Source organism: Equus quagga, chromosome 14 (assembly GCF_021613505.1).
Source record: "Equus quagga isolate Etosha38 chromosome 14, UCLA_HA_Equagga_1.0, whole genome shotgun sequence".
Lineage (NCBI taxonomy): Eukaryota > Metazoa > Chordata > Mammalia > Perissodactyla > Equidae > Equus > Equus quagga.
The window spans coordinates 10338861-10482165 of record NC_060280.1 but is presented as its reverse complement, the minus strand read 5'-3'; the positions used below and the strand labels follow the sequence as shown (position 1 = coordinate 10482165).

The 143305-nt window shown below is 42.1% G+C and overlaps 1 protein-coding gene and 1 long non-coding RNA gene across 3 annotated transcripts; one reads left to right on the top strand and one right to left on the bottom strand.

Annotated features, from left to right (window-relative positions):
* Nucleotides 1-49815: 49815 nt before the first annotated feature.
* On the bottom strand, nucleotides 49816-117593 carry LOC124225188 (uncharacterized). 2 transcript variants are annotated; one of them, XR_006885031.1, is made up of 3 exons: nucleotides 117282-117593; nucleotides 51499-51692; nucleotides 49816-50779 (listed from the first exon to the last, which is right to left on the bottom strand). It is a non-coding gene; the product is annotated as an uncharacterized LOC124225188 (long non-coding RNA). The 2 variants fall into 2 exon arrangements; XR_006885032.1 differs by having other exon boundaries at nucleotides 49816-50776.
* A 10444-nt stretch (nucleotides 117594-128037) lies between these two features.
* Nucleotides 128038-142980, top strand: HTATIP2 (HIV-1 Tat interactive protein 2). The gene is made up of 6 exons (XM_046637785.1): nucleotides 128038-128252; nucleotides 128599-128794; nucleotides 130518-130625; nucleotides 138345-138482; nucleotides 140997-141058; nucleotides 142030-142980. Exons 1-6 carry the CDS (start codon nucleotides 128149-128151, stop codon nucleotides 142253-142255), a joined length of 834 nt encoding a protein of 277 aa, XP_046493741.1. The 5' UTR covers nucleotides 128038-128148; the 3' UTR covers nucleotides 142256-142980.
* The last annotated feature ends 325 nt before the right edge of the window (nucleotides 142981-143305 follow it).

Below are 143305 nucleotides of genomic sequence, written 5' to 3'. Positions count from 1 at the left end.
CCACACCACACCATACTATAACATGCATACCATACCACACCACACTGTACTATAACATGCATGCCATACCACACCACACCATACTGTAGCATGCATACCGTATCATACCACACCACACCATACTATAACATGCATACCAACCACATCACACCATACTATAACATGTATACCATATACCACACCATACCACACTATACTGTAACATGCATACCATATCATACCACACCACACCATACTATAGCATGCATACCATATCATACCACACCACACCATACTATAACATGCATACCAACCACATCACACCATACTATAACATGTATACCATATACCACACCATACTATACTATACTGTAGCATGCATGCCATATCATACCACACCACACCATACTATAGCATGCATACCATATCATGCCACACCACACCATAGTATAACATGCATGCCAACCACATCACACCATACTATAACATGTATACCATATACCATACCATACCACACTATACTGTAACATGCATACCATATCATACCACACCACACTGTACTATAACATGCATACCATATACCACACCATACCATACTATACTGTAGCATGCATGCCATATCATACCACACCACACCATACTATAACATGCATACCATATACCACACCATACCACACTATAACATGCATACCATATCATACCACACCACACCACACCACACCATACTATAACATGCATACCAACCACACCACACTATACTATAACATGCATACCATATCATACCACACACCACACTGTACTGTAACATGAATATCATGTCATACCACACCACACCACACCACACCACACTACACTATAACATGCATACTATATCATACCACACCACACCACACCATACTATGATGTGCATATCACACCATATTATAACATGCATACCATATCATACCATACCATACCACACCATAGTACAATATGCATACCACATCATACCATATCATATCATACCATATTATAACATGCATACCATATCATACCATACATATCATACCAGGCCATATCATACCATACATACCATACCATACCGTACATAGCATACCATGCTATAATATACTCTATCATACTAGAATATACTATTTATGTTGTTACCTCTTTTTTCAAACTAGATAGTAAGAGCCACAGTGTCAGTACATCACATGACTTTTTAAGGTCATTTAGTGACTTTCTTTCTCTCTCTCTCCCTCCCCCTCTCGAGATGGGCACTGTGGCAAGCATATATGTTTACACACTATTTTAAATAGATGGCATTGTTCCCATTTTAGAAGTGAGTAAACTGAGGCTTACATAGCTTACATAACATGCTTCCTAATGGCAAGGCTGAGGTTCCAATCCAGGCCTGCCTGATTGCACGTCTGTGTGGTTCCCTGCGGCCCTACTGCTGCCACGGTCCTTGATTTCAAGACGCTGAACTCCTCCTGCTCAGGCTAGATCAGAGATTCTCAAAATGTGGCCTCGAAACCCTGGGGGCTTCCAAGAGTTTTTCAGGGGCTCAAAGTTATTTTCATAATAATACTAAGATGCTGTTTGATTTGTTCACTCTTGTTCTCTCACAAGTATATGGTGGAGCTTTCCAGAAGCTATATGACATGTGATATCACCACAGATTCAATGCAGACGTAGCTATGAAAATCCAGCTGTCTTCTATTAAGCCAGACATTAAAAGAGATTTGCAGAAATGCAAAACAATGTTACTCTTCTCCTTAATTTTTTGTTTTTGAAATATAGTTATTTTTACCCAAATCTGTTAACAAGTTATAGTTTTTCAGAATATTGAATTAATAAATATTTTTAAAATTTCTCAATTTTAGTTTCTAATAGAGTAATAACGGACAGATATAATGCAGATAAACGAAATCTCTTTTTGTTCTCAATAATTTTTAAGATTGTAAAGGGATCCTGAAGCCAAAAGTGGGAAGGTATATGTGGGTATCTAGGTACTAAACGATGGGCGGGATCCAGCCATGAGAGTAGACCACGGTACCCAGAGGCCATGGAGTCAGATGTGGGATAATCCAGGAGAGAGATCAATGTTAAGAAAGTCCAGCTGGTTTTGCCATCATTTGCCTATTTCTGTTATAGGGCCAAGATCCTAAAAGGCTGTATGCCTCGCTGGGGAGGTGGGTCTTTATCCTACAATCACTGGGAAGCCAATGGATGATTTTAAGTTGGAGTGACACAAACAGAAGCTTAAACCAGGGCAGATGTTAAAGATGTTGGAAATTGGGGTGGTTGAAGAATGAAGAGAGGAAGAACTGCCCGCAGACTTCTGGCTTGGAAACCAGGAATCAGAAGGGTGAAGGGACTTGCCTGTGGTCACACAGCTTGTCAGTGGTGGAGCATCTGTGCTAAGTGTCCCTAAGCTCCTGCGCTTTCCACTCGACTCTATAAGGTGTTTCTCGTCCTCCTTGCATGGTCTCCTTCCCTCTAAACCTCGACCAAGGAAAGACAAGAGAGAAGTGGGCACGCTCTTTACGACTCTATGCCCTCCCTGTCAAGGGTGCACCACTGGGATTCAAAAAAACATTTCTTCAAGCAAAACTCATTGGTAGGGCTCCTTAATCAATTATGATGGTGCTGCTGTGTGATGTTTCGATTGTACAGGCGTAAATGGAGCCTAATGAGGCTGGTAATAGGGCATGATGGGCAGCAGGGTCATGTTGGAGGGAGAAGCAGTTGGCAGGGGCTGAGCTGGGCTGGGCTGTCTCCAATGGCCCCGGCGAGAGTGAGTGTTACTGGCTTGCAGGGCTGACAGGTTCTGGCTGGTTACCACCCCCAGCCCACGCTGTAAGAGGAAGGCAGTCACCGTGGTTCTGATGGATGCTGGAGCCTGTGATAAGAAGTCTAATCGATCTTGCTGACACTTCTTGTTTCAGCTGCTGCTGTGACAAATTGTTTCTTTGCTGAAGTTCAGCCCAAGTATCAGTATTGTGTGTGTGTGTGTGTCTGTGTGTGTGTGTGTGTGTGTGTGTGTGTGTCTTGGAGGGTTGGGGCCGGTTAAGGAAGCATGCTAAATTTTAGGAAGCCATAGAGTGTGCGGTGGAGGTCATGAGAGAAGCTAGTTTTCAGTTGATCTTAGGTTGATCTTCTCATTTAATTTTAAATCCAGAATGAGGAAAGTGGTTTGTAATCACAGTCTGTGAACATTTCTACTTTCTGTTTTGGGATGTTTTGGTCTCAAATGACTAGATGAAAAATTAAAAGTTCCTTTATTGACTTAGTGTGTATAACTTCAATCCCTTCTCTGGGAGCCTAGGGGTGCTGACACGTCTGTGAAATATTCCCGTCCAAGGCAGGAGGGTTTCCACTGGGAAAGGATTTGGTAGCAGAAACCTAATTCCCTTGTCAGTGGAAATCGGTAAAATCCATTGGTCTTGCTCTCTGCAGGTGTCCTCAACTTTCTATCAATGACTTTGCGTTTCATGTAGAGCTGCACACATTTGAGGATTGGAGGAAAATTCTAGGGGAAAGAATTGTGCAACAATGACAGGTGATCCCAAAGTCTCTTAGGGTCTTTCAAGTCACAACATTCTATGTATTATATTTTAGTATATTTTAAACTATTTACTGGATAATTTCATCAAAATGTCCCACAAGCATCTTAAAGTCAGTGTGTGATAATCTTGTTATTTTCTAGCCCAAACCTGCTCCTTTTGTACTCTCTACACTCGTGACTAGAACCATGAAGCTCGTGGTTGTCCAAGCCAGATCCCAAAGGACATCCTAGACTCTTCTCTCTCCTTCATACCCTACCCTGAGGGTAAACATGTAACTTATCCTCAAATCAGGACACTTCTGTAAGTGCAAGGGCACTGTCAAGAATTAAGCCAGGACAACAGATGTAAACTGAAATTGTCTTGGGCAAACAGGGACCTCTGGTCTCCAAATCATCTCCATTGTCCTCCTTAAACGTCACTCAATCTGTTTCCTTATTTCAGTCGCCTTGGCCACTGCTTTGGTTCAGACCCCCACCAGCCCCGACCTGGACTCCTAACTGGGCTCCCTGTTTCCAGGCCTGGCCTCCTCCAATCCATCCACCATCCCAAACCAGGACACTCTCTGGCTTAAATCCCCTTAGTGGCTCTGTGGACCAGAGGATGAAGACCAGACTCCTAAGCTTAGAACACAAGGCCCTCCTTGATGGCGTCTTCCCTTTCCAGCATCCTTCCCACCCATTTCTTCTCTACACACACTTCTCTAGCTTTTCTGACCTGATTGCCGTGCCTGACACAATCCACAGTGCACGTGCTCACACCTTGCCCTCTCTGTCAGCATCTCCCTTCTCTCTGAGGACACCTTCTTACCTGCTCCCTATCATCCTGCCTCATCACTCTGGACTCTTCCCAGTCAATCCTTTGGTCATTTATTTCATTTTTTCACTGTCTTTTTTGGCTGGTAAATGCCAGTTCAGATTGTCAATGTCTTTTTTCAAAGTGACATTGACATGTCCACTTGCTTAACATGACCTTCTTGACCTTCTCACTTGATGGGCATAGCAATGGATAGCCATCATTTATCCATGTGACTTTTTGACCAAAAACTTGTGCTTTTTTGGCATTTTTAAGGTTCCAAGTGAGAGAAACTCAATCTGAATAAACTTAAGCAAAATGGGTGTTTAGTATGTGGATTCTGCTGTGTCGAGTAGATGCCAAGGACAGGGCTGCAGCAGGGCCTCAGAACACCTGGAACCAGGCATGAGAACGCCATCAGGATGCGCTCTGTCTCTTGAATTTACTGCCTGTATGCACATCTGCTTTATTTATCTCTCTGCCAATTTATTGTCCCTGTTTTTCTGGGCCACATGATGAAAAACAGTCATCGATAGCCCCTGAGTTTTATGGTGCAATTTTATCTACCTGAGAGGGATTGAATGACTCTTTCTCAATCCCAGTTCCAAAATCCAAAACTGAGGAGAAGCTCAGAGTTTCCATGGGAGCCAGCTGTAGTCTCTTGGACCCGTGGGGGGGTGTCATGTAAGAGTGTGCAGCTTTTGCAGGAATCATATAGATGCAGAGCAGGAGGGGAGAGTCGCCTAATTCACTCTCACCAAGGATTCACACTGTCCAATGTGTAGGCACACTGTGCTGGTCACTGAGATGCAGGCGTGAACAAGCAGACCTGCTCTCCTGGGGCTTACAGTATAATGAGGGAGATAAACTATTAACTAAGAGCAAGTAAACACTGCAATTGTGAAGTCCATAAGGGGTATAAATAGGGTCAAAGAAAGCTGCTCTGAAGAAGTGACATTTAAAATACAAATTGAAGGGCGACAGTGAATGAGCCCTTGCAAAAGCTGGGGAAAGGCCATCCGGGCTCCTCTGGGATGAGGAGAGGGAAAGTGCAAAGGCTCTGAGTAACTGGGGAAAGGATGGGGTATCTGAGAATCAGAAACAAGCCCTCTGCAGATAGTAGAGAGCGATGAGGATGGGAAGTGTTCTGAGATGACACTGGGCAGGAAATGCGGAGGCTTGCAGGCCATGGTAATGATGCTCCGCAACTGGAAGTCATTGAAAGATTTTGAGAGGAGTCAACACCAACTGATCCAGGGGCTATGCCGGAGGCATGAATGGGAGAGACGGATGCCAGTGCTGGGAACCTGGGAGCTTTTGGCACTGGATGATTTGAACTAGAGTGATGCTAGTGGAAATCCCGTGGGAATTACCTGAGTATGAAGAGCGAAGGAAAGGGATGAATTGACAATGTCACCTGGAATTTGGCTTGAACAACTTGATGGAGAGTGGTGGTGTCATTTACTGAAAAGCCTGGAAGGAGGCCCAGGCTGGGGTGGATCGGGGGAAATCAATAGGCCCATTTAGAGGATTAATTTTGAGATATCTGCGGGACATCCAAGTAGAGTTGTCAAGCAGCCACTCCAATATATTAACGTGGAGCTGATGAGAGAGATCTAGACAGAAATTTGGACGTGCATACGTAGATCAGTATTTCAAGTGGTGGCTTATGTAGTATTCTTAACACCCAAAGTGGATCTTTTTTTAACACTCCCTCCTTTATACAACAAAATATTTTTTGTGTACAATCATGTAATAATTGGCAATTTTCAAATGTTCTTGATAAGTTCTTTAGTTTTAAAATTAAAAATTAGCAATTAAAAGGAATACATTTTCATTTTAAAGATATTCAAATTTAAGAAAATATTTAAGTATAAACTATATTTTACACTTAACAACAAAAATATTACATCTTGTAGTTCACACTGAGTTTCACTGTTTTAAATTTTGGAGACAAAAAACTCCAAATGTTCACATAGAATGACAAGATTGAAATAACTCGAGTATGGTTTTTGTCATTTTCACAATCACTGTGCTGTCATTATTTATTTTGAATCTACTGCCTAAGCACAGGAAGATATAGTAGTACAGGGCAAGAGACATACACTATACCTGATATGACACTGGACAATTTCAAACTATTACTAACCTCTCTTAAAACGAATGCATAATTCTGAGTCTGCGTGTGTCCTGTGGGAGAAGGGAACGGCTGACCGCATAAATGGGCGTTTTCCAAATTAACTTCCATGTAGAATACAATGCTTATTAGACAATAAGTAATAAAAAATGTGCTAATTTGAAGCTTACATATTTTTATTAAAACTTTTATTTAAAAGTTTAGAACTTAAATCAATAAAAGATCCACCTCGCTTGGAAGGAGCATTTTATGACTGTCCAGACTTGGTGATAATAAAAATCAGACCCCTATATAGTTGGTCTTGTTGTTTTAAAAATCTTGACAGACCATGCTCTGCCTTATTGCCTGGAGCAGGGATGGACAGCTCCCGCTCCCCTGACGTTGGTACTCCTCTGATCTGAAGCCATGGGAGTGGCTGAGATAACCTGGGAAGAAAGTACAGCTGGAGAAAAGGGACGAGGACCAACCTTGAGGCATTCTTATATGCAGGGAGTTAGGGAAAAAAAGATTAGCCAGCAAAGGAGACACAGAAGGAATAGCCAGTGAAGTAGGAGGAAAATCAGGAGTCTAGTTTCACAGAAGCAAAGGGAGAAATATGTTTCAAGGAGAGTGCGGTTGGTGGGGTCCAGTGCTGCTAAGAGATCATATAAGATGATGACTAAAAAATGGCCTTTGAATTCTGCAGCCCAGATCTGATGACTTTGACAAGGTTAGTTTCGGTGGAGTGGTGGGAAGTGGAAGGCAGATGACGTAGGCTGAAAAGTGTTTGCGAGATGAACAGGGAGGGACAGTGCGTCTAGACAACTGGTTTGAAAAGTTTTGCTCTAAAGAGGAACAGAAAAACGAAGCATACACTAGCAGAGAATTTGGATCAAAGAATGTTTGAGGTGGCATGTGCTTGTATCATAATGGGAAAGATTTAACAGAGAGGAAGATTCGGATGACGCAAGAGACGGAGGGGATGACTAAGGGATGCAGTCTGGGAGAAGGTGAGAAGGGAACGAATCTGCAACAGTGCTTCTTAAACAATGATTCTCAGATGATGTTGGCGCTGCTGGTCCGTGGACCACTTTTTGAGTAGCGAGGAGCCAGGGCAGCAGGAAAATTGCATTTGATAAAAATTAGGGAAAACTTTGTTGCATTTGCCTGAATACAAATTTTAAAATTCTGTAAGACAAAAATACCGTAAACTTGGTCAAAGGCTAAATGTGAAAGAAAAATATTTGCAATTTATGTGACAAATGGTTAATTAGATTCCTGTTGAGTGCACAAACCTATAATAAAAAAGAAAACATGATAATAAATGGACAAAAGATATGAACAAGTAATTCACAAATGGAGAGCTCAATAAACAAACAAAAAATATTTTACCTCCCTAGTAATCAGGAAAATTAAAATAACAGTGAGATATATTACCATACTTATCAGGTTGGCAAAATGTGAAAAACTGACAATTCTAGAGGTCAATCAACATGAACTCCTGAACACAGCTGGTAGGAGTAATTTGGTAATATTTAATACAGTTGAAGATGCTCAGACACTAAAATATAGAAAGTGAAATACAGAAAGACATATAAAATATAGAAATATGCCACTTCTAGACATGTATGCTAGAGAAATTCTTATATATATATTGCATAAAATATGCACAAAAATATTAATTAAAGTATTGTTTATAATAGAGAAAATGACAAGCAACTTAAATGTCCATCAACAGGAGAATGAATACTTCCAGCTTTGTTCTTTTTTCTCTGGATTGCTTTGACTATTCAGGGTCTTTTGTCATTCCATATAAATTTTAGGATTCTTTGTTCCATTTCCATTAAAATGTTGGAACTTTGGTAGGAATCGCATGAATCTGTAGATTGCTTCAGGAAGTATGGATATTTTAACTATGTTAATTCTTCTGATCCATGAGCATGGACTATCTTTCTATTTCTTTGTGTCTTCTTTGATTTCTTTCAATGATGTTCTATCGTTTTCAGCGTACGGGTCTTTCACTTCCTAATTTATTCCTAGGTATTTTATTCTTTTTGTTGTGATTGTAAATGGGATTGTATTCTTGACTTCTCTTTCTGCTAGTTCGTCTCTAGTATATAGAAACGCAATTGATTTTTGTATGTTGATTTTGTACCCTGCAACTTTACCATATTCGTTTATTATTTCTAATAGTTTTTGGTTTTCTATATGTAAATGATGTCATCTGCAAATAGTGACAGTTTTACTTCTTCCTTTCCCATTTGTATTCCTTTTATTTCTTTTTCTAGCCGAATTGCTCTGGCTAAAGCTGTCAGTACCATGTTGAATAAGAGTGGTGAGAGTGGGCACCCTTGTCTTGTTTCTGTTCTCAGAGGGATGGCTTTCAGTTTAATACTGTTGAGTATGATGTTGGCTGTGGGTTTGTCATATGTGGCCCTTATTATGTTGAGGTACTTTCCTTCTGTACCTATTTTATTCAGAGTTTTTATCATAAATGGATGTTGTATCTTGTTGAATGCTTTCTCTGCATCTATTGAGATGATCATGCGATTTTTATTCTTCGTCGTGTTAATGTGGTGTGTCATGTTGATTGATTTGCGTTCCCTGATTTCAAAATATACTACAAAACTATAGTAATCAAACCAGCATGGTACTGGCAGAAAAACAGACACACAGATCAAAGGAACAGAATTGAAAGCCAAGTAAAAACCCCACAGATCTATGGACAGCTAATTTTCAACAAAGGAGCCAAGAACATACAATGGAGAAAGGAAAGTCCCTTCAATAAATGGTGTTGGGAAAACTGGACAGCCACATTCAAAAGAATGAAAGGAGACCATTATCTTGTACCATACACAAAAATCAACTGAAAAAGGATTAAAGACTTGAATGTAAGATGTGAAACCATAGAACTCCTAGAAGAAAGCATAGGCAGTACAGTCTTTGACATCGGTCTTAGCAGTATCTTTTTGAATATCATGTCTCCTCAGGCAAGGGAAACAAAAGAAAAAATAAACAAACGGGCCTAAAACAAACTGAAAAGCTTCTGCACAGCAAAGGAAACCATCAAAAAAAAAAAAAAAAAAGGAAAGACAACCTAAATATTTGGAGAAGATATGTTCAAATCATATATCTGACAAGGGGTTAGTATCCAAAATATATAAAGAACTCATACAACTCAACGATGAAAAAACCCAAACAACCTGATGAAAAAATGGACAGAGTATCTGAACAGACATTTTTCCAAAGAAAATGTGCAGGTGGCTAACAGGCACATGAAAAGATGTTCAACATCACTAATTATTAGGGAAATGCAAATCAGAACCACAATGAGGTATCACATCACACCCATCAGAATGACGTTATTAAAGAGACAAGAAATAACAAGTGTTGGAGAGGATGTGGAGAAAAGAGAACCCTCATACACTACTAGTGGGAATGTAAACTGGTGCAGACACTATGGAAACAGTATGGAGATTCCTCAAAAAATTAAAAAGTAAAAATACCATATGATCCAGCTATTCTACTTCTGAGTATTTATCCAAAGAACACAAAAACACTAATTTGAAAAGATATATGCACCCTTATGTTCATCACAGCATTATTCACAATAGCCAAGACTTGGAAACAACCTAAGTGCCCATCAAGGGATGAATGGATAAAGATGAGACATATATATATATATATGTATGTATGTATATATATAAAATGGAATACTACTCAGCCATAAAAAAGATGAATCTTGCCATTTGTGACAGCATGGATGAACCTTGAGGTTATTATGCTAAGTGAAATATGTCAGACGGAGAAAGACAAATACTGTATATTTCACTCATGTGGAAGATAAAAACAACAACAACAACAACAAACAAACACATAGATACAGAGAATAGATCGGTGGTTACCAGAGGGGAAGGGGGAAGGGCGATAGTGAAAGGGGTAATAGGGCACATGTGTATGGTGACGGATGGCAATTAGACTTTGGGTGGTGAACACGATGTAGTCTACACAGAAATTGAAATATAATGATGTACACCTGAAATTTATATAATATTATAAACCAATGTGACCTCAAAAATTAATTAAATAAAAACCATTTAAAAATAGGAGAATGGAAACATACATCTGGTGCAGGTCACACGATTGAAAACTATTTAACCCTGAAAATTAGTAAACTAGAGTGTTGTGTTTCAACACAGAAAAACCTTTTTAAAATGTTGAGTGAAAAATGTGCAGATTTATAGGTACAATACGATAGCAATTTATATAAAGTTTAAAACTTGTAAGACAAAGCTGTGTGTTGTTTATGAATACACACACAGGAAGAAGTATAAAATATTCATGGGAATAATAAATGACAAAAAAAAAATTCCAGTTAGTGGTTACTTCAGAGGAGGAGGGGGAGAGAGATGCATGATGGGAAGGATGCGATCAGGGAGGGACGCACAGGCGCAATTGCATCAGTAACGTTTTATTTCTCTGAAAGAAATATACAGCAAACGTCACCACCATTTTAGGATCTCATAGAGCTGAACGGTGGTTACAGGACTGTTTGTCATCTGATTCTCTGTATTTTTCTATATGTGTGTTTGAAATGTGTCATAAAAAATAACTTTCAAGAAAAGGCATAAATGAAATTAAGTTCTAAGCACCTGAAAATGAACAGAAGTTCTTTCCAGAATTATCACAAAAAATCTTCGTTGGAATCAAGGCTCCAGCCTAAACGTTTCTACGATTGCCTGAATCTCGCAGTACTACGTACAAGAATGAGATTGGCGTGGGGTGGGGGTTTAGAATCCAAACCACGTATGTTTGGTGGGAGGGAATGGTGGGGGCAGTAGACAGTGAAGAAGACCTTGGAGACAAGGCTCTCCTAATTTTCTCACAGGTCACCTGCTATCCCAGTGACTCCAAATATCCATGTAGTCATCCTCTTCTAACAACACTTGCTTTTCTAGGCACTTTTATCTAAGAAATGAAAAGTCATTTCTGATTTAATACTGTTGATTTCCTCTTTGTCGTTGTTTTCCTAGCAATGACATTATTATTATTTTTTATTTTATTGACATCATCATAGTTTATAACATTGTGAAATTTCACTTGTACACTGTTATTTGTCTGTCACCATATACATGAGCCCCTTCACCCATTATGCCTAGCTCCAACCCCCTTCCCTTCTGGTAACTGCTAATCTGTTCTCTTTGCCATGCATTAATCTTCCACATATGAGTGAAATCGTACAGTGTTTGTCTTTCCCTGGCAACGACATTATTTTTGTGTTACATTGCCATGGTATAGTTGTTTCTTCAACCTTATGGATAGTAGACTCATTCATTAACTTGGGAACCTAACCTAACATTTGTCACCTTAGGGATATGTATCCCAAGAGTCAAACAATGGAGTACCAGTGCACTTTGGGATCTAATCTGTTTATAAATTGGGGGCAATCCATTTCTAATTAGAAAATTATAGTGGGCTTCCATTCTCCCCCATGGTAATGTTATTTTTCAGGTCTTCCCATCCAGAGATGGACTCTATTTCCCCACCCTTTGACTCTAGACTGCCCTTATGTCTTATTTTCTGGCCAAGAGAGTGTGGTAAAGAGACCGTGGGCCAGTTCTCAGCCTAGACCTCAAGAGGCCTTGATTGCTTCTACTCTTTCTCTCGGAACTTTGCCATTGCCACAAAAATGAACTTGGACTAGCCTGTTGGAGGATGAGCCAGCATGTGGAAGCAGAGCAAAGTCATGCCAGCCAAAGCCATCCTAGACCAGTCAGCCCACAGTCGACACACCAGCTGACCATGTGAGGAGGCCCAGCTAAGATCAGCCACTTCTCATCCAGATCGGCATAACTCGTGAGAATTAATAAATGGGTGTTGTTTAAGCCACAGAGTTTTGGGTTGACTTGTTAAACAGCAGAAACTAACTGGTGCACTTACGTAGCCTTGAACCTTGGGAGATGACACTTAAGATGGAAGCTGAGTACTCTATGATTAGGTACGACAATACTTTTTTTAGTTGCTTGAGACTTCAATATAGCCTATGCCAGAAATGCAGTCCTCTGATCTTTGAGTTGTGCCTGTTCTTAGCTCATAAAGAAGTGATTTTTTAAATGTATTCTGCTGAAAAGCATTCATGGGAAAGGGCCAGGTTAATTTTACTTAGATTCTTTAACTCTGACTTTCTTCATGCCCGTCACATGACCGTCTCGAATCTTAATGTCATGGCAGCATAATCACATTCTTTTGCTTATTAAGTAGAAGGATATGATTTCAATTTGGCTGCTTCTTTGAGAGCAGAAAATTGCCGAAATGATCCTAATGAAATGCTCACTGACTTACAGGCCCTCAAAAATATCTCAATTATTTGTCATTCTCTTTTTCCCTTTGACCTTTTTCCACAAGCATCTGCTTGGCGTATCATACAAAGGGATGTTTTCCAGTAGAAGGGGAAGAAAATGTTCACCTGTTTCAAAAAGCTGCCACTGGGATCCTGACACAGGCAAAGACTTTTTCTCTCATCACCATATTATTTCCCTGAACAGACTGTAATTTCATCAATTTTCCATGCTTATGGTCATGAATGCTTGGCATTACCATATCTTAACGTTAACAAAAAAGGAATTTCATGGCTTCAGTTTTCATTTGAAGACAAAGAAGGCATGAAGACCTCATCAGAAATATGGTGTGTCTCATGTTGGTCGCACATGCCTCTGAGTGTAGCTTTCCTGTGCTTTCTCTTTGCTCCGTGTCGACGCCAGTGGCAGCCGTTACTCCTCACCCTCCATGTGCCTCACATCCACCCCCTCGCCCAGTCCCCTCAGGTAAAAGGGAGGTCAAAATCTTTTCCAAAGCTAGTTTTTGTGATACCTACCATGTTGGTACTTAAAGTCTGGATTCTCCTATCCAAAGAACTTGAAAGCAGCAGTTCCAAGAGTCCCATGCACCCCTCTGTTCATCGCAGCATCATTCACAATAGCCAAGACATGGAACCAACTGATGATTGGATAAAGAAGATGTGGTATAGATATACAATGGAATACTACTCAGCCAGAAAAAAAGATAAAATTGTCCCATTCACAACAATGGATGGACCTCGAAGGTATTATGTTAAGTGAAATAAGCCAGACAGAGAAAGACAAACTCTGTATGACTCCACTCATAGGTGGAAGTTAAACATAGAGACAAAGGGAATTGATTGGTGGTTGCCAGGGGAAAGTGGTGGTGGGGGGAGGGCACAAAGGGTGAAGTGGTGCACCTACAACATGACTGACAATAATGTACAACTGAAATTTCACAAGGTTGTAAACTATCATAATCTTAATGAAAAGTTAAAAAAAAAAAGTCTGGACTCTTCTCTCTTTCCTTCCGGAATCAAAGTAGAAGTGATTTATGGGGAAACATATGTAGCACTTATAAGAATGGATTGATTTCCCCTTGCATTTCCTTGACTACTCACGAGGCTTTGAAATAATATAAATGCACTTTTTCTTTCAAAATTTGTAATTGTAAATTATGATAGAACCTACTAACTGTTGAAAGAACTCTCACGTGGGGAAGTTGTTACTACTTGAAGTTGTTTCTGACTCTCCTGCTTACTGGCTGTGTGACTTTGGGCAAGTTGTGTAGCTCTTCTGTGCCTCTGTTTTCTCACGTGTAAAATGATAACATAATAACTACTTCACAAGATTGGTATGAGGCTCAATTTTGCTAACACCTGTAAAACGCTTAGATCAGGGCTTGGCACACGTAGACATTCAATAAATCTTCATTGTGATTCCTAACTTTTATTTAAAAATTATTTAAACATATTTTTAGGATTGTAGTCTCCCTCATAAAAGCTTTCTCGTGACTTCTTACATGAATGTGATGTTTAACGACTTATAAAGGGGTTTTGTATTTGGTTCTCATAGCCCCATGGGTGTGGACAGAACAGAGATGATCTTACCCATTTTACAGATGAGGAAAAAAAATTAAACAGGATAATCATCTGACCCAGCAATCCCACTCCTAGGTCTATACCCAGAAAAACTGAGATTCAAGCAGATATTTGTACAACAATGTTCCCAGCGACATTATTCACAATAGCCAAAAGATGGAAACAACCCAAGTACCCATGGATGCTTGAATAGATAAATAAAATGTGGTATATACAGACAATGGAATAAAAAGGAAGGAAATTCTGATGCATGCTACAGCATGGGTGAACTTTGAAGACATTATGCTAATGAAAGAAGACAGACAGAAAGGACACATATCATTTCCACTTATATGAGGTGTCTGAGATGGTCAAATTCATACAGAAAGAAAGTCAATTAGTGGTTGCCAGAGGCTGGAGAGAGGGGAGAATTGAGAATTGTTGTCTGCTGGGTACAGAGTGTATAGCTGGGGAGGCTGAAGGAGTTCCAGAGGCGGATAGCGGTGATGCTGCTCAACGATAGGAATGTACTTCATGTCCCTGAACTGTGTGCTTAAAATTGGTTAAAATGGTAATTTTCATGTTATATATATTTTATTGCAATAAAAAAGTGGAGATTTCTACACATATCATAAGTATGAATAATAAAAATACTCAGAAAAAATAGATGTCCTCCTATTTTATTATATTTTAATTGTATCATTTAGAGAGCAGAAAGCAGGTCTTTGAGGGCATTAGGGTTTTCAAAATCACTTTATTTTAAAACTAACACAGGCTCATTAAAAATTTGAGAAATAGAGAAGGGCATAAAGTGGAAATAAAAGACCCCTCCCCTGTCTGATGCTCTGCAGAGTAACCACTGACTTGCTTTGCTCTGTCTCCACTCTCTCTGGGTGTATAGAAACTGTATATGTGTGTATGTGGAGAGAGAGAGAGAAAGGGTCTACTGTTTAAAAAACACCTGAGATCAATGGCACTATTCAACAACTTTCATTGTTCACTCAGTATTATATATCCTTAAATTCGGAAATATTTATCTACCTTATTCTTTTTCATAGCTGTATAATGTTCCATAGCTTTTTTCTTCTTTTCCTCCCTTTCCCTTTTATTTTAAGAAAACCTTTAACTTTATTGAGTTGTAATTTAGATGTAATAAAACACACCCATTTTAAATCTTCAGTTCATCGAGTTTTGCCAAATATGTAACCATCCTGCCATAGAACAGTTCCATCCCCTCCAGAAAGTTCCACGTGGGTCACCAAGTCAATTTCCCCACCTCACCCCATCCCCCTCCAAGCAACCACTGATCCAGTTTCTGTGACTATGGACTCAGGTTGCCTGTTCTAGATTGTCATGTGATGAATCACACAATACGTACTCTTTTTTGTGGCTGACTGCTTTTGCTTGGCATGTTGTTTTTGAGACTTATCTGTGTTCCTTTTTATGGTTGTATAGTATTCTATGATATGAATATACCACAGTGTGTTTATCCATTTACCTGATGATAACATCATTCAGGTTTTGACAACAACATTTGGTTTGTTTCCACTCTGGGGATATTGTGAATGAAGCTGCTATGAACATTCATATGTAAGTTTCTTTTTTTCTGGACGTATGTTTTCGTTTCTCTTGAGTAAACATCTAAGAGTGGAATCATTGTATTATATGTCGAGTGTATGTTCAACTTTATAAGATACTGCCAAATTGTTTCCCAAATGGTTCCACCACCCATCACGTATGAGAATAGTGGTTGTTCTATGTTCTCATCAGGACTTGGGAGCTGATTTGGTTTTAATTTGCATTTCCCTGGCTACTAAATAATATTGAGCAACTTTTCTTGTGCTTATTGTGTGGCCATATACATATATATGTATGTATATGTATATTTACATGTTTTGTTCTCTTGTGAAGTGGCCGTTCAGATTTTTTACCCGTTTTTAAAATGGCTTGTCTTCTTACTGTTGAGTTGTAAGTGTTCTTTGTGTTTGTTCTGGACACAAGTCCTTTGTGAGATCTGTGTATTGTGAATTTATTTTTTCCTAGTATGAGGCTTGACTTCTTTTTCTTAACAATGTTTCTTGAAAATTAGAGTTTTTAATTTTGATGAAATCCAATTGGTCAACGTTTTTCTCTTATGCTAGTACTTTTGTATTGTGTCTAAGAAATATTTGCCTATCACAAGAAGGTGAAGATTTTCTTCTAGGTTTCTCCTAGACATTTTGTAGTTTTAGTTTTTACGTTTAGGTCAATGTTCCATTTTGAGTTTATTTTGTGTAGGTGAGAGGTAGAGGTTAAGATTCATTTTCTCCCCTGGGGATATCTAGTTTTTCCATCACATTAACCCTTAGCTGAAATGACTTCCTTTCTTTCTCCCCTGAATTATATTATTGGTACCTTTTTCAAAAATCAGTTGAACACACACACACAGACACGCTCATGCACACATACTCTCTTTTCTCTTTCATTTGTCTTTATGCCTATCCTTACTATAATAGCACACTGTCTTGATTCCTGTAATTTTATAATGAGTCTTAAAATAAGGTATTAAAAGCCCTCCAAATTGGTTCGTTTTCAAAATTGTTTTGGCTATTCTAGTTATTTTGTATTTCCACACAAGTTTTAGAATCGGCTTTTCAGCTTCTTTAAAAAAAAATAGCTGCTTAGATTTTCATGTGTATTGCTTTGACTACATAGATCAATTTATGGAAAATGTACATTTTATTAATTGTGAGTACTCCAGTCCATGAATGTTTGGATCTTCTTTAATTTTTACCAGAACCAGTTTTTTTTTTATTTTTACCATACTGATCCTAACTATATTTTATTAAACTTATCCCTAGGTATTTCATATTTTTTATGCTTTTGTAAGTGATTTTAATAATACAGATTTAATTTAATAATACAGTCATTAATAATGAATTTAATAATACAGTCATTTTTTTCTTTCCATTCAACATTTAAAAAATGTCATTCCATTATCTTTTGGCATGCATTGTTTATATCGAGAAATCAATGATTAGTCTTATCTTCATTCCTCTATATGTATTGTCTTTTTTCCTCTCTGACTGCTTTTAAGATAGTCTCTTTATCATTGTTTTTCAGCAATTTGATTAAGATATGGCTTGATGTGTGTTTTGTGTTTATTCTTCTTGGAATTCATTATGTCTTACGGATCTGCAGATTGATGTTTTTCATTAAATCTGCAAAATTTCCAGCTATAATTCAGCAAATTTTCTCCTCGCCCACCACCCCATCTCCTTTCCTTCTGGGAGTGCAAGTATCACTTGATGTTGTTCACTGAGGCACAGTTGAGTTTCTAAGCCTTTTTTCTCTATTGCTCTAGTTTGGGTAATTTATCGTGCCATGTTAAAATCACTAATACTTTCTTCTACAGTAGCTAATCTTCTATCAAGCCCATCCACTGAATTTTCCGTTTCAGAAATTATATTTTTAAGATCTAGAGTTTTCTTTTATTTCCATTTTATAGTTTCCATCTGTCTTCTCATCGTATTTGTGTTTTCCTTTAAATCCTTGAACATATTTATGATAGGTATTTTAAGGTCTTTTTCTACTTCTTCCATCATTTGTCTTATTGCTGGGTCTATTCTAATGATTTATTTTTCTACAGATTGTGGGTCATATTTTCCTGATTCTTCATAGGCTAGTAATTTTTAAATTATATTCTGGACATTGTGGATGCTAAATCTTTGAAAGTCTGATTCTTGTGGTCTTTCTTTAAAACGTTAAATTTTATTCTTACAGGTAGTTAATTTTCTGGAAGATTAGGTTTATTCTGTAAAAGCTTTTTCAAAAAAGGCTTTATTAGTGTGAGACAAGGAAAACCTTTACCCTTAGGCTAATTTGACCCTACTTTTAAGGTCTGATCCTTCTGGAGTCTCTATTAAATATCCTTGATATTGTGTCAGGTCTCAGCACTCTGGAGAACTCAGATATCTCCCAGCCCTGTGCAAGCTCCTGTAGCTGTTGAACTAATAGCGCTCCAGCAGTTGTTCTTTGCCTGGACTGTGGAGTCTTGTCCTATGCGTGTCAAAGACTCATTGGCCCCCATGCAGATTTATAGAACTCATTCACCATGTAACGTTCTTCTTTCCAGTACTTTCGCCTACAAATTCTGGTTGTCTCAGTCTCTCTGAAATCTGACCTGTGTCTCTGCTCAGTGAGACTACTGTGCTCTGTCTGGATTCTCCATATCTGCACTGAGGTTTGGAAAATGCCTATGGAAGGAAATCTGGGCGATCATAGTGCTTACCTCACTGTCCTGAGCTGACTGTTGTCCAGTATGTGTAAATAGTTGTTTCATCTATTTTGTCCAGTTTTCATGGTAATTTATGATAAGAAGGTTAGTCCAATATTCTCCTTCTGTTTTTTAATTTCAAAGAAGGTAGGAAATTTTCTTTACCCCCATGATTTATTGGTAGGATGGCTGTATAATTTATTGTCCAAACCTGGACCCTTTTGAGAGTAAAAGAGAGTGTTCTTAATAATTACATGGGTACAAGAGGGTCATATTCTGTTGTAGGTGTCACAGGCTCCTGAGATTCTGAGCACAGATATAGCAAACATCCTGAAAAATGCCTGCTGTTGAATGAGCTCAATTAGCTTCTGGGTGCATAACAGAAATTTGGGGCCAACATATTTATTAGGGGAATAAATGTCCACCACATTTCTTTGATTTAATTCTCCAAAGAATCTGAAAGCTTTCGATAATTTTATTATTTTGGGAAGATCTTATTTTTCCTACTGAATTTCAAAAAGTTTGGATCTTAGAAGAGATCCAAAGTTACAGACTGAGTGAAGTGCCAATCGGGTGATATTATGTTAAATTTTTCACATATAAAATTCAGGATTGCCCCTACAACAGCCCCAAATGACATGGAGACAGACAAAAATCCTTTGATGGTGCAGTTCTTAGTGGCACAGTGAAAAGAATGGATTTATCTTCTAGAACTGGGCTTTGCCACGTATTTGAAATAAGGCCTTCAGCCAGTTATCAGCTTCAAAGGCTTCATCTGTAAATACCTACCTATTGGTTTCCTGTGAATTAATTACATAATATTTGCAAAATACATAGGCATTCAAATAAATTAGCTATTACCGTTTATAAATTGACCATCTAATCCACCGTAGGCACTCTGTTCATAGCTATTGTTAATGTTATTTTATTCTTAGATACCACGTAAATTATAGTTCATGTTAATTTAATCAATAGTAACAATAGTAATAAACCAAAGAAACACAGACTGTAAACTCCAAGTGTGCAGCCACCATGCCCATCTTATTTCCCACAGTCAGGGCCTGGCACACGCCATAAATGAGCTGAAATAGGAACTTATGATTTAACGACAATGTTGCTGACAATAATGCGTTTCCGGAGCTTTCCCTGCTGCAGCGCACTTTCACGTCCTGGATCTCGTTTGATCCTCAGAAGCACGCGTGGGATAGGAAAGGCCGGGTGTCTTCATTCAGGCCCATTTTGCAATGGAGGACAAGAGGAGCCGACAGTGCCTCTTAACCGAGAAACAGAAGGGGTGCGGGGGAGCCGGTAGCGGGTATGGGAGGAGGCTGCTCTTCCTTTTTCCTGATCCCCCACGGGCCTGAGGGTGCATTCAGAAGAGGGCAGCAGGTGATTCGCTTGGGCACTGCCCCGAGAAGGCCCGATCTCATGAGCCCTGGAAGAAGAACCAGGCTCCCTGGACACGCAGGTGCTCCCACAGAGGCTATGTAATAAGGAGAAGGGACTATATTTAAAACACTCATTTCCTCTGGAAAAAAAAAAACGTGTTTTTTCCTGATTTATAGGTGAAGGCAAACAAAAAGCTTTAGGGTTAGTGGGTCTGAGTACACCAAGCAGAGCAGGTTGTTAAGCATATTAAAAAACCACACGTATCAAGTGCTTACTACATACCAGGCTGATGTTAAATGTGTGACTTGCATTATTTCATTTAACCCTTAAAACAACCCAGTGAGTGGGAACTATCCCTGTTCCTTGTTTACAATGAGGAAACTGAGGCTCGGAGGGGATGAGGGGGATGACATCACATGGGTCCTGTAACTATTAAGAGTAGGAGTCAGGGGGTGTCCGTCTGTACAATTATTTGTGCAAATACCAGGAGGTTGTCCTTGCCGCGTCCTACTTCCCAGGGAGGACATTCCCTGTGCGGCATCAATGTTAACCCACAAGAGAAAGGAGAATGAGGAGGATGCTGTAGGTGGCCTTTCTTCCTCGAGAGAAGCACTGGCTTAGGTGCTGTGCTACCATAAGCACAATTGCTTGACCTCTCTGGATATTGATTTCTTAATATGCCAAATGAGAGGACTGGGTTAGATGAGTCCTTCTGAAGATTATTTTCTGTGTTTCAATATTCTCATCTTTCCATAAAGTCAGATCCTAAAAACTTCTTAAGACTTCCTGCTTCGAAACTCTTATGTTACCTGCCACCAGAGGGCTCCATGAAGGGAAAATGAGCGAGGTTTTCATTTGGCACCTAAAATCCTGCTATGATTTTTCTGTTAAAACTCCCAGGAAAGCCTGAGGTTTTCCTCAGTCTTATAAGCACAGCTTCTGTGGAGTGACTCTCAAGTATTTGTTGGTGGTGAGGAGAAGGAAGCTGGATGACGAAGTGGAGGACCGATCAAGAGACTGGCGTCTGGGTGCTCAGCTCTCTCCCAGGGGGCTGTGAGGTCTGAGGCAAAGCCACACACACTCTCTGGGCTTCTGTAGCTCTTTCTGTAAAACAAAAATAATGGGGTTATTGGGGAAAATGAAATAAAATGTTTAAAAGCACCTTGAAAAGTATAAAAATGCTGTATAAACATGGTGGTTAAGAAATGCCCCTATGAAAACAAAGCAAAATTTTTTTACTCCCTGGTACGTTGTCCCTTTTAATAAAGTCTCCCGCAAACCCTCACACCATACGGTTATTTATTACCAAGGGCCTCTGAATGTGTTTCCCTTCCCCGCTGTGGGTGGGAGGCGACTTTTCTCCTGGTTAGCACACTTCTGGACACAGCGGCTGCTCATGGGTTGCGTGGCAGTGGTGTACCATGGATGGGCCTGAGGTGTATCCGAATTCTTGCTGTGATGGAGAATTACATACACCCTGAGGAATGGTTCTTATCCACTTAGTTCCTGGCATTCGACACGCACCAGAGATCTTGCACCTCACTCTGGGGAAAACGGGGAATTTGGTCTCACTCCCTCGGCCAGGGTCTGCCACAGTTCCTGGATGACCTGCATGTGCCTTGGTGGCACCTCTTACTGCCTTTCCAATTAGCAAGACATGGCAGTCTTAACGTTTAGAAACGCATAACTCACAAATATGCTTTCAGCACTTTCTAGCCCAAGAAGACAAGCCTCTACATTTTTGCTGTCCTGAAATATATTCTGCTGAGATTGTGTTTTCTTCTCCTCTTCTAGGTTGCCCCACACACATTAACTTTCTCCAACATCTTTAGCATCAGACTATTCCTGGGATCCGAAAACTCCAGTGGTTTCCTACTTTCCGTAGAGTTAAGTCAAACTCCCCTGGTCCCACGATGTCACCCCATCTCCCTCACAGCCCACACTGCTCCTGCGTAGGTGGACTGCACTTCCGGTCAATCTGCAGTTGTCTCTGACTTCTGCACATGCTCCGTGCTGTCCCACCTCCAGGCCTTCCCATCGCCGCCTGCCTAGGGCCAAGTCCTGCCCCTTCTTCCGCGCATAGTTTAAATACCATCCTCTTTATGGAGTGATTTCTTGTACTTTCTGCTTTGTGCTCTAGGGAGCTATGACTTTCTTCCTCTGGTGTCTGATTTATCTTTGTATTCGCACAATATCAGCTCATGATAGACCCCCTGTAAATATTTGTTAGGCAATGGGAATGAATGGGAATTTAATCTAAGGGGTCTTTAGGGAGTATTCCATTGGAGTACATATTTATCCAAAATTAAAGGTTCCCTTTTCATCGGAAGTGGCTGTTTGTGGCTATTCTACTGTCCTTTTCCTTGGCTGACCCTTTACTGAGGTCTGCGCCTGCTCTTGCGAATTTTTTGCTTTTTTCCACATTAAATTTATGGCTTATACCAAGCCTGCTTGTTTAGATTTTTTTTTTCTGTTCCCACTGTTCTCATGTCCCTTTACAATGTATGCAATTACATGAGCCGCCTTTGAAAGCAAGATTAGATTTTAAATCTTGTGATTAGCCTTTCACATTGCGAGATTGCCGGCTCCACGTTTCTTGTGTAGTTCTCTTGTTTTGCTGGGGACTGATTTCTCTATTTCAGCTCTTCTGTTTTGTGTTATTTTGCAACTCGATTCTTGGCTGTATACGTCCAGCTTGGGAGAATTTCTTGCCTTGCTACATTTATAGAATGACTCTTCAGCACACAATCAAATAAATCTATAAGTGCTGGAAAACAGCCTACATAAATCTCTCAGTCAAGAACATTGAGGTGGCTGCCAAAATCGCAACGGTTTTTTTTATTTTGACATTTTGAACAAATCATAGAAGGGGAAGTTTTGAAAATTTACTGAAAATACCAATTACATACATTCATGCATGGAAAATTTTCCTGAATGGAAAATGACTTAGTTTTCAATTGGAATTTTAAATTGGAAGTCTTTTTGAACCCATAAATGCTGAGTTTTTGGTCTATATTTGTTGAATTCTTGTTTTTATCCAATTTTTTAATTAAAAAAAAGAAACTATTTTGAGCCTAGAAGAATATTTTAACTTTTTAAAATTCAGTAGAAAAGTATTTTGCCAGTAGCTCAACAAAAATGATAAAAGTGTGTATTTTTAAAAGTACACACAATACATTCCTTCAGGAAATAACTAATGTCTGGCCTGATAAGTAAACAAGATCTTTTAGGTTTGAAAGTATTTTTCTTAAGATAATTGGGTAACTTCCAATAATTCTTGATTTCCTGGCGGTTAAAATGAAACTAACATGAATAAATAATCAGTATTTAGATCCATAAAAGAGATTCATTTATAGTAATTGGTTACAGACAACATCCTAGGCATGAAATTAATTCCGGCCTGATCTGAAAACCCTGATAGTGTTAAAATGGATGCTTAATATGTTATTAGTTAATGATATTTCATCTGAGGACCTTATCAAGTTGCACACGGCAAAGCTCTTGTCATTATTTTTTACTCTCCCAAAGTGACACTTTAATGAAATGTGTCAGCACACCAGTGTTAGGATACGTTTCATTAATGCCCAGCACTTTTGTTCTATGCTTTACACATGGAAACAGATTTAAGTATTAAGTGCCTCTAATGTCTGCAGCCGGGGAATCCTTTCCGAATTTGTAACAGTGACCAGAACAGACCGCATTACACTCTCCAAATGGTGCGGTTTTGCATTTGAATGTCTGAATTATCCCGGTTTCTTAGAGACGACCACAACACCAACATCTTAAATCCTCAAAATACTGTCCGCTTCATTGAATGCTCGTGATCTAAGCATATGTGTAATTATTCTGTAATTCTCCCCAAAATGTGATTCCTTGGAAATGCATACTAGGTTTCCCCTATTGTAAACCCAATGACTATTTCTTTGTGGCTACTTCTTTAAATACGGTAACAAGCAAGTCTGTGTGTCTGGGTGAACCGCCTTGGTAATGAGGATTTCTTCCCAAGCTGTCCTTGGGACACCCATCAGGGAAATACGCCCCGCATTTGTTTAAGGGGAGAGACCGTGCTCACAAAAAGACCATTTAAGATGGTATACATTACAACTAGAGGATTTCTTGCCAGAAACAGGTCTAATGTCACCCACAATGGCCTTAGAAATAGTCTTAGATGGTAAGTTAGAATTTGCAAATGTTACCAGAGGCAGCTGTGGTAATCCACGGCTGCATATAGATTTTAGAGAAGAATAGAATCCGTGCCCCTGAAAACAGCTTTGGATGTGGTCAACCGTGGAAAATTAAAACATACACTTTAAAAACTGACAGCTGGAAAGAAAGGTGAAGTCGAAGGGAAGCTTAGGGTTATATTTTAACCTCAGTTTTTCTTTTAAAGTTTTGCACATTCTTTAGGAAAACTCTTCACTGGCGACTTTCCCAGGGAACCGCCTCAGTGTGCAGTGATTTTCAACTGTAAGTGAGATGCTGGGTGTGCAAGTCCTTTGCAAATGGTTAATGCCCCCATCCGGCGTTGCTGGGCTGTTGTTATTACAGCCCTCATTAACTCCGCGTGAGTCGTTTCACTTGGCCTTTTGGTTTAGCAGAGTGCAGTGGGTTTGCGGGTGTTTACTGGTAAATACAAACGACCGTGGAGTGGGGGGAAAGCAAAGTCAGCTTGCAGGGTCAGAGTTACACTGTGGATAATTTGATAATCACTCCGGAGCAGGTGTCCGCATTCGTAGTTCTTCGTCTTGGCGTCATTTTGCAAATCGCTTGCCTTTTACAGCCCATGCCGCCCCCACAGCACCATTTCCAGTGGTAGCTTTGAAACTGATTTCAGCATCACGTGAGCTGGGAGGTTAGCTGTGCACTAGTCCATCTCATTTACTTGTTGATTCTCGGTGAGTGTCTTTTCAGAAATTTAGAATCTGGGAGAAAATATTGTGACTGAGTGGGAAAATCAGTCTTATTGATCGTTTAAGAGAATGTTAAAGTTCGGATGGAGGGAAATCCATTTGAATCTTTTCCAAAACATGCAAGCAACAAGTGAAGACGTTGGCAACTTTTGTAGTTCAGAGGAAAGCGTAGCAGCTGCCGGGGAGCTGGCAACCCTGCTCTGGGAGACCCGTCCTGCAGGGCCCTGAGTGAGCTGGGCTCACTTTGCTCTCCACTGGAGTCTAGAAAAGACCAATTTTATGTTGGAAAGTGAATTTAGAAACTTAAAAGAAATAAAACAAATAACCGAAGAACCCAGGACCCACGCTGTTGCTTAGAAATTTGGATCTCTCCCCAAGGGAAGACTGATGTGTGTAAATAAACAAAGCACATCTGAATTCTTCACGTCTTTTTATGTCTATTTTTTTAAGAACTGCATCGTTTATCTGGACATTATTTATTCTCCAATCTAAAGAGAAAACAAACTTGAAAAGGCTCCGAGCCATCAAAATCGATAACCCTCTTGATACTCACTCACTCTGTGCCTATTTACTCGTACATTACAAATACTTCTAACAAGCATGGTGTCTGCTTCCCCAGCACATAACAGATTATAAGCAGCAGAGCAGATGGGGAACAAATGAGCACAGGATCTCAGACATAGTGGGGGCAGCAAGAAATAATAGCTGACAGCTTGATTGTGAAGGGGGAGACAGAAAATCCATAAGAGGAAAGATAAGACTATGAAAGCTTAGCAGTGTGGAGCCATTGAGCGCTTTACAATTACCGGTTGTCCCCCTGTATTACAGCAGAGAATAAAAACGGGTGCTCATAATTATGACTTCCAGTCCTCAAGAAGAGATTGTGTTGTCAAATGTGCCTGTCTTTCCAAAGGTAGATTTAGAATGATTTCCACTGAAATTGGCTAAAATTAAGATAAAAATCTTTGTGCTTAAAAAATGGGCCTTTGGTAGTTTGGAAGTTTGTTTTTATGTGGAGGTTATTTCTGTCTCCATAATGCCAAATATGAGGAATTTAGTAAAAATTCCTGAGGCTTTGAGTTTTGGCATAGCCAAATGTTCTTACTCAAATTGAATTTTCTAAGTATAATTCTTTCTATAGTGAGACAGCTGGTAGCAGTGGGGAAAAACACTAAAATGAGAACCAGAAGATTGCCCTGGTCCCCGTTCTACCCCAGACAGGCCAGGTGCATGGGGAAGTCAGTGAACTTTCTGGGGCTTGGTTTTCTCACCTGTTCAATGGGATTCTCAAACCCTGTCCAGCTTGACAAACTCAGATTTTTTTTGAAACAGTAGCTCAGTAGATTATAGGCGATTCTCCGTGCTTGATGCAAAGCTGAACCACACAGCTACCTTCCCCCTGTGGGCACGAGAGGGACCAGCCTCGAAGTCTGTGTCACCAGTGTCTTGTTACAGTGTTTGAAAATGACTCTAAAAGGGCTCGGAGCCTAAAATGTTAATGAGCTTTATCTCTTCCTGGTCAGAATATAGGAGATTCTATTTTCTTCTTCATGCTCTTCTTGTATTTCCAACATTTCTAAAACAAATATGTATGACTTTTTACAAGGAAAAAAATCAATAAAAGCTATTTTAAAAATATAGACACAAAAGAGAAAAACTTGAGGCTTGAGGCCTTGCAAATGCTTCGAGAAGCTCAGCCGTAAAGGCAGAGCATGTTTGAAATAGCAGCGGATGATGTCCCATCCTGGACGTAGAACACCCACTTTGAGAGACGTCTCTGCAACGATTATCTGTGCCACATCCAGACCTCTCAAAATCGGGCAATTTTTCAGACTTGGGAGTAAAAGTAGCATCTAGCAAACCAGAGGAATATGGCATTAAAAGAAAAATCCCGTAACAGACAACTGCTTGCAACCCTGGGCTCCCAGCTGCCCTCTGCTTCTGGATCATTATCATGGCAGAGCTCCTCCTTGCCAGGATCAATTCGTTGTGACTTGTCAAATGCTGACTGATAAGGAAGGAGTGTTTTTCTAGACTCTGAGGCTGTCTGGTCCTTGCCCTGGGATCATTTCCTTGTACAACTGTTAGAAAATCTGCAGCCTACCGGAAGCCCGTCTAAAAAGTTTTGCAGAAGTAGAAAAGAATCCAGAAGGCTGAGGAAGCTCTGAATGTTCAGTGTCCCAGGAAACTGGCCACCCGGATGCTGCCAGCACCTTGGGAACAAGTGGACTGTAGCTCAGGAAAATGGGCCTGGCCTGGACAGCCCCAACCTGGCAACAGCTTGTGGGGAGTAAATCCTCTCACTGAAGGTTTTGCTTAATCTGAATGAATTCAATTTCAAAATCTGCCCTTGATCTAAGCCCCTTAAGCTTTTGTGGGGGACTAAGGGCCTTCAGGGTCAATGCCAATAACAAAAGGTAGGAAAAGCCACCTTTGCTCGGCTCTCGCTGCTGCATTCTATGAATGTTAGCTCGCTGCAGAAAAGGTTTCCTTTCAACACAGTCATCCTCGGAGAGCCTCCTCCCTGTTTATTGTGAAGACGACATTCAGTGCTCTCCTTTTAGATGGTCAACATGTTTGGTAGAAGGAACGCCGGACGAACCCTCAGGAAGCCCGGGTTACAACATGAAAGTGCCCCTTCCAGCAGTGGCACCTTGGCCACGCAGCTGGCTGCCCTGGACTTCAGTGTTGTATACTCAGTAGAGCCAGGAGGTTGGGCTAGCCATGGTTTTCTCCTATCTGTGCTCTTTGCAACGCTTGTCCTTAGAAGTGCTTTCCTAGGGGTGGGATGAGTGTCATCGAACAAGCTTGGTGAACACTGACAACCACATCCCTACTTAGAGAGTCAGTGTCCAACAGCATTTCAAAGGCTCTGAAAAGTCCTGTAGTAGAGAAACTTTTTCAAGTATTTTCAACCCAGTATTTCCCAAACTTCCTTACTAAACCACAAAGCCCCTTCTATCTGGTAATTCCTACTGTGAAACCAGAGTCCCACTCTGACAATGACGTAGGCGGTCCTGTGTCTGGTCTACATTTTAGCAGTTACATGACTATAGATGTAAAGGGCGTGATCCAGATCTTTTTCATTGCTGACGGCTTAAGATTGGGAGATATAATTTATTCATTGGTTTGGGGAATTACGATGCCAAACTACTCAGCAGTTGTGTTAGTTTCCTGCGGCTGCTGTAACAAACTACTACAAATTCAGTGGCTTAAAACAACAGGAACATATTTTCTCATAGGTGTTGTATTGGTATCGTGCAGCCACCTGTACCCATGCAGTGTGCTGCAGTTATTACCCACGTTCCTGTGCATAAGGTAAGGCCCCTTGCCACAGGCTATAATAACAGTGTTACATAGCAGTGAATTGAGTATGAATTCAATCAGATCAAGATATGAGTCCCAGACCTATCACGTACAATCTATGTAACCTTACGCGACTTATTTAACCTTCGAAGCCTCAATTTCCTCATTCGTAAAATGGAGATAACAATAGTAACCACCTCCTAGCGGGTTGTTGTGAGGATTAAATGAGATGAGGCCTGTAAAGAGCTTAGCACAATGCCTGCCTACTAGTAAATGCTTACTTCGTCTTGGCTATTATGGTCATGATTATATTATGGGGTGAGAATGTGTGCTATGAGGCCCCCAAAGGAACAGGAGCAAGTGATAGTGGTCTGGAACCACGGCACGTGCGAATGACTGTCCCTGGGCACAAGGGATCCGTCCTCGAATGCGGATGTCATGAAGCATCCTCATGAGGAAGAGCAAGCAGGCTGGTTCTGTGTGGCGGGGGCTGACTCAGAGCCCATCTGTAGAAGGGGCAGGATCGGGGAGAGATTTCTGCTCAGCAGGAGTGTCTGAGTCTGCCAGCTACGGATTAGGTTGTTTCAGGAAGTGGGTTTCCCATCACAGAAAGGGTTCAAGCAGGCCTGGGGCCGCTGATTGCAGGAGTGACGTGGAGTCCATTGCTCAGCTCAGAATGAGCTTCTTCGAGAACATCCCAAGACTGGGTTCTATATCTGCTCTTGCTTTCGCATCTATTCTCAAGGGTCTTACGTCAAAAAGGTGGCGTTTTTGCTAATGTCCTGATATTAGCTAGGCTTGTCATTGTTTTTTTCTCAAGAGTAGAAATCCAACTTAAACTGGATTAAGAAAAAATTTGAAAAGGAAATAACTAGTTTACTGGCCCTAACTGAAAAATTTAGGGAAATGCTATCTTCGGGCCTTGGTGGACACAGGATTTAAACACTGCCCTTAGGGTTCATCTCTTTCTCTCCCGCTCTCTATGTGGATTCTGTTCTTAGGCGGGCTTTCCTCTCACAGTGGAAAGATTATTGCCGGCGACACCAGGCTTTCACTTCTCCGCAATCCAACCAAGTTCCAAAATATCTTGGAGTTGATTTTCAAGGTTGTCAGGCGTCCTGTAGCAGAGAAATTTTTCCAAAAGTGGCAATCCAGTGTTGAGCTCTAGTTGGCCAGGTTTAGGTCACATGCCCATCCCTGAACCAAGCCCTGTGACGAAGGCTTTGAAATGCTGTGATTGACCAGCCCGGGTCGCATGCTCATCCCTGAGGCCCCCTGGCTTAATAGTGAGGGCAGTGGGGTTTCCTAAGCACAGTCAAGGAGCTTTCCCAGAAGGTGTGGGAAGGAATAATAGACAAGTAAAAGCAATAAATGCCACTAGGGCTGTGTTAGGGACCTGGTGACAAATAGTGAGTAGAGTCTTTCCTCCACCTGGCTGATCGCTGGTCTGCTATTCTGGCTGGCTCCCTGCCTCCTAGACAGAGTCTAGGTGGAGAGAAGCTGATATTCATTCCGATACCACCCTTAACATGCACTGGGCCTGGCCTTCTCCTGTGGCCTATGAATCCTAGAGCTCCTGAGTGTATTATGTTTATGTAACCTGGGACAATCGTGAGAGTGAAAGAGGATGCTGTGAACAGTTATGCTGGGACAACAAGCATAAGCCAGGGCTGTCCTGGAAACTCTAGGACCTGTAATTATCCTATTGTGAGCCAACCCAACGCAATTCCACTCAAATCTACCAGTTGACAGAACCCTTACTGTGCTGTCTCTGGGGCAACGAAGTGAAAAGATAGCAATTTGGGACGTCCTGGTGTTTGTTCCAGCCATAGAAGCTCTACCCTTCCTCTCCCCTTCCCCAGCTCATCAAACCCTGTTCACTGGCGGAGGTGTACTGGTCTATCATGTTCCTCAGCATGAGAATGAAAAGCCTCTGTGTTGACCCTCTCAGAGGCTGCTCTTTCACTGGAATATCAGAGCTTGGCTCAGCCTAAGGAATTCACAGCATGAGTGAGTAGATGGGTGTGATGAGTTGGAGACAGAGTCCCTCCCTGGCCCTTGAGACTGCATCCCAGTTTTCCCAACACCATTTATTGAAGAGACTCTCCTTTCCCCATTGAGTGTTCTTGGCTCCCTTCTCAAATGTTAGTTGACCATATACATGTGGGTTTGTTTCCGGGCTCTCTCTTCTGTTCCATTGGTCTGTGTATCTGTTTTTGTGCCAGTACCATACTGTTTTGATTACTACAGTTTTGCAATAAGCTGGAAATCAGGGAATATGATGCTTCCAGCTTTGTTCTTCTGTCTCAAGATTGCTCTGGCTATTTGAGATCTTCTGTGATTCCATACAAATTTTAGGATTGTTTTTTTCTATTTTTGTGAAAAATGCCATTGGAATTTTGATAGGGATTGCATTGAATTTATAGATCACTGGGTAGTATGGACATTTTAACAATATTAATGCCTCCAATCCATGAACATGGGATTTTTTTTCCATTTATTTGTGTCTTCTTCAATTTCTTCCATCAGTCTTATAGTTTTCAGTGCACAGATATCTTACCTCCTTGGTTCAATTAATTCATATGTATTTTATTTTGGGAGATGTAATTGTAAACGGAATTTTTTTCTTAATTTCTTTTTTGATTAGTTTGTTGTGAGTGCAAGTTTGCATCTTGCTTTGTTTTTACTCCTTACTTTCTAGTACGAGCATTTTCTCAGTCATTAAATATTTTTCCAAAACACCATTTTGAATGGCTACATAGCATCTCAGTGATGGCTGGATCATGATTTACTCGTGAACATTGGATTGGTTTTAATACAGGGCTTTATAAACAGTGCTTTGATGAACATCCTTATGCAAAAACAGGATACATAATTTGACTTAGAAGTAAAATTTGTTCTTAGAAGTAAAATCATTGTGCCAAAAGTTATGAATGTTTTAAAAGCTTTTGATTCACACGTCTACGGTTCCTTTCCATTTTTCTCCATAGGTGTCCGAAACAGTAATTTATTAGATGGCACTTTATTCACAATAGTGGTACAGAGGAGGACCAACTTCTGAGCAGCAGCAGTAGTGTAATAATTATAATAAAGATAATAATAACAGCATCGGTACAACGTTGCAGTTTAGAAAGTGCTTATCTCCTCGCTTACCTCCTTTTGTACTTAAGACATTTCCTTTTGTACTTAAGCATCTTACAGATGTAAAAACTAAAACTTGAGAAGATTAAATGATTTGTCCAAGATCACACCACTCAGCAGAAGTCTTATATGTCCTTTCAACCCTACCAAGAGGGCTAGAGAGAAAAACGAAGAGGAGGTGGGGAAATGGAAAGGCAAATGCCATGAATGTAACGAAAAGAACTTTGGAGATTGGAAATATGGTCTCAAAGGAGAGAGTGGCACATTTGTGAATAGATCAATAAAAACCTTTTGGAGCTAGAAGCATAAATTTAAATTTGAGCAACACTTCACAAACGGTAGTCCCTTACGCTCCTAAACCTCAGAAATTCTTTCCCGAGTTACCCTGATAAGTTTGTAACCTTGCGCACCCCCAATTGTGTACGGTTGGAAGTAATATTCTAGGCTGGAGGTGATTTTATCAGAGAGGAAAGGTTGTGTAGAACTTGTTTGAGATGAATGTTAGAGCCAGAGGGGCTTTTAGAAGAGACCATCTTCTGTCTCCCTCATACAACCTAAGTCTCAGAGAGGAGAAGTAATTGACGCAAGGTCACACAGAGATTCAACGTCAGGGTTGAGGCCAGACCTGAGAGATGCCATGTAGATCTGGACAGAATACAGAAAAGAAACTAGGTTAAAATAAAGCAAAGCAATTTTTTTTTAAAGTTCTGGATCAAAGGAAGTCTTAATTCATTTAGCATAATATGAGTATTCCTATTGTGTTACATCCCAATGCAGTTTCAATTTACACATAATGCAAGGAAATGTCGTGTAAATCACTCAGATAAGCTTTCCTGTTTTCTTTGCTCATTTTGTTATACTTGATTTTTTTACCTTTAGCTAAGTAATGTAGTTAAGAGGATCATGTGAGTCGTACAAATAAGAAAGCAGAATCAGGCGGTACAAGGCATCTTAGTAAAGTGTAAGTAAATCAGACCAATTGTTTCTGAGCCCGGTTGATTCTCAAAATCCTTTGAAGGACTTTGTGAATATACAGATTCCCGGAGCCCCACCCCACAGACTCTGATTCAGCAGGTCTGATGAACCTGGCTACTTCCTTCCAAACTTGCTTAAAAAAATAAAACGAGTATGCAAGCATTTTCAAGTTTAACTGAAAATTTTCAATTTTATCCTTGAAAATAAGTTAGTGAATTCTCAAGAAGCCTTAAGATAACACAGAATGATTTTTTTGAAATGTCAAAGTCAAGTGACCATTCCTGCTTAGAAATTAATTTGGGGAGGTAAACTTCTAAATGTCTGTTCAAAATGACCCTATACTTAGAAATGTCTGAGAAATTAAGTGAAGGAGGCAGTAATAGTCGATAAATGGATTTTCTGTTGTGTAAATGTTTATACAGATGTTGTAAGTGAGACTTTTTCAAAAAACCCAGAGGCTGCTGACAGCGGACAACTTTGCATATGTGTGTTAACAGGAGAATGTGCTGTGTTTCAAATGAATGGGGAAGCGGGGCTAAATGACTTTCAGATTAGCTGGAACAGATGGAAGGGTCACAGTTGAACGACTTGACACACCAGCATAAAGGCAATGCTGAAGTGGAGTTCATTGCCTCTGACAGATACTGTCAATCAACCCGGGCACTCTCTCAGTTAACCGACAGCCTGGACCTTTAAAGATTTAAAAAAGAATTTTTTAAAAAAGTATTTTGAAGCAAGAACTGGAGTTTAACTGTTTGTTTTGTTTTTTAGGAATGAACTCCATCCCAGACTGACTAAGATTTTAAAAACAAAACAATAGGTTATAGACATCTTGGGAATTAATATGAGATAAACTTGGCATTAGGGGCTTTCAGTAACAGATCATTCTGTAAAAATTTAGTCCACATGATGGCTTTTGAGGGTCCTATCATCATACTAGTTAGAACACAGTGCAGAATACCAGAAGGAAATGCAAGGTTTTTTTTTAAAAAACTATTCAACTTGAATTTCGATCAGCAGTTGTCATAACGATATGTACAAGCGAGTATAAAATGTACTATATTTAGTTATTTTTTTCTAGGTCTGACTCTGTAACTTGGTATGTGTTAAACTTTTGCATGTGGCCCAAATAGTAAAAAACAATTAACCCAATTCTCTTCCCTTAGAAGCTACTCCTCAAGAATAAGAGGGCCTTAGGGAGGTAGCTTTGCCCTCTCAGGCCACTAGAGGACCCTTGAAGAGTCTAAAGACCCTTCCACACCACCAGTCCCAGGTGGGCTCCCTGCAGAAGGCTACTATTTTCTTTCCTGCCTCGACACAGCTGACGAGTCCAAATTAACACATTGGTTGCTATGTGCTTCTATGCATGTTGCTAGGTCAGAGGCTGGAAAGTTCAGAAAGGGGGTTGCTATTTGCACTTCTCCATCACGGAGGGACTGTGATTTTGGTCATGGCTGACTGTGGACCCTAATAGTTCATCTGAGAGTGCCCATGGGTAGCAGAGAGAAGCCGCCAATTATTAGAAATGTAGGGAATCTTGTAGAGTATGAGTCATGACTAAGTGGTTAACCTTACAGCTTGATCTCCTTCCTTGAGGTTAGCATGCATTTGAAATAGTGGCTTGAAAAACAGATTGATCATTGGAGCATCTTGCTGATGGTATTTCTATGGCTATAACGGCATTTCATATCCTAAAGGCATTTTCATAGGAACATGGACTGTAGCCCAAACCTTCAAAGGGTGGAAAGCAATCTGCTTAACACTGTGCTTACCCATGGCATAGCATCACCATTTCCTCCCCAACAATGTCCCAACTTAGAAAACCCGTTTCTCTCACAGTCTGTAACCAGAGCCCAAAGAACTATGCAACTCCAGCCTGGTCACAGCTGCTTAGACCGAGGTGGACACCCAGCCCAAGATTTGCCATGTAGAATCTCCTTTTCTCATTGTTTGTTCCCTGCCTTCCCATCTTCAATCTTCCTTCTCCTTGTCCAATTTTCATAGGTCCCTGCTAAGGAATAACTATGTATTAATGAATGGCAATGGTTTAATATGGTATTTGTGTCACTTATCTATTCCCAAGGGGAGAAAAAAACCCCATGCTTAGTGGCTTAAAACAACAATGATCATTTGTTTTCCTGAAGAATCCGCTCTTAGGACAGGACTTAGTAGGGACAGCTCCATCTATACCTCAGGTGGCATCAGCAAGGTCAACTTAACTTGGGACTGGAAGGCCCACTTTCAAAATGCCTCGTTCATTTGGGTGGCAAGTTGATGCTGGTTGTCAGCTGGGGCTTTCAGTTCTCGTCTACATGGGCATCTCCACTAGCTGCTTGGTCTTCCGTACAGCATGGTGTTGGGTTCCAAGAGCAAGTGTCCCAAGACAACAAGACACTTCTATGACCTAGCCTTGGAAGTCATATAGTGTCATTTCCACCGTGCTATATTGGTCAAAGCATCACAAAGACCCACCCAGTTTCAATGAGAGAGGACATAGATTCCACCTCTTAAACTGAGAAACAACAAGGTTCCAGAAGAGTACATAGTATGGGAGAGATTACCATATCCCTCTTTAGAAAATACAATCTGCCATAGTATCTCACCTAGATAAATACGCATCTTATCCAGGCCCCGTATTAATCAGAGCTCATCCAAGAAACAGAAGGCCACCCAAACCAGTGAACGTTAAAGGGAGATTATCATAAAGAGGCAAGGAAATCTCATGGTAACAAAATATAGGAAATACAGTTCAGCCTCATAGGAACTGGAAATTGATCAGACTGCTGTCTCCCCATCTCCTTTTCCTTCAGGAGCCTCAGGGTGTCTGACACTGCTTCTCTCCAAGCATTTGGTTCAACCTCCCACAGGCTGTGTTGTCAACATTCATGTGGTCAGAAATGGCTGCCCAGTGTAGACTCCACATAACTTTTTCATACAAGGGCCCACAACTCTCTAATGTCTCTGTGTCTCCTGGTCAACACATATAAATGACTCAGCTTAATCTATGGATTGTAGCCCTGGGTCAGATGTCCAGCCCTATTCCCATCTGCTGTGGCAAGGGAAAGATGTCACACTACGTGCACGTGACCTCCCAGCAGGGGATAGAAGGAGACGTTGCCAAAGAAAGAAATGTGGGGTGAGGTGTTCAGAGTCAGGGAATGAAGTCGCGAAGGATGTCAGATCACCATCTTTTTGTGAGGATTAAATAGTTCAGCGTTAAGTAAGGTTTTTAAGGCAGATCTTAGCACGAAGAGAATGATGATAAATATTTGGTATCTTTAGTTTTTATTAGGCAGGCACCAAAAACATTTCCATTCCACTATCTTTTCCCCAAAGACTAAATAATGTATGTGTTTTAGACACCCTGATTGGACACTACATGCAATATCTTGAGGCAAAATTAAACTTAGAATCAATGCTGAATAATTCTCATGAAAAAGTTTAATATGAACACTGAAAACAATTGCAAAAGTAACCTAGAAATAAAAGAATTAGTAAAATCATGCTATCTCCCTTGTCTGGAGTGAGTTCAAGGTATGAAAAATAATAATGAAATAAATAGGATAGTTTGTATTGATAAGTTTAATTCACAAGAAAGAGTTAACAGAACTTTTCTGGGTCAGCTAAGGAAGTATCAAAACATATAAAGCCAAAGTTGTTGGAAATATAAAGAGAAATTGACAAAGACAAAATTATTGTGAAAGAATTGAAGTTTTTATAATATTATCTTTTATAATATTATCACTTTCTGATATCAAATAGACAAAAAGGAAGATTTGCAGAATCTAAATAGAAAAATGTATATAAGAAACCTTTTAAAGCACCCACAGATCATATAACACATTGAAAATACAGAAGTGTCACCTATTTTTTGGGGGACCATGACTGGGACAGGAGATGACAGGTGATATGGTCCTAGTGGAGGGTGAGAAATTGCATGATTTTTAAGAAAGTGGGTAATTGATAATCTGCATGGAAGGACTCGCCAAAGAATGAAGGGGCAATAATATAGGAGAGAGAGGAAGAACAAGGTCCTGATCTTAGAGAAATCGGAAAGCAGGCGATCAAGGATGGAGATGAAAAGATTGGCCTTAAAACGGGAAAATATACATCTTCCTCTTAGATGAGAGGCTTTTTTGGTGAGAGTGCAGCCAATAGAGATGAGGTGGAGGTGTATAGAGAAAAGTTTGAGGGATTTCAGACCCAGTAGACAATATTGTTAGTGAAATAGGTTAAGTCAGGTTGGCGAGAATAGGGTGGATTTTGTAATTGTGTCATAAGCTTGAGGAAGCGTCGTAAAAGCCTGGGCTGTGCGAGGTAAGTAAGCAGGGGCACCCGGATTTCTGCAGGACTCAGTCTGCTGTTTATTGCCTTCATTGCGTTCTAAAGTTTGTTGGCTATGCTTCACTCATTTAAGAAAACTTCTCTACATAGATTTTTTCCCCTTTTTTTTAACCAGTGGATCCTGTTTTATAGATGCAATACTTCTGGAGTTTATTGACAGTACAATTTGGAGATGTTTCTATAGTTCTCCTTTGTTTCTTAGGGCTATGTATCTTCTCATACCTCCTATTGGCCTTTTCTTTTGAATTGCTGAATTTTTAATTATTTTATTGAGATCATACTGGTTTATGACATTGTGTAATTTCAGGTGTACATTATTATTTTTTTTTAAAGATTTTATTTTTCCTTTTTCTGCCAAAGCCCCCCAGTACATAGTTGTGTATTTTTAGTTGTGGGTCCTTCTAGTTGTGGCATGTGGGATGCCACCTCAGCATGGCTTGATGAGCGGTGCCATGTCCGCACCCAGGATTCGAACTGGTGAGACCCTAGGCCACTGAAGCAGAACACTCGAACTTAACCACTCGGTCACAGGGCCGGCCCCCAGGTGTACATTATTATGTATCAGTTTCTGTATGGACTACATTATGCTCACCACCAATACTCCAGTGTTTATCTGTCACTATACATATGTACCCCTTTACCCCTTTTACTCACCCCCCCTTCCTCTCTGGTAACCTCTAATCTGTTGTCTTTATCCCTGTGTTTGTTTATCTTCCACATATGAGTGAAATCGTATGATATTTGTCTTTCTCTGTCTGTCTTATTTCACTTAACATAATACCCTCAAGGTCCATCCATGTTGCTGCAAATGGGATAATTTTGTCTTTTTTATAGCTGAGTAGTACTCCACTGTATATAAATACCACATCTTCCTTATCCAGCCATCCGTCAATAAGCACTTGGGTTGCTTCCATGTCTTGGCTATTGTGAACAATGCTACAGTGAACATAGGGGTGCATAAATCTCTTTGAATTGTTGATTTCAAGTTCTTTGGATAGATACCCAGTAGTGGGATAACTGGGTCATATGGTATTTCTATTTTTAATTTGTTGAGAAATCTCCACACTGTTTTCCATAGTGGCTGCACCAGTTTGCATTCCCACCAGCAGTGTATGAGGGTTCGGTTTTCTCCACATCCTCTCCAACGTTTGTTATTTTTTGTCTTCATAATAATAGCCGTTCTGACAGGTGCGAGGCAATATCTCATTGTTGTTTTGATTTCATTTCCCTAATAATTAGTGATGTTGAACATCTTTTCATGTGCCTGTTGGCCATCTGTATATCTTCTCTGGAGAAATGTCTGTTCATATCCTCTGCTCATTTTTTGATTGGGTTGTTTGTTTTTTTGTTGTTGAGTTTGTGAGTTCTTTATGTATTTTGTAAATTAACCCCTTGTCAGATATATGATTTGCAAATATTTTCTCCCAGTTGGTGGGTTGTCTTTTTGCTTTGTTCATGCTTTCCTTTGCTGTCCAGCTTTTTAGTCTGATGTAGTCCCATTTCTTTTTTCTTTTTCTTTTTTTTCCTTGCTTGAGTCGACATGATATTCAAAAAGATGCTTCTAACACTGATGTCAAAAAGCATACTGCTTATGTTTTCTTCTAGGAGTTTTATGGTTTCAGATCTTATGTTCAAGTCTTTAATCCATTTTGAGTTAATTTTTGTGTATGGTGTGAGATAATGGTTGACTTTCATTCTTTTGCCTGTGACTGTCAAGTTTTCCCAACACTATTTATTGAAGAGACTTTCCTTTCTCCATTGTATGTTCTTGGCTCCTTTGTCAAAGATTAGCTGTCCATAAATGTGTGGTCTTATTTCCAGGTTTTCAGTTCTGTTCCATTGATCTGTGTGTCTGTTTTTGTACCATTACCATGATATTTTCATTACTGTAGCTTTGTAGTATATTTTGAAGTCAGAGATGATGATGTCTCCAGCTTTGTTCTTTTTTTCTCAGGATTGCTTTGGATATTTGGGGTCTTTTGTTGTTCCATATAAATTTTAGGATTCTTTGTTCTATTTCCGTGAAGAATGTCATTGGGATTCTGATTGGGATTTCATTGAATTTGTAGATCGCTTTAGGTAATATGGACATTTTTCATATTATGGAAAATAATGTGTTTATTCTTCCAATCCATGAGCATGGAATATCTTTCCATTTCTTTATGTCTTCCTCAGTTTCTTTCAATAATTTCTTATAGTTTTCAGTGTATAGGTCTTTCAGCTCCCTGGTTAAATTTAGTCCCAGATATTTTATTCTTTTTGTTGTAATTGTATGTGGGATTGTATCTTTGACTTCTCTTTCTGCTAGTTCGTTGTTAGCATGTAGAAATGCAACTGATATTTGTAGGTTGATTTTGTATCCTGCAACTTTGCTGTAGTTGTTGATTATTTCTAAAAGTTTTCTGGTGGATTCTTCAGGGTTTTCTATATATAGAATCATATCGTCCGCAAGAGTTTTACTTCTTCCTTTCCAATTTGGATACCTTTTATTTCTTTTTCTTTCCTGATTACTCTGGCCAAAATCTCCAGTACTATGTTGAATAGAAGTGGTGAGAGTGAACATTCTTGTTTTGTTCCTATTCTCAGAAGGATGGCTTTCACTTTTGCACCATTAAGTATGATATTGGCTGTGGGTTTGTCATATATGGCCTTTATTATGTTGAGGTAATTTCCTTCCATGTCCATTTTATCCAGGATTTTTTATCATAAATGGATATTGGAGCTTGTCAAAGGCTTTCTCTGCATCTATTGAGATGATCGTGTGATTTTAATTCCTCATTTTGCAAATGTGGTGTATCACATTGATTGATTTGTGGATGTTGAACCATCCCTGCATTCCTGGTATAAACCCCACTTGGTCATGGTGTATGATCCTTTTAATGTATTGCTGTATTCGATTTGCCAGTATTTTATTGAGGATTTTTGTGTCTATGTTCATCAGCAATATTGGCTTGTAATTTTCCTTCTTTGTGTTTTCCTTGTCTGGTTTTGGTATCAGGATAATGTTGGATTCATAGAATGAGTTAGGATGTGTTCCATCTTCTTCAGTTTTTCAGAATAGTTTGAGAAGGATAAGTATTAACTCTTCTTTGAATGTTTGGTAGAATTCTCCAGTGAAGCCCTCTGGTCCTGGGCTTTTGTTTTTTGGGAGGTTTTTGATTGTTGTTTCTATCTCTTAGCTTGTGATTGGTCTATTCAGATTCTCTATTTCTTCTTGAGTCAGTTTTGGGAGGTTGTATGAGTCTTAGAATTTATCCATTTCTTCTAGGTTATCCAATCTGTGGCCATATAGTTTTTCATAGTTTTCTCATATAATCCTTTTTATTTCTGTGATATAAATTGTAATGTCTCCTCTTTCCTTTCTAATCTTATTTATTTGAGTCTTCTCTCTTCTTTTCTTAGTGAGTCTGGCTAAGGGCTTGTCAATTTTCTTTATCTTCTCAAAGAAGCAGCTTTTAGTTTCATTGATCCTTTCTATTGTTTTGTTTCATCTCTATTTCATTTATTTCTGCTCTAATTTTTATTTCCCTGCTTCTGCTGACTTTGCGCTTTGTTTGTTCTTCTTTTCCTAATTCTGTTAGGTCTATTTTAAGATTATTTGTTTGAGATTTTTCTCATTTGTTGAGGTAGGCCTGTATTGCTATAAATTTCCCTCTTAGCAGCACTTTTGCTGCATCTCATAAGAGTTGGTATGTTGTGTTTTCATTTTCATTTGTCTCCAGGTATTTTTTGATATTTCCTTTGATTTCTTCATTGATCCTATGGTTGTTCAGTAGCATATTGTTTAGTTTCCACATATTTGTGACTTTCCCAGCTTTTTTCTTGTAGTTGATTTCTAGTTTCACAGCATTGTGGTCAGAAAAGATGCTTGATATGATTTCAGTCTTCTTAAATTTATTGAGGCTTGCCTTGTTTCCCAATATATGGTCTATCTTTGAGAATGTTCCATGTGCACTTGAGAATAATGTGTATTCTGCTGTTTGGGGATAGAATGTTCTCTATATATCTATTAAGTCTATCTGGTCTAATGTTTCATGTAAGGCCACTGTTTCCTTGTTAACTTTTTCTGTCTGGATGATCTGTCCATTGATGTAAGTGGGGTGTCGAGGTCCCCTTCTATTATTGTGTTGCTGTCAATTTCTCCCTTTAGATCTGTTAGTAATTGCTTTTTGTACTTTGGTGCTCCTGTGTTAGGTGCATATATATTCATAAGTGTTATTTCCTCTTGGTGGAATGTCCCTTTTATCATTATATACTTCCCCTCTTTGTCTCTCATTGTCTTTTTTACCTTGAAGTCTTCTTTGTCTGATATAAGTATGGCAATGCCTGCTTTCTTTTGCTTGCCATTTGCTTGGAGTATCATCTTTCTTCACTCTGAGCCTGTGTCTGTCTTTAGAGCTGAGATGTGTTTCCTGAAGGCAGCATCTTGTTGGGTCTTGTTTTTTAATCCATCCAGCCACTCTGTGTCTTTTGATTGGAGAATTCAATCCGTTTACATTTAGGGTGATTATTGATATATGCAGGCTTAATACTGCCATTTTATCTCTTGCTTTCCAGTTGTTCTATATTTCCATTGTTTCTTGTCTCTTGTCTCTCTGATTGCCATTTCATTTCGGTGATTTACTGTGATGGTTTTCTCAGTTTCCTCTTTATTCATGATTTTTGACTCTGCTCTGATTTTTTGTTTAGTGGTTACTATGAGGTTTGTAGAAAAGCTCTCATAGATGAGATAGTCCGCTTTCTGATAGCCTTTTATCTCCATGAGCCTGAGCAGGTTCCATCCTTAACCTCTTTCCCTTCTGAGTTATTGTCACAAATTATTCTTTCTTGTGTTGTGAGTTTGTGACTGAATTGAAGTTTTTATAATTATTTTTGATGTTTTCCTTCCCTTTATCTTTTATGTTATTAAGTATTTGCTAACCTCTTCTCATAGAGAGCTGCAATTTTCTGATTTTATCTGTCTATTTATCTCCCTGCTCAAGACTTTGTAAACCTTTGCCTTTTTGTTTCAGGTAGAAGGAGGGCTTCCTTTATCATTTCTTATAAGGGAGGTCTAGTGGGGATGAACTTCCTCAGCTTCTGTTTATCTGGAAAAGCTTTTATGTCTCCATAGTATCTGAAGGATAGTTTTGCCAGATAGAGTATTCTTGGCTGAAAGTTTTGTCTTTCAGTATTTTGAATATATACTTCCATTCTCTCCTAGGCTGTAAGGTTTCTGCTGAGAAATCTACTGAAAGCCTGATATGGATTCCTTTGCAGGTTATTTTCTTCTGCCTTGCTGCCCTTAATATTTTTTGTTTGTTATTGACTTTTGCCAGTTTTACTGTTATGTGCCTTGGAGAAGGTCTTTTTGCATTGAAGTAATTGGGAATTCTATTGGCTTCATGTACTTGTAAGTCTGGTTCTTCCCCAGGTGTGGGAAGTTCTCAGCTATTATTTCTTTGAACAAGCTCTCTGCTCCTTTCTCCTGCTGGAATACCTATAATCCTTATATTGATTTCCTAATTGAGTTGGATATTTCTTAAAGAATTTCTCATTAAAAAAAAATCTTAGTTTTCTCTCCTCCTCTACTTGAAGCATTTCTATATTTGTCCTCTAATTCACTAATTCTGTCCTTCATAACATCAGCCCTATTTTATATGGTTTCTAGATTATTTTTATCTCATTGTGTTCTACATATCCAGAATTTCCATTTGGTTTTTTTTAGAGTTTCAATCTCTTTGGTGAAGCATTCTTTCTGCTCATTAATTTTATTCCTGAGCTCATTGAATTATCTTGCTGAGTTTTCTTGTAACTCATTGAGTTTCTTTATGACAACTATTTTGAATTCTCTGTCATTTAGATTGTAAATTTCTGTGACTTCAGGATTGGTTTCTGGAGACTTGTCATTTTCCTTCTGCTCTGAAGTGTTACTGTAGTTCTTCATGGTGTTTGATGAATCGATCCTTTGCTGACACATTTGTGGTACTATCCAGTTGCAGATTCCACCTGCCACCACTTGAGGGGAGCAGCAGCTGTGTTTTCTGATGCCCCCCATCTGCTGGAAGTTGTGCAGGTAGGGCTGCTCTGCATTTTCCTGGGCTGGCTACAGCTGCTTTGCAGATTGCACCCATGTGGGCACGGCCTCTGTGCTGGGTGGAGGGGTTGCAATTGTGTGGGCAGGCCACTGTACTCAGCAGGGGACCAGCTGAGCTGATGTACTGGGCAGAAAGGGTGCCTATGCGGAGGCTGAGCCACCACTCGGTGGGTCCCACGGGCCACTGTGCTCTGCAGGCAGGGTGCTTTCTGAGTGGTTGGGGCACCTTCTCGGCTGTACTGCACTCAGTGAGTGGGTGCCTTCATGGGGGCTGAGCTGCTGCCACATGGTGTAGAGCATTCCCACCAGTGGGGCTGCCATGGCATGGTGGGCACCCCAATGGCTGAGCTACAACTCCTAAAGCATTCACACACAGGCCAGGCTGCCCTCGCCTCCTCTTATGGTTGTGCCAGCTGCTGTGTGAGGATCTGTGACCTGGCTTGCTGCCACCAGGGAGAGAGAGAGGTGTGCTCACCTAGTTTCACTGCCTCCCAAGGATCCAGTCCACCACCTTCAGATGCATGGCTGCCTGGACCTCTCAGACATCCTTTTGTGCTATGCAGGGAATCCTCTGCTGATTAATGAATGTCAGTTTCATTGGAACTTAAAGGGGAGAGACAAAGGGAACAGCTCACTGTGCCATGATGCTGACGTCACTCCTCAAATTGCTGACTATGTCTGTGTATCCAGGAAATTCTCTCCTTTTGCTCATCCTTACATTGGAAAGTCTATTTTATTTGTCCAGTGTTGAGGTTTCTGTGATAGGTTATGTTTGACCTTTGTATATCTTCAAACTCAGATGAAGGGACAAGTGCACACTTCAGATTTACGATAGTGGTACTTTTTGAATCAGTTAGAATTAGGATTGACTGTATCAGGAATATGAAATAACAGCATTTTAAATGAAATAGAAATTTGTTTATGTCTTCAGTAAAAATCTGGAGATAATTTAGGGCTGGTAAGGCTGCTCTCTCCGAGTCCTCAGGAATGCAGATTCCTTCTAGCTTTGGCACATAAGATAGAGTTCCAGCTTTTACATCCACATTCCGGGTAGCTTGATGGAGGAAAAGGGAAAGAAGAGACTGAGAGAGGTTTATTGGGGGTGGGGAGGAAGCTGCCACATGATACTTCTACTTACATTCCATTGGCCAGCCCTTAGTCACATGACTGAATCCTACCTGCAAGGAAGGCTGGGAAATGTACTTTTTGTTCTAAGCAACCGTGTGCTCCACTAAACATTTCACTACGTAGGAAGAGGATAAGAACAGCTATGATGGGTGACCCTATGGTATCTGTCACTCTTTCACTGATCAGAGATAACTTCATCTCCTGGGGTAGAAGGAAGCAGCCACCAGAGGTGTCAAAGCAGGGATATTTACCTTTATGTGTGAATTGCTTCTTCTTGAGTGTAGTTGTCTGCATTAACCTCACTCATGCCCCTCTCTAATTTGCAGGACAGCTCTTGCTGCTCTTTTGGCAGGTCTTCTGTGTGTTTTGATGGACCATCCATCCATGTCAGGTATGGTCTGTTGCAACGTGATCTCAGTTCCTTTTGGATTATAGCACTCTGCCCTTCTACATGCTTTAGGAAGCTTGAAATCTGTCTGTTCACTGATTTCCCTCAAGAAATGCTGTAAGGTAGAGATTGTTGTCTGGGTTCCATTGGGGTTTCTTCCATTTACAACTCAGGCAGTCTTCTTTTCCATGTGGCATACCAGAAATATGGTACTGCTTGTGCCATAATCTGCAGAAATTCCTGAAAATTGCTGGCATGTCAGTGGCACTGTTCCCTAGTTTCCAGTGATAAAATGGATTTTTCTCTATAATGGTTGATATGGAGAAATTACCTTTGATAATTTTAGTAGAAATTTTATTGGAAGGACATTAAGCATAAGGCTTATTATCACCATCATCAATCAGAATCCATTCTTTGTCTTTCTTATAGTGTCATAGATTGTAACTTGGTATATCCCTTCCATGACTAGGCTACATGCAAAGTTGAGATATTAATATGCATAAGAATTTTAATATATTGGAATCACTTTATCCAGGAACCTCCAGAAGAGATAAACACTGCTGTGCTTAGAGCAGTTTGGGCAACTAGAATAATAAATCCACTCAACTAACCTTCAGCGAAGGGAAATTTTTGTAAGGATGCACATAAACTGACTCTAGAACCAGAAAACCACCTGTACTGAAGGTAACTACTCTCTTGGCCTCTCTCTGCTGGGCCACATGGTTTCTCATAATGCTGCTGCTGCTTCTGTCCATGTCTGATCCAGTCTCCTAGCTTTCTAGCAGCTGGCTTCCTCCTAGCTTCAGTGCGCCCCTGGTCCCAAGTGGATACCAAAGTCCCAGGTCTGCCTTGAGCTCTTTCTGCTCAGCTCTAGCAGCTATTGTCTTATTCTTTACGCATTCCCAAAAGAAGAATCTAATTGGCCTAGCTCAATTTTTCAAGCAGGCTTTTTAAGCATAAATCATAGGTCACTGGACAGGCTTCTCTTAAGTCCAAGGCCACCCCAGTTCACATCAGCTGAGGTGTAGAGCAGTGTGAGAAGCATGTGGTACAGAACATGGCTGTTTAGAGCAGCAGGGGCTGGAGCTCTTGCTGAACTTGTCTGCAGTTGGCTCTGCCCTGGGTGTCATTAGGACTGCTCCACATTCACTGACTCCCTTAGCCAACCAGAATCAGTGCCAACCTCCTTATCAAGCATTCAGGGCTTCACATTCTTAAATGTGCCCACTTGTCAATCACGCCTCCCACGCTCACCCTCTTTGCCACTCTGACTGAACTATTTACTTTGCCCCCAAACCCACCATAGACGTTCCTGCCTCCAGGCCTTTGCTTGTTCTGTGCCCACTTTGCCTTCCCTCCTGCCATCCTTCAAAGGCCAAATGAAGTTGCTCTTTCTTTATATCAATGACAGCTACTATTTGCTGAGTGTCTACCATGAACCAGGTATTCTCCAAGATACTTTACATATATAATGCCATTTAGGGGCCGGCCCCGTGGCCGAGTGGTTAAGTTCACTTGCTCCACTTTGGCGACCCAGGGTTTCACTGGTTCGGATCCTGGGTGCGGACATGGCACTGCTCATCAGGTTATGTTGAGGCAGCGTCCCATATAGCACAACCAGAGGCACTCACAACTAGAATATACAACTATGTACCAGGGGGCTTTGGGGAGAAGAAGAAGGAGGAGGAGAGGAGGAGGAGAAAAAGAAAAAGATTGGCGACAGATGTTAGCGCAGGTGCCAATCTTTAAAAAAAAAATTCGTTTAATCCACTTTACTTATCTTTCAAAATAGGTATCATTTCTCCCATGCTACAGGTGGGCAAAGGAGGCTTGGAAAAGTTAAATTGCTTACCCAAATTCACATAGGGAGTAAGTGTCAAAGTTGGGATTCTGAACCCAGGGCCTGTCTGACTTCAAAGTCTATATGCTTTCTTACACCATGCTTAATTATGAAGCATTTCCTGGTGACTTAAAACCATTGTTTACTTGCCTTCCTTTGAATAGTACTTAATGCCTATTCTGAACAACTGATTTGACATTTAATGGATGATTCCTCATAATACTGATTGCCCTTTGGCGTGTAAACTTTCCCTCTGAGCTAGACTCCAAGCCAGTGGTTCTCAATGGGGGTGGCATGGCTCCTAGGAGGCATTTTGTAAATTTATGTGTGGGGACTGGTTATCACATTGATTGGGGAGGACCGTTGTCACTTACTGTGCAGGGAATCATCCCACAACCCACAATGCTTTGTGATGTTCCACTAGACATCCAAGGTTAAAAACTTGTTTGTAATTATCTAAAGTTAGGTCTCAAACCTAACTTTGTATTACGTACAGACACCAAGTAATCTTTGCACAGTTTTAACATACAAAGAATTGTCCAGGGATACAATGACTGTTGTTAAAAAATAAAAAAGCACAATTATACTTTGTTTACTTGCCTTTGCCCAAGAGTTTTTCACCACTTCAGAAAATTACATCCACTGATGGCAACACTACTTGTGGTATTTGAATCTCCAACAAAATACAGTTGTCAGTCAGCTTTATAGCTATTGCATTTACAATGATTCTATACGGAGATGAAAACTTCTGACCTCTCATAACTACTAGTGTAAGCTTCCTCAAGCATTTACATATTGAAATACATGCTGTTTTACTACAAACTCTTTTCCTTTTATTTCTCTTATATTACTGATGGGGCATCACATTGCTTTTTGTGAAATTATATGTGTAGGTAGGTTCTATCACGTGTGATAATATCTAGAGATGATTTCAATATAGTGAGGGGGATGTTGACACTATGTGTTGGGAGAGGAGAAGACTGAGAAGCAGGGCTCGAGCCCCGGGAGGGCAGGGACCAAGTCTCATGCTGGGTTGACTTCCCAGAACTCCTGGTGGAGCTCTATGTCCTTTGGAAACAGGGAAGCATTTGCGGAATCTAACCAAGGGCAGGAAGATGGCTCCAAACGAGCCCGCTAACTGCGAAGGCTGTGGGTAAGAAAGGTCCCTAACTCTCAGAGTTCATGCCTCTTTGACAATTGGATGGACACATGCTAAGACTCCCATTCTTGAACGTGCCCCTCGATCCCACACTTCTGAGCTTTGACTGTTTCTCTCTCTGGAAGCTCGTTTCCTCCCCCTGCCAATCTGCATGAGGACCAATCCAAGTCTATCTTTTAAGGCACAAGTCAAGAGGATTTTCCTGATCCTCTCCTCTCCCCTCCCCACTCTTCCAAACTGAACTAATCTCTCTTTCGGACTCTCACAGTATTTTATCTGTACCTCTTTTGTGGCAAAGTGGATTTTTTAAAAAACTTTGTCTTAGAGTTCTTTATATATAGTCTCGTTATCCCACCCAGACAGTGAATTCTTGGCCATGGGGATCTGTTCCTGACTCACTTCTCTATCCCCACACAGAGCATGGGACCAGGCACAGAGTAGATGTTCAATAAAGAGTTGCTGCATGAATAAGTGAATTGCTGAAAAGCAGTCCTTTATGAAGCTGGGAGGAAAGATGCTTCAGAGGAATGGATTCTTTACAGTGGGTTAGAATGGGCCAGAATTTCTCTTGAACAGCTTTTCCTAGAACTTTGCCTCAAGGAGCCTTGTGCTAATCCTAAAGGGGGAACACCTGGAATGGTACACAAATGCATTTATTCCTGTTCAGAGAAACAATGTTAATGTGCTCAGTGGGGCAGCCTCCTCTCTAACCTCCAGCCTACTGATTTTTTTTTTTTAAAGATTTTATTTATTTATTTTTTTCCTTTTTTCTCCCCAAAGCCCCCCAGTACATAGTTGTACATTCTTCGTTGTGGGTCCTTCTAGTTGTGGCACGTGGGATGCTGCCTCAGCGTGGTTTGATGAGCAGTGCCATGTCCGTGCCCAGGATTCGAACCAACGAAACACTGGGCCGCCTGCAGCCAAGCGCACGAATTTAACCACTCGGCCACGGGGCCAGCCCAGCCCACTGATTTTTGAAGATCCATATGCCAGTCAGCGTGTTGATCAAATCGCTTGTGGTTTCACCAAGGAAGTATGGCTCATGCCTGATGTTTCAAAACTGAGACCTCAGAGATGGGTCTCCTTGAAGTTTGTGTATTGTATCAATGATGGGCCAGTGAAAATCCTGGGTGGATAGGGCTGCCCCTACTTTTTGATTCGTTTTTGTTGCTGAAAGGACCTCCTGATGTTTCTGGAAGAGGAGGGCAAAGCGTTCACTTTGTTTATTTCATACAATGAAATAAAAGGTGAGCAAGAAGTACAGAATAAAGAGAACAATAAAAAAAACTTTCGTATAATTTCCCTCCTAAGCATTCTCTTGCCTTGATGACCTTAACACAGTCCTTTGAGGTCTGGGGATTTTCACTCGCATTATTTGGATGAGGAAATATAACAAAACGTGTCTACCTAAACATTTTAAGGAGTTGGGTTATAAGTATTAAGGAGGAAATAGTATCTCCTTTTCTGAGAAGCTGGTTTAGAAAGATCTGAATGGCAGGCGGGTAAATGTCCTTCAGAAGCCAAGCACTGGCCTGACAGGGCTCCTAAAGTCTGATAAATCACAAGAATAACATAAGAAAAACAGAGTAATAGTATAGTAATAAAATCTACCTTTTATTGAACTCTGTTTCCTACTGGGCCCCATGCTAAATGCTTTACATACGTGGTCTATTCCAACCTTTGGAAGAAAAGAGCCTGTGAGGTCGGGTATCGTTAGCCCTATTTTATAGGCGAGAAGACTGTGGCTCAGAGATGCAGGGCACTCGCCCAAACCCCCGTGAGTTAGCAAGCAGAAGAGCTTAGATTCAACTCCAGCTTGGTGCAGCTCTAACGCCCATGCTCTTCTAGGACGTTCTGAAGACAATCACGTCCCTGGAGTCTCTTTGCCCTGTAGGGACGCCCTTCTTTTACAAAACCAAAAGAGACAGGGCTCAGGCAGCAAACAGAGGCCTTTTTCCTTCACAGGATAAAAAAGTCTCCTGCACCCCAGATCAATAAACCCACAAGAAGAGCAGGAGGAAGGCCAGGGCCTCTGAGTCCGCCTTCACCTGCGGAAGAAAGTGCAGAGATTCCTCCTGGGGACCGTGGGCCCTGTTTTTTCTCTTGTTTTGGAAAGAGGCTTGTCTGTCAAGCTTTGATTCAGAACAGGAGTGCATTCAGAAGCATCCTCTGGCGAGGCTGGGAAGCTGCTCACATCCCCGGAAAATTCAGTGGGAGAAAAAGTTTATGGAAGCGAGTAGGAGTTTATTCAACAGTGTCTGAGGCCTTTCAGAAGCATGAGTGAGTGTCTATAAAGGGGCAGTCAAGCATAGGCTGGGAATTATCTCTGTTGGGTGCCTACCTGTGACAGGCCCTCAAGAGCTGCTAAGAGGCTCATTCAGTGCCCACGGGACAATGGCCAGTGGGGACAAACAATTCGAAGGAGTCTATCATTCTGGTGGTGTTATCTTTAGTACTGAATAAAACCGGAGTTCCCCCTTTCTGCCTCCTAGTCAGCACTATTTTTAGGAGCCAGTGGTACTTTTCAACTCTCTTTCACTATTTTCAACAGGTTCACAAGGGCACGAAGTGCAGTATATAAAAAGAGGATAATGACTTGACTCGAGCACAGGAAAAGGCCCAATGAACAGCGCAGCCAAGCTTGCCAGGACTAGAATAGATGAAAGTTTGGAGAAGAGTCAAGAAGAAATGGCTTTGTCTGCCTGGAGAAACTGCCCATTTTAGATACAGTACTTCTGCAATGCTAAAGCAGACTTTCTGAAGTCCAAAGTTTAGAGGAGAAAGAGTGAACTTTGAAGAGTAATGAGTGAGAAGTTGGAATTATGCTAGGTGGCTCCTTGGCTGAGCTGTTCACAGTTGTCTCTTGTGGGCTGTTACTACATGGATGCTGAAGCATTAGCTTTCTTCGCGGGGCTGGCTCCATGGTGTGTGAGCTGTGCAGCCACACAGGATCCCAGACTCAGAAGGGCCTGCCCTTGGTTTAATGCTCTGCCGTAGCCCTCTTGAAATTCTTAATAATTTTTGAACAGGGTACTCCACATTCTCATTCTGTGCTGGGGTCAGCAAATTATGCAGCTCGTCCTGGATTAAAGAGACAAAGGACTGTCACATCACTCAGTCCCAGACACCAGGCCTTTGCTGTGTCAGAATGATATGACGAATTAAAAATATAAATTATATTATATAAACCCCCAAATTGTGTAGCCAGTCCTGTTTTTCGTTTTAGCTTGTGTTTTCATTCCCTGTGTTGTTCCTGTAATAGGGAGAGAATTGCTGCTGAATTTTTTATTTTTTTAATGCATGCTATTTAAAAATTTTCCCAAGGAGGCAGCGTCTTTGTCCAAAACTGTGTCTGTGTTTTCTGATTAATTCTGTGCTTCATATTCCACAATGGATCCCTCATTCACGATTCCCTTCTGTGATTCCATGGCCAGAGGCTCAGGAGGAAATGAGGTCCTTATTGGTCTCTAGGGGGAGCTGGATTCATTTTGGGGAGCCTTTTGCTTGGTCTGCTGGGTATGGAGAGGGACAAAAGAGAAGTCAGCCTTCTTGTCGCTCAGAGGACAAAGATCATACTGCCTGCTATTTCTAAGCCCATACACAGCCCCAAAGTTGGTGACGGCCAGAAGTAAGACGACATTCACGCAAGTAGGGGAGAAACTAAATTTAACACTGTGGGGCAGTGTCTCCCACATCAAACTCAGAGTGGGGCCAGGGGCACACCCCGGACAATGCCCTGCTCAAAATAAAGATTATGTATTAATGACCTTTAACTCCACTGACTTTGCATCTGAGGGTTGAAGAGAGATATTGCTCCAACTATGTTATGTAAACTTTCCACCCTTCAAAAATTTTCCAATTCTAAGAGGAAGTTATTGTGAATATTAATAATAATAACAGACATAGGAAACACCGAGATAACGATCACAGATGTGGCTTCAAATCTTGATTCCTACATTTCTAACTGTGACCCTGGGTAATTTCCTAACCTCCGTGATCCACGGTTGCTTCATCTCAAAAAGATGGAGGTGATAAGGGCCATCCTGCACCCCAAGGCTTTCGTGAGTCTCAGACTTGGCTAACGAGTATATTAAACTGCTTGAAAGTGGAGAACTTTGTCATAAATGGTTAAAGGCAATTCTCAGAATTCCAGACTCCATTATTGGACACAGAGTCCTTCCCACCTCTGCCCCCTCCCCCTATTCTTCCTTCTTAAGCTTCTCAGTCTTACCGTGCTCACGGAGTGTATCGGGGCCCCACATCTGGACCATCCAGGCCGCCTGCAGGAGCCGGAACCTCTGTGGAGGGAGGGTCCTGGGGGCCCCACTCCCAGCCTCAACACCCAGTCATCTTCATGGGGTGACCATCCCGATGGCCATCGTTCCCTAGCCACCGGGGTGTTACCTCACAGATGGAGGACCCGGTCTGTGGGAAAGAAGAGACCATGACTTATCGGAACATATGGTTTCTTAATTCAAGTTAAAATGTCTGAACCCTGTTGCATCTGGTGCCATTTTAGTTTGTTAAAAATGCCACACAAGGCTGTGACTAAAGGGGAAGAAATGGAGAAAAATACAGTTATTACACACTCAAGAGCTGGGTTTTGCGGCTCATTACCCAGTGGCCTCCGTGACTAATTAGGTTTTGTCACTGTTGCTGGGTCATTATGCCTTAATTTTTTTGCATAGTTATTCAGCCGTCACTTGAGAAAAAATGAAGTAGAGAAATACCCTTCTCTGTCTCTCCTCCTCTGAATCACTCAGGCTAAAAAACTCTCCGGGCAGAGTGTACCCGAAACTGATGAAATGATCATTTTGCCACAAAGGGACAAAGAAGTGTTAGTGGATTAAAGAGGCGCTTCTTTATCTGATGGCAAAGACCTCATTGAGGAGCGGAGGGCACGATTCAGTGGGGAAGATCATTAACTTTGAAGTCAGTCATCCAAAGATAATGTTTGTCCCTTTGCTGCCTTTGTTGCCCAACTGGCCTTAGCAACCTCTATTTTTTAACTCATCCTTGAAAAACTGGGGGAAAATGCTTAATAAAATAAAGGGCTTAGGTCTCCTACAGGCCGGAGGCCTAGGTTAATTTTTGCTGGCAGCAGAGGAAATTGAAGACACCATGGTATTAGCACAGGGGGGCTTGTGTTGGGTCCAGGATAGTAAAAGGACCCATGGTGAGAGGGGAGACATTGGTGTCAATCATGGGGTGGGACACCACAATGGCTGGTAATTGGCGTGGGTCCACCTTCTACGTCTGTCCTGCTGAGCCCGCAGCCCCCAGCCCACTCTTGAGCCCCACTGCTAACAAGTAAACAATTTATCAGGGTTAGGTCTCCTGCGGGTTGCCCCATCACACGCTCCATTCAGCCCCGGTACCCCCCCAACCCCCGTGCCAGCCCCACCACACACACAAAAATTTACGTACACCATGCAATTTGGGGCAGACGCACCATGTAACAACAAATTTACAACAGGCCTACCATGAAAATGGCTGTGTCAATATAGCTGCAAACTGGGGTGGCAGAGCAGCTGTGTCAGGCTAGAACTGGTGGCCCCCAGAGGATGTCAGGGGGAGAGGGTCACAGGCAGTGGATCATATCCGAGCTAATTATGACCCCTGCGTTTTTGACACAGTAACTCACACAGATGTTCACTAGAATCAATCAATGTCTTATAAGTAGCCTAGCCATTTTCATGTCATTCTTGGGATTTGTTTATTCTGAGCTTCATTTTTTTAATGAGTCGTGGCTCTTCAAGAACCAAAGTACAGGACTTGGGGCCTGCGATGAGGATTTGGATGGAGTCGGCTGTTATATAGAGAATGGGACACTAGCCTATTTGGCAACCCCAGCTCTGTCTCCTTCGCCAGCTGTGTGACTTTGCTCAGGTCACCAGTTCCTCACCTGATGGGCGCATTTTGCAGATTGCGTAAGGTTTTTTGGAGCTATGTGTCCTCTGTATAAAGAGCGAGGTAACTTTCCTTGAGCGTCTCCTCCATGCGGTGCTTCCCCTCATTTAATCCCACGACAACTGCAGGAAGGAAATGTCATCTACCTTTCACAGATCAGGCAAGTGAGGCTTCAAAAAGGAAAGGGCGTAGGAGGTACCACAAATGGAATGGGAGCCAGGGCTGTCTGACTAAAGTGGGTTCTGTTTCCCTGCAGTTTTGCTAGGAACCAGGTGCTCTCGGGGAATTTTAAATACACACGCTCATGTTCAGATTGAAAAAACACAATTCTGCCTCCCAGAAAATATTTCTTTGGACGGTTGGGGTCGGAAGAGACATTCCTTTGAGATGGGCAGATCTGGTCAATACAAGGCTTTTTTGTTTGTTTGTTTATCAATTTCGAATATCCTGTCATTGACTTTCACTGTGAGATTTTTATCCAATCCACGATGCCCTCAATTACTATACACACATTATTTCACGTGCCACCAAGAAACACAAATTCCTGCCATTTATATTTTAGTGTATTATTAATTTGGACTTCGCCTATTTAGGAGATATTAAAATGTAGAAAATTGTGCATTTAAGATTGCACAAAAAAGTCAGCTTCCTGACTTCTTATACGTATCAGGAGGGATGTGGTCTTTCCCTCCTGTTGAAAGGTAAACTGAGGCATATTAAAAAATTCCAGAGTTTATTTGAGCAAAAGTCCATTTGAATCAGGCAGTGACAAACTTGAAGTGGTTAGGACGGCTTCACCAACAGGAGCTGGGGGAAAGCCTTTCACAGAGAAGAGGCGGAAGCAAGGTGAGGAAATTATTTGATTGGCTCAGCTTAAAGTCTAGTTGGATTTTCTGATTGGTTGTCCTTAGGTTTCAGTTTCATAACCTTGAGGCCTTTACAGGCTTGGGTTTTGGTTTGCTTACATAGTCAGTTCACCATGGCATTAGAGCCACCTCAGGCTAATGGCCTGCTCGTTTAATTAACTTAACACTCGTTTCCACCCCGGTGGCACTGTCTTAGAGCTCCCTTGTGCCTGTGTGATAGTCATGTGGTGTCATTTCATGGATATGGCATAGGACTACCCAACAGCAGGTTGCCATGGCCTGCAAAGAACCGTGTCTGGGAAAAGACCCTCCACTAGGCAAAGTAAGACACTAAGAGGACGGATGCAGATATAGACACTTCGAAGTACAGTTCACCAGGCTGAACACAGAGCAATTTTATAACTTTCTTAAAATGAAAAAAGGGCATTGTTAATGTTAAAAGATATGGAAAAGCAAAAAGAAGTTTTTAGAAATTGCCATAATTCTTCCATTCAGAGATGCTGAAAGTTAACATTCTGGACTTCTTCCCTTTGTTTTTTTCCAACGCATACTTTTTTTTTCTTAATGATATAAACTGCTTCCACTTTATTAAATTTTCTTCTAGAGATAACTTTTTTCATTTTTTGATTATGGACAATTTCAAACATATACAAATATAGAGAAACTGGCATAATGAACTCCAATAGTATAATAAAGAGTATAATGGATGAGTACTATAATGAATTAACATATCCCTCTGCCCTGTGTATTTCTTGTGAATTGGCATGTATATCTTGAAGTGTGGGCCAGTAGCATCAACGCCTAGGAACTTGTTATAAATGCAAATTCTTGGGCCCCATCCAGACCTTTGAATCAGAGACTTTGGTTGAGGGTCCCAGCAATCTGTGTTGTAGCAAGCCCATCTGGTGATTTGAATGCACACTAGAGCATGGGAGCCACAGAGCTAGAGGCGTGGTCAGACTGGGGATTGATTTTCTGGCATGACTGCTCCGCAGGAGGTGCCGTGTACTTCCATCAGGAGGCACATGGTGTCTGCGTGTCTTTGTCTTGTGGTGGTTCTAACTGTCAATGGTCATCCCTACATCAAGGCTTCTCATCCTCAGCGCTATTGAAATGTTGAGTCAGGTGACTCTCTGTGGTGGGGACTGTCCTGTGCATTGTCATATGTGTAGCTGCATCCCTGGCCTCTACTCTCTCATTGCTATAAGCACCCCTTCCCCAAGTGTGACAACCAAAATTGTCTTCAGACCTTGCCAAACGTCCCCTGAGGGGCAAGATCGCTCCATTTGAGAACCACTGAGCTAGACTCACGATTTCCTTTGGGGTTGCAAAATACTGATATTCTAAATATATCACTCAGTCTTCATTTATTAGCTGGTGTGCTTTTACAAAGACAAATGTCCCCTCAGCAGCTAATGACTTAGGGTGAGGGCCAATCAGTTCCAAGAGGAAGGCAGGATCAATGCTTAATTTTTGTCCTTTATTTGTCCAGTTCTTAAAATAGTGAATTCGTTCTCTAGGACTTTCCAAAGATCACAAATGAAGTTTCATTTTGGAGTCTTTTGATTATCACCTTGAGTTATGAATGTAACCATATTTAATGTGTTCACCCCTTGATGTTATTATTCTCGTTGATATTCAGATTGTCCCAGCTTTGGTCAGTAGAAGACTCTTCAAGTTGGCCTAATTTAAATGGCTGTAGACAATGTAATGATGTATTTGAAAGGCAAGGCAAGTAGTGTTTGCAAGTCAGATCAGCAGTAGTACTATCAGGGAAGACTGGCCCCAGGTAACACATTGTGACATATTCCTTCTTTTATTCATTCGTTCCTTCAGCAAATATACCTTGAACCCCATCTCCCTGCCAAGCCCGGTGCTAAACACTGAGAATGTGATGCTGAAGAAGAGAATGCTCTCTTCTTTCATAGGTAGAGTGACCAGGTAATTTCCTCTTTGAGCCAGGGCCCTTTAAGAGTGTAATAATTACACTGGGTCAATAGGCATAAACTGGGACTGTCTTGGGCAAACTTACGGAGATTATACTCTCCTGGCCAGACCCCAGCTGCTGGGCTGTGTTTCAAGAGCAGAACTCAAACCCCAGGTTTGGTCTGACTGTTGAGGAGGATCCTCATCCAGGCAGCCAAGTTGCTGGTCCAGTTACCAAGCTCCAGGGAAGAAGACAGAAGCCAAGTTATCAAAACCTCAGCAGCCCAAGGTCAGCCCAAGCCCAGACAAGCAGGAACAGAGATGATGCTCAAACCCCAAACTTTAGACTAAGCTCCCTTTGATTCAGAATTTGAAGGTCAGAATTTATCCTGCAGACTGGGGCAAAATTAAAGCCAGAGATAGGCACTAAATGACCACAGTGGTGAGTCTGCGAGGGCCTGATGGATTGCGTGCTGTCTTCTACCCCTTCTCGAAGGCAAGTTTCTCAGGGTCTTTGGACCTCTTCCCCTTTGCTAAAGGCTTCAAAATATAGGCCTCGGTGGATTCTTATACCTTGTTCATACGAGGATGGGGAGGGACCCTAACTACTTTAGCCCATCCCTATATCTTGAATGCCTCTCACTTCAGCAATGAGAGCCCATTTTCTGACATTTATACTATTTAACAGGCTACTAGTTTCACTAATAACATCCCCTTTTTGACACCCAGTATACCAATTTACAATGAGTGAGTTATTGATCAAGAATGACTTGGCCTTCTCTGGAGAGTATCTTTTCTGAAATAGCATCAGCTGACCGGTCCTGGATAGTGTGTTCTTGACAACATGTGAGCAGACTACTCCTAGAGTTAACAGTTGAAGCCCATCCATACTCTCACATGGTTACACTGAAGTATTTTAAAGCACTACAGACATTTGTAACCCCTATACTGGTGACCACTATACTGAGCTGTCAAGAAGAAAAGTCCCAGGATCATAGAAGCAGAGAGGCGAAAGTCTTTCCCTAGCAGTTTTATATGCTAGCCTCTCATTTCACCTCTCAGAACCTCAGTTTCCTCATCTAAAATGGGGAAACTAACACAAATACAGCCAAAGCTAACACAATACAAGATTGTTGTGAGTTCAAGTGAAATCTAAATTGTCATCCTCTCATTATGTTTCTGTCTACTGACCTGTCCCCAGATTCTTGGAATCAATTATTTAAGTTAACTTGATGATTGATAAATCCTAAAAGTGAGAAAATAGGTTTAATCTCCAATTCAGACTCTCTATGATAACCTGCATGTTGTAAAAAATGAAATTTAGCCAGTACAGGACTAAACATCCCTATATTTCAAACATCCTGAAGTGTTCCTGATTTTTTTCAGATTTCATGTGAAGGTTGAATAGGTCTGGTCTGAGCTTTGGTTTGGAAATTAAGCCCTACTAATTAACATTTGCCTAATCCCCCCTGTGGATCCAGGGTTGTGTTCTCAAAAAAGGGACAACCAGCTGATTATTAGGGCTTTGATATGAGATTCCAGACATCCAGAGTTGTCCCCCTATTTCACTGTCTTTGGTGGTGAGAGACAAAGCGCTTGGGAGATTAACGTAATGTTTCAATACCACGTTCTATCCTTTGTTGTGCAAAAGAGAAGATTCTGACTCTTTTTCCAAGAATGGAAACCTCTTTCCTCTTTGCAGGAACGCCAGGTACAAATGTGAATAAAATAGTCCCCGCCCTTAATGAGCCCCCAGTATGCTGGATACAGACTCTTCTCTGCACGCCCCCCACCTTTTTTTTTTTTTTAATCACTTTTTAATCCTTCGTGAGTCTCAGCAGTGTCTGCTCAACGGTGACATGAGCCCAGACTGTGTCGCCGGGTCTCAAGATCGAAGGAGTAGAGACCGGCTTAAGCTGCCCAGTGATTACTGACTATGAGGGAAACAATTGGCGAACATTGCTGATTCTATTCATTCCCCGATGAATGGTTGAAAAGTAAACCATTTCAATTGTTTCAATGCTTCAAATTTTTGTGAAACAAGGATGGTATAAATTCATACACAGGTTTTTCAGTTTAATTCAACTCATAGTTACTGCGATTCTCCAAGCTCTCGAGTACCGGCCCTGGCACGGCTCCACCATCGTCTTCTTTCACAAGGCAGTGGGCAGTAGACGTCGAATGGGCTGGTTAATTCACGCCCAAGCGCCTGATGTCCCGCCGACAAAATCCTAATCGCATGTATTTGGAAGGCACTGTGCATATTTGATTTCCTATTAGCAATATATCTGGGCTATTCGATTTTGGTCTTTGATTCAGGTAAACCAAATAAAAACAAAACAACACAACAAAAATAAAGGAAAGGATGTTGTGATTCAGAAATTGCAGCTGTGCCCTGTAAGCCACTCTGCCCCGGAATGCTGTTGCCAACAGGATGCTGATGATATCTTCGTTCATTATCTGGCTTCCAGTGTTGCGAAGTTGCCGCCTCTGGGCCTCTGTTCCGTATGTAACTGATGTCTAAAATCTTCCTATTGTGAAAATATATGGTTCTATTTCTGTGCAGTCACCAAGTACAAATGAAGAACTACTCTATTGTGGAATTGTCATTTCTAAAGGAAACGTCTGAAGTGGCTGTTAATACTTACTCCAGAGTCTGATATGCAAGGGGCTAATTTCTTCTCCCGGAGGCAATGGCTGTAGGAGAGGGCATGAGGTTTGGAGTCAGCGTGTCCTCATCGTCTAATATCTGCGGGACCTAGGAAAATGGTTTCTCCACGAGTTCTCAGTCTCCCCGTCTAAAAGGGGTAATAAAATGTGGAACTTACAGTTTGTGTGAGGATCAAGAGAGATGATGTATGCTATTGTAATGTGTAAGGAGCAATCCAAACGTTGATTGCACTTAACACCTTATTTCTAGTTAGTGACCTTCATTACGCTCTCTGGTGCTAGTTGCCACATTATATCACCTCGGGTACTTGCGGCAAATTGATGTTATTGTCACAGGATTAAAGCTTGAGTTCTTGTTTTTTCTGCTCCCTCTTACAGCTCTGCAAGTGCCTAGACCGTCCCAGATTCCGTAAGCTTGCCTGGAGCTCTTTCCATGGCTAAGAATTGCAGTCCCTCTTGCAATCACATCCGAGGGACATCTGCTCAGAGAAGCCAGTCAATATCGTGGAAAAGTTCAAAGAATGCAGACCATTAGTAGTGTCAGCTTTACAACCGGGAGGTAATGGCATTAAAGGGAATGGTCATAATACCCAACAATAGTGACCTCATTAACCAGTGATTTATCATGATGAAAAGACCTGTTTAACCTTTGGTCTCCACAAGCTTTCTCCTTTTAACAAAAAGGTCTATTATTTCAAGTTGTCAGGAGATAATTTGTGAGTTGTTAAAGGACAGGTTCAATTACTCTTAAGACAATTATATGGAAACTGTATTCACTGCAAGGTGCCTACACAACAATTTTTGTTTTCCTTGGTCACTTTTCTGGGAACAAACAGAAAACACAGGAGTTCGATGACTTTTGCCATAAGAATCAGTTGCCATTGTACCTTCTTATGGCCCTGCTGTAGATGTCTGATTACAAATTGGCTTTCTTTGAAACCAGTGTAAGGGAGACTTGAGTTAAATGGGTTCATTGGCATTTAAGGCACCATGTCAAGCTCCTCTGTCAATTCCATGTAACATTTATGGAGGGACTAGTGTGCTATCAACCAGGTTGGACCCTGTAGAGAGATACAATGGATAAGGCTGGGCTCTGCCTTCCAGAAGCTCAGAGACTTCTGGGGGGATGTTCTCTCAGCTTCTATCCTTCAGAGTCCTTCTAATGGTTCATGACGTGATCGCGCCCCTGCAGGTCTCCGCTGGTTGGGTCTGGCAATGGCTGGGGGGCTCTCATGCTAAGGAAACTGATCAGGACAATATCAGAGAAATAGGAAAAAAGAGATTAAAAAAGGTGCTTGTTGGGGGTTGTGCAGATTGCTTGGAATTATTGACTCTGCCAGGTGGATTTTGTCCCTGTGGTCCAAACCGAGGAAAGAGAAAAACTATAACATCTGTGCCACTCCAAACCTGGGCCTCTTTAGAACAGAAACTGTCAGTTGTGACAAATTGAGCCCAATTGTAGGGAGGCTTTTGTGAGGTAAACAAATGTCCATCAGGGTCTCAAACGACCACCAAACTCAGTTCACTTGCGCCTTCTCTCTAATTTACGCCCGGGGGCCCTGAGGTGAGAGACCCCGCTACTGGATCGCCTGACCACAGTAAATAACACCAACTGAGCGACTTTTAACTGAAGATGTTCGGAAAAAGCTCAGCTCTCACAACGTGACGGCAGGCATTTCAACCGCTCACTCGCATTGTTCTGTCCTAGATGCAGAGCCCTAAGAGAGGTTGGAAGTAGATCATCCTTGATGAGACTTGTATTCAGGGGTAAACCTGAACCCCAGCTTTTGGTTGTAGGTCAACATTTTTGATGCTGTCTTTAAAAAAACACGTTACTTGCTATTCGTGTTGTCCAAATATCTTGCATATTGTTTTGAATTTTTGTTCTTAAAGACTAATTTCAAATTTTTATGGTAGTATTTACTTGGAAAACACCATTACTCACTACCTGGTTTTAGTTGCTTTCAAAATTTTTTATTTTTGTTTTAAAAAATTATCTTCTTCAGAAACCTAGTAAGTTATTTCTGGTTTTATTAGGAGGGAAAGAATAAATAATATCCAATTTTACCTTAACAAATATTTCTACCTGCTTATATCATTACATGGATTTCCTTAATAGAATATTAAATAGACTTTAAATCTAGGGTCTTGAAAGACCTCAACATCTAAGTAATTAAGCAAAATATTAGCGAAAAGAGAGGAAGGCTAATAGAACTCATTCTTAAACTGCCATGCTTAATTTAATCAGTTTGTTTTTGAGCTCTGTATACCCGCTACACCTAAGGAAGAAAACTCATTTGAATGTTTCCAGATAATTCTGGATCTTCCTGACTTTGGCATCGTCATTTTGAAGCGCACTCCTTACTGTAAGATAAGCTATAAATCCTTTGAGGGCACACACTCTACCTCTTTCTTCTTCCCTATTACAGAGCTGGGCAGGGGCCCGGTAGAGAGTCGGTATCTGTAACCGTTGAAGGCAAGCATCCCGGACTGGCAAAAAGGACGAGAGTCAGGAGACTTCTCTGAGCATTGACCCTGGCAAACACCCTGAGCGCTGTTTGTAGAATATTTCATCATCCCTGAAAGTTCTCTTGTGCCTTCTTGTAATGAAACCTTTCTCACTACCCCCAGTCCCTGCCAATCACTGATCTAATTTCTGATACTACGATTTTTCCTTTTCCAATATGATATCTAAATGGAGCCATATGTGACGTAGTCATTTGTCTCTGGCTTCTTTCATTTAACGTAATCCTTTTAAGATTCAGCTGTGTTGTTGCATGCATCCATAATTAATTACTTTTCATTGCTCAGTGGTGTCCCATTTGTGTGGGATATAGTACAATTGTTTTATCCACTCACCAGATGAATGGACATCTAGGTAGTCTCTAGTTTGGGTCAATTATGGATAAAATTGCTGTAAACATTTGTATACAAGTCTTTGTGTGGACACGTATTTTCATATCTCTGGAGTAAATATCTAGGATTGCTGAGTCTTATGACAATTGTATATTTAACTTTATAAGAAACTGCCAAAGTTTTCCACAGTATCTTCCTATTTTGCCTTCCCGCCAGCAATATATGGGGGTTCATTGCTCATCAGCACTTTGTATTGTCATTAAAAAATTTTTTTCAGCCATTTTAATAGGTTAGAAGTAGTATATCATTGTGGTTTTAATTTGTATTTCTTTAAATAACCAATGAAATTAAGCATCTTCACATGTGTTTATTTGTCACTTCAGTCTCGTTTTGGTGAAATATCAGTTCAATATTTTTGAATTTATTCCAATTTAATTCCATTTTTTCCAATTTAAATATTTATTCATCGCATATGCCAGATACTGTTTTACATATTGAAGATGAATTACCCTGAAGAACATTATGGTCTACTGGAGACAGATATTTAACCAAAAAGTTAGAATACAATACGATAGGAACATAACTTATCTTGACATACAGAATCACATACCTGTGAAGATTATTATCACTGTTACTCTGCAACATAAGAATGACACAGGCAGGATAAACAATATAAAACCAACTGGGTCATTTTTAAACGAAATTTTTCACTTTAGAAAATTTAGGTAATACAGATAAAAATAAAATAAAAATCACTGTTCATATGTTGGCCCATATACTTCCACTCTTTTTTCTATATAGATATTTTTTGTTAATTTACCAAATGAGATCACACTACACCTGCTTTTCTGCTCGAATATCTTTCTATGGTATTAAATATTCTTCTGCAGCATCGTTTTAATGGCTGCAAAGGATGCAATTGTACAATCGAGTGTGCATTCATAAACTTTTAAAACCAATCTCCTATTATAAGATCTTTCAGCTCTTTGCAAGTTTCCATAATTACAAACAGTGCTCTAATGAAAATCCTTGCAAATTGCAATGTTTTCTTCTAGATAAATTCCTTGCAGGGAAATTGCTGGGTCAAAAGATATAAATATTTCTGAGGTTTTGGTGGGTGTTATCAAATTCTTTCCCAGTAAAGTTGTATAAATTCATATTTACCATCAGCGTAAGAAAAATGAACACTGGGGGACAATATCTTTAAAATTTTATGCAATTCCAACTTCAAGTTGAATTTATTTGATTACTAGTGAGGTTGATCACTTTTTCTTTTTCTTTTTTTTGAGGAAGATTAGCCCTGAGCTAACATCTGCTGCCAACCTCCTCTTTTTGCTGAGGAAGACTGGCCCTGAGCTAACATCCGTGCCCATCTTCCTCTACTTAATATGTGGGGCACCCACCACAGCATGGCTTGACAAGTGGTGCAATGTCCACACCTGGGATCCGAACTGGCGAACCCTGGGCCACCGAAGCAGAACGTGTGCACTTAACCGCTGTGCCACCGGGCCGGCCCCCTCACTTCTTCTTGTTTGTATTTTCTATTTCTATGAATTCTATTATGATTTCCTCATTCTGTTCTTGGGCTGTATTTCTAGATAATTATTTGTCTCATTAATTTCTAAGAACTTGTATTTCTTTTGGTGAAAGAAACATGTTGCAAATGTCTTTTCTTTTGTCATTTGCCTCTTGTAATGATATTTATAGTTTTTTTCTCATTAAAGTTTTAACTGTATGTATTTTAATTTTCAACCTTTCCTTATAGATCTGCATGAGAAGTCAACCATGTAAAGTCCTTTCTACTCTACGGCTATTTGAATATTTACCTTTTACATTTAAATAGTTAATGCATTTGGAATATATTTGGACATATCATAAGGAGTTAAGATTTAACTTTTTTTCCCAAATGATGAGGCAGTTGTCCTGGCTCCACTTTATTGAATAGTGGACCTTAGACCATTTCCTCTCTATTTTGAAACGTCACCTTTATTGCATATTAAATACGTTATATACTTAGGTATGATTCTGAACTTTCAGTTCTGTTCCAAAAAGATTTCTTGTTTTTCCTGAAAATGAAAGTCCGCAGTGCTACACTGATGTAATTACTCTAGTTTTATATGTTTGACTATCTAATATCTAGCATAACAAACACTGTGCCCTTCACACAGATTATAATACTTTTTCAGAATGTTCTAGACTGTTCTCAGACCTTCACATTCTGGATGTGCTTAAAATTAAATTTGAATTTTAAAATATCCAGCTGGAATTGTTATTGAAATTTCATTATATTTACAGATTAATCTGAGAAGAATTTGCATCTTTCTAACAATCAGCCTTATCATTCTATTTCTCACCATTTATTCAAGTTTTCATTTATGTCTTTCAGTAAAGTTTTGTACTTATTTTTAATAGGTTCTGCATGTTTTGGTTTATCCAAGGTATTTTTTGTTGTTCTTATTTACTATTAGCACCTGTTTTCCATTGTATTTTCCAGCTGGTTGCTACTTTTTTGTAGCCTTCTACTCATAGATTTTTGTTAAAAGATAGGCAAATATTCTACTTAGTGCCAATAGTATTTTTGATTGTAGTAATAAGAAACATAACATAAAATTTACTATCTTAGCCAGTTTTACATGTACAGTACAGCAATGTTAACTAAACGCACGTTGTTGTACAGTGGATCTCTAGAACTTTTTCATCTTCCAAAACTGCAACTCTGTATCCGTTGAAGGAATTCCCCTCAAACCTTCCCCCTTGCCCCCGGCCCCAGGCAACCACGTTGTGCTTTCTCCTTCTGTGACTTTGACTACTTTAGATACCTCATATAAGTGGAATCAGGCAGTATTTATCTTTTTGTAACTGGCTTATTTTGCTCAGTACCATGATCTCAAGCTTCATCTATGTTGTAGCCTATGACAGGGTTTCCTTGAGTTTATTTTCTTTGGACAAGTATATAATCTGTAAAAAATTATAACTTTATTTCTACTTTTCTGACTTTTTATTTCATTTCTGCTTCTGGTATTTCATTGTTTAGAAGGATTTCAGCTGATAATTTCACATAATTCTTCATAATGTTATATTTTAGTTGCATATGAGGTTACATTATTACTTTTTTGTTTACTGAGGGTTTTTAAAAAAATCAAGAGTAGATTTTTTTTTTTAATTGGCCCTGGGCCTGCCCAGTGGTGCAGTGGTTAAGTTCGAGCGTTCTGCTTTGGCGGCCTGGGGTTTGCCAGTTCGGATCCCGGGTGCGGACATGGCACCGCTTGGCAAGCCATGCTGTGGTAGGCATCCCACGTATAAAGTAGAGGAAGATGGGCACGGATGTTAGCTCAGCGCCAGTCTTCCTCAGCAAAAAGAGGAGGATTGGCAGCAGATGTTAGCTCAGGGTTAATCGTCCTCAAAAAAAAAAAAATAAATAAAATAAAATTGGCCCTGAGCTAACATCAGTTACCAATCTTTCTTTTTCCTTCTTTTTCTCCCCAAAGCCCCCCCAGTACCTAGGTGTATATTCTGCTTGTAGATTCTTCTAGTTCTGCTATGTGGGACGCTGCTTCAGCGTGGCTTGATGAGCGTTGCTGAGTCCACGCCCAGGATCTGAAGTGGTGAAACCCTGGGCTGCCAAAGCGGAGCGCACGAACCTAACCACCCAGCCATGGGGCGGCCCCAAGAATAGATGTTAATAGATTACTTTATGTTGAAACATTTTTAAAATTTTTGAATAAACTCTATTGGCTATAGTGCATTATTATTTTAAAATATTGCTCAAATAGGCTTGCTAATATTTCATATGATATGTTTACATCTATAATCACAATCCTGGAGTTTTCTTTAATTGCTATCTTTGTTAAGGTCTGCTGTCAGTTTTGGGCTACTCTTATGGAACACTGGGAAACTCTTCATGTTTTCCTGTTCTCTGGAACAGTTGAAACGCATAAGCATAGCTGTTGCTTAAGAGGTGAACTTAACTCATCTATAGATTGATTTCATTCCAAAGCTTTTATAGGAGACGTCAACTATAATACTTTTCAAAAATAAATCAGGTTTGTTGAGGTATAGTTTACATAGAGTAAAATTTGTTCTCTTCAGATCTACAGTTCAAAGGGTTTTGCTATATATGCGGTCATGTAACCACCAACCAATCAAGATATAATATTCCAATTATCCCCCCAAAATTACCTCCTGCTAGCCCCTGGAAACTCTGATCCTGTAGGTTTGCCTTTTTAAAAATGTCATGTAAATGGAACTGTACAGCATATAGCCTTTCGTGTCTGAGTTTCTTGACTTAGCATAAGGCTTTTGAGATTCCCCCATGTTGTTCCGTGAATCAGTAATTATTTCTTTTCATTGTTGAGTGATATTCCGTTGTATGGATGTAACAAAATTTGTTTATCCATTCACCAGTTGACGAATATTTTGGTTACTTCTAGTTTTTTTTTTTTTTTAAAGATTGACACCTGAGTTAACATCTGTTACCAATCTTCTTTCCTTTTTTTTTTTTTCTTCTTCTTATCCCCAAAGCCCCAGGGTACATAGTTGTATATTCTAGTTGTGGGTGCCTCTGGCTGTGCTGTTTGGGACGCCGCCTCAACACGGCGTGATGAGCGGAGCCATGTCCACTCCCAGGATGCGAACTGGTGAAACCCTGGGCGCCGAAGTGGAGGTACGAACTTAACCACTAGGCCATGGGGCTGGTCCCTACTTCTAGTTTTTAGTGATTATAAATTAAGTTGCTATAAACAGTTATGTACAGGTTTTGTGTATATATATATATATATATATCTTCATTCCTCTTGGGTAAATAGCTAGGAGTGGAATTGCTGGGTCATGTGGTAAGTACATTTTTAACTTTATAAGACACTGTTAAGTTGTTTTCCAAAGTGACTGTACTGTTGTGCGTTTTCACCGGCAATGTGTGAGAGTTCCACCTGCTCCCCGTCCTCATGAGCACTTGTTATCGTCAGTTTTGTTTTCTTTTAGGCATTCTAATAAGTGGCATCTCATTGTGGTTTAAATTTTCATTTCCCTAGTGACTAATGATGTTAGCATATTTGCAGGTATTTATTGGCCATCCAAATCCATTCTTTGGTCATATGCCTGTTCAAATTTTTCACCAACTAAAAAATTTTCTTATTACTGAGTTATAAAGAGTTCTTTAGACATTCTGGATATAAGGCCTTTATCAAAAACAGTTTTTTGCAAGTATTTTACCCCAGTCTGTAGTTTGATTTTTGATTTTCTTAATAATGTCTTTTAAAGAACAAATGTTACATTTTTATTAAGTCCGTTTTATCAATTTTTTCTTTTATGGCTCATAGTTTTTGTGTCTTAAGAAATATTTGCTTAATATGAGATCACAAAGATTTTCTCTCATGTTTTATCCTTGGAATTTTAGAGTTTTAGGCTTTACGGTTAAGTCTGTGGCCATTTTAGGTTAACTTTTGTATATGTTGTGAATAAGAATTGAGATTTTATTTTATTTTGATTTTTTTGGCATGTTGATATTCCACTTTTTCAGCACCATTTGCTGAAAAGACTACACTTTGTCCATTGAATTACCTGGACACTTTTGTCAAAATCAATTGGCTATGTATCTGCGGCCTGTTTCTGGGCCCTCTACTGTATTCAATTGATCTGTATGTCTATATTTACTCCAATACTTCACTGTCTTTATTATTGTAGGATCATAGTAAGTCTTGAAATCAGTTGATATTCCACTTTTTCAAAGCCGTTTTGGCTATTTCAGGTGCTTAATTTTCCATATTGATTTTAGAATAAGCTTTCAATTTTTAATTTATGCAAAATATCCTACCAGGATTTTGATTGAGATTGACTTTAAATCTATAGATCAATTTGAGGAGAGCTGACATCTTCCCAATATTGAGCCTTGTAATCCACATATGGTATATCTATTTATTTCAATATTTAATTTCTCTCAGTGTTTTATAGTCTCAAGCATACAAATCTTGCATGTATTGTTTAGATCTATTGATAAGTATTTGTTTTTTGATGCTATTGTAAATGGCATTTAAGAAATTTAATTTCTGATTGTTCATTGCTAGCATATAGAAATACAATTGATTTTTGTATATTGACTTGTATATTGCAACCTTGCTAAACTCACTTATTACTTCTAGTAGCATTTTTTAAAATAGATTCTCTGGGATTTTCTACTTAGATGATCATGTTGTCTGCAAATAAAGACAGTTTTATTTCTTCTTTTCCAGTTTGCCTTTTATTTCTTTTTCTTGCATTGTTTCACTGGTTGCAATCTCCAGTACAATGTTGCATAAGAGTAGTGAGAGCAAAGATCCTTGGCTTCTTCTTGATTTTAGTTAGCAGAGCATTCAGTTTCTTACCACTAAGTGTAGTGTTAGCTATAGGTTTTTCATAGACAGGTTTTAAAAAGCTGAGGAGGTGCCCTCCTATTCCTAGCTTGCTGAAAATGTTATTGTGAACCGACATTGGATTTTGTTAAATGCTTTTTTTGCATCTATTGTTATGACCATAGGGCATTTTGTTTTCAGTCCATGGACTTGATTGATTAACTTTCAAATGTTAAATCAACCTTGCATTTTTGAGATGAACTCTATTTGATCGTGATGTATAATCTTTTATAAATTGGTGGGTTGAATTTGATAAAACTTTGTTACGGATTTTGTATTAGTATTCTTGGAGGATATTAGCTTGTCGTTTCCTTTTCCTATAATGTCCTCTTCTGGGTTTGCTATCAGGGTAACGCTGGCCTCATAAAATGACTTAGGAAATGTTTTCTCCTCTTCTATTTTATTTACGAGTTTGTATAAAATTGGCATATTTCTTTCTTAAATGTTTGGTAGAATTTACCAGTGAACCCATCTCGGCCTGAAGTATTATTTGTGGGAAAGTTCTTGATAATAAGTTCAATTGCTTTAGTAAATAAAGGACAGTTCAGATCATCTATTTCTTCTTGAGTAGTTTGCATCTTTCAAGGAATTTGTTCATTTCGCCCAACTATCAAAGTCTTTGGCATAAAGATGTTTACAATATTATCTTACTATCCTTTTAATTTCTATAGCGTCTATACTGATATCCTCTCTTTTATTCCTAATATTAGCAATTTGTGTCTTACCTCTTTTTTTTTCTTAATCAACATGGCTTGCAGTTTATCAATTTTATTGATCTTTTCAAAGAACCACTTTTAACTTTATGGATTTTTCTCTATTATTTTGTTTTTAATTTTACTGATTTCTGCTATCTTTATTATGTCCTTCCTTTTGCTTGACTTAGCTTTAATTTGATCTTCTTTTTTTGGTTTCATAAGACGGAATCTTAGATTATTGATTAAAGGACTTGTTTTTCAATATAAACATTTAGTGCTATACATTTTCCTCTTGCCTCCACCAGTGTTTAGAGTTTTAATGTGAAAAAGAGCTTGCTTCATGCTTATTAATTTATCTAGTCTAGGTTGGGTTGACAGATTTCTAAATGCTTAGTGACAACATCCGCATTACTTAGCATGGATTAGTCATAAACATTGTGGTCAGCAGGTCACATATGAGTATCTCTGCTTTAGAAGATGGGACCAGGGTTCTAACCCAGGTTTGCTCACTGCATGGATGAAGAGGTGAGGGCTGCAAGGAGAATATTGTATCTGTGGCCTCTAGGCCAGCCAACCAGAAAGACAGAGGGACAGGCCTCATGGAAACAGCAGCCTTTAACATCCCACACCACCCAGGAGAGAGAAGTAGCTTCAAGAAATCAGACTCTAGCCTTCTCCCAACTTAGGGAGGAGTCAGCGGGAGGAAGGGCTAGCAGTGCCATTCTAATACCTAAAGAAAGTAGAAATTCCCATTGTTCAGACTTATATAAGTAAGGAGAAAAAGAGACAATGGTCCTACTCTATTTGTCACCTCCCCATTACTGTCCACTTCCCCAGCTTACACACCTTAGAGATAAACTCCATTGAATACAGTTTCCTAACTAAGCTCACAGTGCTTGAGTGAAAGGCCTAAACGCAACCAGCCCGTTAGCATTAACAAGAGAGAATGAAAGGTTTCCTGACTTTTAGTCTATGCTCTCTTCCCACAATGGTAAATGTAATCATTTTTTTCCTTGCCTGTTAGCTTATAACCAAAGTGTAGGAGTATGTGTGTGTATGTATATATAGAGAGATGTAGATTTTAATTACTTAATGGTTTTGATTAATCAACTTCTACTTAATAGAGATAAACATCACATCAAAGATTTCTGTTTCAATAAACAGGAATTTTGGTACGCCATATTGTTAGTAGTGAGTTATGTCAAAGTCTCGTAACTTTGGAGGCTAGCTCTGTCTCACTCAAAACTCTGTTGTCTTTTCGCTTTGTCTCATTTCTTCTCACACGTGAGTACAAGCCCTAAATCATAAAAGCACTTGGCTTTTGAGTCCCAAAGGCACAATTTTCTCAGTTGTACAACACTTGTCCCCAGAGTACTGACTCCAGGACACAGGGCTCTAACAAACTGCCCTTATTTTCACTTTACAAGAGGAATGAAGGCTTCGTGGAGTAGAGGCTCTGTTTGAAGCTGAAACTAATGTTGAGAGCAGTTGCTCCTCTTACTAAGTCACCCCAAGAGCAAGGAGTCAGCCTGCTCTCTCTCTCCTCCCAGCCAGCCTCCCACCCCAGCCCACACCCCCTTTACCAAAGCAAAGGAGTATGCATCTATCTGCATAGTCATTAAAATGCACCAAGTCTCGGAACTGGCTTTCTCTCCCCCCTTTCTACTGCCTGACAAAGGCTTTGTGACAAAAGACCTTCTTCCTGGTTTGTAAAACAGTTGTGTAAAACTCGGACTGTAAAGTCACAGTTGACTGCTTTAATGTGGAACAGCTGGGAGGGTGTAGACGCGCTGGCAGGTTGAGACAGGGCCTGGGAATGGTCCCCCATTCTGCGAAGGGTCGACTTAGTCACACCACCTGCTGCCCCTATTATTTCAAGAGCAAACCAGTCATGACAGCCTCAACAGACGGACACACGGCACCAGACGGTGCAAGGGAAGTTAAGAAAAGATAAATTAAGTGATCAATAAAGATAAGCGACCTACTCAGCAGTAAATGGTGCTGACAGACCAGACAAAACATGAAGCAAACGGGTGTTCAATGACGTGGGTCTGCGGAGCTTAGCACCAACCTTCATAGCATTGACATTTTGGAGACCACTGGGACATTGGCTGTGGGTTTTCCTGGCGGGGCTCACTTGAGTTGGATGTGGTTGCCTTGATCTTTCCATTGTACGTGTAGGAGGGTTCGGGGCCCAGTTAGGAAGTGTAGTAAGCCACATATGTGGAGGAGGTCACTCCTGGCATTGACCCAGGCCAAACTGGACAGTGCATATGAGTGAAATCTGAGGTTAAGGTCCACAAAGCGGCCTCTTTCTTTTGATTTATTTGTTGAACATTCATCCATTTATTCATTCTATCTAATCTTTAATGAGCATCTCTTACAGACTAGGCACAGGGATGGAGATATGGTGGTCATAGTAGTGATGATGGCACAAAATTATAGTCATTTCCTGGAGGACATTACAGACTAATAAAGGAGTCAGCCCACCCCACTCCCAACATCCCTCCCCCGAAACCAGTTTAGATATAACCTCGTAAGTACTATAGTGGCTGTATGTACAACACACTAGAGAGTGACTATGTCTGCTTGAAGGAATCAAGAATGTTTTTACAGAGGAGGCTAAGAGGGAGAAAGTTCAAGGAAAGACATTTCTGGCAGAATAAACAGCATAAAAAAGCACAGATGTGGCAAATTTGGCCTTCCTTCCAAGTTCTGGATCTGGGGAGTTCTCAAAGCCACAGGCTACCAAGGGTGAGTGACTTAAACAGTATAGTCTCATTAATGTGAATGCCAGTATATAGTGGTGGAGAATGAAAATTCAAATTAATTTTTTGAGATAAAATTGAGTACTTCCAAGAAAATTTGGAGCTTTTCCGTAAGGCTGCTTCAGGTTTTGTCCCCAGCTATTCCTAGAGTTTGTGCTTATTCTTCTCTGCCATCTGTAGAAAGATTTGAGACTTGTGTGCAATGAGGTGTTCAATTTGGTGTCACTGGAAAATGAGGTGTATGGAAGGAGAGATTGGGATGGGCCAGAGAAGAGAGCAAGAAGAAGGCTGGTCAGAGAGGGTGTGACCACAGTGGGAAGGGTCTTGATGCCCCATTTAGATAGAGTTTTCCAATGTACAAAGTACTTTCACAGAATTATTGCATTTGACCTTCACCGTGACTCCATCAATGACTTTGAAATGGGGATAGCGTGAGTCCATCTGTGGCATTTGTTCTTTAATATTTGAATTTAAAGCACTCTGACTACATTAAGAAGAATAGACTTGACGGGAAGAAGAGAGAGAGAGACTATAACTGCTGAGTGCTGCAATGTGCCAAGCATTTGAACGTTCATTATCTTACCTAGGTTTGGCTGCAGGAGACAGAAAAGTCAAAGTAAGATTAGTTTAAACAAGTGGATTATTTTTAATCATTCATAAGAGATGTTCAGAGGTAGTCATTACAGGGCTGGTATAGGGGCCTCATTATCTCAGAATTTAGGCTCCTTCAACTCTCTGTTCAATGGTTCCCCAGGAGCCAAGTAGTTTGTTGAGTTCCAGCCATGATATCTTCGTTCCAAGACATAAGAAAGGTTAAAGAAGGGCCATGAAACTCCTAATTATATCTCATTGGCCAAAATTCAGTCATGAGGCCACAGCTAGCTGCAAAGGAAGCTGGGAAATGTAGTCTTCTAACTAGGCAGCAATACACCCAGATGAAAAGGAAGAGAATGGATCCCAGGGTCAAGAACTAGGAGTTTGCCACAGAATTATTATCTAGGTGAGGAAGAAGTTCAGAGAAGGTAAATGATTTGTCCCAAGTCACAAAACTAGAAAACCGTAGAGCCCAGGTTCAGTCTTGCTTCTTCCTGAAACTGAATCTGATGCTACTTCTATTACAGTGCTCCACCTGGCCGTGTGGGGTATGGGGGTGGGGTGGGAAGCGGCGGGGAGGGAATGATGAACTTACAGCTGAAAAAATGAGAGTACACTGAACAGCATAATACAGATCAGAATTGATGGCAAAATAATCTTATACCATATATTTGATAGTAGTAATAAATTACCATTTCTTGAACCTTAACCACATACAAACCTTTATTCCACCTTAGCTCACGAATTCTCCCAACTTGGGAGACAGTTATCATTAGTTCTTATTTACAGATGAGGAGACTCAGACTCAGAGGGTTAAATAACACGCCCAAGTGTGTCTCTCTCTTAGTGTTCTATTTTTATGCCACAGGCTCTCTCAATATCTCCTTAGAAAATAATGAATTTTGATTTATAGGTTTTTATTTATCTACAGTTTTTCTGAACTATTCCCATCGTTAAGTCAGAGCCGAAAGGAAACTTAGTCCTCGCTATTCAATTTCCTTTTCACTACTAGTAGTGAGGGCACTGAAGCATAGGAATGCAACAGTAGCAGCAATGACAATGACAATAATGCTGGTCTCAGTGTACTGAGTGCCTCAGGGCAGGTGAGGTTTCAGCCTTGTCTCCCAAGGCCAGGCCCACCTCCACTCATCTTCTTCCACAACCCTTGTCAGGGAAGAAGAGATGCTAATTTGGGCCGGCCCGGTGGTGCAGCGGTTAAGTTTGCAAGTTCCGCTTTGGCAGCCTGGGGTTCACTGGTTCAGACCACGGGTGTGGACATACACACTGCTTATCAAGCCATGCTGTTGCAGGCGTTCCACATATAAAATCGAGGAAGATGGGTATGGATGTTAGCTCAGGGCCAATCTTCCTCAGCAAAAAGAGGAGGACTGGAAGCTAATGTTAGCTCAGGGCTAATCTTCCTCAAAAAAAAAAAAAATCTGAATAACAAGAATCTGAAACATTGAATGGGCCACTAGTTGTCAACAGACAGGGTGACTGTGTTAAAAAGCCCCTGCCATCTCCTCCTACCTCTGTGTGGTGAGCAGACAGGGCCAGCACGTCAAGGTGGGCCCAATCATCTCTTGGCCTCTTTCTCTTCCTCGCCCATCCCCCCTCCTCCTCCTTTGGCTGCTTCTTCCTCTCTTTCTCTCTTTTTCCAAACCCGGTGAACTTTTTCCCCCTCTTTTCTTTGACCTCCTTACCCTGTGAATTCACCGGAGGGTAGATGATTCTAAGATTGAAATTCAGGAGGAGAGTGTGAAGGCTCTGCCCAGTCCTCAAGCTGAAACCGTGTGCTCCCCTACAGCTTTTCCAGAACTCAGGACAAGGCTGTGCAAGCTGCTAACACCCAAATGGGACCTTGATTTCCACTCTACTTTTGTTCCTCCTGTGTTTAGCTCCCTCAAAAGGAAGGAGATTACAGGGCAGGATTCGGGCATGCCTGGGTTCCTCGCTCTCCTACATTCAATTCATCCTTCACCCAAAGAAGGATTTTCCGTGTGCCAGGCACTGTGCTCAGACATTACGAGCAGGACCTCACACAGTCTGCACAACCGTCAGCTAAGGCTGCTCTTCTTACTGATGAGGACCCAGGAGTCACAGAGCAGGACTTGCCCAGTGCACAGCAGTGCCACCAGGATCAAATTCCATTTCTGTGTGGCTCCAACCCTGCTCCTCCTGATGGCTTCTGTTGGTCCCTTCCAATGTGCAGAAGGAGCCACATGTGCCAACCTAACCTTGACTGGGAGCTCTGGCAATCCTAAATTAAGTGGTGGATCCTGGTTTTTCTAAGGCTGTTCCAGTGGTCACCATCCTAGTCTTTGACTAATGCTTTGCATCTGTGAGCTGATGCCAAGCCAAGCCGGCTGTGAACTGTTTCCTTTTATGAACGGGCTCTATGACTCTAGTCCTGAGAAGGCCGTGGTACATTAGTTTTGCCATATCTGCTTAATAGACGTACCACATCCCAAAATGGTCTCAGCAAACACCCGGAAGTGTTCTGACAGGGTGTGGAGTGCAACAGCGCTAGCCATCCTATGCTTCATCGGGCTGTTCTGCCTTCATCTGGTCAAGTTTTTCTTAGCAATTTCTGGAGATTTTTTTCCTCCCCACATCGCAATCACTGATTCAAGTAAGAGAGACATTGGGAGCATGATGGAAAAGCCTGTAGCAGAGCGGCTGAAGACACGGTCCTGCTCCAGGCTCTTCTCCATACTAGCTGTGCGCCTCTCTGATGCTTAACTTCTCTGCACACCAGTGCCTTCAGCTGCTCAGTAGGGATGGCAAAATACTGCTGAGCTCCAGTGAGTTAATAATGTGCAGGAGTGTGTTGTGAAATAACCAAACAAATGTCATCTTTTGGGTAACATTTTCAACACTAGAGTGTGAGCTTTTTGAGAAAAGAGACCATGTCTTATTCACTTTAGTGTACCTGTAACCAAAGAGAATAACACCTACCCTACTGGCTTCTTACAAGAATTAAATGAAATACTCTATGTAAAGTACCCAGCAGGGAGCCTACATAAATAGGTGGTAAATTAATATGAAATCTTTCCCACCCACCCTCTCTGTTTTATGTCCCCAAATCTTAGTACACATAAAACATTAATAAATACTGAGACAGGCAGTATAAGATACAGGACAATAATAGCATAGTCACTAATACTTGTATTGTGCAGACTCTGTACCAGGCTTCTAAGTGCTTTATGTATACGCACCCACTTAATCCTCATAACTACCCTTTGAGGAGGGTCCTGTAATTACCCTTGTTTTACTGATGAGGAAGGCATCATGGCTAACACTTAGCAAAACTAAGGTTTGAACACAGACTGGCTGGCTCCAGAGTTAAGAGCCTAGACCACAGACGTGTGTTCAATTGAAAATGGCCACAAATTCTCTATAGCTCCACCCATTGAAAGGCAGAGTCTGTTTTCCCTCCGGTGGAGCCTGGGCTGACCTTGTGACTTGGTTTGGTCAATAGAATGCAGGGAAGTTTGAGTTCTGAGCCTAGACCTCAGTAAGCCATGCAGCTTCTGCTCACCCTCTCCTGAGAGGCAGCCGCCAACGGAACAAGTCTGCATTAGCCTCCTTAAGGACGATGTGGAGGGAGGGCCAGCTGTCCAGCCATCCCAGCTCAGGCCCACGTCTGTCAGTGAGGCTGTTCTGGACCGTCCTGCCCTAGCCACACCAGCCGAGACCAGCATAACCTCCCAGCCAAACCACAGAATCATGAGAAATAATAAAATGGCTGTTGTTTTAAACCACGAGGTTTGGAGTGGTTTGCTTTATAGCAAGAGATCAGAGCAGGAAGCTGACCTGCTTCGAACTGTGTGTCCTGGGGCAGGCTGCTTAGGTTCCCTGAGCCTCAGCTTCCTTATCTATAGACGAGAAAATCATTGCCACTCCACAAGATCCTGCATGTTGGGCGCCTGCCATATGGTAAGTAGGTGCTCAGAAAATGTTAAACTCCTTCCCCGTGAAGAATGTAGTGTGCAGACAAGCCTGAGAGAAATGCAAAAAGGCCAGAAGATCAACTTATAGATCAGGATTACAAAAGTTTAAGAACATGATGGGTCACAAATGCTTGGAACAGGTAAGGGGGTACATTGAAGTTCTGCTAAGAGGGCATGTACATGCTGGTCGATGGCTGGATTGGAGGACCTTTAAGGTTCATTCTACTCTTGAGATTCAAGGAATCTCTGGCTCCAAAAATCGTTGTATGAGCCAGGACCAAAGCTTCTCCTATTGTCTTTTCCTCACTGTCTTTCTAACCACACTTCTCTGGATGTCCCCTGGCAATGCCGGGTTGGGGCTGAAATCTTGCAGGCTTTGTTGGGTAAGCCTCTTTCTAACTATAACTTAGACCCAGCAGAGAGCAGGAGCTCAAAAACGTCAGCTGAATTGAGCATCAAGCGCAGGGCATCCAATTGCTTTCACCAACGACATTACCAGGAGTGGAAAAAATAATTAAAATAATAAAGGCAGAGGGAGATAGAATTGGAAAAGTTTCCTTTTTCTCATTGATATAACACACAGAAATGTGCCCACAGGATGGTTAGTGTGTGGTGTTTTATTTATTTGTCGGTTTTTCTGGGTGGCTTGCTTGGTTTTTTGTTTGTTTTGTTTTTAAAGATTTGATTTTACTGTGGGAAGCCTTTTATAATGACTGGTATTGCTGTGTCTGTCTATGGCCTATGGGGGTCTCATTGGAATCCCCTAATCTCTCTAAATAATTTCACTAAAAACCCTGCAAATGACCTAACTCAGACACTCTGACCTGCATTTGGTGGATGCTTTTGTTTGTCCCTTCATTAAAGACATTTAAAAACATAACCCCAACTGAAATGGCATATTTCAGCAAGTGATAAAGCTACTTGCACGGTAAGTCTCATATCAGAATTTTGGGATGGGGCGGGGGTGCGGGCTGTGACTTTTAATAAGGAAATCTGAAAATATAAAATATAAACCTTCACAGAATCTGAGTTGAAATATTCCCCTATACTTCTCTGCTGTCTTTAAGGAAGAAAAATAAAATTCCCAAACCTATATTTTTTTCCCCTGTATTCTCTGGCTTCAAGCTCTGGCCCGTGACCAGTCCACCTCGCCCTTCTCCGCTCTTCCCTGGTGTTAGTCTTCATCTCCCAGCTTTGCGAGCCCCAGCACTGCTGATGAATAAACATCATTCTGCCTGTGGCGCCCCAGCCACTTTGGAGACAAAGTTCAGCTTCAAAGTTTTCAAAATTGCTCGGTCCGGTTTTTTCACGACTTTAGTGAGACCGCGTTGTGGGGGTGAGGGGCGAGACAATGGCGCATCTCTTACATCGTCAAGCACAAGGAGCTCTGCCTCCAGCTGTACAAACAGCACAGGAAATGGATTTTTTTCTTCGTGTTACTTTTCCTGTATTAAAATTATGCAAACCCGGCAAATACCACAATTGCTTTCTTAAGTCTCTGAAATGTCTAGCCATTCATTTCCCACGTAAGGAGCCTGCGGTGCGTTTGATGCTGAGGATTGTTAATCCCAAACGTGGAGAACTAATAAAATAATCAAAAAAGGGCCACAGAAGTGTTGATAAATTTCAATTATCTCTCGCTCTCTCTCCCAGGATTGGACCAGGCGGGCGGGATGGGGCTGCCTTCAAGTAGTACTTGAGTCGGGCTGCATTTTCTCCTCCCGGGGCCCTAGTCGCCAACGTCTCTCCTTTTGTGGCGAAATCGCCTTAGCAGGGCTGGTGTTTGGAGGTGCTCGGGGCTGAGCAGACAAAGCAGCCCGCTTCACAAAGGCGAGGAAGCCAAAGGAAGCAAAATGGAATCTCTAGCACCCTGCTCCTGAGTAAACACACAAAACTAATGGGTCTGCCGTTTCTCCTCCCATCCAATTACTGGGCTCCAGTGGAGAGAATATGGCAACATCAGCTCACACAAATTCTAACACTCTTAATCCCTTCCATACATATAAACCTCACATCCACCCGCATGACTTCATTACCCAAACCACCCAGGCAGGCAGTGTGAAGGAATGGGCCCACCAGCTGCAGAAAACTGCCTTCTTCAAGTTTTAATCAGCTAATGAGGGATATGCAAATGAAAAGCTTATGGGATTATGGCTTGTCCGACAGCAGTCAGTCCTGGTGATAGAGGACTAATACAGGTGTTAGAAAACGGGTTATTAGGCCCGGCCTAATTTAGGCCTATTCACGCTGTGCTTGCCCTCTTGGCCTAACCATTTGTCCTCAGACTGGGGGCCCAGCAGGAGCCATCTTTAGGCCTGTGGTAGGTCTGACATGAACCCTTCGCTAGAGATATGAAGTTAATAAATCCAGCCGTCGGGTGTGCAGGCATGCACAGCAACAGCAGAGTGGCCTCTGGCAGAGGCTCTTCTCCCGCAGGGGAAGGGCCTGAGAAGCTGCTGTGCAGCAGTGCGAGGGGGCTTTAGTCAACGTGCTTCGCCACTCTCTTCTGCCTTTCCAGGCTCCGTCAGGCCAGCACCATCTAGGAGTCGCTCCTAGCCCATCTTTTTTGTTTTTTCTTGTGGCCCGAGGCAATAACGGGGGTTTCCTCCTACAGAGGATGAGCCCTATCCGGCCTGTCTGGGGGACGTGCAGCTGAGGAGAGGTGTCAGAGGCTGACCGGCTTCAACTGGGCAGTTTCCTTAGCGAGGTCACTGCCAGACAGGGCCCGCTTCCCAGCTCTGTCTGCCCAAAGCCTGATGCGGGGCCACGCTCCTTCTCCGCAATTCTGAAATCCCCAGAGCTCAGAAAACCAAAGGGTTCTTTTTCATAATTCATTTGGCACCAAAGCCTGGTGTGAACTCATGTGAGGCTTCTTATAAGCTTTATGTCCCACGGAGCGGCTGCTGAGGACACTGCTGAGGGTTTTATGTAATATGTGCTATATGTTCCATATTATCATTCTCAAATTTTTTATAAAAATCTGAATCCTGAAACATATGTGCCCCAAGGGTTTCAGAAAAGGAGTCATGGAACTGAATAATCGGTTAACCCAGAGGCAATCAAGCATCAGGAGAATATCTCACCAAAAAATTAGTTTATGAACCTCTGCCAAAAGGAGGAAGCATTTCCCAGTGACTAGAATACTGGTAAACTATACAAGTTAATCCCTTTATAGTCATCAAGATACCAAAAAAGCAAAATAGAACCAGAACTTAAAAGGTAAGCATAGAGTATGTTCGAACAGACAAACGATAACCATAGCTAACATTCATAAAATATTTTATGTGCTAGGCTTTGCAAACACCATGTCATCTGTCACACACAAAACCTTTGAAGCAGGTGCTATTATGATTCCCATTTTACAAATGGAGAGACTGAGACTCAGCGATGGCATCCCGAAGTCTTGCAATATCCTGAGAGAGAGTCCGTGCAGGCTCAGGCAGAACGTGGCCACTTCTAACCGGCTCACCATCGAACTCCCTGCTCTTGGTCCGGAATCCTTTCCTCTGTGCCTTGGATGACGCAGCAGAAACCTGGCCCAAGTGTTACTGCAGCTTCTGTGCTAAAAGTCCTGTTGCCTCACTATTTCCTCCAGCAGTCAATCGATTGCTTTCCTTTTCTTTTCATTACTCTCACTTTCCTTAGAAGACGTCATTTCAATTTTACCACCTTGTGGAGCTTTCCTCTCCCTTCCTTTCTCATTATCATTGAGATTAGAACTCCAGGGGTAACTTATCCTCACGTCTCTAATAGCAACTAGTACAAGGCTTGAAACATGGAATTCATTCACAAAATATTTAATGAACATCTACTCTATGCCAGATGCCAGGAAGACAGGCAGCGTGGATGAAGAAAAAGATGAGGTTGAACAGTAACATTTATTGAGCATTTACCGTTCTCATTAATAGACATGTACTAATCTGTTTAATTCTCCCAAAACTCCCTGGAAGGAAGAGCTAATGTGCTCTCTACTCTGCTCGTAAAGTCCAGAGGCTAAATGAATTGCCCCAGGCCTACAGTTAGCATGTAGCAAAACTGAGACTAGAACTCAGGCAATTTAGCACCAAAGGACCAGTGTGGAACTATTTTGCCTTCTTGCCACTCCACAAGAAATAGTCTCTTGAGATGCTCTCAGACTGGTGGGGCAAACTGACCTGGAGAATAATTACAGTTCACTACAACCAGCATTAGCAAGTTAAATAGCGAGGACACGATGAAGGAGAGATTGCCTGGGCCTGGACCACCTGGGAAGATCGCCCGCAGGAGGCAGCGTCCACAAATTGACTTAGTCACTTACTCTTGTGTATTTAACAAATTTTCATTGCATATCTGTTTGTGGCAGGCAAAAGGCAAGATGCTGACTCACAAACAAGTGGGGACTAGACGGTGGTATGTTGGAGGGTATTTAACAACCAGCTCTCCAGAAAAGAAAAACCCCTGATTTGTAACGTCTGCTGATTTCTGTGGAGTAGACGTTCCTACCCTGGGTGATATCAAGCACCCAATGTGAGGTCAACCACCCAGCAGAAATTCCTGAGAAGTTAACAGTCAGCTCTTGGGAGCCAGTATGAGCTGGCTCCAGCACACTGGACACAGGCCTTGCCCTCACGCACTTACCGTTGGGCACAGCTGTAGTCAAAGGGGGTGTGTGAGGTCAAAGCTGTTCCCTTTATCCTAAGGTGGGCTCCGCCTTTTCCACTATGCTGACGTTTGCACTGGTGATGCACAAGTCCTGGTGCAAAACTGGAGGCCTAGCACAAGTCAAGGGATGGCGCTGCTGCTACAACTTCGTGTTCTTCACCACCGCACACTTGCAGGCAAGCAAACTTGCAGGCTCTCTTAAGAATTTCCTTGAGGAAGCAGTAAAACTTACTAATTTTATTAACTCTTGACCCTTGAATGCACGTCTTTTTAGCATTCTGTGTGATGACATGGGACTGTTCAGGCTGTGAGCCAGACTAGCTGTGTTCTCATGAGATGTGATTTTTACTTAAAAGGGCAATTCATGGACGAACTAAACTTATTCGAACTTGGATATTTGACAGATATTTTCTTGCAAATGAAAGAGGTGGGCCTGTCATTTCAAGGAAAGCAACTGTCAGCATTTGTTGCTAATGATAAAATTTGAGATTTCAAGCAAAAATTAAAATTTCAGAAAACCGTATCGCCAACCTCTGTCACGAATTTGACACATTCCAGTATAAAGACTACTTCAGTGAGATTAGCAGTGATCTTATTGAAAGTGATGCTCCAACATGGTGTAAGGAAATGTGTCAACATTTGGAAGATCTGCTTAACTTAGTGAACCAATATTTTCCACATGACCAATGCATGATGTTTCGAAATCAGGAGTGGATAAAAGATCCACTCAGAGCGCCAGACGGACCAATGGATTTTAATTTAACAGAGTATGAAAATTTCATTGAAATGGTTTTACATTCCACGTTAAAACTAACCTTTAAGAAATCACCCCTTGTCTAGTTTGGATATAATGTCAAAGAATAAAATCCACAGTTATCTGAAACGGTTATTAAAATATTCATTTTTGGGGGGCTGGCCCCGCGGCTGAGTGGTTAAGTTCGCGTGCTCCACTGCAGGCGGCCCAGTGTTTCGTTGGTTCAAATCCTGGGCGCAGACATGGCACTGCTCATCAAACCACGCTGAGGCAGCGTCCCACATGACACAACTAGAAGGACCCACAACGAAGAATATACAACTATGTACTGGGGAGCTTTGGGGAGAAAAAGGAAAAAAAATAAAATCTTAAAAAAAAAATATTCCATTTTTGGGGTTGGCCTGGGGGTGCAGTGGTTAAATTCATGTGTTCCACTTCGGCGGCCCGGGATTCGCTGGTTCGGATCCCAGGTGCAGACATGGCACTGCTTGGCAAAGCCATGCTGTAGTAGGCGTCCCACATATAAAGTAGAGGAAGATGGGCACGGATGTTAACTCAGGGCCAGTCTTCCTCAGGAAAAAGAAGAGGATTGGCAGCAGATGTTAGCTCAGGGCTAATCTTCCTCAAAAGAAAAACAGAATATTCATTTTTTTTCGAACTACATGTCTATAAGGCCGGATTTTCTTCATACACTTCAGCCAAAACAACATATCCAAACAGATTGACTGCAGAGGCTCAAAGGAGAATTCAGCAGTCTTCTCCTAAGCTAGACACTAAAGGGATTTGCAAAATTGTAAAACAAACCATTCTCCTTACCAAATATGTTTTGTTTTGGAAAATCATCATCTTTCATAAAAAAATGTTACTTATGTTGCTATTTTTAATGAGCAATAAATATTTTTTAAGCTTTTCAGTTTTACTTTTTAATATTGCAAATATCAGGAGATTTAACCCTCATAAGCAAAAACCTGTGGAGTTTTCAATAATTTTGAAGAGACCAAAAAGTTTGAGAAGCATTGGTCTAACAGAACGTTATTCGTTGTCTTGAAGAAAGAGTAAGAGTTTGCTTGGTGAAGACGATGGGAAGGGAAGGCCAAACAGAGTGTGTGCAGCCAAGAGGGCAGGTGCTTGGGTTACCATCAGAGGCTCAGCATGGCTGGACTTGGGCAAGGGGGACAGAAGGGGAGTGAGCGGGGGCAAGGGACAACTTGTGGAGCCACAGAGCAGGCAGGAGCCTTGCTGGCCTCGCTCAGAGTTTGTATTTATTTTGTGGGCATGCCAGAGCCCCGAAAGGCTTTAAGCAGGGTCAGGATCTGATCTGATCTGCAATGTGGAAAGATTACTGTGGGCTCTGGGGTCTGCACCGTATTTATCCAGGGACCGAAGGCTGATGAGTGAGAACCCAGCACCAGGATTTCTGCTCAGCTGGCCCTGTGCTTTAAAACTTTAGAATTTGACAGCCGGCTTGTTCCAGGCCTCACCATTCCATTTTGTCTTACGCCCCTCCCCCCTCATTTATGCTGGCTTCCTAGTCCTTATGATGTTGTGAACTTGAGAACACTGCCAAACGGGGAGAGGGGGAGGCCCTCCCCAGGGGAGCACCCTCTCAACTGGGCAAAACTGGAGACTTCCTGGTGCCTCTGTGAGGGTCCACTTTGGCCTAAGGGCCTTTGAAAGGCATGTGATCTTTGGCACAAAGAAAATAAGGTTTTGTGTAATGAGCAAAATAAGGCTTGAAAAATTTTAGATCTAATTTTTAGATTTCTCTGATTTTCTTTTATTGAAAATGGACTGTTACATGTTATGATTTGATTTTGTATAAAGTTCTCTTCTAGAAAATAGCAAATTTACAGGCCCATTATCGTAAGGGGTATCTCTTATCCTCCTAGGGGCAATCTTACAATAAGTTGGACTTTTAAAAATTGTGACTGTAATTTATTTTCCAAGGAATATTGTGACATAATAAAAAGCCTAAAAAGAAAAAGAGGGAGAAAAAAAGTCACCTCCAATCCCCTCTCCACACTGTTTTTATTATTTTTCCATGGTCTCTCTCACTGTTGGCCCACAAGCATACATAATTATTACACAGTTGTTACTGTAGCCTGGAAACAATTTTCTATTCTACCTTTACTTTTCATTAAAGCAAGGAGAAAAGTGGACATAGCTGAGTTCCAGCTGAGTGCTAGAGATTGCTAGATGCCATAAATACTTTATCTAAATAATTTTTAAAATTGCCTAATAAAGTGGATATTATTCAGAATTTTACATGGCGGTTAAGTGACATAATAAAAGGTTAGACTAATATTAATCTGTTATCAAGTTAACCCAGCTTATGAACGACAGAGGAAGGATTCAGACCCGGTCTCTCTGGCTATAAACCCCCTTCCTCTTTTCACCACATGTTCCCCATGTGTTTCATTGTTTCCATTGCTATAACTTGTGTTGGCTTCAGTATAATCTAGTAGATCATAAACTGCCTGAAGGCAGGAACTGGGTCTTCCTTGTCTTGATCCCCTTTAGCGTTTAGCACAGTGTCCGCCCAGTCACAGGTATCCAACAAATATTTGTTGAATAAATACAACCCCTGCACCCACCCTTTCCCCAAACTCCTGAAGAGCTCAGGGCTCATGAGGACCTCCTCCTGGGTTTCCTCCCTCTTTCTCCTTGCTTACAAGGGATGACAGCATTTGATCAAGCTTCTATTCTATGCTGGGGCCTGGGCTAGCTACAGGGAAACAAAGACCAAAAGCCGCTGCAAGGAGGCAGGAGCACCCTGGGAAGGAAGTGCTCCGTGGAGGCCTGTGGACCTGGAGCAAGGGAATGGCTGGGAGAAGCAGCTAATCCCCCCAGGGCTGTGGGATCCTCTGGGACTTTCCAGGAGAGATGGCTTTGTCCAGTCTACAGATAGCACCTAAACCTCAGCTAGCCATCTTTTGAATACGTCCACTTGGTCACAAGAGGCCTGAGATGAGAAGGATTTCACGGAACTAAGGATTGGGGTCTCAGGCTCATGTTGCTATTGTGGCATTTTGTTTTATCTTGCACAGAAGGTGCATGACTCATGTTTTTGTTTTCTGTATACCGTATCATTTAAACCCATCAAGGCATCTTGCTATCTGAAGGAATTCTATTTGTAATTCCTTCTATAAATTGAATAATTGCCACCACCACTACCCCTCCCCCCAGCGCCAATTTCCCTTTTATCCATACCCTTAATTTCCTAAATTTTGTAGTTTATAGAGTTTAGAGTTAGTTTCATGTACAGTAGCTTAGCTTTGGTTTTTAAATTTTTCTGCCCTGTCATTGCAAAATCAAGGTAAATTTTTACTTGATTGGTGCCAGTTTCATATGGATTTCCTAATGTGATCCTTTGCAATCTTCAGGATTTGGAAAGGTGATATGAGAGTTCTGGTCCTAGATAAAATTGACCCGGGGCCTTTTCAGAGTAGGTTATACAAATGTCTAAAGAAATGCCTTTTCTCTCCCGTCAAAATGCCATTTCCAAGGTCTGTGACCTCCTTGCTATAGAATTCCATCTTTGGATAACAACGTAGCCAAAGCCAGTGCTTCAAGTATTTTGGAGGATAACTGAAAAAAATTTTCTGGCCCTGGAGTGTGTGGGGTAACGGGGTGGTGGCTGCTGTCCAATTATACTTCTTTCCTCAAACTCTAAAATTGTCTCCTTCTTCCTGCCCTTGCCCCAAGCCTAGATTTCACTGGAGAATTTGTTGCCCTAAAAGTGAAAAAAAGATATTCGAAGTATCTAGATGCCGGAGTACCAGGCAACCATATGTACTTCTTGGTGGTTCTGCGTGGTCTCAGTTGGAAGAGTAATCCTAAATGAAAGTTATCAAGCAAGGAGTCTTACAATAGATGTTGGTTCTCAGGAACAAAAGAAGCTTCAGTGTTTTATTTCTGTAATGGTCTTCCTGAAATAGGGGGGAAATTTTCAACCTTTTTGGTTCCCTTGGAGAAGAGAGGACTCAACTGAATTTCTTGAATTCTTCCACACAAAAGTCTTTTTTTGTTCCCTAAATACTTTTGCTGTTGGAAATAAAGAACTCAGCAGACTAAGTCCTTTAGCAAATGTTCTAAACACCTCATTTGGGCCAACACCTTGTCCTGGGATTGGTCTGTTAACCTTTCACCCTTTACCCAGCCTGCCATGGGACAGTGATCCTCTTAGAACCCTCCCCTGGCAAGGCCACAACACGGGATGCTTAAGTCTATTTGACCTGGGGATTTGGGGAGGCAGCTTTTCCACACCGCATTGTTCACCATCGCCATTTGTTTTCTATAGTTCCTCCCAATTAGCCAGCCAGGGCTTTGAAAACACATGTGACCTCTCTCGATGCCTTATAGACCATCCCTCTGTTCTGAGCGGGAGAAGCAAGAGCAGACTCGTGACACTTTACATGATGTCATCATGCTTCCATATTCAGACATTGTCCACAAAGAAATAGGTGTCCCACATGTTACAACATATGTGAATAATAAAAACGGATATTTGTGACACCCTTTAGAATTTACAAACCATTTTCTATGTCCAAGTTCCTTAGTTGCTTATACAAACGTGTGGAGCAGGTGGCAATTACAAATGCTCATTTTACAGAGGAGCAAACCGAAGCTGAAGGAAGTAAAGGACATTTTCAAAGTTAATTAGAACTGATCCGTTGCCTATTTCCATTTGTTTTTTTCATCTGAATAATAAGCTTTTTAAATTTAAATTATTGGCTTTTTCACTTGATTAGTTAATTTTTATTAATAAACAACAACTAACCAAAGAAAGTAAGACTCACCATGAGTCTACTGTTCTCACAGTATGGGATTGGCAAGAGCATAGAAAAATAAAAGAAAAATAAAGCGTTGGAGCCAAATAGAAAATCTAAGAAAAGACCAAGTACATTTGAGAACTTAAAAAATATGAGATGTGGCATTCTATTTCAGTAAAAATAGATGGTTCATTTTATAAATGGTATTGGTTATCCTCCTAGAAGAAACAGATTCCTTAACTTACATCTTATGTAAAAATTACAGATGGATTGCATTTTTAAATATTTTAAAATAAAGTTGAAAATTTAGAAAAATATTTGTAGAAAACTGTTACGTGGGAGACCTTCCTAATGAGAGGAAGCCCAAAAGCCATGAAGGAAAAGAGATGTCTGTTAATATGGCAAGATACACCATGACAAAATCAAAAACCAAGTGATAGCCTGGAAAAAAGTATGAAATATATGGCAAATAAAGACTTAAGATTTCTACTACACTAAATGCTTCTACAAATTTTAAAAGGCAAACTTTAGAATTGGGCAAATAATTTAAATTTTTTAAATTTTAAAAAAGTAAATTGGGAAATTCACACAAGAGAAAACCCAGAAGTCCTAAAACACAAGAAAAAAGGCTTAGCCTCGGTAGTCAGGGAGATGACAAAAATAGTAACAATGATGTGCCATTTTGACCCATCAAATTGGCAAAACATAAAAAGAGCAATACCGTTGTGAATTGGAGAAGATGCTAGAAAACTGGCATTCTCATAAATTAATAGGATGTGGGAATTTGTCAATTACTACAACCTTTTTGGAAAGTAATCTGGCAATATATATTAAAATGTACTTCGTTTTAATGTATTAAACTTCCATTTGGCCTAGCAATCCTACTTTAGAAAAAGGCATTCCACAGAAATAAAAATATCAATAATAAGGTTCTAAATTTAAGGGTGCTTATTACAGCGATGCTTACAGTAGTAAAAACAAAGACAAAATAAAACTGGAAGTATTCATTGGCAGTGGTGTATGGTAAATGGTAAAATCAATGAGTGTACTCTAGAATATTTTTCAGCCTCTAAACAAACTAAGCTATATCTTTATCTCTTAACCCAGATGGAACATGATGTATGTATTAAATGAAAAAAAATAGATGAATCTAGTACAATACCTTTTTACTTCTGTAAACTTTACAAATGTGTGTGTGCATGTGTTGTGAACTTACCTAAGCCATGTTAGACCTGTACCGCTCGGAGGGTCACACTGATAGATAATATTAACCTCTGAAGTTTTAGGTCGGCGAAGTTAGCTGCTCGCCTACAATCTCACTGCTGGGTTATAATAAAAGCAAGTCTCTGACAATGCTGCTGCATGTCTGAACATTTATTAGCAAACAAGCACAAACCGGTCACATCACCAGTTCTGGAAGCTCAGGTAAGTCCAGCTCTGTCCTTTAGTTGCATTACTCACTGTCTTCCTGACAAGTTCCCTTGAGCCAGATGAGACAGAACTGCAGAGGCAAGATTCTACTTCCTTTATGGTCTATATCAGGCCATCAGAAATCCCCCAAAACAAGCTGGACCAGTACCCTTTAGGATCAAGCCTCAGCCACCCTCCCTAAGGGAGCAGGCTAGAGAACTGCTAGAGTCTTAAATCCTGTCCATGTGAAGAAGCGCAGCGTCTTTAGAAGAGTTTAGATAAACTGGACCTGACTGAATAGCACGAGTTTCCCCAGTGAGAGCCCACTTTTAACGTCTATCAGACTAACAAGCCACTTATTTCACCTATGAAAAACCCATTTCTGCCATTCATTCTACAAATCAGCAAAGTGTCCTCATGTCTATCAAAGATGAAGATTGCTTACGCGGTTATGGCAGCCACGTCTGGATCAGGGCTGCTCACTGGTCTTGGCTTGTGACTTAAACAAGTAACACACACGTAATATCACGCTGTCTGGGTCCGAGCAGTATAATACAAATTACCTACATCGTAACAGTAAAATAGGGAGGAAGAGGAAGATTCTACACGAAAGCAATTCATATTGGTTGGGTAGAAGTGGAGTGAGAATGGAGATGAAGAGAATATTAACTTATCCTTTATGGACCTTTATACTATTTCACATGACACAACACATTCCTATTATCTTTGTGCTTTAAAAATCTTAGACACACATTTTAAAAGAGGCACTAACTTCACAAAATCAGAAGCAGGACTGCCTTTGCCCCTGCTCTTCTTCCTACCCGGAACATCTCCCTGCTTTCAAACTGCCAGTGATCTCCTCTTCCTCCAGTTCCCAGTGCAGACCCTACGTCCTTTGGGAAGCCTCCTCTAACTGCTCCAGAGTCACGTGCTTGTTCTTCACGCTCCTAGCACCCTAAGCACTTCCTAGCAGAACACTCATACCAGTTCCTACTGTCTATTTTTCCTGTTCGATTATACATTTTATCAGAGCAGGAACTTGGTCTTATTCAATGCTGTATTTCCTAACACCATGCCTAGCAATAGTAGGCGCTTGACAAATATGGGCTGAATTCATGAGTGAATGCATGGATGGATGATGGACGGATGGATGGATAGATGAGTGAATGTTGAGATACAGCATTTAAGGCTTTTGTGGGACTTTTGCCTTCACAATGCTTATGAAATAGGCCCATTAAGATTTCAAACGTTCCTGCTCCACCAGTTTCTTAACACTGTTTCATGAGAGAATGTATGGGGTACCAGGATAACTTTCCGCACAATCATCTGCAATCCATAAGGTGGGAATACAAATCTATTCCTATAATCTAAGTTGTCAGATATCATGGAGGAGTGGAAATTATACTACCCCCAACCTATGAGTCCTGGACACACCATTCATTAAATGTGGAATTTTGGAAGAGACATTTAACCACTCACTCTGAGTTTCAATTTCATCATCTTGTAAAATGGAATAAAAATCGCCACTTTCCAAGATTTATAGGGGGGCCAGCCCCATGGCCGAGTGGTTAAGTTTGCGCACTCTGCTTTGGTGGCCCAAGGGTTTGCTGGCTTGGATCCTGGGCATGGACATGGCACCGCTCATCAGGCCATGCCGAGGTGGCGTCCCATATAGCACAACCAGAAGGACTCACAACTAGAATATAAAACTACGTACTAAGGGGCTTTGTGAGAAGAAGAAGAAAAGAAAAATGAAGATTGGCAACACATGTTAGCTCAGGTACCAATCTTTAAAAAAAAAAGATTTCTAGGAGAGATCAAATGAAATAATATACGTAAAATACTCTGTTAACTATAAAGTGTGAGAGACATATTTTCAATTATAATGAAGGTAGGATGAAGTCTCACATTTCCTTTTGGAGCATCAAGTTTTATTTAGGTGCATTTAATCATTGGGGCATCTCAGAAGGGAAGAATTATAGAATAATAAAATATTAGAGTCTGAAGGGATCACAAAATCTAGTCCACCCTCCCCATTTTGTAGCTAGGAAAACTGAGGTCCAGAGAAATTTTGTGGCTTTACTCAGGCCACAGGACAAGTCGATTCAACTGAGATCACCATATCCAAAGGATCGTCTTAGCATCTTTTTCCAACTCACTTTTTTGTGCCGCAAAAAGAAACTCACTTCAGGCAGAATTTGCCTTGCTTTGACAGAAAGACATCCTCTTAATCCCAAGCACAACACAAAGACCTCTTTGAGGATTTTACTCATGTGCTGAGCACTGCATTCAATTATTGCAATGACGAGTGCAAATTTCCCTGAAAAAAGTCAATCATCTGTTGGCCAATTTATAACCAACCTTACTGCACAGTCTTCATGAGCTTGTGCAAGTCTTGCGCAACCCCAGTGAAATAAATATTAACAACAACGAAGAAAACCCACAGAAACTGTAAAGTCTGACACAATGGAAAGAAAGACTGTGAACCACATGCCCTGCCTTCCCAGTGATTTTGTGTTTGAGGGGATTGTTTTGGGAAAAGAGCTTGGGGTTTTGTTTTTCGTATGGTGACAATAATGATCCCTCGCCTTTCCGAAGGCCTTCAGAGTTTTCAAAGCGAGATCACGCACATTCTCACTTTGATCCTCACAATAGCCCTGTGACGGAGGCATGCAATTTTCTAAGAAAATCCACTCATGTTTTTCAACGGATCTTCTCTTTTGTTTCAGGCATATTGCAACTCAAGGAGCTACAAGTCTCAAGTGTGAAGAGTCGGAATAATTCAGAAAGACGAACATAATGGTTGAGTTTTTCTAAAGGAGCTGTGTGTGTGTGTGTGTATTTATGTGCATGATAAAAAAATAATAACAGAAAATGTGGGAGTGGAATGGTGGAGAATAAGAATTCCAGGAGCCTATAGAACAGAATGCCCACAGCAATTGGATTTACTGTTTCAAATTTTCTATTTATATGCTTCTCTTAAGATAAGGCTGAAGACTTTTTATCTCCAATCTGGGGGAATTTTTAAGTTTGTCATGGCAGTGGCAGTTGTGGTTGGATCACCTCTTTAGTAGCCAACATCACCAGCTAGGTGACAGCAAAATATGGGACAATATAGTAGGTGGGGTGATCACGGACTCTGGAGTCTGACTACTTGAGTTCAAATCCCAGATCCAACACTTACTAGTAGTGTATAATGTTGGGGGAGTCACTAGACCTCTCTGCCTAGTTTCCTCTTCTGAAAAAGCAGTTATAATAGCCCCTACTTCATAGGCTTATTGTGAAAATTGAATGAGTTAGTATATATGAAGTGTTCAGAACAGTGTTTGATGGAAAGTACCGTGTGTGTTTGCTATCATCATCACCATTGTCGTTTCTGAATCTATGTTTCAGCCTCTCTTTTCACTAGGTATTAGAGTGCTAGGTACGTGTCTTATGATGCACAAGGCTTCATAGTTTGGGATCAATATTCGGGGAACCTTTTGACACAATAAGTTGGAGTGAAAGTATTTTGCAACTCATTTTGGAATTATTTCACACAAGGATTAAGAGTCCCAGCTCAAGTCGGACTATGTGCACAGAATCACTCCTCTACTACTTGCCAGCTGTGTGATCGTGGGCAAGTTATTTCATCTTCCTGGATGTTGGTCTAATAATGGCACCTGCCTCGTTGGGTTGTTCTGAGGCTCAAATGGGGTCATGTATGCAGAGTGCTTACCAAAAGGGCTGCCACAGAGTTGTGGAACTACCATTAGGCAGCATAGGAGGACAAGGAGGAAGAAAAGTACACTTGCACTTAGAAACTGAACTTCTATTTTTTAAAAGAAGGAATAAAAGAATAGCTAAAATGTAATGGGGACTTACGATTTGTGCCGAGTCTTATACTAAGCTCCATATGTTCATTATATCATTTAATTACATCGTTATAATAATGTTATATATCATATACATAGAATATATTATTGATACATATCATCTCTGGGATATTTTTCTCATCTTTCATTCTTTTTTTTGAGGAAGATTAGCCCTGAGCTAACATCTGCTGCCAATCCTCCTCTTTTTTGCTGAGGAAGACTGGCCCTGAGCTAACATCCGTACTCATCTTCCTCCACTTTATCTGTGGGATGCCTAGCACAGCATGGCTTGCCAAGTGGCGCCATGTCCACACCCGGGATCTGAACCAGTGAACCCCGGGCCACCAAAGTGGAACGTGCGAACTTAACCGCTGCGTCACCAGGCCAGCCCCTCATCTTTCATTCTATGACACAAATTTGAGATCACTTTTTTCCTCTGTCTTTTTCTCTAGCCAATCACTGTCAGCAGGCCTGGACTTATGACATTTTAGTAAGAATGCTAGAAAAGTGAGAAGTGTGTCAGCTTCTTCAACAGTTCTCATCAAGACATCAAAGGCTCCATCCCACCATCCTCTGAGAGGAAAGACATTATGCATCGTCCTTCCAAAATCAGCCATGTGTTTACTTGGCATCCTTCCCTCCTTCACTGGTTGAGTGGAAAAAATACACATGGGGAATGAAAATATAGAAGGGTTTCTCATTTTAGGTGGTAATATATCTTGGACTGAATTCTTGAGAAGTTTCTGAGTTACAATCTCTAGTCCCCTTTGAGAGCCAAAACTGACTTAAGTAGATACGCTGCCAGCCTGGAAAGTAATTTGCTTGTTTGAAGGCACTGATCTTCTTTTTGCTCCAAAGCACACCCTGGGTTGTATATAGGCCTGTTATGGGTGATATGTGTATTTAATTTAATAATTAGATATGAAAAATTTGACATAGGCTTCATGCTTCATTTTCACAAGCAAAGTAATTTAGATAATGCAGGCATTTTTTGGTTGAAAATTTCTAGGTCAGCACTGTAATGATAGAAATGTTTCCTTTCTGTAGTGTCCTGTATGGCTGTCACTAGCCACGTGTGGCTATTGAGCACTTGAAATGTGGCTAGTGCAAACGAGGTTTTGGATTTTAATTTTGTTTATTTTAAACTTAAATTTGAATGGCACCATGGCTGCTTCTTGGAAGGTCTGACCACTGAGAGGAGCTGAGAGCAGTGAAAGGGTCTGGAAGAAGTCAAACGCTCGAGCTGTAGCAATAGCAGACAGCGACGTGGTGCCCGGATCCTGGCTTCTAAATACCATTCTCTACTAAAAGGAGCCGCAGCTCCTCTGAGAAGTGACTGACTCAAGGGCTGGGGCGAGGAGAGTGTAAGATGAGCCTGGAACGTCTGGTTGAATCAGAAACCAAGGATGTGTTCCAAGAATAATGGAGACGTGTTAAAAAGACACGGCAGAGTTCTGGTTTCGGTCAAGATGGAATAATCATGCTACACCCTATTGCTCCTGCTGACTACAACCAAAAACCCTGGACAGAATGTGTGAGGCAACTTTCAGAGGACTCGGGGAGGCGACGGGAGCAGGGGACTGGGTAGTTGAGGGACAACCCCTCGGTGAACCTCTTGGGTTGCTTCTCTTTTTCTCTCCTAGACATCGTGTCTCGGGCCCTAGGGCAGCCTGGAACCTACAACTACAAGTGGGTACAGACAAAAAAGGCCTTGAGATGCGCCCACACTTTCCAGCCAGAGGACTTGGCAGGGAGAATCCTGTGAGACAGAGGTCTTTTACCTTTCCCGGGCCCCCTCCAGAGGAGAGCCAGAGAGGAATAGCAGACTTCCTCCCCCATCGGTGGCAGCAGCAGTGGTGGAGGTGGCCCCTGTAGGTGAAGCTCTTGGCATTCTCCCCACCGCATACCAGGTGAGCTCCAGCAGTGAAGAGGCATCCCCCCAACCAACATAGGCGTGGTGGAGGTGCCCACTGCAGGGTGAGCCCTCCTAAGTTTCCAACATCCACCAGGTGAGCGCCATCAACAAAGGGCCTCACTGAGATCCTCCTGTGGCCGACAACACAAGATGGTTATATCTACCTGAGTTGGGAAAGCGGACTCCTTTCTCAACCGTATAGATAATACAAACAAAAGAATGAGACAGAACACAGTATAGAAAATAATAATGAGATCTGGGTATAACCATGGAACAGGGAAGCCTGACCCTGCCCGTTCCTCCCAAACACCCACCGCTGTGGACTCCCTATCTGGCTCTGTGTAGACAGCCATCCACTGGGATGCAGCCCAGAGGCAAGAGAGGGTCAACGGTTTCCCACCTCAGGCCATTACTTTGCTTAGCAGAGGCCAAGGTGGCACCTAGTGATCAGAGTGGGAAATAGAGTGGCAAGACTGTTGCTAAGAGACAGAAACCACAGGAGTGGTGTGTACGTTCAAGGGTCATGAACAATTTCCAGCTTTGGACCTTGGTCCACCGTCACTGACAGCATGCTAAGAGACTAGCAGCCTGCTGCGGTTTTAAGGGTTGTTGTTGCCAGAGAGGTGCCAAGCTTGCAAAATAATGGCTTCAAATTGATCAGCTTCTTTCGCAATCCCTGGATGCCAGAACTCAAACCCAACAGGAGAAACTGCTAAAGCTGTATAGCCTCCAGAGTAGGAATTTTCCTAGAATATACCTCCTGGAGTGGCCACGAAGGCAAAGGACAGTAGGGTTTCTGTCATTTGCAACCTAAAAAGCCTTTACTAATACAAAGAGAACTTTGGTTCTCTCTTTTCCTGGCTAGGCTGTCTCATGATGCCTTGTATATATACTCCTCCCACATCTTCCCAGCCCCAACGTCCCCTCCAAGGGTCATCCTTCCAGGTTCATCCCAGTCCTGAGAGTAGAAATGAAAGCAGAGTCGGAGAGACCATGTTCCCTTTGGTCCCAGCTGACATCTTGATGTTCCAAGCCCGGCCTGGCACCTTTCTGTCATTCCAAGAAACACCCCAGCTTTGATAAACGTCATCACTATTGATTGCAACTTCTTTATTATCTGTTAAAATGAGAATCTGAACTACACGAGTATTCAAGTTTTTTCCAGATTCCTCTGAGGCATGGGGCTCAGGCGTCTCCTTAACTAAAGGGCACCCTATTTATGGAGTCCTGGCATATGACTGGGTCCCTCTAATTCCCTGGCACGGTGCCATGCTTGTAGTAGGTTTCTTAGTGACTACTCCGGTGGTTACTAATCTGGGGCAAAGCCAACACAGCCAACACTTTCTCCATATGGGTTCATTTTGCCTTACTCTTCTTGCCTTGGGCTGTTGTAGTCTTTTGATGAAGGTCTTAAATTAACAAGCTCGTTTTGCATCTAGAACTAAGACAACCCTTCCTGTTCTCCTCATTCCAAATGAGGACAATTTCACCCCTATCACTCTAAGATCCCTCGCCCCCAAAAGCTCAGATACCAATTAGCCTCCACCGGACATTAATAAACAATACAATAATGACAGATAAAAAGACTAATTCTTTGGCCGAGAGAATCACTTTAATTGATTTAATCCTGGCTGAATGATCAGCTGTGCTCAGGCCTGCTCACCAGCAGGGCCCATTTATCCCAGTCTGTCCCTTCCTCGAAAGCCAGGGTGCGCGGGGAGCTGGCACTTAAGCAACAATGAGAACCAGATTGTACTGTCAGGCTTCATTAAAGGTCATCATTAGCATTCCAATTCGAAGACGGCGGCTCTAGCTCAACCTTTTACCAATTCTTCCCCAGTGCATTGTGAAGTTTGGTTCAGCTGTGAAACGTAAAAACTCTCCCTGGGCTCCCAGTGTCCAGGATGGGTATCATTTGGTGCCTGTCGCTCTGCAGCTTAAAGGGCAGATCCCGAGGGAAGTGACGGTCCCGGGACTCGATTTTGAAAATCAAGTCATGTGCAACTGCCTGGGATCTGGACATTTCAAGGAATGGAACTTTCTAGGACTCAGCCATAGCAATCAGAAACAAGATGGCTTTGTCATCTTCCCCAGGACCCTATTCCAACTGTTCTCTTGCAAAAGAGCAGAAAAAGATTTTTTAGTGGAACCAGAACTGGTGACCAATGGGAATCACCATCCCAGTGGGAAATTGCTCTGGGCCAAAGGCTCAGCAGAGGGGCAGGAAGCCACTGGGTTGGCCGTTAAAGCCCGCAGCCCTCAGAGCACCATCTCTGGGCTCCGGGAAGACGATTTCCAGCCTGCTCACTTTACACGGGATATGCAATTGTGATTTTCTTTCCCTGCAAGCTGCCAATTTTTAACTACTTTCCCTCTGCTGAAGCAATTTTCACGTTTAGGTGATTGTGTGCGCAAGAGTAAAATTATGCATGCTTTTTACCCTTTTTCCTAGTAAGCAGAGTGACAGCTTAGTCTCTGCCTGTTGGCGGAATTAGGTCATCTCTACCATTGCTGCTCTGTCACCCTTCTTTTCCGACTTATTCCTCTCAGGGTTTTTCAGCCACTTATATGGTAGTTATTCATTTGACTCTTTCAAGATGCTTGTCTCACACCTCATTTGGCGCCGGGCCATGATCTTCCTTTTTAGAACTAGTGTCTCTTTTGCGCTGGATTCGAATCTCCAAATGAATGTGCCCCTGGGAGCGATCTCTATTCTTTCCTTCCCTCCACCCCTCCTTTCTTTCCTTCCCTCCTTCCTTCTCTCTCTCTCCACTCTCCCTCTCTGTCTCCCTCCTCCCCTCCTTTCTTCGTCCACTTGGTTCTTATTCAGGTTGGTAAACAATGTCTCAGAGAGATAAAGTGAAAATTGGGAAATAAGTGGAAAAGTCTGTGCACCAGCCACACTTGTCAATAGACACCTCATGCCCAGAGTGGTATGTTACTTATGATGAGGTCTCACCGGGGACATATTAACAAAATCAGGGAGAAAACTAATTTTTAAATAACTGTGCTTGTCCATGAGCCAGATTAAGCCAGAATCTACTTTGGTGCAGTTGTTTCTGTTTCTGCTTGAGTGTTTTCTGAAGATGTATATTCTGAATGATCCAGGGTTAACCACAAGGATGAAGTCTTAACGCAACATTCACAGATCCGTCTGGTGACTCCACTCAGTCCTTGCCAGCTCAGCCCATGTCAGTGTCTCCTCGTGGCTTTCTCTGGCCCCTTCCTCCCCAGTTAGAAGCAACAGCAGCCCCGTCCGTGCCCTGGGGCTCTGCAAGTCCCTCTTGGCTGGTAGGCATTTTAACACGTCGTTCCGGCTGCTTGTTTACTTGTCTGTGAGTTCCCTACAGGTAAGGGTGGGTTGTTGTTTGTCTTTTAATCCTTGGATGCCTAGCACACGCCTGGCACAGAAAGAACATTCGGTAAAGGTTGACTCACAGAAATTATCATCACCGCATGACCCTTGGCCCTCAGTCCACTGGGTCGTAAGTTCCACGAGGACACAGAGGGGTCCCTCTTGTTCACTGGTGTACCCTCAGCACCTACCAGGGCCTGGGGATACAGTAAATGACCAAATAATCAAAAACTCGTTTTGGAGTGCCTTCCTCATCCCGCAGGCTCCATCCTCCCGGAACCTGAAGCAGGGATCGTATTTCAAGTCCCTCATCCCTGATCTGTAGCAGTACCGATAATAATGGAAATCCCCGATATTTGCGTGACACTCTACAGTTCACAGCCTGGCCTATAACCCATCCCGGTGGATCTATGGTACCATTGCCTCTCAGAAGGACGGAGTGCACAAAAAGGATGATGATCTCTTGGAGCTGCTGCTTTGCTAGACCGATCAATCAGTTGACAAGTACCTGCCACCTGAGAGATAGCAGGTGCATGAATATTTACTGAATGAACAAATTAATGAAGTATTTACTGAGCATGGACTGACTACACAGCTCTGTGTTAGGGGCCTTGGGAAACGTGTTTTTAAAAAGTATAAGATATAGATCTTTGCAAAATAGGCTGAGGCAGCCCTCAGCAACCCTGGTTGTGTCCTGCCCTTCTGCCCAATGGGGCCCTACTGCTTCCATCCACCTGGACATCTGTGCTCTCTGTGGTTACAAGTCCTACTAGTCAAGTGGAGAACAGGTCCAATAAGTCATTTACACTTTAGTGTAAATTAGTGCCAAAGCTCCCACCATAGGTTGAATTCTGCTCCTCAAGTGCCAAGGATAGGGTCGAGCACTTAGTAGGCAGTCTATAAATTTGCAGAATTTGATCAAAATAGGAGTGGAGGAAGAGGACCCAAAGGAGGGTATTATCGATGGAAGGATTTGCCATATATAAGGCGGCAGGGCCTGCTTGGCTCCACCTAAATTCTAAACAGCTACCCTTCCTTCACCTAACCCTTACAAGACCCCGAGAATTCTGCAGAACCATAAGAGATAAATGCCCTTTGGTAAAACAGTCGGGTTTGAGAGTGGTTGATTATGCTGCTTCATTGCAGTAATAGATGACGAACGCAGTGTTGCACAGGTGTCTCAAGGACCTGTCTGGTGGGTAGGGAGGGTGTGGATGAAGTGGGGGAAGCTGAACAGGTGGCACAGGTCTGAGCCCCATTCAACCAGAGCAGTGGTATTTTTACCTACTTTACATATCAGGCTTTTTTTTTTTTAAAGATTGGCACCTGAGCTAACATCTGTTGCCAATCTTCTTTTTTTCCCCTTCTTCTCCCCAAAGCCCCCCAGTACCTAGTTGTATATTCTAGTTGTAGGTCCTTCTGGTTCTGCTATGTGGGATGCCGCCTCAGCATGGCTTGATGAGCGGTGCTACATCCGCACCCAGGATCTGAACCGGTGAAACCCTGGGCCGCCCAGAGCAGGAACTTAACCACTTGGCTGTGGGGCCGGCCCCCATGCCAGCCTTTGAAGAAGGGCATCAGAAGCAAAGACATTTTCAAACCAGTGTGCTACCTGCTTTCTAATGATTTTTACAGATTCGAGTTTCTAGGATTCTATGAAAACTCCAAAGTTCTGATTTTAAGTCTCACTGGAAATAAATGTGAATCCAGAAATAAATACTACAGGGAAGTACAGACATCCCTACCCACCAGACCTTTCCTGAACTACTCAACAGAGGCCATGCACGTCATATAAGTGAGAGGAATGGGGAGTTTGGAACTTCAGTGGCTCCTTCCTGGTCCTCAAGGATGGTGCTGTCTGGCTGCCCACATCAGGCTGCCTTGCAGACCCAGGGAGGTCTTTTCCAGACGGCAGGCTCAGTTTTCCTTGGAAAATGCTTTAGTGCAGAACACCCTGGAGAGGGCATTTGGCATTATTTGGCTGCCCAGAATCTAGTCTCACTACTTTTTTTTTTCAGTGACTTTAGTGACATATAATTGAGATACAAAAAACCTGCCCGTTTAATGTATATAATTGGATGAGCTTGGACATATGTGTACACCATGATGCCATCTATCACCACAATCAAAGCAAAAAACATATCCTTCACCTTCTAAAGTTTCCTTGCATCCCCCTTTTTTTGTGGTAAGAATGTTCAACGTGAGATGTACCTTCTTAAATTTTTAAGTGAACTATACCGTGTTAGCTATAGGCACAATGTCGGACAGATCTCTAGAATCTGGTCATCTTGCATAACTGAAACTTTATACCCGCAGAATAACTCCCCATTTCCAGCTCCTGGCGACCACCATTCTACTCTCTGCGTTTGTAAGTTTGGCTCTAAGTTTCACGATTCACATAAGTGGAATCCTAAGGCATTTGTCTTTCTGAGATTAGCTTATTTCACTTCGTATAATGCCTTCCAGGTTTATTCATATTGTTCCAAATGGTAGTCTTCCTTCTTTTTCAGGCCGCATAATATTCCATTGTATGTATATAGCACATCTTCTTTATCCGTTCATCTGTTGATGGACATGTGGGTTGTTTCCATGTCTCAGCTGTTGGGAATATGCTGCAGTGAACATGGGAGTGCAGATAGCGCTCAGATCCTGATTTCAATTCCTTTGGCTATATACTCAGAAGTGAGATTGCTGGATGACACGGTAGTTCTACTTTTCATTTTTTGAGGAACCTTCATACTGTTTTCCATAGGAGCTACACCACCGCGCATTCCCACCAACAGTGAACAAAGATTCCAATTTCTCCACATCCTCGCTGACACTTTTTTGATTTTTTGATAATAGACATCCTAACTGGTGTACAGGGAGATCTCATTGTGGTTTTGGTTTGCATTTCCCTGATGATTAGTGATGCCGAGCACATTTTCATGGACCTGGTGGCTGTTCATATGTCTTCATTGGAGAAATTTTTGCCCATGTCTTTATCACATTATTTGGTTTTTTGCTACTGAACTATAGGTAGTCCCACTTATTTCCTTTCTGGACACTTCCCTTTCGTGTGCAGTCTTGGTAGGAGGTAGTAGCTAGCTCTTATCCCAGAAGCTTAAACTGCCAGATTTCACTCTGCCTCCATGTGCAACAGAACAGACATGTGACTTTCATCTGGTCAGTCAGAGACCTTCTCCCGGGACTTTAAACCTTGAGCAAGTAGCGCAAAGGTTTGGGAGAGTTGGAAGTCATCTGCACTGCAGAGCAGACTTTGGACTAGATTATTGGTGTGGCCGGGCCCATGATCTGGTTCCTGCTGCTTAACCTTCCAGATCTCTCATCCTTCCTTCACTGTCTCCAAAACTGGCCCCTCAGCCTCCTGTCAATCAGTGAGCACCTAAGATCTCTCTAATGAACCCCTTTTTACCCTAATACGGCAAGAGTCCGCTTTTGTTCCTGCAATAAAAAATCTTAATAATACCCTCTGCAAGTTCACTTTCCATCTGCGTCTCCCTTTGCAGATTTCTCTGTGAAGACAATGGTGTGTGTGTCAAATGTCTGAAGGGAAGGACACACGCAAAAGCGACCTGCGCTAAACACCATGTGTATAGAGTCTCAGACCTCAGTTTCCCCCTGAGTGCCTTGGGAATAAGAATAAATGGACTCGTGCTTTACCAAGTAGTGAGCTGAAGCCCCATAATCATTACAGGCTGCAACTGGGAAATCTGGAACGTGCTATGTCCTTTCCACCTTCCTCTTTCAGGGCTATCCAATGGCTCCCAAGCTTTAGTGTGCCTAAGAGTTACCTAGAATATTGTTAAAACAGAAGATTCCTGGCCACCCTCTAGCCCCTCTAACCCAAGGTTCCAGTTCAGTAGGAGATTCTGACAAGGGTGGTCTCAGGACCATGCACTGAAAAACACTGCAAGCCAGCCTGCAGATGAAGACATTACACAAAGAAGGGGAAATTAGAGAAATTCAGAGAGAAACAAAAGCAGAGTCCTAATTAAGCCTTGCCTGAAGCTTGATCCACCTATGGATTTAAGAAAGAGAATACATCCCTTGTGTTATTTAAGCCAAAATTTCAAAAACACAATTTTCTGTTACTTAACAACTGAAAGCATCCTGACTAATACAAAAATACTTTCCTCTCATCCATCATGTGACTGGATAATCGCAACGACCCCATGAAGAATGGTTTGGTTTTATTCCTATTTTATGCACGATGACGCCAGCTAAAAAAACTGGAATCTTTGCTTAAATCAAGCATAATTTAGATCCAGATCCGTGGGGGTAGGTCTGTTGAGTATAGTGACTCTCTATTAGGGAAAATAGGATTTTGGCCCCCTTCTGACTGGACTCATGTCCCCCTACCTTCCAGAAGTTTTTCTGAAAACTGGGCCCACACTGGTACTCGTTATGTGGCTCCCAGTTACAAACAGATTCAGCACTACAGACAGAATTTAATTGTTCTTAAATAGTTAAATGTTTCAATATTTCTCCTTTTTTCTTCAACTCTACTGGGAGCTCCTCAAAGGAAAAGACCACATCTTAAATCCTCACATTCGCCTAGAAGAAAGATGCTCCATCAATAATTGCTAATTATTGGCTGACTGAATTAAAACAAAAGGACAAGTAAACCTAAGGGTAGAGTAAACTGTGGTTTCTTCCTATGTGTAACTGAGTTCTGGTAGTTTCTGACACATAGTTTGTCCTAATAAATTTTTGCCGAATGAATGAATGAATGAATGAATATCAATTGAGCCTTTCTATTACAATGAGACTCCACACCCGTGACATTGGAGAACAGGACTTTCCAGCGAAATACCGAAAAACAAACAACAGGTTAATAGAGTGTCTCATCTTGTCTTCAAAGAACAATGTTTTGAAATTGACAGCAATTTGAAGACTTCCACTGGATGTTCTCAACATCAGTGCCAGCAGCACCAACCATGAGATATTTATAAGCCACCTTCCTATAACTTAAGATCAATGTTTCTGCCTTGTTGTATAGACAAAACAGAGCAAGAGCTGCAATACACTCAGTGAAAGTTCCAGCATACTCAGACCACAGGCTGTGGCCCATGTGGCAAAAGATTAAAAATTAAGGAATCTAACCACCGCTAAAAATCAAAGATGGAGATTCTAAATTTTGTAATATGTACCTACCATGTTTAATAATATTAATTAGTACACAATCTCATGTGTTGCTTAGGTCATGAAAGTTCAAAAATCTCCCCTTAATTTGCATTTCAACATGACATGGTAGAGTAGAAAGCAATTGTGTTAGACTAGAACACTTGATTCCATATCTGGCCCCAACATTCACATGGTATGGACCTTAAGAAGGTCAAGAACCTATCTGAATCTTCTTTCCTCTTCTGTAAAATGGAGATGACATTAAAACCCACTCCACTGAGTCATTGTGAGTGTCCAGTTATGCAATACAGGGTGCAAAAGTACTTTATATATTAAATATGTCATTTAGGATGATTTGGGTAGCAAGAACAGAAAATCAATTTCAAAGTAGCTTAAATACAGAGAGAAGGTATTGGCTTTCATAACTGAGAAGCCCTGGGATGGGTTAGGCTCCACCTCTTTTCTCTACACACCTCTGTTCTGCTCTTCTGTGTGGGTGTATTTATCATCGGCTTGGCTTCATTCTTAGTCTCAAGGTGGCTGCCAGCAGTACGCTAGGCTGTGGACTTTCTCATTCACATCCTGGGAAGAAAGATGCTTCCCATATTCTCCAAATAAAAGTTTTAAGTTTTTCTGTGATTCACCACTCCTGAATATTGACAGAGGTCAGGATTATCCAGATTGGCCTAGAGCAATCAGGGCCAACCCCAAGACCAAAGGATGAGGTCAATACCACCCAGAGTACATAGATGCTGGACAATGAGTGATATTTTCCCAAAGGAACATTAGGAATGGAAAAAAAAGAAAAAGGAAATAAATGGCACAGATCTCCACACCATTGTATAAACGGCACAGCTTTATATTCTGATGGATGTTAGTTTTGTAGCTCAGTTTGGGATACGTCTATGTATTTAACCTATTTTACAGTTTTGCTTTCAGATATTTAAGCAGTTTAATTCATGATATTACCTTCCTTACTTTTTGTCGCCACCTCTCAAATTTCTGAGATTACTCCCATGATGAGAGCCACATTACACATTTGGTTTGTAATACACGGAAGAGCTTAGAAAACTGCAAAGCATTTTGAAAATGGTAGATACTTTCTTTGCTACTTTGCTTGTCAATATGGTCCTTTGACTTTGGGGATGCTAACTAGCATGAAAGGATCGTGGGGTTCTCTGGATAGCCAAGTTCCGTGGAAACTAGATTTATTCATGAAGGATAAGCCTTATAGGTTCCAAGAAAAAACTCCTCAGCCAGCCCTTATACACAATCTAGCCTCAGGCTTTCCTGAAACAGGTGGCTCATTGGCTCTTAGTATAATAGCACTAGTCATTTTTGTAACAGCTTAATTTGTAATGATTTACAGTTCACAAGCTGCTTGAAAAGAGCCTGAGAGCAAGGGATGGATGTTGAAATTTCGTAGATTTTAGGCCTAGGGGTCAGAACCCTGAGTGAGTGGTATGTCTAATGTAGACTGAAAATAATCAGAAATAAAATTCCTAGTAGCATAATTGTTTAAGATCTAAACCCTAGGGGCTAGCCCCATGGCTGAGTGGTTAGGTTCGCATGCTCCACTTCGGTGGCCTGGGTTTGCTGGTTCAGATCCTGGGCGTAGACCTGTGCTCCACTCATCAGGCCATGGTGTGGCGGCGTCCCATGTAGAGGAAACAGAATGATCTATGACTAGGATATATACAGCTGTGCACTGGGTCTTTGAGGAGGGAAAAATTAAAAAGAGGAAGATTGGGAACAGAAGTTAGCTTATGGCCAATCTTCCTCACCAAAAAGCGTACCTTAAAAAAAAAAAAAGATCTAAACCCTAAATCTTTATTTCTTTCTAACCTTCCTAAATATCATAAGGCTCAAGCTAAAAGTCTGCAGTTTTGTAATTATTGCCTGTTTGCACATACCTCAGTTCATTTGAGGCTCACAATCTTCTTTGACATAGATAAGGATTATTAACTTTTCTTTACAGAAGAGGAAACTGAGCCCCAGAAAGGATAAAGGAGTTGCCCAAGGTCAAGTAGGAAGTGTCAAGTTCAGGTATTTTGGTTCCAAGTTCAATGCTCTTTCCACAACAGCATGGCGTATATACATTTGGAAACTTATGGAGACCACTACAAAAATATCAGATTCACTTTGGGCTCTAGGAAAGGACTTAGCCATGTGTTAGTAAGTGCTTAGAATCAATTAGTAAGATAGGACTAGAATCTTCATCTTTGGGGAGTTTTACAAGGTCAGAAGAGTCTCCAGCTTAATCCAAACAGAAGCTGCAGGGACAGCCAAATGACTTAAAGGCTCCTCCAACTCTTAAAGGCTGGAATTCTGGGATCTATATTTCAAGGGCGGATCATCATTGCAAGAGCTTCGATTACATCGTCAAGAATGACGTACCCATGAAAGCATCTGTTTCTGACAATTAGCGGGTTTTACTAACAGTTAGGTCCACTTTTGAACCATGACCACAGAAGGAGCTAATGTTCTCTGGCAGTCCATGGTATCCAACCAAATGAATTCATGTTGGCCTGTGGACAGGGTGTAATCTCCTCCATGCAGACCCAAAGGAAAGGGCCATCCAATTTTAAATTGAGGAATTTGGTTTGCCTGATGAAGTCATTCACGTGACCACTAACCAGTTATCCGGTTGATAATCATTCCTCTCTTTGAATTAGAGTAGGTTTGATTTCAATCACTGGCTAGTTTTCCTACAAAGAGCACATTTTCGTTTTTTGTTGTATAGTCCTATATATATATAGTCCTTGCAACTCAGAGACTTGAAGCATGGATTTCACTACAAAAGCACAATACATTGAAGACAGTAATTTTGATATCCATTTTTGTAGCGTATTAGAAAACTGAATGATTTTGTAATAAGCAGAGCTAATTAAAGTAGATGCTTTTGAAATTACAGGGAAAGATGGTGAGTCATCTCCAATATGGCACGGATATATGGGATTACTTTTTGTCGTATTAGCATAAAACTATTGTCAAAATTACATTATCTTCAAATAAATGCTTGCATTTTAGATGTTTTTTCTTAATAAGCATGGGCAATTATTTTAACACAACTAGCACATGTTTATTTAAAAATTTAATTACTACGTTTTCATTTCATTTCATTCATTAACAGTTAGCTGGATTTATACCAAAAAGGACTTAAGGCAGAATGCTATATTTTAATTAAAAAGTAAGATTTTTAAAATGCGTATACATAGAGTATTTCAGATGAACAAAAGAAACAAAATACTAGCAGCTAACTTTCCTCTTTTTTGTTGTTTATATACAATTTAGGAATCAATGCAGGTCTTTCCACTTTTCAATTCCCAAATGAATTCTTGATTCAGATTGAATTTGTCCATGCCATTAGTGGTGGTAGAAATCTTTCTGAACCTGCAGAATATTTACTGCTATCAAATGTTAAATTCTCACGTGATAATTTCCAGGGGATCAGGGATCTTTAGTGACTCCTTCCAGTCTTTTATGCTCCTTTCTTCAAACTCTCACCAGCCCACACTTACTTGCTGAGGGATTTATCTGTAGCACAGTGATTTATTACGACTGACATCATGGCGGGATGACTGTTGGATGCCCAGGTGAATTCTTTTCATCGATTAAGCCCTGGCAATCTTGTCGATTGGAAAAATAAAGACAACCATTACTATCATTACTATTGTTATTGGATCAAGTATTGGGATTTGACAAGAAAAATGGGATTACGAATTCTTGGCTTGCTGGGTTCTACTCATAAGCCTTTCACATCATCTTAACACATAATAGGACATTTTCATCTGTTGTGGCTCTGCGGGAGCTCTAATGTCTGTGTTCGAATGGGTTATAGTATACCGATCTCCCTACTCATTAAGCGGTTTTTCAGCATGAGAATGAATGTGGCAGGGCCAAACTAATTATACTTTTCACCCATGACAAGGATGAAAATGAACTGTCTGCTCTTGTCATCAGATGGTATATTACTCGTCTTGTTGGAAATGGTAAGTATTATGAAAATAAAATATGACGGTAATAATCGTTCTCAGTTAGGCTGCAGCTATTATGTCTAAGGCGCTTCACATGCCTCGTCTCATTGAATCCTCCCAAGAACCCTGTGTCCCAAGACATCCGTTTTATAGAAGGTTTGTACCCTTTTACCATCCTTGACCGTTCCCCCACCTCAGCCCCTGACAAGCACCATTCTACTCCGTTTCTATGAGTTTCGCTTTTTTCCTTTCCTTCTTGTCGTGATTTGAGATTTCCAGCAGTGAGAGCTGATATTCAGCTCCGCACTGCCCCCTTGTGCCTGCCACCGAGTTTACAGCATCAAGGCCATTAAAATCCCTCTGGCCACTACTCCCGCCTCCCCCGCCCCAGTCTTGCCTCTTCCACTTCAACAGTTGAGTTCGCCCGCTAGTTTTCAATTTAAATTGAGGTTTTAGAAGGCTCTTAGCAGATAATGGTGTCTTTGTCCACGCTGGAATCCTGAATGCTTCCTCTCCTGCACTCAGTATTTTCTCCCCGGTCTTTGCTCTCTCTTAATAGTAAATTGCATAAAAGTAGTAAAAAGACCCAAAAGTAGCCAGTTTCCAAGAGCTCAAATGTTTGAAAGGGAAACTGCAATATTTATCGAGCTGAGAAGTTGACTGTGTTCTGGTAATTCGTTTTTACAATTACTCAATTTTGAATTCCCAGTTATAAATAAATAATCAATGTTAATCACATCTCCTGAGAGGAAACACGTTTGACAAGTGTCCAAACTGATGAAAAACCCAACTCAAAGGCCTCCTCACAATGACTTCAGCAGGAAAAAGAAACTCTGAGAAATTCTTTAAAATGACAAAAATGCTAAAATAGGTAAAAAGACTCTCTCCCCAAAGTAACCCAAAATAACCAATTTCTGTACAACCAATAACTAAGAAAATTAAGGTTTTTTGTCACCGAACTATCACTTTGACCAAATTGTCCTCTGAACCAACTTAATTTCAACCAAATTGCTTTCTTCCAAATCATATTTGGCTAAATTGCTTCCAATTTGCAGTTGGCCAAACCCTGTCCTACCCACACAAGCCAATCAATATAAGAAATTCGGTCACCAAAATGAGATTTTAAGGGGCCAGCTGGTGGCATAGTGGTTAAGTTAGCGCACTCTGCTTCAGCGGCCTGGGGTTCGCCAGTTCAGATCCCAAGAGCAGACCTACATACTGCTTATCAATGTAGCCGCCCCTGACACAGGAAGGGTTAGTAATCACTGGAAAAAGCTTGCCAACAAACTGTGACCCGGAGGTGAGAAGGCCGGTTAGCCAATGACGGGCAAGACCTCCAGGGGGGGCAACCTAAGACAGGCATTGGCCGCCCGGGGGCACAGATGGAGAAACAGTATCGATATTGGGAGCAGGAGGGACCGTTGCCTAAGAGACCTTGCCTGCTCTGAGATAAAAATATACGAGCATAGCAATAACATAATATGAAAACAGACGCCAAGGGAGGGCTCCTTGAGAAATCACTAAGAATTCTTGGCATTCACTAATTACTTCATCCAGAACACCTGTGTATGTCTAACAGATGTAAGCTATGTATATATTGAAACGCTGGTTACAATAAACTCAGAGTGGCCATCAGCCCTCTCTGCCTCTATCTTGGTGTGTACATTGGATCGCGACACTGACATATGGTGACCCCGACGTGATCCAAGATCGGCACCACGCCGTGAGAACGATGGGCCAACAATTGACGACCCAGCAGAAATTATACTTTAAGACACTTCAGCGGCTGCTGAAGGCAATTTCAGTTTCGGTTTCTCCCGCCGAGTTACAGAAGCTGTTGCTGGCAATATCTACACATTGCCCCTGGTTCCCTGAGGATGGCACCTTGGACACTGAGTTGTGGGAAAGGGCTGGCAAGGCACTAAAGTCTTGCTTTGAGCATGGCCTTTTAAAGGATGTACATATCTTAACGACTTGGGGAGCAGTACGTACTGCGCTGTTCCCTTTGTCAGATCTATTGGATGAGGAAAAATCTGCCTCTTCACCCGAGCACCCTTCAGGCAAAGCTGAGGAGGCGCCGCCACTGACTCCTCCACCTTGCTGGCCACCAAGAGACTCTTTTAAAAAGGCCGTTAGTAAGTCTCAGACAAATTTTGAACAAACGTCCTCAGACGATGATGATTTACCATTCCCCCCTCCTTTAGAGAGGCGTTTCGCCTTCAAGAACCCTCCTGTCTTGCCTACTGCTCCTCCTTGTACTCCACCCGCCCCGTATGTTGATTCCAGGCAGTATAGTGTGGTTCATAATTGCCTTCGGGAAGGATTAAATCGTGGAGATCCTGATGTTTTTTCCTGTGCCTTCCCCGTAATGGTCAATCATGGGCGAAGAGAACATGAATCCCTTCCTTTTGGGGTGTTTAAGGAGCTGAAAAAGAGCATTAGAGAGAATGGAGTGCAGTCACCTTTCACTGTTGGGATGATAGAGGCACTGGGAGCCAGTTATCGTATGCTACCCTGTGATTGGCTTTTGCTCGCAAAGACTCTTTTGTTGCATGCTGAATATACTCTTTTCAGGTCTGAGTATAACGAGATATCTGTATCCCGATCTATGGATAATCTATCTTTAAACCCCCCTCTCCCAATCATCGCCGACATGTTACAGGGGGTCGGCCAATACGCGACACCTCAAGCACAAGCTGAGGCAAATGGAATGTTGCATAGACAATGTTCAGAGGTGGCATTAGCAGCCTGGAAGGCAATTCCCCCTTCAGGGGCAGACAGAGCCACCAATTCCTTTGTGAATGTCCGACAAGGGCCAAACGAGCCATACATAGAATTTATTGACCGTCTCCAGCAGGCAATTGAGAGACAAATAGCTCATCCTGAAGCAGCTCAAATTAGCCTGTTGAAAATAGCCTTTGAAAATGCTAATGCTGATTGCAAGTCTGCTATGTCTCACCTTAAAGGGCGAACTCACACCTTAGGGGATATGCTGCGAGCCTGTCAGGAAGTAGGAACTCATAGTCATGTGGCCAAAGTAATGGCAGCAGCGTTTTCCCAGCTGCCTGAAGGTGCTTTTGATAATGCCTGTTTTAAGTGCGGAAAACCTGAACATCGTGCAAAACAATGCAAGTCCGGTCCAAAAGATATCCCTGGTAAAGGGGGGCCAGCCGCTAATAAGAAGCCACCTTCTAAACCATGTCCTCGGTGCCGAAGGGGATTCCGTTGGGCGAATCAATGTCGCTCTAAAACTGATGTAGATGGTAATCTGGTCAACTGTGACTTTGCATCGGGAAACTCGGGAAACTGGAAACGGGGCACACTCCCCAGTGCCCCAAAAAACCAAGTTTGGGGAGCTCTCAATCAGCAGGCCGACTCTATGTGAATGATTTAGTGGCGGCCTCGTCAGGAAGTGCCAGAGTGGATCTCATGGCTTCAGAAACAGTCGTCATAGATTGTGCTGACAAAACCTTTCTTGTTCCTACCAATGTATGGGGACCTTTACAATCAGGATATTTTGGGTTATTAATGGGACGCTCTAGTTCAGCTTTGAAGGGCTTAAACATCATTCCAGGGGTAATTGATGCTGACTATCAAGGTGAAATAAAAATCATGGTCCGTTCATCTAGTTATTATGTGATAGAAGCTTTTACGAGGATAGCTCAGTTGATGTTAATACCTTACTTGTCCCCTGCTCACGCCTCCACTGCCAAGAGGGGGGCCAGTGGCTTTGGCCACACTGGCAACGGTGCTTTCTGGATACAGCCATTAACATTAAATCGGCCCATTCTTACAGTATACATACAGGAGATTCCCTTTGAAGGGCTCCTGGATACTGGGGCCAATAAAACCATTATAGCCTCCCCCACTTGGCCTCCCCATTGGCCGAAAAGACAAATCTCTGCATCTGTACAAGGTGTAGGGGGACTTATGACGCCTGAGGTAAGTGATCACGTACTCAAGGTCAGAGGACCTGAAAACAGAATTGCCCGAATTACACCCTACGTTGTGCCAATTCCATACTCCCTATGGGGGCGAGATTTGCTTTGTCAGTGGAAACTATCTCTAAACGTTAAGCTTTTTTCCTAGGGGTCACTGATGTTATTAACATTCCTCCCATACCTATTCATTGGAAAACTACCATGCCTGTATGGATAGATAAGTGGCCCCTTCCAAAAGAAAAATTACAGGCTTTAAAGATGCTGGTACAGGAGCAACTAAAATTGGGCCATATTGAACCCTCAGTTAGTCCCTGGAACACCCCAGTATTTGTGATAAAAAAGAAATCTGGAAAGTGGAGATTACTCCAGGACCTGAGGGCAATTAATGCTGTCATGCAACCTATGGGGGCTTTACAGAAGGGATTGCCAAACCCTTCTTTAATACCTGAGAATTGGCAAATTGTTGTTATTGACGTTAAAGACTGTTTCTTTTCTCTACCTTTGTGTGCCGCTGATAGGGAAAAGCTCGCATTCACTGTCCCAGTTTATAACAAACAAGAGGTCCCCCAGAGATATCAGTGGAAGGTCTTGCCTCAGGGCATGAAAAACAGTCCTACCATATGCCAACAATTGGTAGGAGATGTGTTATTAACTTTTTGAAGCAAATACCCTACTATACAACTTTACCATTATATGGATGATATTTTATTAGCAGCGCCAACTAAAAATTTATCATTAATGGCATACCAACAATTAATTGAATTGCTAAAAGGCAAAGGCCTGCTTGTGGCGCAAGATAAGGTACAGTTTACCTCCCCCTGGCAATTTCTAGGATTGATGATTGATAGACACCTGGTAAAGCCGTGCATTCCCTCTATTTCCATACCCAATACTTTAACATTAGTTACATTGCAACAGCTTTTAGGAAATATCAATTGGATGCACACTTTTCTTGGCATCCCGACACATTCTCTGAGTCACTTGTTTTCCTTGCTACGTGGTGACTCTTCCCCCTTTTCTACGCACACTCCTACCCCTGAGGCAAAACAAGAACCAAGCCTAGTAAACAAGGCTCTAACCTCCCAATTTTTAAATCGCTTTGATCCAGAAATTCCTTTCCGCCTGTATGTGATAAACACACCTAAGAGTCCTACTGGTATCGTCTTTCAAAAAGCGGGCAAGGTTATAAAATGCTTGGAGTGGATATACTTGCCCCACACACCAGCTAAGGTACTCTATACACATTTTGATGGAATAGCGGAGGTTATTCAGAGGGGACGTTTACGGTGTTTACAATTGCGAGGTGCTGACCCTCAGACCATTTTTTTACCTTGCACATCTTCTCAATTTGATCATGTTATGATGATCAGTTCACAAATACAAATGGCTTTGCAATCTTATGTGGGTGAGATTTCTTTTAAATCCCTGTCCCATCCACTCTTTCGTTTTTGTACACAAACTCCACTTACCTTCTCCTCGGTTATCTCTTCCCAGCCTATTCCTGATGCATTAACCGTGTTCACTCACGGCTCTGGAAAAACTGGAAAAGCCGGTATAGCTTGGTTTGCTAATAATGACTGGCAGACCAAAGTCTCTCAAGGACATTCAACTACTCAAATTGCAGAACTGGCAGCTGTATATCTAGCCCTGTGCGCCTTTCCTTCTGTTCCTTTGAATATTCTTACAGATTCTGCTTATGTAGCTAATGCTGTCCCGCTTTTACTCTCCGTTTTAAACTGTCATCAAACCACACAAGATATTTTCACTCATTTTCTGAAAATCAAGCAATTATTGTCCCAGCGTACTCACTCCTGCTTTATTGCACACATACGCTCTCACACTCCTCTTCCTGGTCCTTTATCTCAAGGGAATGCTATTGTTGATTCTGTTGTAGCCAATGCTTCACTCCTGCGTTTACAGCTGCACGTTCGTTTCATGCCTTACATCATTGCAATGCTCCAGCCCTGCGCTCGTGCTTTCACTTAACAAAACGACACGCTGCACAAATAATTGCTGGTTGCCCAGCCTGTCAACAATCTTCCCTAGCTACCTCTCCCTTCGCTGCTGATGGGGTTAACCCTCGTGGACTATACAGCAATGACCTTTGGCAAACGGACACAACAATATTTCCACCTTTTGGACGTTTCAGGTATATTATCGCTTCTGTTGACACTCACTCTCGATTTCTTTTCACATTGGCACATACAAAAAATACCGCTAAACAAGTCATTCGTCATTGGCTTGCTATATTTGCTTTCGTGGGGTCTCCTACATGCATTAAAACTGATAATGGTCCCGAGTTCTCAGCGCGAATTATCCGCCAATTTTGTGCAAATTGGAATATTATCCATAAAACTGGCATCCCCTATAATTCTACGGGACAAGCTATTATTGAGCAATGTCATAGAACGCTAAAGGCTGCTTTACAAAAAATGAAAGGGGGAAATGAGTATTATAAGAATGATCCGCAAGGTATTCTCAATCATGCCTTATTTACTTTAAATTTTTTGAATCTAGCGGAGGATGGCACACCAGCTGCAGAAGGATATATGGGTCAAACTCAGAACCATATGGCCCAACAAAGGCCAGCATTACACACATCTGTTTTGACACAAAATCTTGGCAAAGTGTGGATTAAACGTCCTTATACGGATATCTGGGAGGGCCCTTTTATGGTTAAGTGTTGGAAGAGAGGGGCTTTTTGTGTTTTGACAGATAAACGTTGAGTGGATTCCGTCAAAACGTGCACGGCCTGCTCTGGAATTACCAGAAAATGGACAAACGGATAAGTAAATCAGTTTTTTTCTTTTTTCTCTTTTCTTCTCTAATGCATGTTGAGGTGATTTCAGAGAATGAAAATCTCACATATTGGGCCTTTATTCCTAATCCTCCTCTCTTTACTCCAGTTACTTGGTGGCATGCCGATCCCCCTTTGTCCTCTAACGATTCTGATTGGACAGGAGGAACCTGGGTACCCCCACAACAACATACAGGCCTGCACCAAAAGGGAGAAGAACCTCTGGTGATGTATGCTAACAATTTACCTTTTTGTATGGTTTATCAAAACAAAAGCACAACATGTGTCACCTTTCAGGAACAAATGTATTTGTATTACCAACCTAAGAAAGGACAACAGGCAGCCAATCTGACATACATTACTGCTATATCAACATCTTACGAAGACAAAAGTAATGTCACACAAGTTCCTTCCATCCCAATTTGCCGTCCAAAAACTGATTGGCGTTACAAACATTACTCAGTACAGTGGTCCCCTTGCCGTACAGCATATCCAAGGTGGGGCAACATCTTTGGGGCCAACGTGCTGGATTGGGGACCTTATGGACATCTTTTGAGTGACAGTTATACTTGGGCCTTCAACAGATCAAGTCAGAAACCTATAACATGGAGCGAACACGGCCTATATGGACCCCTTTTACAACTATCTCACAATGAGACAGTGTGCAGCCCACTTCACAAAGGAATATGGAGAATTGGGTTGCCTTTATATCACGACGATTGTCCCATGGTAAATATGAGAATGCAAGTGGCAATTATTCATTGACTCTGATTCAAAATGTTTCTGATACCGTTATGATCTGTACCACGCATCCTTATGTGTTATTATGGGGAAAAAATGTCCCCACTATTGAAGAATCTTCTAGTATGTATGTAATTAATATTTCTCCCCCATATTGGTATTCTGATTGTTTAACACATTATAACGTAACCTCATTGAATGTGACCTATGTAATGGTGTTAAAAAGAAGAGCACATATTTGGTTACCTGTTTTTCTAAATCGGACATGGTCCGAAGAGCATGCTCTACATATCCTCCTTGGGTCCATGAGAAAATTATGCCCTAAGCGGTTTATGGCTACGCTAATCGCGTTCATTGTGTCTGCGGTGATTATCATTGCATCAGCTGCTACAGCTACTACTGCCTTGGTTAACAGTGTTCAAACAGCCCATAAGGTGGAGTCCGTCTTGGTAAATGTCACTCAAGAATTACAGACACAGGTGGATATTGATAAAGGGCTAATGTCACGATTGCAGGCATTAGAGGCAGCAGTAGAGTGGCTGGGAGAGCAGCAAAATGCATTAGATATGCATATGAAATTAAAATGTGACTGGCAATTTACCATGCAATGCGTTACCCCCCTACCGTATAATAGCTCGCTGACATCTTGGCAAGAAATAAAAAACATTTACAGGGGGCATTTAGTACCTCCCTGGCCAATGACATCACTGGGCTACAAGCTCGGTTAGAGAGGCAGTTACAAGAAGTACATAAGGTGTTCTCTCAACAAATATTTCAAGACATTGAGAATGGGTTACACTGGCTAGAGCCCTCCAATTGGTTCTCAGGCCTCAATTTATGCATATTTGTTAATGCTGGTGTGATTTTGATATTATCCATGTTAATAGTTTATGTTTTACATCTGCTGTGCTCCCTGAAAAAACAACAAAGTCAACAAGAGCAAGCATTGGTTATGATGGGCCTTCTGGCCTCAGCACAACATGACGCCTTCCTTGTTTTAAAAAACAAAAAGCAGGGAAATGTAGCTGCCCCTGACACAGGAAGGGTTAATAATCACTGGAAAAAGCTTGCCAACAAACTGTGACCCGGAGGTGAGAAGGCCGGTTAGCCAATGACGGGTAAGACCTCCAGGGGGAGGCAACCTAAGACAGGCATCGGCCGCCCGGGGGCACAGATGGAGAAATGATACCAATAGCGGGAGCAGGAGGGACTGTTGCCCAAGAGACCTTGCCTGCTCCGAGATAAAAATATACGAGCACAGCAATAACATGATAATATCAAAACAGATGCCGAGGGAGGGCTCCTTGAGAAATCACTAAGAATTCTTGGCATTTGCTAATTATTTCATCCAGAACACCTGTGTATGTCTAACAGATGTAAGCTATGTATATATTGAAACGCTGGTTACAATAAACTCAGAGTGGCCATCAGCCCTCTCTGCATCTATCCTGGTGTGTACATTGCATCGTGACACCGACAATCAAGCCATGCTGTGGCTGCATCCCACATACGAAATAGAGGAAGATTGACACAGATGTTAGCTCAGGGACGATCTCCCTCACAAAAAGAAAGAAAAAAAGAGAGATTTTATAAACTATTTTACCCAGGAATGTTATGAATTCAATTTATGTCTTTCCTTATATATCTTGCTTGGTTTTCCAGTCTTTTTATTACCATATAATTTGATCCTCACAAAAAACTGGGAGATTATTTCTATTTTACACCTGAGGAAATGGAGGCTCAGTGAGGCTAAAGGATTTGTCCAAGGCCACATGGCTGGGAAGGGGCAACGCTAGGATGAGACCCCAGATGTTCTAGGCTCCATGCTGGGGCCAATCCCATCACAACAGTGCCGGGAATGTAGACCCCATCTCGTCCTTAGGGATGGAGACTAGAGCAGAGTTTGGAAACATTCACACTCAGTTTCCACGTACTAACCAGGCACTCATACGATCCTAATCTGGAATCTGAGGGAACGACTCATGTTAAAGGTAGAGTTGATGTGTTTATCAGTCAACACACACACGTGTGTGTGTGTGTGTGTGTGTGTGTGTGTGTGTGTATTTAGCTCCTACAGTGTGACAATGTGGAAGAAACAAACAAATAAAAAAGGATTTTTGACCCATGTTATCAAGTGTGCAATGTTCTCAAGTGTGCTGCTCTCTAAGTTGTACAAAGTGGTCAAGGAAAGCTAAACCCATGTTTGTTCATTCATTCATTCAGCAAATATTTATTTAGCTCCTACACTGTGTAAAGCTTTGTCCTAGGTGTCAGGGAAATAACAGTGAGCAAAACAAAGTCCCACCTTCATGGGATGTTCATTCTAGAAGGCAGTTAGCAAATAGGACAGCATAGTAGGTCATTGGGGGATAAACTTAGTGGCTCTGATTATAGTGACCCTGGCCAATACTCAGGAAGGAGAAGGAGAAGTCAGTGTAGGTTCGAGTGGTGTGGATATGTGCCACTGTCACCTGGAGCCACAAATGATAGAAGTCATCCTTTTTTTTTTTTCCTTAGGAAGATTAGCCCTGAGCTAACATCTGCTGCCAATCCTCCTCTTTTTGCTGAGGAAGACTGGCCCTGAGCTAACACCCGTACCCATCTTCCTTTACTTTATACGTGGGATGCCTACCACAGCATGGTGTGCCAAGCGGTGCCATGTCCATACCTGGGATCCGAACTGGCGAACCCTGGGCCGCCGAAGTGGAATGTGCGAACTTAACCACTACACCACTGGGCTGGCCCGAGGTCATACTTTTTAAATGTGTTATGCCAGGGAGTATTTGTATCCTTTCTGGGAATATCAGTTTTATAGTAAGAGTAAGACTAGAAATGGATTCAGATCTTGAGTCTTTCATTTATCAGTTGTGTGATCTTTGATGAGTCGTGTGGTGATTTCTACTCTGTTTCCTCATCTGCAAAATGGGAATAACATTAGTATCTATCTCACCTCTGCCTCATAGACCTATCACGAAGATTGAAAGATAAGACAGGTAAGATATGGAAAGCACTGAGCACAGTAACTGACACAAATTAAGAAATAAATCGATATAGCTGCTGTACCAGTCAGGATTCTTTTAGTTGCAAATGATGGAAACAAAGAATCTACTGGCCTGCATAATTACGTTAAAAAATGCCTTGGGACCCAACCTCTCAATCTATGATTTCAGCTGGACTCCCAAGGATGGGCAGTGTCTGAATGAGAATTAGACTCTGAGCCCTTAAATGTGACACGGCTCCACGCACTCTGCACGGATTATCTCATTTAATCTTCTCCGCACTCAGTGAAGTAGGTGCTATAATCATCCCATTTTACAAACGAGGGGACTAGGGCACCAGGAGGTTAATGCCAGAAAGTGGAAGAACTGAGAATCAAGCCCAGCCATCTTACTCCAAAGCCTTTGTGCTTAACCATTACCCAGACTTTCTCCGAGGACAATAATGAGGGAAAAGGCGAAGAGGATAATGAGAGTTGCAAAGAAAAAAAATAAAGCATTATGAAAATTTTGACTTTTGATGTTACCCGTGGGTTCAATGGAAAATTGTAGGTTCATTTATCTCTGTACCCACAGCACCTAACACAGCACCTAACACACACCCAAGCAGACAGAAAGCAACTAATAGGCGTTTGACAAATGAATGAATTCATCACTAACAGTCTCCTTTACCTCTGCATCTCCAACATGGTCACTTATTTCAGCTTTTCACTTGTGAACAACCCACGTTGCCCCAGAGTGTTAGCCAATAAACTTATGCTCATAGTCATTTCACTTTTAAAAATCAAGAGAACTAATAGCAAGCATCCTTCTATATAAAGATCAGAAGGATTTTCTAACACTGAGTGGTTCCAGGAAAACAAACATTTCCACCTTCTCTGGCGCCCTCTGGTGCTTCGAGGCCGAAACTTATCAAGAGTGCCGATGCTTCCGGAAGTTGAGAGACGTGAAACTGAATCTGGATTTACTTTCTACATTGTACACACACAGAACACACACACAGACACAAACACACAGTCTCTTACGGATTAAACTCTGTTTTCCCTCTCTGCATGTTACTTCAATCAGTGCTTGCATGGGTTTCTCTAGTTCTGCTGGGCTGTAATTTACCTTAGTTTGAATTTCCTTCAGGTCCTCTTCCTAGAGACTCACACGACCTGTAGAATGTGTGTCTGTGCTTTCTGGAGGGGTCACGAGTGTTATCTGGCACCACTGCCTCACTGACCTCTCTCCCTCTTTTCCTCAGGCCACGGCTCTGAATGTCTGGAGCAGTTACAGGGCAGGAAGCTCTCCCCGGAAGAAGAAAGCTCGCCCTCTGTTCTCACTTTTCCTTTCCTTAAAGGGGCCCTCGAAGCCTGCTGCTCCTTCTTCAATGCCTTGCAGAGCTAGTTGCTTGTTCACTAGAGAAGTAGGCCTTTTAGCTTTTCCAGTCCCCCTGGTCGCCATCAAACTCTCTCACGTGACCACGGGAAACAGACAGAGGCTGGGGGGGGGGGGGGGGGGGGAAGTGCAGGTGGCAGATCCCACGCTGTCTAGAATCAGCAGCCCTGTCCCAGCAGCTGGATAAACAGGCTCAGATTCGCAGTTGGGCTGAAGTTGCAAACTGCATTGTATTTCCATGAAACTGAATAACTAGTGATAATGTTTAAATTATTGATCATAATGGCCGACTTTTAGTGCTTAGTGGGTACTAAATACATTGCTGAGTGCTTTCCCTGCAGCGTCTCACTTAATTTCCACGAGTCCCCTGTGAAGTAAGTAATGTCACAATCCTCATTTTACAGATTAGGAAACGGGTTTAGAGAGGTTACATGCTTTATGGGACACTGTAGCTTTGAGAGAGTCTGTTTGGTATAGTTGTTTGAGCCAGAAGACTGCAGTCCCAATGCTGGCTCTACCACTTTCTAACTGGGTGACTTGTGCTGAGCTGCTTAACCTCTCTGTGCCTCAGTTTGCTTATCCGTAATAACAATAATTCATGCTTCATAAGGATGCTGTGGGTACTAAATGAGTCAATACATACAAAGTGATTAATGGTATTTGGCATATATTAAGTGCTATATGAGTACTTTGAAAAAAAAGAAGGAGGGGTGAGGGGCCAGCCTGGTGGCATAGCGGTTCAGTTCGTGTGTTCCACTTCAGCAGCCTGGGGTTCGCAGGTTCAGATCCCAGTCGTGGACCTAGCACCACTCGTCAAGCCACACTACGGCAGCATCCCACATAAAATAGAGGAAGATTGGCACGGATGTTAGGTTAGCGACAGTCTTCCTCAAGCAAAAAGAAGAAGATAGGCAACAGATGTTAGCTCAGGGCCAATCTTCCTCACACACAAAAATCGGAGACATGGAGCCCAGGTCGCTTCAGGCCACTCTATGATCTCCCTGAGGTATAGACTATGTTTGGTCTCCTCATGGATGTTGTTAGGAAATGGCTCCCACTAACACATCCTGCCATGGTGAATTTCTCTTTGTGCAGCAGAATCATCTGAGAAGGTTTAAAAACTATGGATCCTGATTCATTTAATCTAGGGCAAGGCCCAGGCATCTTTATTTTTCCAAAGCTTCAAGAGATGCCCATGTGTAGTCAGAACTGTGAGTCACTGCCATAGAACTTAGATGTTTACAAAGCTCTTTCCCATAATAGGATAATATTTACTCAGTGCTCACTATGTGCTAGATGTAAGTGCTTTATTGGGATCATCTCATTTAACCTTCCAACAAAAACTCCATGAGTTAGGTCATTATTATCATTCACACTTTATGCATGGGAAAACCAAGGAATAGAAAGGAACTTGCCCAAACTCACTTAGCTAGCCCATGGCGGAGCCAGGATTTCAGATCAGGCGGACGGAGGTCATGGCCTGGACACTCAACTACCAGCCTATACTGCTTTCGATATGGTGTCTAATTTGAACTTTGCCATAAATCTGTGCAGTAAGCTTGTTTTGCCATTACCCCCAAGATATAGATGAGGAGACTAAAACTGAGGACTTGACCCAATGTACACAGCTAGTCAATGTGCAAGCTGGGGCTTATACCTGGTGCTTACAACTTAAAATTCTGTGCACTTTCCATATTGTTGCAGAGAACTTCAAATAACCAAGGATGATAGCTATTGTATAAGGTCTTTCATATGCATTGTCTTCTCTTCTTTCCTGCAGTGAATGCTTTGGTCCATGCCTTCATCTCATAGGTTATTCTGGCAAGAGCTTCAACCAAAAGCCCTCTTTCTGTCTTTATCGCCTCTCTGCACACTGCTTCCAGCTTCATCATCATACAGGAAATGAAGAGCTCAACAAGCAATTCTTTTGCTTAAAATCTGACTAACATTTGTACTGTGTGCTATCCTATGGATAGTGGGTTGAATGGTGGTCCCCAAAAGATACATCCATAGCCTAACCCCTGGAGCCTGTAAATGTGTCCTTATTTGGAAAAAGGGTCTTTACAAACCTGTAATTAGGACTCTCCAGATAAGATCATCTTGGATTATCTGGGTGGGCCCTAATTCCAATGACAGTGACTTTATTAGAGAAAAAAGAGAAGATACATATACACAGAGGAGAAGACCATGGGAAGACAGAGGCAGAGATTGGAGTTCTGTGGCCAAGCCTAGGAAAGAAAGGCTGGAGCCACCAGAAGCTGGAAGAAGGGAGTAAAGATTCTCTCCCAGAGCCTCTGGGGGAGCATGGCCCTGCCCACAGTTAATTGCAGACTCCAGAACCGTGAGAAAATGCATTTCTGTTGTTGTAAGCGACCCAGTAGGTAGTAATTTGTGTTGGTAGCCCTAGGACAATAGCACATCATTGCATCACCTCTTCTTGACTTACAGGGCTCAGGACATCCATGGCTTCCCTGCTCGTCCAGCCCTGTCTCGAATAAACCCTGTCCCCATGTGGCACTCCTTCACTGTCTTCTGCATGGGACCCTCAGGCCCTCTCTGTGCCTTCCCTCCTGTTGCCTCCTCTTTGTTGGAAAGAAGACATGCTATCTAACAGAATCCTCCCTCAGAAGGGAATGTCTTCTGAGATGGGGTGACAAGGGGAAGGAGATGGGCTCTGCAAGGATGTGGGGTGGGGGCAGAGCACCCTTGGCAGGGACTCCCTTGACCTATTTTCTTCCCTTTTTTACCTTTCTTGTGTTTCCTCCATCAAAGAGCATGTCTGAGCCTCGCTACCTGCACAAGTCACGCCTTATCCTTGGGCATCATCTGCAAAGAAAGAATGTTGACAAGTTGATCTCTTGCAGTCCTTCTAGATCTCATTTATAAGGTATAGAGAAATCTATCTATGCAAAATATTTTCTTGAGCACCTACTAAGTACTAAACACTGCCCCAAGAGCTGGGGCTATCACGGTGAGATAGATGTGCCTGACCTCTTCTGGGGTGATGACTACTGTGCTTATCTACCTGGACTTGTCCAAGGTCACACAGCTAGTAAGTGGCTGGTCAGGATTCAAATCTACTTCTATCTGACTTCAAAATTCATGCTTTCCACCAGATCAGGTATATCGGTCAGAGTCCTGGCAGGAAATGATAGCGTGTTCAAATGGTATAACTGAGGAGAGTTTAATAAAAGAAGATTTACGAGGGTGTGGGCAAGGTTAAGGAAACCCAGCAAGGGATGGGCTGTGTCCCAGTGCCAGCAGCAGGAGGGAGGTATTGCCACACCTGGCTCTGAAGAGGTGAGGCGAGGAAGGGGTTGCTGGAACCTGGGGAGACTACCTGTAGCTGTAAGGGAGGGCTGCCAGCGGGAGCTGTGCCCTTTGGCAGAGGGGGAACCCACAGGAACCCTGCAGGGAGGGAGGTGGGGGAGTGAAGTGCCTACTCTCACACTCCTCCCCCTTTCCATCTCCTGCGGTGCCTGCCATTGGCCAAACCCAACCTGAAGCCAGGGGACAAGGGACAGCACACCAGTGTTCCCCAAACTTTACACCTTCAAATACCACCTCCATGAATTTGTCACGTCCCATGTGTACTATACACTCACCTGTACTTACTATTTAAAAAAAGGTTTTTAATAAATTTGAAAATTTTCCTCACTTTTACACACTTTATTAAATATGTTAATACTAATAAGTACTAATAAATGTGTTAATAGCAATTAAGGTAATATGCTACTACCTTAAATTGAAGAAAACCACTAAAAAATACAATGAAAAGAAATCAAGTTTACAAAATTTTAAAAATTAAGATTAATAATTATATATTGACAAGAAATTTTCACACATTTAGCTATATGGGGGAACTATTCAAGTTCAAAACTGATTCAGCTTGAACTAAAAGTCCTGACTTATGGCCATACGTACATTGTACATCTACTTACCCGTTAAAGTAAAGAACTCACTCTCTTGAGAGAAGAATGCTGCTTCCCCTCCAATGCCCCATTGGTAACACCCAGGCTAGGCCCTTTCATGACATCAGGGTCATGTTGACCTGCTAATTTGCAACTGAATATCTCTTTGAAATTTTGATGAAAATGCATTCTGGATGTATTTAATGTATCTTCTTTGTTCTAAAAAGATATAAGTCTGTACTGAAACCCATGCTTCTCCAGAACGCCTTCTAAGGCCTTCCTGGTTTATAATCCTCACTCAGGCTCCTAATACTTACCCCAATTTTGATTCATAGGTTGGTTATGGATTATTTGTGTGGACAATATGATAATTTATAAGGTCCTGTATAGTCTGGCCCCTAACTGCCTCTCCATTGTCCTCTCCCCTACCCCTGACCCATGCTTTCATCCCTCTGTTTTAGCCATCTTGGTTTTTTGGTCCCTCAAAACCAGCCATACTCCCACCCACCACAGTGCCTTTGCATAGGTTATTCCCTCAACGTAGATCAGTGAGAGAACACACTAAAAAATGTTAGGGAATCTGGATAATACAACAAATATAGGATAATCAGTTAAAAACAAGAGGAACTATGTTTTCCTGAAGAAGATTCTAGAATTGCAGTGGAATCACAAAGTATTTTGTCATCCAGGTTCTTGTCCTGGCACCAAAGTTTAACTCTATAATCTTAGATCAAATACTTACCAGATATGTGATTCAGTTTCTCCAACTATAAAATGAAAAAATATTAGCATGGAGGCAGGAAACACGTGGGCACATATGCCAGCACCTCTCCACTCCCACAACTTTCAGAAAGGGAAAAAAATTACTGTCAAGAACATGACAGGGGCCGGCTCCGTGGCCGAGTGGTTAAGTTCGTGTGCTCGGCTTTGGCGGCCCAGGGTTTGGCTGGTTCGGATCCTGGGCACGGACATGGCACTGCTCATCAGGCCATGCTGAGGCAGCGTCCCACATGCCACAACTAGAAGGACGCACAACTAAAATATACAACTATGTACTGGGGGACTTGGGGAGAAAAAGCAGGGAAAAAAAAAAAGATTGGCAACAGTTGTTAGCTCAGGTGCCAATCTTTAAAAAAAAAGAACATGACAGATATACTAAATCTGTTGAATGCAATCCATGGTTGTATTGTTCTGTGATGGGAATATGGCAAAATTTTCTTCCAAACACACACCACTACCAAATCCAAACTCTCTGTGCCCAGCTAGATATCTTAGTCTTGCTACATTTATTTATGGCTCTCCTGTGCAAATGCATTATCCAGCATACATATTTACGAATAAATGGGATAATAAATGGGGAGGAAGTATGGCCATTTTAGATGCCATTTAACATCCATTCTTCTTTGTTTTTATAGGAGTGACTTCTGCTTTCCTTGGGGCATTACCTCCTCACCTACACTCAGGTGTGTGGGAAGAGTTGGCCCGACCCAGGTTTCATTCCGTGGGCCACGTGACGGCCAGGAGACACAATCAGAACCAAGGAGACACAGCTGGGGACTTTTGCTTACAATTGTGCCCTTTTCTGCTGGACTTGAATCTGGGAGGATGCATTTGATCCCTTGAATAATCCACTCTCTCCATTTCTCCCCCTTGCTCTATGCCTTAAAGAAAACTGCACAATCTAAGGTCCTCTGGGTTCTAGGGGAAATCAGTCCATGTGGGGAATCAGCAGCAGATCAGAGGGAGGGAGAAGAGTGAGGCTGGGGTATTCTTCCCCGACTCCTCCCCTGGGGGGTTGTTGCAAACTGGCTGCATTTCTCTACTGAAGATCCTAGTTCCAGTGAGACAGCCCTCTCTAAGTTTTGGTAACCTATCCCCTCCCCGCCCTTTGCTCTTTAAACATCATCCATTTACTCCACTTTCCTCAGATTACCCACTTGGGGTGCTGTCTCTTTCGTACCTTTGACCCTGACTGAAACAGAGGGTGAAGGGCTGGACCTGCACAGCCCTTGTCATCTCGTGGGGTCCCAGAGTAAGATCGACAAGAAGGAGAGCAGAGCCAAGGGAGGCAGAGGGACAGAGTCCTAGCCCCCTGGGCTGACCACCTGACTCCGCCTATGCCCTAGGCTGTTACACACACTGATTTTTCAGTCTTGTGAACAAATATATATATATATATTTTGCTCAAAACATTTTGAGTTGATGTTTCAATTGCTTGAAACAGAATAAGTCTTTTTTTCTTTTTAATTAAAGAAACATTTATTGAGTGCATCCTATATGCCAGGCACATGCTAAGTAGAAGGGTTAAAATAGTGCAGTCATTCTCAAAGTGTGGTCCCTGGAGCAGCCGCATCAGCAGTATCTGGTGTATTAGTTACCTATGGCTGCCTAACAAATCACCCCAAAACTTAGTGCCTAAAACAACAATAACCATTTATGATCTCTCATGGTTTCTGTAGGCTCTGGCATAGGGTCTATCATGAAGAAGGAGTCAAAATATTGGCTGGGGCTGCACTCATCTGAAGGCTTGACATCCACCAAAGGATCTGCTTCCAAGGTGGCTCATTCACATGGCTGGCAAGTTGGTGTTGGTCAGAAAGAGTCTTAATTAGGGGCCAGCCAGGTGGCGCAGCAGTTAAGTGCGCACGTTCCACTTCTCGGTGGCCCGGGGTTTGCCGGTTTGGATCCCGGGTGCGGACGTAGCACTGCTTGGCAAACGCCATGCTGCGGTAGGCATCCCACGTATAAAGTAGAGGAAGATGGGCGTGAATGTTAGCTCAGGGCCAGTCTTCCTCAGCAAAAAGAGGAGGATTGGCAGTAGTTAGCTCAGGGCTAATCTTCCTCCAAAAAAAAAAAAAAAGAGTCTTAATTAAGGTGTAGCTAAAAATGCAGCTCTAAAGTGAAGATTGTGGATCCCTGATCCTAAAGACCCTAAATTTGACCTAATTACAGAACTCTTCCCATTCCCATCTCCATGAGGTCTGATCCTATTTTCAGGTTTCTCTGAGATTCTGTCTCCCTCACATATTATGTGCATCCTTAACTGTATTCACCATCTTTACTCAAGTTAGCATGAGGGGCCTTGGAGCAAAATGAACGTAATAAAACAGTTCCCATTTTACAGAAGAGCAAATGGAGGCCAAGATAAACAAAGGGACTTCATCTAAGTCCCAGGTACCATCAAACTTGGACTTGGCAGCATGTCTTCCATGCTACCCAGCTTCCCTGTGTTTATTTTCCCTCTTTCCCTCATGTTGTTCCCTTCCTGTTTGCCCTTCCTGAATTTTTGTTGCCCTATTGACTTAGTAGCCTAGTAAGTGTCACATTATCTCAGAGCTTTGCTGCCAGCCCATTGTCAGAGAAGAGAAGCCATGGGTTTGTCTTTCTCTGAGTTCCATCTCTGGTCTGCTCACTCATTTGGCATTTAGCACGTGCTATCCTATGAAAGTTTCAGGCATGTTTGATAATGTTAACGTGTGCTTTTATTGAGCTCCCCAAGTATTCATGACTTGCCTTCTCACGTGAGAGTAAATTTATCTGGTATCTGATTCATCTCTGAAAAATCTATAGTGCCTAGCACAGTATTTAGCTCACATTAGATAACCAGTAAGTACCCATTAACAAGATTGACTAAAAGGAGCTTACATTCAGCAAAATGCTGGCTAAGCTTCTAAAATTACAGTGGCTCCACCAGGACAGAAGTTTACTTCCCTACCACTGCCTGGCAGCGGGCAGGCAGTCCAGGATGGGAGGGTGGCTCTGTTCTGTGAAGTCATCCAGGACGCAGGTTCCAACTTCTTGCTCTGCCATCCTCTAGGTGTTTTCCCCTCATGGTCAGAGCTAGCTCCCTAGTACCGCATTCACGTTCTGGCCTAAGGAAAGGAGGAAAGGGAAAGTGAAGGGAAAACAAGTAGCTTCCTTATTAAAATGTGATTCAAATATGCACATATTATCTCTGCTTGCAGCTCATTGGCTAAAACATTGTCCCATGGTCACATCAGCTTGCAAGTGGTGCTGAGAAATCTAGAATCGAAATGGACAGCCATGTGGTCTGATAAAACTCAGGTCATTGCTGGTAAAAGAAAGACAAGGAGCCGTTTGACCATCTAACATTCACTGTAATGACTAAAAATAAAAAGATTAATGATACCAAGTGAGGGGGAGAATAAAATGGTACATCCACCTTAGCAAACTCTGTGGTCATTCCTTTTCTAGGTATTTACCTAAGAGTAATGAAAACATATGTCAGCAGAAGGACTGGTACAAGAATGTTCATAGGAGCCTTATTCATAGCAGCCCAAAACAGGAGACAAACCAAAGGTCCATCACAGGAGAATGATCAATCAGATCAGGGATAGTCATACAATGCAATGCTGCTCAGCGCTAAAAAGAATCAAACTCCTGATACACAAAACAACCAGGGTTGACTTACCCATTTGGCACAGTAGGCACAGTGCCAGGCTCACGAAGATGTTTTAATTTCTTTTAAAATCAGAAGGAAAAAAATGAACTTTTAGGTTGAAGATAATGTTTTATTATGTAATATGGATATATTTGTCTTTAAAGTAACACAGTTATAAGATATAATTTTTAACTTTATTTTCTAGGAAGGAAGGGGCCCAAGAAGTCCCTGGGGCCCACGAAGGTCATAAGGCAGCCCTACAGACAATAGGGATGAATCTTAAAAAACATCATGTTGAGCAAAAAAACTTGAGACACAAAAAGAGTACATGCTGTATGATTCTATTTAATGAAGTTCTGTAACAGCAAAACTAATCTACATTGATAGACACTAGAAAGTGGTTGCCTCTGGGTTGGGGAGCGATTGCCTGGAAGGAGGAAGGAAGGTTCTTTCTGGGATGACAGAAATGTTCTGTCTCTTGCTTTAGCTGGTGGTTATCTAAATCATGGAACTGAATCTTTAGGATCTGTGCATTTTTTTTTTAAAGATTTTATTTTTCCTTTTTCTCCCAATGCCCCAGGTACATAGTTGTGTATTTTTAGTTGTGGGTCCTTCTAGTTGTGGCATGTGGGATGCCACCTCAGCATGGCTTGAAGAGTGGTGCCATGTCCATGCCCAGGATTCGAAGCGGCGAAACCCTGGGCCACCGAAGCAGAGCGTACGAACTTAACCACTTGGCCATGGGGCCGGCCCCGGATCTGTGCATTTTATTGTATATTAATTATGTCACAATTTTAAAAAAAGAAAGAAGGGGACGGTGGACACGAGTACAATTGATCATCTCTGCAACAAATTTGATGATTGAATTCTTGAGACAGTGTTAGCTGACAAGATTTTAAACTGCACTTTAGTGGAAAAGCTTTAGAAACTCAAAGGGAAGAGTCCAAGCACCGTAACAGGCCAGTGGAGGGGTTGGGGACCACTCTGGGCTCTATCAGTCAAGGGTTTTGACTGCAAGCAACAGAGAGTAACTCTGGTTAGCTTAAGCAGAAAATGCAATTATTGGAAGAATAACAGGAAGTATAATGAACAGATTCCGACAACAGGCAGGAATTAAAGGAGGAAAAACACAGCAACCATCACACCATCAGGTCACTGGCAGATCATAGGATGCCACTATCCAATACCTCTGCCCCACCCTATCTCAGGCTTCCACTGCATCTTTTTATTACTCTCTTAAAAGAGAAAAACCTGGATGGGAGTGTCTGATTGGCTGACCCTAGGTCTCCCTACGTGTAATAATTCCCAAGGAGATGGGAGAAGGAACATATGATTCACTTGGCTTCTAGGGAGGGAGGTGGGTCCCTGTTTCCTACTTATTTTGGAATTCCCTAAAATAAGACTAGTGTTTGAATGCTGGGCAGCCAAAAATGACCAATGTTCGTAACACACTTTATCTCGGTTGTTCTGATCCCTGCTTGTGATTCTTACTCTTGTCCAGGAATTCCAAGATCCAGCACAGGCCCAGTGTAGACAGTTATGTCCTAAACTGTCCATCTGGGCTGCCGACAGCGAACCACGGATCAGGTGTGGAAAGTCACCCTGGCTCAACCATCTAGGACCTGGGCAGGGGAACCAGTTATACTGGTGGGGAATGGTGAGAGCATGACTTACACAAGAGAAATATTTGAAAGGCAGCTGGGATGACAGGACCCGATTAATCTGTAACGTGGAAAGCCCAAGAGAAAGGAGTCAAAGGTGACAGCCCAAATTTCTGGCTTGAGAAAGGAGGGGTGAGGCGTGTGCGAATGTATAGGGACAGTGACACTCAAAAGACGCAAAGAGTAGGTTCGTTTTATTCCCATTTGGGGCGGTGGAATGGGAAGGGTTAAGTTTTTGACGTGGTAAATTCGAGATGAAGATCGACATTACAGGTTTTAGAAAAGGACCAGCGAAGGTCAGGTCCATGGGCTGAGGTCTTGGATATGGGCTAGCTCAGCCCACGTGGCGAGTAAGAACGCGGGGAGAGCGCCCCGGACTTTCCCCCATCTCCGTACATCCTCTCCAGCCGGGGCTGCGCACGTGCTCGCGGGCCGCCTCGCCCGCCCCCAGGCGCCCGCCGCGCGCCCTCCCGGAGCCGCCCCTCTGGGCGGGGCGAGACCGCGGCGCCAAGTTCCCAGGAAGACCGGGCTGGGAGCGCGGGCCTGGCCGTTTCCGAGCCGCGGCGGACCCGGGAGGGCGCCCGGCGAAAGGGGCGAAGGGCCTCAGGGAGGGGGGATGCCCGATGCCCGGGCCTGCGGCGCTGAGCGCGGCTGCGGCGGTGGCGGCGCTGGTGGCTGCCCTGCTCTTGCTGCGGCCTGAGGACGCGGGGCCAGGGTCTGGCTCCAGGTAACCCCTCCGCGTGGGGACCGAGCTGGGCCCCCGCACCCCTATGGGCGGAGGAGGGAGGGGTCGGACCGGGGATACGGTGGGAAACGAGGCCCTTGGTGCCAGCAGTTTGTTTCGCCGGGCGCAGTCTCCTGTTCCGGCCCCTGCCGAGGTGGGGGTTGGCAGGGACTGGGGGCGGCCAGGGCGCCCAGCTCCGCAGGTGACTCAGCACTTTCCCCAGGGCGGAGGCTGCGGGGAATAATGGTATCTTCCTCCAGAACAAATAAACAAACCTTGTTCCCAGGGGTAAGCACGGGCCATCCCTTAACCATGCTAAGACTAGCCCCTGTCAATGTTATATCTGTAGGATGGCAGAGACAGAGGCGCTGCCCAAGCTTCGGGAAGACTTCAGGATGCAGAATAAATCTGTCTTTATTCTGGGCGCCAGCGGGGAAACCGGCAGAGTACTCTTAAAAGAAATCCTGGAACAGAGCCTGTTTTCCAAAGTCACGCTCATTGGCCGGAGGAAGCTCACCTTCGACGAGGACGCTTATAAAAATGTGGTGGGTATTTGAGCTGGGACTAAAAATGTGCCAGCAGCGGTTCTGCGGGGAGAATTTATTTCGTGCCTAAAGCATGGACGTTGCCCGGGCAGTGGTGGAGACGGGGAGAGGGGATCGGAAGTGGCCAAGTGGGTCTCTGAGAGCCCTTCCTGGAAGCTGGAGTCCTGGATTGTAGGTGCTGGCCGGCCTCCCCCGCACTGTGTGGCGTTGGGCAGCCCTTCCCTCAATCTAGACTGCTGGAAGGCGGTCCTGGGCTGTACGGGGGCTGCGAAGGCAGAGGAGAGCAGTGTTTTCAGGATCACTCAAGCTGGGTGCTAGAGACAGTCTCATGACTTGGGCACTTTTCTCTACCACTTTGCTTCTTTTGTCCACCTGTCCACTCCACACTCACGTGTCAGTGAATCAGAAAATGCTCTGCAGAGCATGGCAAGGTCTATGGCGGTGAAAGGTGGGGCTATTCAGTTTCTGGAATTTGCCCTGCCTGACTCCCCAGGGCTGCAGGCTTGTGTCTGTAAGTGGAATATTCCCTTCACTGTCACTTACACTTTTATGGTTAACCAAATAACACTCGAGATTTTAGTCTGGTGCCAATCCCCCAAGTATTTGAAGTCTGAGTGTCATGGAGGTTCCTTTCCCCATTTAAACTGAGTTATTTGTGAGCTGCCTTAAACTAGTGTAATCCTGAGACCCACAACTAGAACTTGGTCCCACAGGTTTCACAGGTGGAACATTCCAGGTAACAAATAGTCACACATAAGTCTTCTTGACTCCTGTAGGTCCATGTTCAGGTCATTTTGCATATGTCTTTGGTCCATCAGGACTGTTCTGTTTAAAATGGACATCTTTGCTCAGACTTAGGCAGGTAAGACGTGGTCTTCACAATCTGGCCTCATGGGGCCTGTCAGATACTTCTGGTAATTAGAAACTGAAATCGAGGTCTGTGTTTTGATGGCACATCTTTTGGTCATGAAGTTTATGCAGACGTATTTTTCTTCAGCATTGTGTACGATGCCAGGAAAATTATTTTGAAACAGTTGATGGTTGGGAAGGAAAGCAACATTTTTTATGGACCTCTTGGATGATAGGAACTTCTCAAACTTTGCTTTTAAGTTTCATGACAAACTTGGGAGGTTCTTAAATTTCAGTGAGCATGAGAATTACCAAGGGTGCTTCTGAGACCTAGGAGTATGCCTTTTGGCTGCTGGCCACACCTGCTGGCTGATTCAAATGCAGGTGGTTCATGGATTGGACTGAAGAAAAGATTATGAGTCACATTTTACTGCTGAAAAAACTGAAGCATATGATAAATAATTTGACCAAAATTACATTCCTAGTAAGTAGCAGGCCCAAGGCTGGAACCTAGATCTTTGAGATTCTGAACACCCTCCCCTGCCCCCACATTATACCTCACTGGTACCCTGCCTCGTAAGATACAGACAAATCTTTTATTTTTCCACAATGAAAATGATCATTGAAGCTAACTTTAGAGATCTGGATCACCCCCTAGTCCAGTTATATGCACTGTGAACATACAAGTGCATTGTTAATTTTGAATTCAGATTAATTGCTTTGTTGGTGGGAGAAAACGAGCTTGCAAAAGTTAGTGTTAAGTGGGCAGATTCTTCAGTAATGTTTTCTAACTAATTCTTTAAATCTGGGGTAGTTTTGTCTTTTTTTTTTTTTAATAACATCAGTTGTATACAGCTGTGTCCTTGTTGTCTAGAATCAAGAAGTGGTGGATTTTGAAAAGTTGGAAGACTACGCCTCTGCCTTTGAAGGTCATGATGTTGGATTCTGTTGCCTGGGTACTACCAGAAGCAAAGCCGGAGCAGTAAGAAAGAAATATCCCCTTTTCTCTTTTTGTTGGCCAGTAATGTCAAAGATTCTTTTTCTTGCTCACTCTTTTTCTTTACATTTGCAGTGCTTAAATGGAAATAAACTCCTATCATTTAAGATTCTGTATGCTGCCCTCACCTTTGCTATACTGAACTTTGAATAGTACTAAGTTCCTCTTTCCTTCAAAGTAATCCTTGAGTTCAGGCCTGCGTGCTGATAAGTTCTGAATATACATGGCCTTGCCTCTTGTAAATATTGCTGTCACTGCATCCTCTAAGGCAAACCATTATGTCTGAGTAAAAGTAACTGCCTCATGCTGTTAGCAGTAAGCTTTTTTTTTTTTCCTTTATAAATGTTTTAAACTTAAAGTGTTCTCTCTCACTTGAATGATTTGTTTCAATCAGTTTTCATCCCAAGCTTTAAACTTCTGGGATCGAACATCAGAACCGAGGCACGATTCGGCTAGCCTCCAGTGATCACTCAGCCTCCAGCAATGATTCACCCCCAGTGGTGATTCAGCCTTAACTGACGCAGAACTGTTCTAACACACATTTTCTATTCTTTTTAATGGTGTTAAATTGCGTCGGCCCCTGTCCAGAAATCATAGTTTACTACATAGTTAGAAGTCATAGCGTACTTCGTAGATCCTGGGCAAGTGTTCATATATCTTACTTAATTTATACCTTGACTATAGTTTATCTCTCTGGCAGAATTTACTTGCTGGAGCTAAACATGTCTATTAAATATGCAGGACCACGATGCTGCCGTGGGTGTTTACCGGAGGTTTAGAAACAGGCCCGGGCATCAGAATCAGTAGGAGAGTACATGGGTAAGAACTATTGGTTCATGCCAGTCAAGGAGTGAGGCTCAGATCTATTTCTCTGGGCCTCCTGGTGGTCCAAAGAATAATTCTCTTTCTGTTTTCGGTAGGGATGTATTTCCAGATCTTCTGCAGGTCTCCCATGTCTACTTTGGGACACAGCTGGGTTTTGAGCTGTGTACTGGGAGGGGTGGATTATGGAGAAGTGTGACCCTCCCAGGAATCGACATGTTCTCTCTGCTAGAAGAGGTTGAGTTCCTGCTCAGCAGCAGGTGCCGTCTCTCCTGTCCCAGGCCCAGTGACAAGCGGCGTGCCCTCTAAAAGCAGTGAAACACTTTTATGCTAGTACACTGCAGGTTGTGCTGTCTCAAGTGCCACCGTGATTTTGGTGGTGACTCAGCAAAATAAGAAACCCTGTGTTAGGCATTGAGCAGTTGATTTTCATGACAGAAGGCAAGTCTCATTACAGGGCGCTCCAGGGAAAAGTAAATTGCTTTGTGACATTCAGATTGTATGATGCAATTTTCATCAGAGGCATCCTTCCCTATGGAGGATATTGTTTTAGATGGAGTTGTTTGCCCACTCCTCAGGCTACTCAGTACCTTTTGTTCTCCAAAATCAGTTTGAAAAGATAAAAGTAATTAATGAGTAAGCAAGAGAAAGACTAGTAAGCCAAATATAGCCTCAGAAATGAGTTAGGGCTTAAATGGTTTAAAAGGATGGTGACAGAAAGTAAGGTGACATTTCCTCCAGAAAGTTTTTTTTTTTGAAACAAATTTAGATTAGATGCAATATAAAGTTTGCAGATCGTGATAACTTTAGGCAATTTAAAAGGGGTGACAGTTCACAAATGGCTGGGTAATAACAGTTGTTCAATGGGAGTTGTGGATTTCTAAGCTCACCCCACCTGGTGTTCTGGGTCAGCAGCCCTCTCTGTAGCAAAAGAGTTCATCTGACATATACTGTAAAGCTGGTGGCAAGCCTCATGTCATTCTGTAGCTGTTTTGTAACTGGAACACTCCACATTTTGCTTTAGCAATTTGAGTTTCCGGTAGACAAGCTAAAAGAAATTTAGGGTTTCTGTGTTGAAATCTGAGTAGCCAGCTTATTTCCCTATGACCTTCAGTGTATTCGTTTGCTGGGGCTGTTATAACAAGTACCAGAACCAGGGTGGCCTAAACAGTGGAAATTCACTGCCTCTCAGTTCTGGAGGCTGGAAGTCTGAGATCAAGGTGTCGGCAGGATCGGCTCCTTCGGAGGGCTGTGAGGAGAGGATTTCTCCAGCCTTCTCTCCTTGACTTGTCGATGGATGCCTTCTCCCTGTGTCCCTTCACAAGGCGTTTTTCCTGTGTGTATGTGTGTGTGTGGCTATGTCCAAATTTCTCCTTTTTATTAGGACACTAGTCACATTGGATTAAGAGCCAGTCTACTCGGTATGACCTCATCTCAGCTGATTACATCTGTATCTGCAGTGATCTTAGGCTCCTTGGGAGATTCTGAGTGGCCAACCCTCCTTTTTTGTTGGCGCTGCTTCAGGAGGCAGTGGGATGTATTGGTTCTCCTTGCCTGCTGGTTCTCCAGGTACCGTAATCCTGGATGGCCTTTACCTTGCTTTAGTGAGTAACCTGTGTGCTCGTGAAGGCCTTTGAAAACCAGATCTACGTTGGCCCTGAGTGACGAGCAAAAACTCCCAGATGCCACTGAGAATAGTGCTTTGTCCTTATTTGTGTATCTGTCCTTATTTGTGTAAAGAGAAGGACTTGGTTAGTGAGTTTGTGGTGGTGTGATGTGGTTCCACCTCTTCATTTGTCTCCTCATCTAGTGGGCATAGGCTCCAGCAGTCCAGGTTCTTGGATTCTGTTGAATGGACGATGCCATTAATGTGATGAATGCAGCCATTGTAACATTTATTAGGCATCGCTAGAGTCTCGTGGCGTCTGATTGTAATGATATACTCTGCTAATTCAGGGGCTTGCAAACTGCAGACTGTGGGCCAAATACAGCAGCCTGTATTTGTACAGCCTGTGAGCTAAGAATGTTTGTATGTTTTTAAATGGTTAAAAAATTCAAAAGAGGCGTAATATGTCATGACACATGAAAATATAAGAAATTCAAATTTCAGTATCTATCATTTTATTGGAACATATCTATTCTCGTTACTTTATAGATATTATCTATAGTTCCTGCTGTTCTATGATGGCAGAGCTGTGTAATTGCAACAGAGGCCTGCAAATCTGAAAATATTTGCTATATCATCCTTACAGGAAAAGTTTGCTGGCCCCTGTTGTAATCTCTACTGTTTTATTTGCTGTGAAGTGATGAGGTCCTAGATGGCTCCAGGGACCCAGATCATAGGCTCTATTTGGATAGCAAGTAGCTATAGCACCCTGGGCTGGGTATGCTGGGTAGCTCCTCTGGGCCTCTGCCTCCTTGTCTGTGCTGAGAGGGAGGTGACTTCTGAAGCCCCTTTGGCTGCAGAATTCTTTGACTATCGTAACACAGAGAAAAGAATGCCCCAAATGGAAAAATTTTATGAGAACATGGATTGACTCAGGAATCCTTAGCGTTGTTTGATGTTATTTTTCTATCCAGAGCCCTTTCTCTAACCAGGATCGTGGTCCCAACACTGTCTGTCAAATATAGAGATGCCATCCAGGACACAAACAAATGGGTCTCAGGTTATACTGTTCACTGTTCGTCAGCATCTCTGTTTCCTAGTCTAATTTATAGGGTTGGGTTGAAAAGAGTGAAGGAGAAGGAATCTGAAGCAGAAATATGGCCAAGTGGGACCCTTTACAGAATGATAGATCATCCCTTCTTGGAAAAGGACCCCCCCGACCTTGAGTGGTTCTGGAACGCTCGCTTGTCATAGCTGTCAGTGCTGAAATACCTTGGTAGGATTATTTGTTCTAAGAACAAGCTAGAGTGTTCCCAGTTTGCAGGCATTGGTAAAGAAGATCAGAGGAAATTCCTCTTAGTAGCTTTGGCTTTTAATGAGACTTAAAGAATCATTGGAGGATTTGACTCCCTTGATGTTGGTGGAGCCTGTGAGCATCTCTGCTGAGTCGTATCACGTTGTGTTTCTTCTTTCGAGCAGGTGCTGGAAAGGAAATTTATAGTGGGAACTTATTTAATCAACTCCTTTTTCTAGAAGGAATTCTAATTCCTAGCTTTGCGTGGGACACACCGACTATGGAATCATAAAGACACAACAACATGTGGACTTAATGCTCTCAGAAGAGTCGTCTTTTCTCCTGCCATATGGTTAGGGAAACTAAATACGGTTTTTCTGAAAATAGTCTTTCTGGGATACGCAATACCTTCTTTTAGTTTGTTTTTCTATTTGAGCCGTTAGAGAACAAGAAAGGGTATCAATAATAAGATTTTAAAGATAGCTCCCTTCTATCTATAAATGGAATCTTCCTCACTCCAGAGAAAATCGGTGTGTGTTGTTGTCTCCAAGTCAGTCACCAGGATCCACATTGAAGTTCTAAGTCCTTGAAAGCCGTTGACCCCTTTGCTTTCGAGTTTCATTCACCAGCTAAAAGGCCACGCATCACGGTGGGAGAAGTGAAATTCAAAATTTGTGGGCTTGGAAAAATGCGTATTTATAATCAGCTTGAGGGCTCAGGGGATTTGTGAAATCGTTTGGGATTAACAGCCATTGATTGCTCATAAAACAATATTTAGCTTTGTGCAGAGAGCAGCAATGGAGAAAGGTGTGGGCACCTTGTCAGCAGGGCCCATTGAGCAGGGCTGATGGCCTGAGCGTGGGGGTCTCTGCGGCGGCGTGGGTGCTCGTCCTCCAGGGCGCGCTTGTCAGTTGTTGGCGAGGCGGGTGAAAGGAGGGACGCCAGCGTCTGACGGCCCGGCTGGGGTTGATGCGCCTTAGCTGACTAATCAGATTGAGAGAGTCCCATGGTATTTATGTCACTTTAATTTCCATCAAACAATTGGAGACGACGGCACTCTATTAAGGAGAGGTTGATCCAGAACTAAAGCCAAATAAATTAGGGTCTCAGTTTAATCAAATTATCCCTTTCCTGGCTCTGGATTAAGTGGGAAAGAGCGTCTGTCTCCAGACTTGTGATTGGCTGAATCTTTCCCTTATTTTTAAAGAAGCTGATGAAAGAAAAAGCATTTTAACAGAGAGAACTATAATAATCCTTCCAAGAAATCGTGCTAAAACGACGATGATGAAAAGCCATTTATTTCACTAGTCACCTATGTGGTTTTATTGGGAATGATGAAGCTTTTATTCAAATCAGAGTTCTGGTGAATTAGAGTGAGGGGAACAAACAGATGTGGGACAGAGAGTGAGTGCTTTAGGATTTTTCTATGTAGTTTTGGACTGTTTCTCTTGGCACACTTGCAGCACATGTGAAATCTCAATCTGGAGAACGGCTCTGAGGAGAATCGCATCCCTCTCTCAGGATGTGCTGAGTAGTAAAACTGGTTTGCTTCCCACTGATGTCAAAAAGCAACAACGTGAATTTGAATCAGTGCGTAGGACAGGTTGGTGAGTCAGCCGTTAGGACGGAATGTCCTAGTATACAACACAGAAGGGGTGGTGATGATCCATGGGGAGAGAGGTAAGTTTATATCGCCTAAAGTAAGGTGGACAAATAGCACTGCCCTGCAGGCGGTGGATGTAGTTAGAAATGTACTGGCAGTGATGAGAAAGCAGTACCAGAGGGGCATTTGGGGTAATGGTAATGTTCTGCGTCTTAATCTGGGGGCTGGTTGCAGAGGATGTTCAGTTTATAAAAATTTATCGAGCTCTCTGCTTACAATATGTTCACTTTTCTTTTATGATCGACTTCAATCCAGAGTTTAAAAAGTTTGCTTGGGCCTGTCATTTTAAAATTGAATTCTGTATTAGTTTCCTATTCCTGCTGTAACAGATTGCCTCAGATTTAGTGGCTTAAGACAAGCTGAATTTACCATCTTATAATTCTGTAGAAATCCAACATGGATTTTGCTGAGATAAAATCCAGATGCTGACAGGGCTGTGTTCCCTTCTGGAGGCTCTAGGGGAGAAACCATTTCTTTACCTTTTGCACTCCTAGAGGCCACCACATGCCTTGGTTTGTGGTCCCATCCTCCGTCTGTAAGGCCAGCAATGGGAGATCGAGAGCTCCTCACATTGCATAACTCTGGCCTCCTCCCTGCTTCCCTTTCCACTTGTAAGCACTCCTGTAATTCCACTGGGCCCAGCTGGATAACAGAATAATCTTCTTTTAAGGTCAGCTGATTGGCAACATTATTGCAACCTTCACCCCCTTTGCTGTGTAACCAGACATGTTCACAGGTGTGAGGGGCCCTGTTGTGTCTACCACAGTTATGAATTAGTCATTGTCATTATCTAGAGATAGTGTGAGATAAGAAGGAACGTGGGTGCAGCAGAGAGCACCTCCCAGAGAGTCAAGAACTTGCATTCTCCTCTCTCACTTATCAGCTGGCAGTTTACCAGACCACTGGACCTTGTTTTCACAACTCCTTAATGAGAGGGTTGGACGTGCCGTTTCCTAGGTGCTCAAAGACACACATCTCCATACAAAATAAGACATTTAGGATTAATAACTACCATAAGGCAAAGTTTTAATTGAAAAAAAATTCACTGGGGCAGTAATCCAGTCTTTAGATTTGCAATCCTCGTTATATAAACTTCATTATATAATTGTGGGTACCTATGAAGTTCAGCTCCAGTAGACTTCAGACTTCTCTTCAAGTGTCTTGAGTTTGAGGATGCTGGAATTTGTGGTGGTCCCAAGAAGCTGTTACTACATGGACTTCCCTTTTCGGGGCACAGGCCCTTGTCCTTCAGGTTAGCCCTGGAAGTGAGTCTGTTCTATTGTTTGTACCACCCTCTCCCCTCTTCCTCTTATTGCCACTTAGTTCTTTTTTTTTCTTTTTTTTTTTTTTAAGATTGGTACCTGAGCTAACAACTGTGGCCAATCCTTTTTTTTTTTTTTTCCTGCTTTATCTCCCCAAATCCCCCCTGTACGTAGTTGTATATCTTAGTTGCAGGTTCTTCTAGTTGTGGCATGTGGGACGCCGCCTCAACGTGGCCTGAGGAGTGGTGCCATGTCCGCGCCCAGGACCGGAACCAGCGAAACCCTGGGCCGCCGCAGCGGAGCGTGCAAACTTAACCACTTGGCCACGGGGCCGGCCCCACTTCTTTTTTTTTTTTCTAATTGGATTTGTCTTTCTCTGCTTTCATTGGACTTTTATGCATTCATTCATATATTTTTGGAGCACCTACCATGTGCTGATGCTGAGATGTGAGTAAGAAGGACCCACTCACCACCCTTACAGGAGTGAGTCTAGACCAGGGCTCTCCACACATTCTTGATTATACACCTGTCAGTAAATGAATTTGAGGATGCACTCTACTAATATGTAAAGTATGTTGTAAAACATACACAAAATTTGGACATTAAATAGACTTTGTTCTCATAGTGCCTGGATGGTGTTCTCAGCCTTGCTTTGGGACCCCACCATGTTAGAATTGATACAGAAAAAAAGAGAAAACAAAGAGAGGGTTGTAAAGTTATTAAAAGACAAAGAAATTTGTCATTAAAAGCAGTTTCTCAGTCTATCTTACTGTTCTTAGTGCTCCTTGCAGATTTGTTTGGTGTCTGTGTTTCAGTGTCATTGTTCTTGTTTTCTCGCTGTGTCTGGCCTTGCTGCTAGAGCTGGTACGTCTGTCCAGAGGCTCATACTTGGAGCCTTTCCCAGGGTCTGTGCCTGACGTTCATGTCTTGCTTGGATGCGTTTTATTTGGATCCCCCCTCTAGCCCCAGGCCTCCTGCCCTGCCACCCAAGCTGAGTGGTAATCTTTAAGATGAACTCATGGCTTTTTGGAACTAACTCCCATCCTTTCCCCCTCAGGAGGGATTTGTTCGTGTCGATCGAGATTATGTCCTGAAGTCTGCAGAGCTGGCCAAAGCTGGAGGCTGCAAACATTTCAACTTGCTATCCTCCAAAGGAGCTGATAACTCGAGCAATTTTTTATACCTGCAAGTTAAGGTTTGTGGACATTTCTTTTTCTTTTTTTTTTTTGGTGAGGAAGATTGGCGTGAGCTAACATCTGTTGCCAATCTTCCTCTTTTTGCTTGAGGAAGATTGTCACTGAGCTAACATGTATGCCAATCTTCCTCTATTTTGTACGTGGGATGCCATCTCAGCGTGGCTTGCTGAGCAGTACATAGGTCCGTGCCCAGGATCCAAACCTGCAAACCCTGGGCTGCTCAAGCAGAGTGTGCAAACTTAACCAGTACACCACCGGGCTGGCCCCTGTGCACATTTCTATTTTTTGTATACTATGGAGAACCCTGGCTAATTGGCAAGACTAAGTCATATAAAATGCTAAATAATACAAAAAATGCATTATGTTACGCATTTTTTAATCGCTACAGGGACTGTCTTTTGCAGGTTTATATTTAGTAAAAAGGAGTGATTTGAAAGATAATTTCCAATGTCTTCCCCTTCTGCTGATTATCTGGTAATCATGAAATGAGATGTGGCAGCTCTGGTCTTGAGTGTCAGCCTGGAATCCTAACATTAGAAGAGACTTTGAGGCAGTGATTGTTAAACTGTTCCAGAGTAGATGATATTTTACTGTTGGGTATGGTTCTTACCCTCAAGGAATTTATAATCTGTTTGTCTGGGGGGATCCCAAGGCCTTCCCTAAGTAGGTAATTTGCTAGAAGGTCTCACAGGACTCAGCATATGGTCAGACTCACAGCTCTGATTTATTACAGTGAAAGCATATGAAGCAAAGTGAGTAAAGGGAAGAAGTGCTTGCAGTGAAGTCTGCAGGAAACTAGGTGCAGGCTTCCCAGAGTCCTCTTTCAGGGGAGTTGCAATTGCGGCATTTCTCCAGCATGAGTATTGTTTGCTAGAGAAATGTGCCTGAGCCCTGGAGTCCAGGCTTTTTATGGGGGTCAGACACGTAGGCACCCTCAGCCTAGAAAAAATTAGAGACTTCCAGAAAGAAGCAGTGTTCAGCATAAAGCACACTGTTTGTACAAATAGTTCAGACACAGTAAACTGCCCTTTTCAGTTGGGTGATGACAGGAACACTCCTGAAATCCACGTTCCCAGACGGAAGCCAAGCAAGCCTTTCTCAGCACAGCAGTCTCGGCCTGCTGCATCAGCTCTTTATTGCACACTGATAATAGAGACAAAACGTATCTTTGCAAAAAGCTAACAAAGAATCGTGTCCACATAAAAACTTGTATGTGAATGTTCACAGAAGCATTATTTGTAATAGCCAAAGAGTGGAAATAACCCACATATCCATCAACTGATGAATGGATGAATAAAATGTGGTATATGCACACAAAGAATATTACTCAACTATAAAAAGGAATGACACATGCTACAGCACGGGTGAACCTCGGAAATATTATGCTAAATGAGAGAGGCCAGTCACAAAAGGCCACGATTGTATGATCCCATTTCCATGAAATGTCCAGAATAGGCAAATCCATAGAGACAGAAAGATTAGTGGTTGGCTCAGGCTTATGGGGAGGGGATGGGAGTGAGTCCTCATTGGTATGGGGTTTCTTTTTGGGGTGATGAAATATTCTAAACTTAGATGGTAGTGAAGGTGGCACAACTCTGTGAATATACTGAAAAACACTAATTAAAAAATGTTTTTAAAAGAGCTACCTAAGATTACACAATGTGACAGGTTAAGTGTCAAATGAATGGTGTGAACAAGTCAAGAAGGAGGAAGGGAGCATGGTGCTTAATTCACGGGGCCTTCGGAGATACCTGGGGCCTGAGCTCCTGTGGTATTTCTGTTTATAGAGATGCCTGGCATGAAAATTCATGGTTTGTTTAGCAAATTTAATTTAGAGCATCATCTAATATAATCTGTGTCTTGAAATTTGGTAGCATTTTAGGAAGTGAGTAGTATTGGAGGGTCTGTGGGTCTTCTGACCCCAGAACTACTTGGAAACCAAAAAAGGTTGATGTCTGCCAGCCTGCAACATTAAGTCTGGACTAACAGGAGGTTATTTCATGGTTGCATTCCTGACATTGTCATTTACTCTCTCTGGATGTGGTTTTTTTTTTTTTAAAGATTTTATTTTTTTCCTTTTTCTCCCCAAAGCCCCCTGGTACATAGTTGCATATTCTTTGTTGTGGGTCCCTCTAGTTGTGGCATGTGGGACGCCGCCCCAGCGTGGTTCGATGAGCAGTGCCATGTCCACGCCCAGGATTCGAACCAACGAAACACTGGGCCACCTGCAGCGGAGCGCGCGAACTTAACCACTCGGCCACGGGGCCAGCCCCTCTCTGGATCTGTTTTAATATCAGTCACTTGAGAGGCTGGACTGACTGTGCCACCATTCCCTCGTTCCGTACACTTTTTTTAACTCCTTGCTGCATATCAGGATTGAATGATCTCTTCCTTAACTTCTCAGACTCTGGGACCTGCAGAAGCAGATTATCTTCAAGACCCCAAATTATTCTCTCAAGCGTTACAGTAACTTGGTCTTGGTTAAATACTGAAAATGTGGTTTTTGTTAACAGGGAGAAGTGGAAGCCAGGGTCGAAGAATTAAAATTTGATCGTTACTCCATATTTAGGCCTGGGTAAGTATTCATACTGCCTAAGAGTACACCACTGCCCATTATGCCCTAGAAGCCAGTTTTTCATTCAAAGAGGCTGACAGCTAAGATATCTAAGATATGACAGAAGTTGGCTGAAGGTGGATTGCTTTTCTGAAGGACCCCACCTTTTGGCTTTAAAGGAAGGGGTAGACAGTGGTGGGACCAGGTTCAGAATAGTCTGGAACTTAATGGGTAGTATTGGCTGCCTTCTTTTTTTAAATAGAACCTTTTGCCTCTGGGGGCTAGCCTGGTGGCACAGCAGTTAAGTTCGCATGTTCCACTTCGGTGGCCCCGGGGTTCGCCAGTTCAGATCTTGGGTGCGGACATGGCACCACTTGTCAAGCCATGTTGTGGCAGGCATCCCACATATAAAGTAGGGGAAGATGGCCACGGATGTTAGCTCAGGGCCAGTCTTCCTCAGCAAAAAAAAGGGGAGGACTGGCAGTAGGTGTTAGCTCAGGGCTAATCTTCCTCCAAAAACAAAACAAAACAAACCTTTTGCCTCTGTAGTAGTCTGCTCAAGCTGCCATAATAGAATAATACCACAGACCGGGTGGCTTAAACAACATAAATTTGTCTTTGCACATTTCTGGAAGCCAGAAGTCCAAGATTAAGGTGCCATCAGGGCTGCTGTCTGTTGAGACCTCTCTTCCTGGCTTGCAGACGGCCACCTTCTCACTCTGTGCTCACAAGGTCTTTCTTCTGTGTGCACGTGGAGAGAGAGAGATCTGATATCTCCTCTTCTGTAAAGATACCAGTCTTACTGGATTAGGGTCCCATCCTTATGACCTAATTTAAACTTAATTACCTCCCTAAAGGCACTGTCTTCAAATACAATCTCATTGTGGGTTAGGGCTTCAACATGAATTTTGGGGGCAAACAGTTCAGTTCCTAACACCCTCTGTGGTCTGAATGCAATTTATCATTTCATCCTCGGCTTTTTTCCTCTTTAGAGTTCTACTGTGTGATAGGCAAGAATCTCGCCCAGGTGAATGGTTGGTTAGGAAATTCTTCGGCTCCTTACCAGAGTCTTGGGCCAGCAGGCACTCTGTGCCAGTGGTGACTGTGGTTAGAGCGATGCTGAACAATGCGGTGAGACCGGGTGACGGGACGACCGAGCTGCTGGATAACAAGGCCATCCACGACCTGGGCAAAGCTGATGGCTCTCTCAAGCCGTGATCACACTGGAGAAATGCTTTTCACTGTAAACCTCAACACCCACCACCTAATTGGTAATTTCCGGGTCTGAAAAAAGTCAGCATGCTTTAACTGTGGTTCTCAGCCTCCCAGATCCAATCAAAGAATGGTTGTGCTCTGCATCAGCAGTTCAGAGCTTGGTTGTACATATATATACACATCACTAGGGGGCTTTTAAAATTATAGAGATACAGGGCCAGCCCCCGTGGCCCAGTGGTTCAGTTCATCACGCTCTGCTTCGGTGGCCCAGCTTCGGTTCCTGGGCACGGGCCTACACCACTCTGTTAGCGGTCAAGCGATGCTGGGGGCCCACATACTAAACAAAATCAAGGAAGACTGGCATCGATGTTAGCTCAGGGTGAATCTTCCTCAGCAAAGAAAAAAAAATATAGAGATTCATAGGCCCTATCTTGAATATTCCTAATCAGAATTTTTGGGGTGCAGGCACAGAAATCTGTGGTTTTGTTTTGTTTAGGCTGCTGGTGGTGGTTCTGATGCCCTGGGTGGGGAGGCTAGCTTTGAAATGCTTGTCTGCAGTCACAGCAGCAGTGCTGCAAACCTTATATATCATGCAGATGAGTTCTGTTCTCAAATTGCTGACATTCGTGTCTTTGAGTTACCCAGTGCTGACTACATGGGATTGTGTAAGTGAACATTGTGCCTTACTACTTCTTTAGAATATATAATAAAGGTTATTATATAACTGAGCTTATGTCATTCATGGGAGAACTAAGTCGGAGAATAAAAGTAAATGGACAAGTCCTGGGTACCTCTTAGATTGTTAGAAAATGCCCAAGTATCAGTGATAATATGCAGCATTTTGGCAAATGAGAGGACAGCAGCTAATCTTTATCAAGTGCTTGCCAAGTGCCAGCCTTTATGTATGCTATCTGTCCTTTAACCCTCCAAACAGTCCTTATAAGGTGATACTATCATCCCCATGTCTCAGATGGGGAAACTAAGGCTTACTGTGGTTAAGTGCCTTGCCCAAGGGCCCAAAGCTGAAGACCTGAAGCTAGGAAATGGCAGAGC

Bases quoted from the DNA above. Each gene is read 5' to 3' on its own strand.
- HTATIP2 (XM_046637785.1), top strand. From the start codon at position 128,149: ATGCCCGGGCCTGCGGCGCTGAGCGCGGCTGCGGCGGTGGCGGCGCTG. The intron at 130,626-138,344 runs GTAAGAAAGAAA...TTTCCCCCTCAG, and splicing joins CCAGAAGCAAAGCCGGAGCA to GAGGGATTTGTTCGTGTCGA. The intron at 138,483-140,996 runs GTTTGTGGACAT...TTTTGTTAACAG, and splicing joins TTTTATACCTGCAAGTTAAG to GGAGAAGTGGAAGCCAGGGT.